Below are 144,179 nucleotides of genomic sequence, written 5' to 3'. Positions count from 1 at the left end.
TACAATTAGCCAACAACACCGCAGTCATTATGCAAATCACGACAATACGTCAGGGAAAACAGGAAAGGGAAGTTGACCAGCAACCTGCAATCCTGCTATAGACACAAAAAGCCAGGAGAAATTTGTCAGTGGGAGAAAGCGAGTCAACTTTCAATCTACAAGCCACCTTTACCAGCTGGCTTTCTACAAAGATGCCAGATCCTTCCTTCACTCCAATGTGAGGCCCCCATAGAGCGCTGCCCCTGACCACCTGAAGGGTGGCCCCAGGCTGGGGGTGGGCAGCGAGCTATCCCCCAGCTACCCGCCTTTGCCCCGTCATTTCCAACCTGCCGATTCAGCACATCTCTCAGATGGGCCTTCCTGGACTTCCTCTGTTCGTGAACACTCCCTCCCGGACTAAGACCTGGGGCAGGGAGGTGGGGTAGTGACCGCGGGACAAAGTCAGGTTCTCCAGGCAAGAAAGGCCCAAGCTGGCCCGTGGCGATGGGTACAAATTTTACAAGGAAAAGTCAATACCTTTACGCCAGTGTTGGCACTCATGAGAAACTCATTTGTAAGGCCAGATCTGCCCTGTCAGGATGAATCATCTCTGCTCAACTTAAAGACGACACAAGTAAAGCGGAGGTGGGAGCGAGCACGCCCGCACCTCGGGGCGACCCTCTTTGCGGGAATCCTGGAGCCAGATCCTGCCTCCCACCCCCACCCCTCATGCTGGACACAGGTCCCCAGACGCGGCCCAGTCTTGCGATTTTAATTCTCCATCCGCTCTCTCTGTGGACCTCAGAATACCCAACCACAGGCGAACAATGAACGCTGTAATCCGAGATCAGGCTTCCGGGAGAGGAGCCCGGCTTCCCAGGATCGTCTCCAGAAACCCCAGCTGCGCTCCCCTTCGCGGCGAGTGTGCAGGGCAGGGGTCCGGGGACTTCATTCGTGGCGGCTCCCCGACCCCGAGTTGGGTAACATCCTCGAGATTTCTCGGCCGTGGAAGGCGGAGAACACCGGCAGGGCCCCGGGCACCCTCGCTGGGGCGCAGGCCTGGGTGCGCCCGCAGGGTCTCCCCACCACCGCCAGCCCCGGCCCTCGGAGCATAGTTAAGAGATCGAGTCACACAGGGAACTCAAGGAGACGTTTGTTAAGTCTGCCTGCGAGGTTTGGGGGAGAAACAAGCAGGCACTCGGCCAAGGCACTCTCCCACCACGAACCCACATTCCCAGGAGGGAAGCGGCCCCGGCACCCGCGCGCCCGCAGAGCCTCGGAGGTAACGGCCCTCAGAGCCTGAACTCTCTCTTCAACTATGTTGCATTAATTAATTAATTAAATCCGAGCTTTGACCACCACGGCACTCTAGGACCCGTCCAGGCAGAAACCACAGTAACAGTAACGGCACCAAACCTTTCATGTCATCCCCCAACCCCGCCCGAGACTCCAGGAACCCCAGCCTCACAGCGCTCCGGCCGCGGACCCCCGGCGCCGCGCCCCGCCCCTCGGCGCTGGGGGCGGCCGGACGCCGAGGAGCCGCCCCCTCCGGACTTTCTCAACAGCTCGCCGGAGGAGGCGGGGTGCGGGGCGCGGTTAAAAGGCGCCGCTGGTCCAACAGGTGTCGAAGGCCCGAGCGCCCCGCGCGCAGCGCTCTCCGGACTCAGGCCGTAGCGGCGCCCCCGCCGCCCCCGCGACCCCCGCGATCCCCGCCACTTCCTCGCAGCCGCCGCGCGTTCAGCCCGTGCGCCCCGCTCCCAGCGGTAAGGCCGGCGCCCACTCTCGGCTGCCCCGAAAGGCAGGGAGCTGTGGGACTCCTCGGGAAGAGACCCCCGGGACCGCCAGGGGCTGTGGGACCCCTCGGAGAGGGATCATGGGACCACCAGGGACTGTGGAGCGCCTCGGAGAGGGACCCCGGGACCGCCAGGGGGCTCTGGAACCCCTCTGGGAGGGACCCGGGTCCCCAGGCTGCACCCGGCGCGCACCGAGGCCCTGCGCCCCGGGCAGTGGCCACAGCGGCGCTGGGCGCCGGGCGGGAGGCGATTGCGAACCCATGGCCGGAGCTCCTCGGGCTGGGTCTGGTGCGCAGCGCGCGGTCGAGCGGGAGCGGGGCCGGGGGCGGACAGGTGCGCGCACTCGCCCGGGGTGTTCGCGGCTCCTCCGGAAAGGCTGGCGCGGCCGCCCGGCTCTTCATCCGGAGCCTCCGGTCGCCCGAGATTTCGCTCAGAAAGAAAATGCGGTCTCGGGCGTGAAGCGGAAGCTCAACCTGCAGGAAGCTGACCTTCCGCGGCCGAGCGGGAGCCCAGCGGCCGGCGTGACCTCTTTCCCTCCCCGAGCTCGAGTTCTGAGCGGGGCTTCCAGGCGCAGTCGTGGGGGCGGCTTTCGGGGCTCCCCTGCCGGCCGGGTCCCAGGCCTCACCGTCCTCCCGTGTCCTGAGAGCTGACCCCGCGCCCCCCATCTCTAGATGCGGTGACAGCCGCGTCCCCACCCGCCCTTTGCGTCGGGGGCGGGGTATGTGGAGACATGGGCCACCACCCAAAAAGTGAGGGTTGGGGAATTAACAGGTGAAGGACTCCTGGTGACCTTTCTACAACCTGCGCCTCACCCAGCAGCTACCCCCGCCCGAAGGTCGCCCCTCTGCCCACCGGGCAGGTGGTGTGGACAGGTCAGGAAAGGCAGGGGTACGCGCCGGGATGAATGTTGAGAATGCTTTCCTCAGGCCTTGTCACCTGGCCAGCTCTCCTCTCCTGTCACCCTGTCCCATGGGGTCAAACTTTAATTAGCTCCTCTTCCTCAAGGATCTTTGGACAGGTAGCTGCCGCCCAACCAAGAGCTTTTACAAAAGGACAAGGATGGAGGGTTTACTTCCCACTGTGTTTTCTGAACATCAGCTGCTGGTTGACTGGTTAAAGGAGTGTGGGTCCTGGGCTGGCACCCACCCCGCCCCGAATCTTTAGCCAGATGCTTTGATACAAGTCAGTCAGGCTGTTTCAGAGAGTGTCCTGTTGGCACTTAGTAAGTGAGGCCGAGAAGTGGAGGGTCTGATTTCACAGGTACCGGTGGTCACGCTGCTGGCCAGGACGGGCCAGCTCAGAGGAACCCAAGGCCTACAGGCCATCTGTGTTCAGGGTCAGGGTTGAGTCTTTTCCAGGTGACATTTGCCTCTTTCACGCCAAGCTGCCCAAGTGTCTCAGTGCTCGTAGCTCTCATATCCTGACTTTCTTGTGTCTGGGCTGCCTCCTCTGAAGGAGTGGCCATGGATGATTACAGCCAGGCCTGGGTGCCCCAAGCAGTGCCCCATAGGCGGCGGGGTGATCAGACTGCCCCCCCATCCTGGCTGCTCAGGAAGTCCAGTGGGAAACAAGACCCGACTTGCTCAGAATAAGGAGAACACTAAGCTTTTAAGCAAGAAGAAGCACTGAGAACCAGTTCGGAAGGTGGAGACACAGATTACTCATCAGATTGTGGAGGGTGGAGCCTTGTTATAAGAGGCTTGATTGAGACAGACGGGTGTGACTGCACGTAAATGAAGACAGTTCATACCCTGCGATGAGAAGGCCACCGGCTCCTGGAGGCGAATGCCCGGGTTCCCCAGGTCCTCTCCAGCCGGCAGCACATCACCCGGCAGCGTCCACATTGACCCTCAATACCGTGAGGGTGCCTGCGACGGCCAGTCCCTGGGGACTCACTGAGTTAAGCTTTCATTTATTTTCTTACGATGCACCTCTTTAGAAGCACTTCTAAATTAAAATCATAGCCACAATAAAAATGCACCATCTGAACAGTTTTCAAACCCGAGTACTGATTGATTGGTCAGTCCCAGCAGGACAACGAGGACCCCAGCCCGCACACAGAGCGCACACAGAAACCCAGGCACACACTGGCTCTTCTCTGAGAAAGGACCATTTCTAACTGGCTCCCTTTTGTACAGGAAAAGGAAGTGAAGCCCATTGGGAAACATTAAACATTGATTTTACCCTTGGGGACAGTCATTTCGCCCCTGCATCCCATGTCCGGAAAACTGAATAATTTAAGAAAGGAGGTGCTGTGGGGAGACATGGCCTCTTGGCCTTGAAGGCAAGGTCGGCCCTGGCAGGCACGAGCCCAGAGTGTCATCCAGAGCTGCTGCTGCTGCTAAGTCACTTTAGTCGTGTCCAACTTTGTGTGACCCCACTGACGGCAGCCCACCAGGCTCCCCCGTCCCTGGGATTCTCCAGGCAAGAACACTGGAGTGGCTAGAGGCCAGCAAACACTTGGAAGTGCTGAATGCTGCTGGAGGGTCGGGGAAACAGAGGGTGTCTGCAGAGGGTTTGGTCAGCACACCCAGGGCCCTGGGTCAGTGGGCATGTTTGCTAGGGTGCCTCCTCCCCACCCCACGAGTTGATTGTGCTGAAGGCTGGGTGCATTACTGGGGTGAGTACACCCCTCTTTACTAGAGAACAGAGAACGCGTCCACAGTGGACTGTCTGCTGCACAGCAAACCCCATGGCAAGCCTGGTTGCTCTTGTTTCCCCTTGTTGAGGGAGACTGTGTAAGAACTGGCTTTTTGAGATGGCTGGTGCTCACGGGCCAGCCCCACTGAGCCTCCCCAAGCCAGTCCCACACGCTCACCCCATGTTGCGCTGTGTCACTCTGTCTTTTCCAGCACAAGCTGCCCAAACGAGAAGATGGACTGGAGCGCACTGCAGACTATCCTGGGGGGTGTGAACAAGCACTCCACCAGCATCGGCAAGATCTGGCTGACTGTCCTCTTCATCTTCCGAATCATGATCCTGGTGGTGGCTGCCAAGGAGGTGTGGGGGGACGAGCAGGCTGACTTCGTGTGCAACACCCTGCAGCCCGGGTGCAAGAACGTGTGCTACGACCACTACTTCCCCATCTCACACATCCGGCTCTGGGCGCTGCAGCTCATCTTTGTGTCCACACCCGCCCTGCTGGTGGCCATGCACGTGGCCTACTACAGGCATGAGAAAAAGCGTAAGTTCATCAGGGGAGAGATAAAGACCGAGTTCAAGGACATCGAAGAGATCAAGAACCAGAAGGTCCGGATCGAGGGGTCTCTGTGGTGGACCTACACGGGCAGCATCTTCTTCCGCGTCATCTTCGAGGCTGCCTTCATGTACGTCTTCTACGTGATGTATGATGGCTTCGCCATGCAGCGCCTGGTGAAGTGCAATGCCTGGCCCTGCCCCAACACGGTGGACTGCTTCGTGTCCAGGCCCACAGAGAAGACCGTCTTCACTGTCTTCATGATCGCAGTGTCTGGAATTTGCATCCTGCTCAATGTCACTGAGCTGTGTTACTTGCTGATTCGATTTTGTTCCGGAAAGTCCAAAAAACCAGTGTAACCATAGTGGTCGCCGGGTTTAGATAAAAGAGGAGTGCGATCTGTGCTCAGCCGTGGGGCACAGTCAGCCGGCCCCCCCACCCTGGGTACAGCTCATCTTCAGGGCCACCTTTGATCCCCTCCCCGGTAGATCGCACGTGCAATCCCAGATGCCTCTAGAGGCTGTTCCCCCCACCCCACCCCTGCAAGTGTCCTATTGAAGGCAGACTCATAACCTCTGCCACTTTTCTCTGAAACCGGTCCTGGTGGGGCCGAGTTGGCCCAGGTGGCCATGCCTATTTAGACAAAGGACATGGCGTTTGTCTCCGTTTCTTTGAGGAAAGGAGAGAAACGCCGGGGCCTGAAGAGCACAGGGTCTGGTTGATCCACTTAGGGCTCTCTTTGCCATTTCCCCTGCATTAAAAGTGAGCACAGAGAATATTGGTTCTTTTATTTGCTTTGACGTTTCAGTCTTCAACAGTGGACGCGCTCCCTAATGCTTCAAACTCTGTTACACGTTTTTAAGTGAAAATTTAAAATATGACGTGTTCTTTTGATCTGCAAGGAACCATTCATTATAGGTTCCTCTTATTTCAAAGGCTCAGATTACCATATGTAAACGGGGTTTAATTAGATGCTCTTGTTGAATTTAACTATGGCCTTTCAGGTGTGAGTGGTTTGCACTGCCCCCAAGAGGCTGTCCATTGTATGACGTGTGGTGTGTGTTACAGGGACGCATTTCAGCTTCCCTCAGTGAAACAAACTAGCAGCCCTTGGCGATGGCTTCTAATAGCAAACAGCCTCATTTCAAAAGTTTAGATGTGATTTTGCATGAGGAATGCAGACTTTATATACCATGAGTTACTACCAACGGTAGGGTGGTTCAAGACACCCTGAGCTTCCTTACGATGGTGCCTTTTCCACTCCCACAGGAAGACCGCTGACTTACAGAGATTGCTTGGGACTATTTTATTGCCACAGTATGATTTAATGGTGCAGAAGAAAATGGCAAATTGAGGGGGAAGGGGCAGTAACTGTTTCTAAAAAAGAGGTGTAAAAACTAGACTCTAAATTTTGACAATTAAAAATGAGTTTCATCTGCTTCAAAGGTTTGTTCACTTCCCTTTTCAGCATCTAGGCTTTTAAAGTGAAAATAGACTGAATAGACATTTTTTTTAAAAAGTAGAAACTAGGGTTTAGATAACTATTTAGCAGTTCTTTAAGACAGACAGAATCCTAATATTTTCATGATGCTTGACATGGTTTCAAAGAAATGGTACTCAGTATACTTCAATGAGAGTAAATACTTTTCTGTTGCCAAGAATAGCTTTATAAAAACATTTTGTAATAATACATGATAGTTTTAATTACATACTTGTAATTAAAATAATTTTGTGACATCTCATATATCATTTAAATATTAAAATATAATTGATTCATATAATGGTTATTTAAAATCTATTACAGAATGTGTGCTAAGTAGCTTCAGTCACATCCAACTCTTTGTGACCCCATGGACTGTAGCCCTTCAAGATCCTCTGTCCTTGGGATTATCTGGGCAAGAACACTGGAGTGGGTTGCCATGCCCTCCTCCAGGGATCTTCCCGACCCAGAGATGTGCAACCTGAGTCTCATATCTTCTGTATTGGCAGGCAGGTTCTTTACCACTAGCACCACCTGGGAAGCCCTTTTAATAGAATAGAATAGTAGCTTTTAATTTCATCTATAGCTGGTTTTGTGAAAGTATGTGAAAATTTCGTAACACTAAATGGGTAAATTACCACTGTGTCTGTCTGAGACTCTGGGATCCTTCTGCCCCAGTTATGGAAAAGCCTGTGTCACCAGAAAGGCAGTTGGGGAAGGAGAAAACAGGGTTATTCCTGCCTTGTGCTCACCACTAGCAGGTTCCTGAGAAACGCACAGTGTGGACAGGCTTTGCCGCTTGGAGGACACTGAGCTGAGGTCACGTGACTAGGTTGGCTCCTAGAAGAATCATTTAAAGATGTCAAAATGTTATTCACCATCAAGGTTGGCTGAGGCATGAGAAAAATTCCATCAGGTATCTTTTATATGGGGTTTTCTATGGAGTTTCATGTCCATTTGTGTGCAAGCAAACTGGTCTTATTACCTGCCTTCTGTTCAGGGAGCACCTTCCAGGCTGTGCGTGTGGCCTGCTGCCCAGCACCCTCCTGGGATGCCAGAAACACCCAAGGTGGTCGGAGACCTCATCCAGGGACCTGAAAGCACTTTACACATTGGTAATTACAAGTGTGTTCATGGGGAACCATACGGTCCTTTGTTGTTGTTTAATCTCTAAGTCATGTCCAACTCTTTGTGACCCCCTGGAATGTAGCCTGCCAGGCTCCTTTGTCCGTGAGATTCTCCAGGCAAGAATACTGGAGAGGGTGGCCATTTCCTTCTCCTAGGTATCTTCTTGACCCAGGGATTGAACCCACATCTCCTGCCCATTAGCAGGCAGATTCTTTACCACTGAGCCACCTGGGAAGCCCATACAGTTGTAGATGGGCTTAGAAGGACAGAAAGCAGTCACTTTTCCTCCAGCTGATAGAGAAGGGATAAGAAATGGTCCCTGGCCACCTTCCAGGCTGCCCTCCACACAGCCTGTTACAGGAACACGTGACTTTTTAAATAGATGCACTCACAAGCTATGAAGATTATGACTCTTGGGTATTAAAAGACTGGGTCAAAATAATTACAGACGACTACTGACCGCTTTTAAGAATTTGTAGACAGGTTTGGCCACATGCCTGAAAATTAGAACTTGAACTCTAAAAACGATCATCCTGATATATATCTCAAGCCACTCATTTATAATTTGTAGTAGGTGAAAAAAAACTCTGCTTTTGTGTCATTTGTGAAGAGTCCATCCAAGTTCCCTGGGTCAGGTTGGCCCCACCAAGCCTGTAAGAGGCAGTGGGAACAGCCCAGCTGCTAAGGCTTTCTTGTTCAGGGTTTATTAGGACACCTCAACTCTTCCATGTGTGGGCAGATGTAGGCAGGTAAGTCTGGGTTGAATCAGGAAGACGAAGGTGGGAATCTGGAGGTGGCCAGGGCCTGATCGGTCCCTCATGCTGTCCCTGACCTCGGGGAAGGGCCTGGGGAGAGGCATGGCGCTGAGGGGTCCGTCGTGGGTACAGGGAGCTCACTCACTTGTCAGACCTGGTTCCTCATCTTAAAGCGCCGGCTGAACAGTACCCGAGGGTCACAGAAACCCAGTAAGATAATTTACGTCTAAGTGTACACGCAGCAAAGCACTCAGCGCTTTGTCTCTGTTTTCCACCAGGTGGATCCCAGGCTGGGGAGTGGATGGATGGGGTTCTAGAAGGAATGACCCTCCCAAAGCTTGGGGAAAGCGTCCGTTTACTCAAAGCCTGAAATAAGTACAATCTGGGGGGGGGGGTGCAGGGGGTGGAGTGGCTGAGACCACCAAGAAGGGGAGAGGCTCTGTTACCCTGCACCTGGCAGAAGATCTCGAAAGAAAAAAGCTTTGATTAACATTATTAGGGTCACTTCACACCTCCTTTTGAGTTACCAAGTGCTCCTGAGCTGCCCAGCAATGCCCCAGGGGTGGCCGCGCCTCCTCCGCTTGGGGGGCGCAGCTCAGGGCAGGAGCATGGTGGGGGTGCCACGGGGCAGTTCTGGAGCTGGGGGGGTTACTTCCAGGAGCTGGCAGCCCTTTCACCCGGCACTGGCAGGGCTGAGGGGCCCCCTCTGGCGACATCGCCTTCCATTCCTGCCTGTTGCTAATTATTTATTTACTCAGCCAAGATTTACAGAGTGCCCGCTGAGCACCAGGAACTGTTGGGCAACAGGACTGGGAGCAAACAAAATACCAACAAATACCTGAAGATGAGTGCAGTGGAGAGAAATAAACAGGAAAGAGGCGGTGCCAGGGGTCAGACGGTATGGCGTGGCCAAGGGGAGGCCTCTGGGCTGGGGTGACGCCTCCCCCAGGACACCTGCTTCCAGCATCTGTCCTGCCCTCTGCTGGACCCAGAGGAGTCTGTCTGCTTCTCAGGAACCTCCCATCACCAAGAACATGTCCAAGTTCAACCCTAATTTCTTTCTCCAGCCACACAGGTCCACGTTCCCGTTAGCAGACTGACTCGTTTATTCATCATGATGAAGCAGCTCCTGTGTCTGGATCCACCAGGTCCTGGCAGAGAAAGAACAAGACAGGCCTTGCCCTGACCTCTGCCGTGGACCCCCCGGTTAGTCCCCGCCCGGGTCCAGCAGCAGGGGCTCCTCCCAGTCCTCTGAGCACAGACAGCCCGGCCACAGACAGACACAGCCCGTGGCTAAAGCGATGGGATCTCAAGTTTGCTTTTAACAGTCGCCCCATCTTTCCTCATGATCAATCAAAAAGGCCAGTGATATGATATATGAGATTGTAGAATTAATATAGAAGTACATTGGCTTTGAGATTAAATACAGAAGCAAAGTCCAGGTGCAGGTCTCCTCTGCAGCCCTGCTGGATGTCCGTATTAACCCCTGGATGCAAACCTGCCCCAGAGGTCCTGCACCGCAGATATTCACACGCAAACCCGCGCAGACGCACACGGCCACGTCGGTCTGCTTTTCCTACGTCATTTTCTCTGTGATGGCATCTCACTCAGTAATACGCCCCGGAACTCTCTCCAGCTCTCTGTGTAGCTCTAACTTGATCTATTTTACAGAGGAGCAATGTTCAAAGCGGTAATTGCGCCTTGTTAGTGCCTAGCTGTCACACTGTTTCCAGTGTTTCACAAAGAGTAACTCCTCTTCCTTGCTGCCTGCCACCTCCATCTCCTTTCAAACTACACTTCCCTTTGTAGCAAGCGCTGCGTGGATTTTCAAGCCTCTTCCTTTGCGCTCCACCACAGTTCATTTACCAGCAGGATTTGAGTTTGGAGTTTTCCAGGTAAATGTACTTAGCTGCCTCTGGTTCGCACATTTTCTTATGAGTAAGGATATTATGACCGACGGGGCGAATGGCCTTCCACACACACCTGAGTGCGTTTACAAATCTGGTATCCTCTCAAAGGACACAGTCACTGAGGCCCCCGCAGGTGGGGGGTACTGATAAACACAGAGATGATTCCAGAAGCAATCATGGTGTGGAGGGCAGGTGTGTCCAAACAGAATAGCAATGTGCTGGGGGTGACGGGCACGCCAAGCACCACAGGAGAGACCTGGGCCAGAAATGGTTTCTTTGGGGCCTAAAGGAGCACAAAGTAAACCATGGAAGATGCAGCCTTTGGCCAGGAAGGGAGACAGTGTGCAGCCTTTTCTTTGAGATGCTGCGTGACTTATCGAGGCCTCTTTCTACCACTTGGTGTTATGACTGGCCGGCCGGTCTCTAGGGAGCCCAGTATTTTGAAGTCTTACCATCCAGGGCCGTAAATGTTCTGCTGAGATTAATTCTTATTCAGGACTCATCTATGGGGCAGGGAAGTCTCGTATTTAAAATGTTTTTTAAACCATCATCTAATATTAACACAGCAACACTAAATATTCAGTGTTATTTGGTCTTAATTCTGTTATATTGTCTAGGTGGGAAAATCACCTAATAACATTCTACTCAAAATTTTCAGGCACTTTATTAATTGTGATACTTACACAATTAATATTTACAAGACGTAAAAAGTGGTTTTGGGCAATTATGACTCACAAAAATTCAATAAAACATTAATTTTTCTCATTTGCCCTGACTTTTCCAAAAGAAACAGATCTCAGTGTTAACAGATGTGTGTTTGCCTGTGTTCATAGCAGCTTTATTCACACTTGCCAAAAACTAGAAGCACTACAGGTGTCCATCGATAGATGAACAGATTTTTTAAAATGTGGCTCGCATACACAACGAAATATTATTCAGCCTGAAAAATAAAAAAGGAAATTCCAACACAGGCTACCACGTGGGTGAAACCTGACATTATGCTCAGTGAAATAAATCAAACACAAAAGGACAAATACTGTAGGATTCCACTTCCATGGGGTCCCCAGATTAGTCACATTCAAGGAGACAGAAGGGTGGCTTCCACGGTCTGGGGGGTGGGGAAGGGGCATAACTAATGGGCAGAGGGTCTCAGCTTGGGAGGACGAAAAGCTTCTGGAGCTGGTGCTGGGGACAGACTCACAGTGATGTGAGTGTGCTTCAAAGTGCACACACAAAATGGCTAATATGGTGAAATTTATGTCATGTATATTTTACTGTAATTTTTAAAGATGTCTTTTCTCAACACAAGAGACAATGGATTGTCTTCACACAAGACACTGCTGGTGACCATAAGCACTAAGAAGAGTTCTGAGCTCAGACATACCTCAAACACTGCGAACGTCTCCAAACCAGTTTAGTGCTATAACGTCCCCAAATAACTGCCTGAGCCTGTAGATTAGCCGTAAACACGACACAAACACAGGTCTGAGCATGGAGCCTTCCTGCCACGCAGAGAACACTCCTTTTCAAGTGTGGTCAGGTCATCCAGAGAAGAAGCCACATGTTCAGACACAGGAGGGACTTCTCACCTTGGAAGTGCGCACCATGGTCGCCGCCTCCTGTGTCAGGAGAACATTGCAAACAGAGCTACTCTCGGTTTGGAGATGAAAGGCAGAGGAAATGCCTGTGGCCAGGTTGTGAGAATTCACGAACATCCCGGGCCCTGGGAGGTGGAGCTCGTTTGCGTCCCTGCAGTGACTGCCTGGGCTTCACTTCTGCCCCAGACATATGCAGGAGCGTCTGTGACACTCACACAAGTCCAGAAACATGTGGGGGAAGAGTTTGCTCCTGACAGCCATCACAGCTTTTACTCACAAAAAGAATTTTGATGGACTTTTTGTTCTCAAGCATCATGACTACCTTTGCATTTCTGAAAATGTACACAAAGCTCCCAGAACAGCAAACAGAGCCATCATCTTTACAAGAAGCAGAAAATGGACATCTCTGTGGTTGTCATCCTTTTTTGAAAAATGATTTATCTCTGTTTTGTCAGGACAGGAAAATCCTTCTGTTTATTGCCTGTGAGGTGGTGAGGCAGAGCTGAGCTGCTGTGTGGGTTGCTGCCTCGGCACCATCCTGAGCGGCCAGGAGACCAGGGTGGTGGGGGTGGGGGTGTAGGGGGACCCCAGCCCCTCATGCACTCAGACCCTGGACAGCAGGGGCAGAGCCCCTGTGATCTTTCTGTCCTGACTCGCCCGAGCCTCCCCTGTGTGCTCTGAGATGAGACCCTAAGGAACTGAACAAAATCCCAGTCTTTTGTTTGAATTGACCAGCTCCGCCTTACCCCCAGACCCTACAAAGGGCACCCAGGACCTGCCTCCCCTCCCCACTCTTCTATCTGTACCTGAGTCAACCTGTCCTCCCAATTTGTCCTCCAGGACCCTCAAGTCCTCAGCTTCTCTATTCCAACTCCCAGGTCACTGTCCAGACTACGTGCACTGCTCCACCAGGGCTCAGAGCAGAGGGCGGAGACGTGGTCCTGTCAGAAGGAGAGGAAGAGACCAGAACTGGCGGATGTTCAGCACTTGGACTTCCATGCACAGGAAAGCCCAGAGGCCGACGAGGAAACCCAGCCGACCCCAGGGGTGAAGAGGGAACAGTTCTAGACTCATCCAGGCTGGCCCCACACAGTTCTCCTTGCAGAAGGAGAGAGGACTGCTCACCTCCTCATAGCCGGGGACAGTCCCAGAGGGAGCAGGCGAGCAGTGCCCCCAGGACAGAGGCGGCAGTGGGCTGGCCAGGCCTCAGAGCCCTTCAGTCAGAGAGGACGGCACTGGGGAGGGAATGGCGCTCACTCGCAGATTCTAAGACAAACAGTTCCTTGGCTCTTTCGCATTTGACCATCCCTGAAGCAGAGAGCTGTGTCCTACCACTGACGACATCTCAGCATCATGACCGAGCCTTTATTCTAGTGGAACAAAGCCCGGGGATCCCTGCCTCTCAACACTTTACTTTATGTGGCTTTGCTTTTACCAAAGACCTGCCTTCATGCCCATTTACCATCGACTGTGCTTTGGGGTCGACGGAGCTCAGCGTGTGTGCTGGTGATGTGCCTGTTCGGTGGCCGTCGCGTTGGACCGCGAGTTTCCAGGACACAGTGACCGGCTCAGCCCGTGGCCGCACCCCCAGCCTGATGGATGCCTTGCTGGGCGCCTGGCAGACGGGTGGCGGGTCCTTCACGGGGAGCAGACAGTCCTCACCGCTTCCACCAGAGCTCAGGGTCCCTGCGATGGCGCTGCCTGCACTAGGGACTTGCCAAGTGAACGGCGTTCAAGCTGGATGGAGCATGTCTACCCCCGAAGGGCCTGTGCTCATTGAGAGAAAGGAAAGGATTAAACACGCCTCATTCCTCTCGAGGGACAAGTGCTGGCAAGAGTGCACATGGCCTGTGTGTTCTCTTCCTTGGCCAACGGCCAGCTCAGCCTCTGGAAAGAGAGTGCTGCTTCCTGAAATGTGCATACATGATCTTTCCTGTTGCCCTTGTGGCAACCCTCTCTGCCTCGGGGACGTTACACGGGAGTCACTTGAGAGCAGTGTCAGTTTTTTTTTCTTCTCCAGAGGGTCGGTGATACGAAGATAATGACACACCTGTATACTCCCGGCAGCTGCAAGCCACTTACAAACACGTTCCCACGCATCAAGTGAAATGAATCTTGAACATGCAGAAAAGTAAGTCTGTCCCCGTGTGTGGGGACACAGGGCTTCTGGTCTGGGTGCCTCGGTGTGCATGCACAGTGCAGGGGCTCCGGCCAGGTGCCCAGTACCCTTTCAGCCTCTGCCCTTCTGTCCCCCAAGGGGCCGTGGAAGAACAGAAAGGAGAAAGAGGATGTAATAGGGTGTCCTGTGTCTGCCTGTTCACTGAGAACTAACCTGTGACACTTAGTCCCCAGTTGCTTCTTTCAGCAACTTTCTGAGGACTTTACTAATTATAGATGCACCTTTGGTCACTCTAAGGAGCTTTCTCCAAGAACAGGAATCATGACGTGCAGACCAGTGTTTCTCAGACTGTCTGCAGTGAAAGACTGTTTTTTCCCCCTCATCTCTTGGGGACCGATACTTTTGTAAATGACAATATAAATGTCACAGCAATGATGATAAATTGCTGGAAAAGTTTCCAAGTACTAGTAATAAGAGCCGTTTGGGGACAGCAGCTGTGTACTGTATTAGACTATTTCATACACGGGTCACCTGGATTCATCTTCAAAACCATCCCATGGGGATTTCCCTGATGGCACAGAGAATCCGCCTGCCAGTGGATTCAGTCCTTCATCTGGGAAGACTCCACATGCCATGGGACAACAAGCCTGTACATAACAACTACTGAGCCCATGCTGCAACTAAGATGCAAGGCAGCCAAATAAATTAATTAATTTAATTAAGGGGGAAAAATCTGATCTCTTAAAGAAAACTACAGACTACGTAGATGCTCTCTATTTTGTGCCATTTTGGGCAAGTGAAACTTAACGAATGGGGAGCCGATGAGGGTCAGGTCTATGATTTGAGCTTAGATATCTCAGTTAGAGAAGGCAATGGCAAGCCACTCCAGTACTCTTGCCTAGAAAATCCCATGGATGGAGGAGCCTGGTGGGCTGCAGTCCGTGGGGTCGCTGGGGGTCGGATGCGACTGAGCGACTTCACTTTCACTTTTCACTTTCACACATTGGAGAAGGAAATGGCAACCCACTCCAGTGTTCTTGTCTGGAGAATCCCAGGGACGGGGGAGCCTGGTGGGCTGCCTCTATGGGGTCGCACAGAGTCGGACACGACTGAAGTGACTTAGCAGCAGCAGCATCCTCTCAGTTATCTGAAGAACATACTTAGCTCTTGTCTGATCATCGCTGCTGAGGGCAGGGACTCTGTCAGCAGGAGTTATTGGGGGGAGTGGGACTTGCCCGCCCACCTCTGCTCATTCCCATCACAGGTGTGGGGTGTGGAGGGGGAGCCGTCCATCCTGAGGAGTCAGGGGAGGGAAACAAGAATGACACGTTAGGCAAAAGTAAAATTAAAATGAGAGGGTGACAAAGAAGAAAATGTATCCGTAGAAGTCAAGAAGGAAACAAATAGAAAGCAGTTGAAACAGGTGATCGGTGAAAAAATTCCGGTTAATCAAGAGCCTGGCTGCGGTGGGGCAGAGCCTCAGACGCGGCTGTCCCCGCCCCCCGCACCCCAGGGCAGAGGCTGCATCAGGAGCCATCTCAGGGGGCCCAGGGCGGCCAGTGCTCTTCTGGCCCCTCTTGCTCTGTGCCCTGGACACTCGGTCTCAGAGGACCCCAGGCTCCCAGCGGATGAGGAAGACCCCCTCCTCCTGCCCTTACACAAAATGGCTTAGATGTCCTTCTGCCAAATGTCCAGAGTCAGCTAGGTCATCTAGTAGGTTTTATTTAACGCGCTGACACACTGAGCTGGTATCCAGCCTTGATGGGATCTGAACTCATTCCTCCCTTGTGGAAGGCTGTCCTCCTCACCTCTTCACAGGTGCAGTCCCGGCACCTTTCACTGCATCCTTCCTTTCACTGTGTCCTTCCTGCCCCCCAACCTAACCCTGCAGGGCTTCCAGCAACGGGAACCACCCCCTTCTAGAGGACTCCCGGGACTTGTGATGGATTGAAGCAAAAGTCATTCTCTTTCCTTGGTGGCTCAGATGGTAAAGAATCTGCCTGCAAGGCAGAAGACAGAGGAGACACAGGTTCAATCCCTGGGTTAGGAAGATCCCCTGGAGGATGGCATGGCAACCCACTCCAGTAGTCTTTTTTTTTTTATTTTTTTTTTTATTGAAGGATAATTGCTTTACAGAATTTTGTTGTTTTCTGTCAAACCTGAACATGAATCAGCCATAGGTATACATACATCCGCTCCCTTTTGAATCTCCCTCCCATCTTCCTCCCCATCCCACCCCTCAAGGTTGATACAGAGCCCCTGTTTGAGTTTCCTGAGTCATAACAGCAAATTCCCATTGGCTGTCTATTTTACAGCTCCAAGTAGGAAAAGGAGTACGTCAAGGCTGTATATTGTCACCCTGCTTATTTAACTTATATGCAGAGTACATCATGAGGAATGCTGGGCTGGAGGAAGCACAAGCTGGAACCAAGATTGCTGGGAGAAATATCAATAACCTCAGATATGCAGATGACACTACCCTTATGGCAGAAAGTAAAGAACTAAAGAGCCTCTTGATGAAAGTGAAAGAGGAGAGTGAAAAAGTCGGCTTAAAGCTCAACATTCAGAAAACTAAGATCATGGCATCTGGTCCCATCACTTCATGGCAAATAGATGGGGAAACAGTGGAAACAGTGGCCGACTTTATTTTTCTGGGCTTCAAAATCACTGCAGATGGTGACTGCAGTCATGAAATTAAAAGACACTTACTTACTCCTTGGAAAGAAAGTTATGACCAACCTAGACAGCATATTATAAAGCAGAGACATTACTTTGTCAACAAAGGTCCGTCTAGTCAAGGCTATGGTTTTTGCAGTGGTCATATAGGGATGTGAGAGTTGGACTCTAAAGAAAGCTGAGCACCGAAGAATTGATGCTTTTGAACTGTGGTGTTGCAGAAGACTCTTGAGAGTCCCTCAGACTGCAAGGAGATCCAACCAGTCCATCCTAAAGGAGATCAGTCCTGGGTGTTCATTGGAAGGACTGATGTTGAAGCTGAAACTCCAATATTTTGGCCACCTGATGCGAAGAGCTGACTCATTGGAAAAGACCCTGATGCTGGGAAAGATTGAGGGCAGGACGAGAAGGGGATGACAGAGAATGAGATGGTTGGATGGTACCACTGACTCAATGGACATGGGCTTGGGTGAACTCTGGTAGCTGGTGATGGACAGGGAGGCCTGGCGTGCTACGGGTCATGGGGTTGCAAAGAGTTGGACATGACTGAGCGACTGAACTGAACTGAACTGATTGTAAGTTTCCATGTTACTTTTTCTATATCTCACCCTCTCCTCCTTCTCCCCATGTCCATAAGTCTATTCTCTATGTCTGTTTCTCCATAGCTGCCCTGTAAATAAATTCTTCAGAACCATTTTTCTAGATTCCATATACGTGCATTAGAATACCATATTTATCTTTCTCATTCTGACTCACTTCACTCTGTATATTAGGTTCTAGGTTCATCCACCTCATCAGAACTGACTCAAATGCATTTCTTTTTATGGCTGAGTAATATTCCATTGTGAATATGTACCACAACTTCTTTATCTATTCATCTGTCGATGGGTATCCAGGTTGATTCCATGTTCTAGCTATTGTGAATAATGCTGCAGTGAACAGTGAGATACATGTGTCTTTTTCAACCCTGGTTTCCTCAGGGTATATGCCTAGAAGTGGGATTGCTGGGTCACATGGTGGTTTTATTCCTAGTTTTTAAAGGAATCTCCATACCATCTTCTGTAGTGGCTGTATCAACTTACATTCCCCATCAACAGTGCAAGAGCATTTCCTTTTCTCCACACCTTCTCCAGCATTTATTGTTTTTAGGCTTTTTGATGATGGCAATTCTGACTGATGTGAGGTGATATCTCACTGTAATTTTGATTTGCATTTCTCTAATAATGAGTGATGTTGAGCATCTTTTCACATGTTTGTTAGCCATCTGTATGTCTTCTTTGGAGAAATGTCTGTTTAGTTCTTTGGCCCATTTTTTGATTGGGTCGTTTATTTTTCTGGAATTGAGCTGCAGGAGTTGCTTGTATATTTTTGAGATTAATCCTTTGTCAGTTGCTTCATTTGCTATTATTTTCTCCCATTCCGAGGGTTGTCTTTTCACCTTGCATATAGTTTCCTTTGCTGTGCAAAAGCTTTTAAGTTTAATCAGGTCTCACTTTACTTTTGTTTTTATTTCTATTACTCTAGGAGGTGGGTCATAGAGGATCTCGCTTTGATTTATGTCATCAAGTGTTCTGCCTATGTTTTCCTCTAAGAGTTTTATAGTTGCTGGTCTTACATTTAGGTCTTTAATCCATTTTTAGTTTATCTTTGTGTATGGTGTTAGGAAGTATTCTAATTTCATTCTTTTACATGTAGCTGTCCAGTTTCCCAGAACCATTTATTGAAGAGGCTGTCTTTGCCCCATTGTATATTTTTGCCTCCTTTGTCAAAAATATGGTACCCATAGGTGCATGGGTTTATCTCTGGACTCTCTATCTTGTTCCATTGGTCTGTATTTCTGTTTTTGTGCCAGTACCATACCGTCTTGGTGACTGTAGCTTTGTAGTATAATCTGAAGTCAGGAAGCTTGATTCCTCCAGCTCCACTCTTCTTTCTCAAGACTGCTTTGGCTTTTCAGGGTCTTTTGTGTTTCCATATGAATTGTGGAATTTTTTGTTCTAGTTCTGTGAAAAATGCCATTGGTAATTTGATAGGGATTACATTGAATTTGTAGATTGCATTTGGTAATATAGTCATTTTCACAATATTGATTATTCCTACCCAGAAACATGGAATATCTCTCCATCTGTTTATGTCATCTTTGATTTCTTTCATCAGTATCTTATAATTTTCTATGTACAGTTCTTTTGTCTCTTTAGGTAAGTTTATTCCTAGATATTTAATTCTTTTTGTTGCAGTGGTGAATGGGATTGATTCCTTAATTTCTCTTTCTGATTTTTCATTGTTAGTGTATAGAAATGCAAGTGATTTTTGTGTATTGACTTTGTATCCTGCAACTTTGCTAAATTCACTGGTTAAATCTAGTAATCTTCTGATTCTATCTTTAGGGTTTTCTATGTACAATATGTCATCTGCAAACAGTGAAAGCTTTACTTCTTTTCTGATCTGGATTCCTTTTATTTTTCTTCTCTGATTGCTGTAGCTAGGACTTCCAGAACTATGTTGAATAGTAGTGGTAAGAGTGGACACCCTTGTCTTGTTCCTGATCTTAGGGGGAATGCTTTTAGTTTCTCACCATTGAGAATAATGTTTGCTATAGATTTATCATATATGGCCTTTACTATGTTGAGGTAGGTTCCTTCTATGCCCATTTTAAGAAGAGTTTTAATCATAAATCGGTGCAAAATTTTGTCAAAGGCTTTTTCTGCATCTATTGAGATTATCATATGGCTTTTATCTTTCAATTTAATATGGTATATCACATTGATTGATTTGCATATATTGAAGAATCCTTGCATTCCTGGAATAAACCCAACTTGATCATGGTATATGAGCTTTTCGATGTGTTGCTGAATTCTGTTTGTTAAAATTTTGTTGAGGATTTTTGCATCTATGTTCATCAGTAATATTGACCTGTAGTTTTATTTTTTTGTGTTGTCTTTGTCTGGTTTTGATATCAGGGTGATGGTGGCCTCGTAGAATGAGTTTGGAAGTGTTCCTTCCTCTGAAATTTTCTGAAAGAGTTTTAGAAAGATGGGCATTAGCTCTTCTATAAATGTTTGGTAGTTCTCCTGTGAAGCTATATGGTCCTGGGCTTTTGTTTTTTGGGAGATTTTTTATCATAGCTTTGATTTCAGTGCTTGTAATTGGGTTGTTCATAATTTCTATTTCTTCCTGGTTCAGTCTTTTCTAAGAATCTGTCCATTTCTTCCAGGATATACATTTTATTGCCATTTAGTTGTCCATAATAGTCTCTTATAATCCTTTGTATTTCTACACTGTCTGTTATAACCTCTTATTTTTCATTTCTAGTTTGTTGATTAGAAAAAAAAATTAGTAGAAGGAAAGAAATCATAAAGATCCAAGCAGAAAGAAATGAAAGAAACAATAGTAAAGATTAATAAAACTAAAAGCTTGTTCTTTGAGAAGATAAAATTGAAAAGCCTTTAGCCAGACTCATCAAGATAAAAATAGAGAAGAATCAAATCACTCCAATATTCTTGCCTGGAGAACCCCATGGACAGAGGAGCCTGGCAGGCTACAGTCCTTAGGGTGTCAAAGAGTTGGACACAACTGAAGTGACTTAGTACACATGTGCTATCTTTGTTGTTCAGTTACTAAGTCGTGTCCAACTCTTTGCTACCCCATGTACTGTAGCACACCAGGTTTCCCTGTCCTTCACTATCTCCCAGAGTTTGCACAAACTCATGTCCACTGAGTCGATGATGCCATCCAACCATCTCATCCTCTGTCATCCCCCTCTTCTCCTGCCCTCAATCCTTCCCAGCATCAGGGTCTTTTCAAATGAGTCGGCTCTTCCCATCATGTAGCCAAAGTATTAGAGTTTCAGCTTCAGCATCAGTTCTTCCAATGAATATTCAAGACTGATTTCCTTTAGGATAGACTGGTGTGATCTCCATGCAGTCCAAGTAACTCTCAAGAGTCTCCAACACCACAGTTCAAAAGCATAAATTCTTCAGTGCTCAGCTTTCTTTATAGTCCAACTCTCATATCCATACATGACTACTGGAAAAACCTTAGCTTTGACTAGATGGACTTTTGTTGGCAAAGTGATGTCTCTGCTTTTTAATATGGTGTCTAGGTTTGTCATAGCTTTCCTTCCAAGGAGCAAGCATCTTTTAATTTCATGGCACTGTCTTAGTTTCCCCAGTTCTCAAATAGACAAAATAACATCACATCTCCCCAGGCAATGACAGGGGATAAAGCTTCTGCAGACAGTGAGAGATGGAAGTGCATGAGGACCCCAGAAACACCAGCCCAGCATCACAACCCACAGCCTGACCCTTCCCTGGTGTTACAGGACTTTCCTCATTCATAAACGACAAAGTTTTTCTCCTCATCGGCCTCACAAGTCTTGTGGTTTTATACAAAAAGTACTATTAATAGATTCATAGTCCAAAGCATTAGCTGCTGAGCTGTTTACCAGCAGTGGTAAAAATCCCCTCCCTGCAACTCAGCTTCTTTCTCCATAACACGGGGAAGTGCCCCTGTCCTCACACTTGTGCTGTGAGACTCAAGTCTGATCAAGCAGCTTGAAAACTGAAAGTTAAAAACCACTGAGCAGCTGTGGGCAGCTGCATTGTTATTGTCAGAGGGAAGACCATTTTCAACCAAAAAGGTCTTTATTTCTGAAGAGCATGAAACGCCAGGAAGAGGCCTGTGCTCTGGGGTGATAACCCAGCAGGCAGGGCCTCCCACACGCTGTGTTCTACTTGCTTTAGAAATCACACTCCTTCAACTAGAGGAGATGGAATTCAGCCACCCGAATCACCTCCCTGTTAACCCCTCTGTTTACGTTTCTTTTAGGGTCATACAGTAAGTGTGAGGGCTCTTTTTACTTTTTTAATGTGGTAAAACACACATAACATAAAATATACCATTGTAAACATTTTTAAGTGTGCAATTAAATGGTTTTAATACATTCAAAATGTTGTGCAATTACCACCACCATCTGTCCCCAGAATTCTGTCCATCTTGCAAAACTGAAGCTCTGCCCCCCATTTAAGCACCAGCTCCCCACCTCCCTCCCTGTCCCCACCCGTCCTACTTTCTGTCTCCTTGAATCTGACTAATCTAGGGGCCTCCTTTCTGAGGAATTACTCAGTATTTGTCTTTTTGTGACTGGCTTATTTCACTTAGCACAATGTTCTCAAAATTCATCCACGGGCAGCCTGCATCAGAACTTCCTATTTTTGAATTCTGAGTTATGCTCCACTGTATGCATGGACCACATTTTGAATTCTGAATTATGTTCCACTGTATGCATGGACCGCATTTTACTAATCCATTCATCTGTCCATGGACACTGGGTTCCCTCTGCCTTAAAGCCACTGTGACTGACACTGCTGTGGACACCAGTGTACAAACATCTCTTTGAGACCCTGCTTTCAATTTTTTTGGTAATTCCCAAAAGTGGGATTGGTGAATCATATGGTAAGTCTATTTTTTTTAATTTTTAAGAACTTTTCCATGGCTTCCCTGGTTCTTTCAGTGGTAAAGAATCCACCTGCCAATGTAGGAGATACGGCTTTGATCCCTGCGTCGGGAAGCTCTCCTGGAGGAGGACATGGCTACCCATTCCAGTATTCTTACCTGGAGAATCCCATGGACAGAGGAGCCTGGCGGGCTACGGTCCATGAGGTCACAGAGTCAGACACGACTTAGCGACAAAACAACAAGTCAGAATAGGCTGCAAATTCCTCCAGTGGGCCGGGTAGGGCCCAGAGCTCAGCACAAGAAATTCTTTGAGTGGAGAAAGTGGGGATCTTCACACCTCTTAAGCACTCACCTACGGCCTTGAATGAACAGATGTTTTATAAAAATAGTAGTTTAATTAATTTTCAAAAGTACCATAGAAGATATGTACACCTCACAAGTAACTAAAATACCATGCGTCACCTATTAGTATAAGTATGTAATGAATTTTAAACTAAAAGGTAAAAACGAAGTAACAACTTTTTATGAACCTTAAATCTGGCTATTTAAAGAAAAGCACCATTAAATTCTGCTGTCCACGATTACGGCACGGTTACTGTGTTTACTCTGGGCCATCGTATTCAGGAAGGGCATCTATATTGAACGAATATTTATTTGTTGAACAAGCACAGATGCACCCAGCTTCAACACAGGCCCCGAAGGTTAGTTCCGGCTTTGACCGCCAGAGGGCAGCAGAGGCGAGCGCATCTTTGCGGTCTCCCGGAAGGACCTGAGTGGCCGATGCCTTCGCGGGACCACGAGCGGGGGTCTCCGGGCTGTCTTCATTGCACGCTTTTTTTCAGATACACATATTACTAGCATGTGGAAATGGGGTCTATCGGTTGAGGATTCAGCTCTAAGCAGGTTGGCATACGCGTGTGTATTTGTATATATATGTATTTACCCCTGAAATTATCCTAAACACAATCTCTCTTGAAACCAAATGGGCAATCTTTACATCTAAAACTGAAACCATACGATTAGCATCTTAGTTGTCTACCTAGAGAATATACGTGCAAAGAAACCACTGTTTCCTAATTGTGATAGTCTTTACACAATGTCACTGAAATTTTTTATTGTAGTAAAACCTACATAATATAAAATTTACCATTTTAGCCACTTTAATCGTTCAGTTCTCTGTGTTAGTACATTCGAACTGCTCTGCAACCACCATCGTAACTTCATCTTCTCAAACTGAAACTGTTCCCACTAAACACTAATTCCCATCCAGCCCTGCCCCTGCACCCACCACCCTACTTTCTGACAACTTTAGATACTTCGTAAGTGGAATTATACGGTATTTTGTGACTGTCGACTTCACTTAACATCATGTCCTCAAGAGTCATCTGTGTGGCAGCCTGTGTCAGAATTTCCTCCCCTTTTTAGGGTGGATAATATTTCATTCTACATCCGTTCTGTTCCGTCGCTCAGTCGTGTCCGACTCTATGCGACCCCGTGGACTGTAGCCTACCAGGCTTCTCCGTCCATGGGATTCTCCAGGCAAGAATACTGGAGTGGGTTACCGTTTCCTTCTCCAGGGGATCTTCCCGACCCAGGGATCGAACCCGGGTCTCCCGCATTGGCGGCAGAAGCTTTAACCTCTGAGCCACCAGGGAAGCCCTTCATTCTACGTAGAAGCACATTTTTTAAGCCATTCATGGAGTTGTCCCCACCTTTTGGCGATTGTGAATCAGGTTACTATGATATGGTGCACAAGTATTTGAGTGACACAATATCATTTAAATCTGCATTTTTAATGAAAAGTTTTAAATCATTGCAATGTTGTATTTAAACGTTTTAGCCTTGAAATACCAATAAGTGTCCTGCAAAGAGACTATAAATATTAAGAAATTTTAGTTCTTCTATGATCAAGAAAAAATAAAACTATTCTTGCACTTATCAGAGAGAATTAAAAAGTGAGAAAATATCTAAAGACCTATTGTGTGTTGGTCACTCAATCGTGTCCGACTGTTTTTGACCCCATGGATTGTTGCCTGTCTGTCCTTGGGATTCTCCAGGCAAGAATACTGGAGTGGGTTGCCATGCCCTCCTGCAGGGGATCTTTCTGGTCCAGGGATGGAACTCCGGTCTCATGCATTGCAGGCAGATTCTTTACTATATGAGCCACCAGGGAAGCCTTCTATAGTAATATTTCTCAATTTAAAAACAAAACCTAAAAACCAAAAAAAAAAAAACCCTCTAACAACCAAAAATCCTAGGTCCAGGTAACCACCACCTACTAAACACACACACACACACACGTCCGAGTTCTACAAGGGAAAGTGTTTTAGACGAGGCTTTAGCAGCTTAGCTTTCTTTCCCCGTGGCTTGCCCTCAAGTTCAGATCCCACCTGAACAGGTAAACTGTGGGGCGCGCAGCTTGCTTGTCAGATCTGAGCGCTAATCAAGCAACCTTGGAAGCAACCAGAAAAAAACAACAGGAATCCCAGTGCCCTGGACTGAATTAAGTGTGTCTGACGCGAGCCAGGCTCGCTGCTCTATTTATAGCCCCCGGCCGGGGCACCACTACCGCCCCCGCGACAGCGTGGGCCGCTGCGACCAGGCAACACACACCCCGCGTGGAACCTGCACCCCGCATTCACGTCCCACACCCGCACACCTACTGCCCTAAGGGAGCGGGCGGGAGGTGTGGGGTGGGGGATGCGGGACGTGGAGCCACAGCTTGGCCGGGGAGAAGCGGACGGATGCGTGTGTGGAATGCGGGAGTTCGGCGTGTGCACTAGTGGCTGGAAGCGGGATGCGGGTGAGGATGCGGGGTGCCAACGTGGGATGTGTGATGTGGGAGGGGCTGGGGGGCGGGGCGCGGGACGCTGGCGCGGGTTGCAGGATGGGGGGTGCGAGTGTGGGATGTGGGGTGTGGGCGGGGGATGGGGCGGGGCGCGGGGCGGGGCGCGGGGCCCAGGCGCGGGGCGCAGCGCGGGGCGCGGGGATGGCGCCGGGGCGGGGAGCCCGGGTGGCCGGGCGCACGCGTCGAGCCGAGCTCACGGAGACGGGGTGTCCGGCAGAGCTGCCCGAGCCCTGCCCGCGGGAGGAGCGACCGGGTCGGCGTGGCGGGTAAGCGCGGGCTACGGGCGACCCCTCCGGGGTCCGGGCAAGTTTGGGAGTAGCTGGCTGGTCGGAGCTGCTTGGGCACTCCCTGGGGACCGCTGGAGCTTGGCGCGACGATGGCTTTTTCGGGGTGTGGGGGTGGCCGGCGATGGCTTCAGACCCTTCCCTGAGCTGCGCCCCTGAGGGGCGCCGGACCTGCCCTGAGACCCTGTGGGCGCCTGCGCTCCCGCGGGGCGCGCGCCGCTCTTCCCCAAAGTCTTGGCTCGCTTGCGCTCCTTTAAGAAAGTCCCTCAAAGTTTTTTTAAAGACAGACTGGCTCTGAGCGCCTCAGCCTCGTTTCCTGCCGCGTGTGCGCGTGGCGGCGGGTTTCAGCAGAATTTGCGGAGTGGGCTGGTCCCGCGTCTGCGCTCTTCGGGCCGCGCTCTGGGGCTGCGGGCGCGGGCACGTGGTCGCTGTCCGGCTGGGTGAGACCCTTCTATCCCGGTGGGCAGACCCCTCGTCCAGAGCAGCTGCGACACGGACTTCAGCGACCAGGGCAGTCCTCCAGGATTTGCTTAATCAAGGTTTCGCCCAAATGTGCCATTTAAAAATGTTCATATGCAAACAGCAGGGGAGTGGATGGTGCTTTGGTTTTTAATCACCCAAGAATTCAAAATGGTTTATGACATGTGCTTCACTTCGCTGGCAGGCCCTCCGTGTGCTGGGAAATGTATTGCAAATCAGACATTAAAAGATTAGAGTGGAAAACGGACTTATTTCCCGAAGGTCAGTGTATTCAAAGTAAACCTCAGCTAATCTGGCGCCGATTCCACTGGTTCAGCAGTTTGGTTCTTGCCGAGATAAGCATCTGTTGAGGGCAATGCACGTGTTTTGTAGTGAAAAGTAATTCACAGAAACTTTACAACTGTAACAGATTAGACAATGCTGTTCGTGTCAACCAGCAAATGCTAACTGGCTTAAAGCTGCCTTATAATAATGGCGTGTCACAGAATTTCATTGTTGGCCAATGAGAAAGAGAATTTTGACATAATTTATTTGAATGTTCTTACATTTTGTGTTCATTTTATTAACTAAGATAACTTTTACCCTGCACATTTGAAACTTTAAAATAATTATAGTCACAGCCATTTTACACAGTCTCACACGAGTCAAGAATTTAAATCTAATTTACCTCTCACTTGTTACCATGACTTGAACACACACCTAACACAGAATAAATAGGACATACGTGTCTTTAGGATTTTACCTCAGTACAGCACATAAATATATCAATAAGCACATAGTCTTTGTAATGTCCTAAATTATTCCCAGAACATTCTAGATAGTGTGAAGGCCTTTGAGGTTGCCCAGGGTCTGTATGGGAAAAAATTCAGCCAAACTCAGTTGCCATCTTAATGTACCCGCTCTTTCTCCCTGTACTGTGTCAGGTCTCCCCACGTGCCAAGGCCATGCCCAGCGCTGTATAACGCGTGTGGTGCTACCTTTTGAGCAGTTTGATAAGCCTGCCTCTCCCGTTGGATGAGAGGGTGGACTGGGTCTGGATTATTTTGGTCACTCCATGTGTAGCACAGTCCCACACATGTAATACACATTTGATAAATATTCACTAACTTGAAAAGGGCAAAAAATCCAATACATGTGGCCCTAAATAGCATACACATGTCTCTAAAAACACTGTGTTTTTGCAATTTCAATGTAATTCTTAAAAGCAATAAAATAGCAATAGATTTTCATATTACTTTTCATTCCTACACTGGTGGAAAATTTATCTCGAGAGCTAGATTAGTACTGTGCTGCTTGCTTTTTGGGATCTCTGTGTCTTCAAAGGTGTGACACTAATGGTTCAGGTAAGGTTTCTGCAGTCTGTGTTTTCTTTAATTTGAAGTTTGTGGCTTGCTTTAAGTTTCCTGTTAACAGACTATTGATAAATGATGCTTAATGTAAAAATCACTTAATATTTTTCATTCAGATCACATGAGTAGCTCCTGAATGCTCATCTGTTCATGAAACTCCATTTCCTCTTAGCTTTAACATGAATCTTTTATTCTAGAACAGAGAAGAGAGTTCTGCTTTGTACTAATAGAAATAGATTCAAATAAGAAAATTCAGATTCTATTTATACTATAGAAATTATTTGTGCAGAACATAGAAAACATTTTGACAGATGTAATTTGTGTCTGTAATATAAATGGAATAATAAAATGCCATAATTATAAGGCTGTGAGGTTTTGTTCACTAAGCAAGAGTAAAGATAATACCTGAATTTGCTTTAAAATGACAATTCCAATTTATATGATGAGGTAGCTGGCTGTTGTTAGCAATCAAAAATATTTGACAATTTTAGGCATTGTGGACTGGAAGAAAAGAGCAAAGCCTAAAACATACTCTAACCCGTGTTTCTACGCATTTCTTTTAAAGTGAGGTAGGAACAGCTCAAAAGGCACCTGTTGTCATCTGGACCATGTGCCTGATGCTTAATCCCATGAGGTCACATGGACGGGGACCCAGAGCAGAAAGTCAGTTCTTGTGCCAACTTCAGCCCTGCATGCTGTGCAACCTCAGGGAAATCAAAGAACCTCTCTGGGCATCCATTTTCTGATCTGTAAAGTGAGGATGACAGTAGGGCCACTTCTAAGGTCCTTCCAGCTCTAAGATGCTGCGATTCCATGTTCCTTTCATGGATTATGAATAAGATTCCTGAAAGGTGTCACTGGGATTTACATAGGGAAATTAATTATCTTTTAACTGCATTTATGAGGTCAGTGTCTGGTGTACTATTCAGACATCCTGACCTTGTGTTTCAGGCATGATGAGCTGCTCAGAACACAGGAAGCTGTCACACCCTCCAGTTTTCTTGACTGTTATTGACTCTTGGCCCAAACCAGCCTTCAGAAAGTTGTGCACTGCCACGAGGGTGACAACTTTTTTTTTCACCATTCAGTTATTAAAACCTTGAGGGCTAATGTTGAAGTACATTAAAAGTAACACATCACTAAAATGTCTAAATAAAATGTTTGAGTGAGTTAAAATTAATGGTGTTCTTAGGTCTTTTGCAGAGATCGTTCTAGAAATGTGCAACGTGGTTTAATAAAGGGCGGGAGGAGCTGACAAGGCAGTGGGCAGGGGACTGTTTGAAGGGCTTGGAGAGAGTGCCCAGCATGGCATGAATAGCCTTGGAAGACAGTCATGTTTCTAATTTCACTGCAGACTATCTACGTTTTCTGTCAACTGAACTGAAGCACGACCAGCTGGTAACTTTCTAGCTTAATATTAGAACCCTAATCGTGGAACAGTGATGTGATACTCCTATCTGTAGGGAATATTTATTTTATTCAAGTATTTTAAGAAAAAATACTGTGGCTAAGATCTTAAGTGTACTTTTAATTTTGCCATTCCTGAATATACAAGCTTGGAGACATTTGTTCTTTAACATAGTTGTTTAAATTGCTTTTGACTTAAAATTAGCTCTCACTAAGTTTGTATGTTACAGAAGGTCAAAAACAAAGACTGGTGAGTCCTTCCCTTTGACTAAAAATCAAAGTGTCACCCATATTTACTCTCACCAAATAAAGATTTAGGAGCATATGATTTTTTGCATATTCATAAGTAATTAAATTCCATGAAAGAGAAGATATAATAATAATAATAATACATGGATGGCAGGAACTATTATAAATGTTTTCATACATTTTTAATGAATAAATAAGATAATGAAATTAAAATATGAATTTAAAACAGTTTCATGTTTCTGGAGATTTATTCTCTGACAGTAAAATATACAATCCTAGAAATGCTTTAGAATTACTAATTAAAAAACTGGAAAGTTAGTGTTTTATAATTCCACTAAATCAGTCAGTTCTGGGTGAGAGTTATATTTCCTGCCAGAGTTTCAGATTATTAAAAAGTTAAATTTCCATTTAAAATTGGGAAGGGAAACCCCTGGATATAATAAGAAATAATTTACTAAGGTCAAGGATACTCTTAAATTGCATGTGTCATTTACAAAGCCATCAGTAAACACTAAAATCTTCATTATCTATTTAAAAGATCCTTAGGAGTTTGGGGTAGATATATTCTATGTATTGTGCATATAGTATACATGATAACACATTGGAAAAAATAACAAACTCTCATTCTTTTTTAAGCATATCAAAATTGATTATTAAAAGAGAAACTTCTAGCAAGACTAATACTTTAACAGTCTCAAACAATATTTGGAACCAAACAAAGGAATCTAACTACAGATATCATGGAGTCTTAGCATCATAAGAAAATACCATGAATAATTTTATGCCAATAAATTTGAAACTTGGTTGAAATGGAAAATTCTCTAAAAGATATAAATGATCAAAACTGACTTTATCAAACCTACTTCTGTTAATAACAGTTAATGAGATTGAATTTGTGATCTAGTCCTCCCAACCACTCAAAATAAAAAGACTTTAGTCCCAAGAGCTTTCATGGGATATTCTTTTCTTTTTTTTTTTTTACGTTAGAAGTAGATTTATTCATATTCAGAGAGAAGCATGTTCCAGAGACAGAGTGTGGGCCATCACAGAGGGTGAGTGCAGCCTATTGGACATTTTTATACAAGCTTTTTACACAGAGAATTTTAAAATAATTTTCTTTTCAAAATCCAATGACAGTACAAAATACAATAAGATCAATCTCAAGTATGAACAAACACATAATGTAAAATAAAGTTGTAGCCAGTTTAATTTGATCATATATTAAAAATAAAGTCATGACCCAAAAGATGCTTCACCATCTAAAAGTCACCAGAGATGCAGAGAAAAAAGTATTCCGCCAAATCCAATATTCATTCATGATTTAGAAAACAAAGCAAAGACTGAAGGAAAATTTCTCCACTTGATGCAAGTTGAAACATCACACTCAAAGATAAAACTTCAGAAGCATCATTTTCAGACTGAAACCAGAGAAAATGTTACCATTCCACATTGTACCAGAAGTCCAAGCCAATGCAAGAAGACAAGAAAAAACAGGGATTCAAATTAGAAGAGGAAGAGACACATTTCTCCTTAAGAGGATAGGATTGTGCGTCTTTCACAGAAAGTCCAAAGGAATCTCCTGACTGGTCCATCTAAGAGGGGCTTTCTGCCAGGTTGCTGAATACAAGATCGATACAGAAATAAGGTTCCTGATGCTGCTGCTGCTAAGTCGCTTCAGTCGTGTCCGACTCTGTGCAACCCCATAGATGGCAGCCCACCAGGCTCCTCCATCCCTGGGATTTTCCAGGCAAGAGTACTGGAGTGGGTTGCCATTGCCTTCTCCGAGTAAGGTTCCTAGGTACCGATAACAACTACTCAGAAATTATAATGAAAACAACTATTTAGAATGAAGAATTAGAACAACTACAAAGTTATCTCGGAATAAGTCTAACAAAAAGTGTGTAAGACCTGTTGGGACAGCATCCTAACAGCATAAAGATGCCCTTCATCTATGGAGCAGTAGTGCTCAGCAGTGGGAGCACTAGATTGTAAAGAGGTAAATTTGATTCATCTGTGAATTCCATGCAATTCCAATCAAAACTGTGTCTCAGATTTTTGTGGAACTTGACAAGTTCTGCCTAAACTTCATATGCAAGAAATAAAAATAAATCATTGTGACAAATATGAAGAATGAAACTGGAGGACTTATCCTTTGAGGCGTGAAGTCTGTCTGCAGCCACTGCTTCTGGGTATCCTGCCTCTTGCTGTGGTCAGTCCCTTTCTTTTGGAGAACAAGTGTTCCGTTAGTCAGTGTGAAACTTTGGAGGTTCGGCTTTTTCCTTTTTCATACTTGTCTCTGTGGTTGATCTTTTCTGTGCAGGCTCTTACAGGCCTGGCTTCCATCTTGCTCGTGGGATTCCAAAGCTACATGTTGGGGTCACCTCCAAAGAGCAGAAGAAGAATGAATCTTTTGTTATTTTAAGAAACTTATTTTCAGTTCTATTTCCTCTTTAAAGAGACCAGAATTGTAAAAAGGTATGATAAGTATGATAAAGGTGGTGCTAGAGGTAAAGAACCCGCCTGCCAATGCACGAAGCATAAGAGACGTAAGCTCAGTCCTGGGTTGGGAAGATCCCCTGGAGGAGGGCATGGCAACCCACTCCAGTATTCTTGCCTGGAGAATCCCATGGACAAAGGAGCCCAGCAGGCTATGGTCCATAGGGTCACAAACAGCTGGACACGACTGAAGCAACTTAGCATGCGTTCTTGTTCAGTTGCTCAGTCATGTCCGACTCTTTGTGACCCCATGGACTGCAGCGCCCCAGGCTTCCCTGTCCTTCACCGTCTCCCGGAGTTTGCTTAAACTCAAGTCCATTGAGTCGGTGATGCCCATTGAGTCAGCATGCATGCAGGTACGTAATACCATAGGCTAGGTCTCTTGGCATCTAGAAATTACTGTCTTAAGTGTGAGAGCTGGAAATAGGCATGTAAAATATGAAGAAAAAAAAGCAAAAGAAACAGTCTTTCCAATGGCTAAAAAGATAATCAGATAAGCCCACTTTTCACTGTACCAAACCCACTTTTCACAGCCTACCAAGTCCTTTTAGCTTTGTGCCAAGTCAGGGTTTGCAAAAAAATAGCATTCGGGCCACCACTGCCCATGCCAAACCCTGGCAAATGTTGCTAGTTAAACATAGAACTCTTTCTGGTTTAGCCTGCAGGTCAGTATCCAGATCCTACTTGTGATGTTCCAGGAAATCACAAGAAAACATGGAATGAATATGCCTGGTCATTCTATTGCCTCCAGTTTATAAACCAAGTAGGAGTGTTTCTAGTGTCAGTCTGTTACAAAAGGGAATCTAGTGCAATGCAAATTGTACATTTTGCTCTTGTTCATTCTAGAGTCTCAACTAAAACTGGCATTTCCAGATGGGCAGCTCATGGTCCTCTGGATGCTGGAGTACCTGGCTTGATCTCTAATCCCTTTGCGCTGCCCTCCCCACCCCCGCCCCCGTCCCAGTCCTTAGAGGACCTCAGTGCTGTCTCAGGGTTCCCCGATGACTTGACCTCTAATGCGTGTCTAATAGACATTTCAGGCTGAACATTCCTAAATAAAACTGTTCGTCCTCTGCCCACCCCCCACCCTCTGACCCTCCGCTTTCACCCTTGCCCCAGAGATAGTTCTCAGCACCAGTACCTCTGGTCCCATCAAGACGTGGGATTGTATCACAGCTGTTCAACCCCCACCCCCGACCCAGTACCTTCCCAACTCACCCGGAGTCAGAGCCCAGGTTCTGGTCACTGACCCCTGTGGCCCACCTGCCTCCCGTTCACCGGATCTCTGACCTGCTCCACCCAGTCCCACCCCCACCCCCCTCCCCACCCCCCCCACCCCCACTCACCTCTCCACTTCTATCCCCACCCCTACCCCCACCCCTCCCCCTCCCCCCTGGGGTCTCCTCTGCTTGTCCTCACTTGCCCAGCCCAGCAGGCTTGCTCCCCTCTGAGAGCCTTGTTATGCCCGGGCTCTCCTCAGGCCGCCCTCCCTCCACCCCCAGCTCCCGGCTTCTCCAGGCCACCCCGGCTTGACCGCTTCGTTCCCACGTTCCAAACTTCTCCAGCTCAGGGCCTGTCCTTGTCTGCAAGACGCCCTCTTGACTCGGGAGAGGAGCCTCATCTCCCTGCAGCTGCCCCGCCCCTCCCCCATCGCCCCCGCCCCTCCCTCCTCCAGGCAACCGGAGCCCACACCGCAGATCCTCCTCCGGGGCCCAGGTTGACAGGTCCCCCTCACCCTCGGGTCTCCAACCCGCCCCACGTGATCCCCGGGCCTGGCCCACGGCCGGGTAACTGGAAGAGCGTCCGTGGCCTCCTCGTCGTGAGATCAAGGGGCCTCTTCTCTGCTTCTTCTTCCAGAGTGGACGCCTTAGTCACCGGCTCCCCCGAAGCCCGCCGGCGTCCAGGCTCCGCGGGTCCAGCCCCTCGGGCCGTTCTCTGGCCTCCGGCCTTTGGGGGAGCCCTCACAGGTGCGCCCCCCCACGCACCTGCTGCCCCACAGGGTCTGGTCTGGGGAAGCTGGGGGTGCTGCTTGACCCTCTACCCCTAAGGTTAGAATTTCCTAGAAGTCACTTTACCCAGAAGACTCAGGGGAAAACACTAATACAGATAACAGATAAAACAAGATTTCAGCGCATACGCTCCCTGGAGAACCCGCGGCCCCCACCCAGGGCCCTGCCTCTGTCCAGGATCAGCCCTGGCCCCTCCCCCAGTAATTGGACCCCCCCCACACCTCTCCGGCCTGTCTCCCTCCAGCCGGTCCTTCCGCAGGACACGGGCCATGCGGCCGCCCCGCCCCAGCACTGCAGTCCGCAGTCCGGCCCCACGGGCGCAGGACACAGGCCCCTTCCTTCAGGAAGGACAGGCTAGTGCCCCGCGCCCCCGGCCCGTCCTCCCTGGGTCTGCGCGCACACCAGTCCTGCTCTGTTTCGTTTTCACGATGTGTCCCTTTCTGTCCTCCCCCACATCCGTCAACACTCCTATCACCCACCGGCCTTCGGCAGTCACCCGAGACCTCACGAGGCCCTTCTTTCTGAACTACACCAGCGGTCAGGTTAGGAAAGGGCCCAGCTGTGTGAAGAGAGCCAGGGCCAGAGAGCCGTAGGGCGAGGCCGTGAGCGGGTGGGGGCTTCCCTCAGGCAGCCCTCCACGTGGCTTGCGGTTGCCTCCCTCCTGCTGGCACTTGTGCAGCATGACTTCTGCTCAGGGCCACAGGTGCTGGGGACAGTTACCAAACCCTGCTCAGGGGGACACACGGGCATGCTCACATCTGGGCCTGCATCTGTGCACACACACACCCACACACCTGTACTTGCACCCATACATATACATACACACACCTAGACATGTACATACAAACACACCTGTGCCTGCGCACATACACATACACACACCTATACATGTCCACACACACACCTGTGCCTGCACATGTGCATACACACACCTGTACACGTAACACAGACCTGTACATGTGCACACACCTGTACATGCACATACACACACCTGTGCCTTTGCATGTACATACACCTGTACATGTATACACACACCTGTACACACATATGCACACCTGTACATGTACACACACCTTGCATGAACACACACCTGTGCATGTGCACACACCTGGATATGCACAAACACACCTGTGCTGCACACATACATACACCTGTACCTACACATGTGCATATACACACATGTACATGCACACACACCTGTACATGTGCATACACATCTGTACGTGCACATACACACACCTGTGCCTTCGTGTGTACATACACACACCTGTGCATGTACATACACACCTGCTCCTGCACGTGTGTGTACTCACCGGTACGTGTACATATACATAGCTGTACATGCACATACACACACCTGTGTTTCACATATACATACACACTTGTGTGCATACAAACATGTGCGTGTACATACACACCTGCTCCTGCATACGTGCATGGACACTCACAACCTTCCCTGGAGGGTTCCTGCTGGGGAGGAGGAGCACAGCTCCCCATGACAGCATATCCCACGCACATCGGGGCCCAGGGCTGCCCGGGGGCCGTGCCCTTGTCTCGCCTGGCCAGCCGGCCTAGTAACGAGCCTGTTCCCCTGCAGGTTAGAAGTCTGAAGCGATGGGCGACTGGAGCTTCCTGGGGAGACTCCTAGAGAACGCCCAGGAGCACTCCACTGTCATCGGCAAGGTCTGGCTGACGGTGCTGTTCATCTTCAGGATCCTGGTGCTGGGGGCTGCGGCCGAGGAGGTGTGGGGGGACGAGCAGTCGGACTTCACCTGCAACACGCAGCAGCCCGGCTGCGAGAACGTGTGCTACGACCGCGCCTTCCCCATCTCGCATGTGCGATTCTGGGTGCTGCAGATCATTTTCGTGTCCACGCCCACGCTCATCTACCTGGGCCACGTGCTGCACCTGGTGCGCATGGAGGAGAAGCGGAAGGAGCGTGAGGAGGAGCCGCCGAAGGCCGCCGGCCTGGCCGAGGGGCACCAGGACCCGGCCCCGGTGCGCGACGACCGCGGCAAGGTGCGCATCGCCGGCGCCCTGCTCCGCACCTATGTCTTCAACATCATCTTCAAGACGCTATTCGAGGTGGGCTTCATCGCTGGGCAGTACTTCCTGTACGGCTTCCAGCTGAAGCCGCTATACCGCTGCGACCGCTGGCCCTGCCCCAACACGGTGGACTGCTTCATCTCACGGCCCACGGAGAAGACCATCTTCATCCTCTTCATGCTGGCCGTGGCCTGCCTGTCCCTGCTCCTCAACGTGCTGGAGATCTACCACCTGGGCTGGAAGAAGCTGAAACAGGGGATGACCAGCCCCTTCCGCCCGGACACCCCTGGTTCCAGGGCGGGGTCCGTAAAGCCAGTGGGGGGGAGCCCCCTCCTTCTGCCCCCCAACTCCGCCCCGCCCGCCGTCACCATCGGGTTCCCGCCCTACTATGCGCCCTCCGCCTCCTCCCTGGGGCAGGCGTCTGCCCCGGGCTACCCCGAGCCGCCCCCTCCCGCGGCCCTGCCCGGGACCCCCGGAACCCCCGGCACCCCCGGCGGCGGCGGCGGCAACCAGGGCCTGCGCGCGCCGGCACAGAACTGGGCCAACCGTGAGGCCGAGCCGCAGACTTCGGCCAGGAAGGCCTCCCCGCCCGCGTCCACGCCGCCTGCAGCCATGACCCCCGCGGGTGGCCCCCAGCAGTCCCTTCCGGAGAGCGCGGCGGGGAGCTCGGGCGACAGCGACGGGGAGGGGGCGGTGACGGCCGTGGAGCTGCACGCGCCCCCCGAGCCCCCTGCAGACCCCGGTCGGTCCAGCAAGGCCAGTAAGTCCAGCGGCGGCCGGGCCAGGGCCGGCGACTTGGCCATCTAGCGGCGGCCCAGCGTCCAGGCCCAGGGCGCTCACCGGCGGGTGGCGGCCTGGAGGCGGGAGGGGCTGGAGCGGGCGGAGGGGGCGAGCGAGGGTCGGGTCCGTGTGTCAGTGCTTGTTGTTCCTAGCGCTGTGAGGTAGTGCGGGGCGCATCCGAGACGGGAGGGGGCACAGGGGCCGGGGGCCTCCAAAGATTCTCCCAGCAGCCTGCGCGCCCGGAGCCCGGCGGCCTTCCCGGAGATGCTGCGGCCGGGTGGGGGCTGTGGTGTCTGCTGTGGGAAGGCAGAGGGTCTGCGTCACTTCAGGTTGGGGCTCAACGATTTTCCAGCCCTACGCCCCCCGGAGGCTTTGGACCGCCCAGCAAGTCTAGAAGCTCTTAGCCTTATCTCTGTTTGAGGCTTTAACTTAGAGTTGAATTTCATTTGGGATATTTGCCAAACCGTACTAAAAAAAGATTCCATACAGTCACTGAGTTTCTGACAGGTCTCTGAAGCCCAGGACATCAAACCACACCCTTCATGACAACAGACGAGAAGCCACCTTCCAGGGGCAGAGATGTGGCGAGCAGGCAGGAGAGCCTGCGACAGGCAGACCCTAGAGATAAGTTTGAATGGCCGAGCAAACTGAGTAAAAGTGTGACAAGTATGCCTTAGGTATTTATTTTTTAAATGGCATTTTGTGCTTTGATATGAATTGTACAGATATGCCTATTTTTCCCATTTACTATCTTTCAGGAAAAATGAAGCAAATAGCCCTTAAAATGGATGCTGATCAAAAGAGTGCAAATTTTTCCTTTACCTACTAGTAAAGATTTGAACTTTAAAAGAAATTCTTCGACTTTATGAGTCAGTTAATTACTGTGAGAATGTACCATATACAACTGAAGCCAGCGTTGGGAAATCTCTAAGTGCAGTTCAAATGCTTGAAGTTGTGAAGTTTCTGAATGGGAGGTTAAAAGTTAACTACTGTTGCCAGAAAATTTATTTATACAGATGAATCCATGACCTACATTTTTTTAACAGTACAAAATAAAACTCTTCAAGTCTCCTAACCATTCTTTGTGGGTAGCCTGTTTGCTTTTGGAGGTGTGAGTGACAGTGTCGTGGTTGCCCACATGGGTGCTGGTTGGGACGGGGCCATAAGGTGTCCACACTGTTCCTGCACTGACTGCAGAGGTGGGTTCTGTGCACCCGTGGCTGAACGACGGCACAAGGTCCCAGCAGCTCCTTGCTTACAAGCCATGAACGGTGGTGATGCTGAGCCCGCTGCTTGTCACACCTCACCTCACACCTCCTCTGCATCTCATCAGTCCTTGTCCCAAAAACTGTACCTTGTCCCACCTGGTTCATCTTTCATGAATAACTTTACCTTCCTGATGATATATGTCGGGCCACACTCCACAGCAGACTGTGTTTTATATCATAAACAGCGACCCACTGATAATATGATGAAAGGATGACTGTGCGGAGCTGGCTGGTAGTGCCTGCTTGGAAGGCGCATCCCTTCTCGACCTCGCTGAAGGCATGGTTAAGAAACTAGCTCTTTTACCATTAACACAACAGGAGAATCTCCATCTGGCATGTCTGCACAGCCAGGTCTCCAAGACCGCCTCCATTACTCAGATGATTTAGTCTGGATGAGACACAAAACAGCCACCAGGAACCCTCACATTTTGGAGTTGACCCATTTGGCAAACCCAGCTGAAGCTGGAACGGTCCTTCCCTGTGTTCCAGGTCTCCAGATTTTCTCCACTCACTGTCTACGCTTTGCCTTGGGACACTACCCGTGGTGAGAAGTGATCCGTGGCCTCCGGATGGAGGGGGGTGGGACCGCAGGAGGCCCGAGGGCCAGGAACAGACACCCTGAGACTGTCCCGCCCAGCCTCTGTCTTGCCGGGTCTCTCATGGATTGAGGGAGGGGCAGGATTGTCAGGGCTGCCTGGAAGGGGCACCCCCTCATTCCTGCCCCTGCACTTCAGATGGGCTGGGTCCAGCTTGGGTTCTGCTCGACCGTCTAAACTTCCTCTGACGCAGGTTGGTGCAGTGAAGGGTATGGTTTCAGAGATGCTGTCTCCTGGCCAGGCTGGTGGATTCCTTCTGTAAAACCAGCTCTACTGAGACAGACCTCGAGTTTGCCCTGAGTGGGCCAAAGTGCCACCAACTCTGGGGCTGAGCCCCTCATTCATAGGCTCCTGTGCCCCTCCAGTCACCTTTCCTTCAGCTCCTCACCCCAGGGCTCCACACTTCCACAGCAGGGGACGCAGGTTCAACCCCTGGTCAGGGAACTAAGATCCCACAAGCTGCATGGCAAATAATAAAAGTTTAAAAAGAAATGAAATGAAATGAGGCTCCATGAGTGAGATTAAACAGAAACAACACAAAGCAGAAATAGACCTACAAGGAATTCAGATTCTAGACTTACCAGAGTATAATTAAATTATGCCTACTATGTCTAAAGAATTAAAAGAAAAGGTTAATAATAAGTGCAGAGAACAAGAAATTATAACTAATGACCAAACAGGAGTTCTAGAAATTTAAAAAAATAACAATAGTTGAAATTTAAGACAATGGATAGATTTAACACACAGCTAAAGAAATACTAAAGGTACAGTTGAAGGGATGACCAGAATGCTGCTCAGAGAGTCATAGAAATGGGAAGCATGAAAAAGAGGCTCCATGTCATGAGGACAGAGGGAGGGTCCCAGGTGTGCCTAATCAGTAACCAGGAGGACAGGGAACAGAGAGGAGCAGAGACAATATTTGAAAAGACACAGCTGAGGATTTACCAGGATTAATCAAAGATCCCACCCATAGCTTCAAAAGCCCAGTAAAGCTCAAGTCAAAGGAAAAAAAAAATCTATACCAAGACATGTGATACTGAAAGTACAAAGATCAAAGCAAGAAGAAAAATGTATAGTACATTTAAAATCCCACCACCCAGAGATAAATCTTTGCTAACATTTTGATTTTTTTATAGATATTTTCTAAGTGATCATATTTATTCTGATATTTTTCCTACTATATTACTAACATTTCTTCAGGTTAATACATTTTCTTCAAATTCATAATTTTAAAGGCTTCCTGACTTTCCACCATATAAATATATGATAGTTTGTTTAGCAGAATCTACATGTTGGACATGTAAATTATTTCCAATTTTTGACTATTTTAAATAGTGTATGTTGTACATAAATCTCTTCTACATCCCTGTTTGATTAGGACACATTCGTAGAAGTGGAATTACTGATCAAAAGACACAAACTGCACTGAGACTTGTGATGTATCTGCCCCTCTGCTTTCCAAAGAGACCAGCACTCCCACGGGAGGACACCTCCCCACCCAAGGTCACTCCAGCAAATTCCGGACCGCTTGGTGGACACACTTTCCAAACTAACCAACTCTCACTTACACACGGATCCAAAGCCAAACAACCCGATGCTTCTAAACTAGTTAAAGGGCATCAGTTCCTATACTGCGTGTGGACTAAAGTGACCGAAGTCCCTCAGGAATGTTAAAAATAACAAGCATTTGAAAACCTTTCCAGCTCTTTCAAAATTTTGCCTCCGTTTTCCAAAATGACTGTGCTTCATTCACTTGAACAAAACAGTTTAAAATGCAGTCGTCATCTATTCTATGCCTCCAAGAGCCAGGCGGCCGTTTATAATAAAGGTGGTCTTAGTTCACGCTGCGTGACCAAGGGCATTCAGCCTCTAATCACAGCTGTAATCTCACTTTCACATTCTCTCTGGTCCATCCTACTTGACCCTGCTTATTGAAGCACTTTCATTGTGCTGGTTCAAAGGACAAGAGATGAGCAGGGACAAAAGTGAGGTCTGAGGGTTGTGTTTATGCTTGTCCCCCATCCAACTCCTCCGTCGATGAATAAATTCCATGGAATCTGGCCAAGTCATGTGATGGAAAACTCTGACTCCCAAAAAGCATTCCTGGTGCTTTTTTAAAGCATCGCAATCTGCCCAGGTCGAAAGAGAAAGCTCTGACTGTTCACAATAGGAGCACAGCTAGCTAGGTAGCCAGCTGTATCTGCCAAGGTTCTTCCAATCTCCTGTGAAGGGATGGATAGTTAATATTTTAGATGTTTCAAGCCACACAGTCTCTGGTGGCACTGCTCAGTTCTTTCAACACTGCTTGAAGGCAGGCAGACTCTGAGCCCCTGTGGCCTGAGCGCCAGGAACCACCCCAGTTCCCCAGAGACCGAGGGAATGACCTGGCTGGCAGGCAGCAGCTTCCTCTGGTCCTCACCTGACTGTCACCTCCAGGGTCCCCTCCAGCCCTGAGATTCTTTGAATCTGTCACTAGGCTTGGCATTCAGCATTTGGAGTTAGGCGGTCCCATGTCAGCTGGTGTAGGGATTTGAGGGTGGAGGCAAAGGAAATCCCGCTGTTATGCAGAGATGGACCCCTGCAGCCCCGCGGTCTAGTTCCTAGACATGCCCTGTTGGTCCTTCTCTCTCTCCTCCGTACATGTGGCCATTCCCAGAGTCCCTGTCCTTTTCTCTCCTCCCTTTAGAGTTCTCCTGAGAGCCTGTCCACACCTAGTCTGATCTGTGATCAAGGAGGTGCCCCTGGTCTTCAGGGCCCCACCTGGATCCCAGACAGAGCACAGCCAAAGCTGACAGAGGGTTAGCCAGGGCTGGATGCTGCTCCTGATGGGCCTCCTTCAAAACCTCGGAACGACCACCAACTCCCTTCCCCTCGATGCCAAATTGGGTCCCCTCTTCAGCCTGTTTCTCTGCTGGCAACTCTCATATTTGTTTCTGCCACCTGTCCCCTGGCCATTCGACTGTGTTCTCTGCCTGCAGGCTGGGCCCTGTTCAGCCCATCTGGAACAAAACCACTCAGATTTATATTTTAAAGCTCCATTTTGAAGTCACACACCTACTTACAAACCATCTGTGAGTCCCATTTAAATAAAGCTTCGAGGCCGCATGATCCAGCTCCAGCTGTTACTGGCTTCTTAGGGCACCGTTTCCCTGCGTGGACTCTGCACCTGCACTGAGGGAGACCACACACAGTACCCACTGTTCTCCCAATGTAGGTCCTTCCTCAGGAACTGCTCCTCTTAGTCTCTGAGAGTTGAATGTCTTCTGTCTCTCCCAAACCATTCTCGACCCCAATTTCAAGTCCAACCCCTCCAGACAGTTCCCCACACCACCGAGGTGGACAGCAGCTCCTTCAGCCTCCTTGCACCGCAGCCCTGAGTTTGCAGCCCTCTCGTCCCCTGGGTCACGTGTCACCCAAAGGTGGAGGTGTGCCTGCTGATCTCCAGGCTCGCTGACTGCTCTGTGACCATGTGTCCCCTGAACTGTCTTGTCCACTGCTAATGCCAATCAATACTGACCACGTGAAGAAGCATGGGTGAGGGTATGGTGCTGTTTCTACCATTCCTGGGGAGAAGATCCTTTGTGTTTGGGGGCTGGGGTTTTGTTTTGTTCTCTTTTAAGTCATTTCACAGACTGGCACAGACACATATTTTACAGGCAAGTCTTAATCTTAACAAAATCAGCAGCAATGAGTAAAGTACAAGGGAGGCCTTTTCCCAATGACGTTATGCTTAAAAAAATTTAAGAAGTCATAGTAAACTACAGAAATAGTTTATGTAATCAACAATCATCAGAGGAACTACATAAAAAATACTTATGTTCTATCAGTGCAAAAGTGGAATATGAATGTAATTGTATTTATATAGTTATGTGCACATACGGGTAAGGACCAGGTGGGCAGAATGTGAATACTCCAAGAGGATGAACTTTCAGATATATTTGTTGTATTAAGATGTTTCCCCCTTATGGGAAAAATTTAGTATTCTTTATTCCTTTCACAAAATAATCTGGCCCAAAATATTTTTTCAAGTCGAAAGCAGAATATTTACCAAAAAGAATGAGATTGTCCAGAAAGCCATTACTTATACATCCTAACTCCAAAATGTAGTCACTTTCTACCACCTCTAAAAAATTCTCTAGAATCTTCTTTGCCTCCTCCCGTTTCCTGCGTGTTACCGTGTGCATCCATCAGCCTCTCCCCACAGGGCCACTGAGTGGCTGTGGCCTTCTGTTCCATGCTGACTGAAAGCTTGACCACATGATTATTTCAGAGATTCAGTTCAACAAGGTGGAGTTCTGGGCCACATCACCAGACTAGGGGAGAAGGAGAAAGACAAACGGGGATTTAAATAAACACCTCTTATTTCAGAAGGCTTGCTTTTTCACAGACATCTAGATTTGACAGCTTCTATAATCTGTCCTGGTGATGCTAGTAGTAAAGAATACAGCTGCCAGTGCAGGAGACTGAGGTTCCATCCCTGGGTCAGGAAGACCCCTGCAGAAGGGAATGGCAACACACTCCAGTATTCTTGCCTGGGAAATCTCATGGACAGAGTCTAGTGGGCTACAGTCCGTGGGGTCGCAAAGAGTTGGACACGACTTAGCAGGGACCCACATAATCTACCACAAAGCTGATTTCAGTTACAAAGGAGACCTGCTTCTTTCCTGACTCATACTCCTCCGTGTCACTGGAAATATCCCCCATGTTGCCAGCAGATAAACCTGGTCCCTTCTGGCACACCAGGTCGTGTGTGTGTGTGTGCGCGTGTGTTAATGTGCCCAACCAACAAACACAAGACTTCCAAACCGTGGGGCCTGGAGCTGCTTCACCAGCTACCAGCTTGTCAGAACACAGTTTTTTCACCCAAAGGAGTAAGCTCAAGTGTACCCAGACAGGTCCCCAGACAACAGATACTACCTTAACACAGATTTTTTTTTCTTTCAAGTTCTGGGGAAAGGGTATTATTTTCCTTCTGCAGCTTGTCAACTGAAATTTTGTAAGAATTCTGTCAGTCGACTTCCTGTAATAATAGTAACAAGGGCCGCCCCTCAGCACCCACTGTGCCCAAGTGTGGCTGAAAGGCCAGCCCCTCCTCTGTACTGGGGTGGGAGGTGGGGGCCGGCCCGCCGGTGATGGGGGTGGGGGAGCGCAGTCTCAGGCACAAAACACGACCAGAACGGAACCAGGCGGAGAAAGATGGACTTTGCAGAAGGGGCAGCAGGTGCGGCTGACCTGAGCCGTCTGCTGGGAAGCCCCCAGGAGAAGAGACATGGCACGGATGCCCTGTCGCCTTTAGAGGATCCTCTGTCTGCCGACTGGGTACAAACCAAGGCCTCCCCGGCGGACTTCAGAGAGGTTGGTCCTCCATCCAGGCCTCTCGAGTCGCTGCCACTTTTGGGTCAGCAACCCCGTTAAAAAACGAGCGATCAGATGTTTAAAAAGATTGTGTGGAAACAGTGCCAGCGCGCGTTCAGCCCGGCCCCCGCGGCATGCTCTGAAGAGCCAGTCAGCTCTGTGGCCAGTCCGGGCCTCACCAGAGCCAGGTGCTCCGCGTACCTGGGACCCCGCGCATCCGGGACCCCCAGCGTTCGAGATCCCCAGCATTCGTTGTATCCAGGACCCTCGCGCATCCGGGACCCCAGCATCCAGGGACAGCCGCGGATCCGGACATCCGCGCATCCGAGGACCTCAAGCCGGCTCTTTGGCGCAGAAGCAGCCCCACCCACGACGCAAACCATCCCCTCGCCGGCCGCCTGCTGCTGCTGCTGCTGCTGCTGCTGCTGCTAAGTCACTTCAGTCCTGTCCGACTCTGTGTGACCGCATGGATGGAAGCCCACCAGGCTTCCCCGTCCCTGGGATTCTCCAAGCAAGAACACTGGAGTGGGTTGCCATTTCTTTCTCCAATGTGTGAAAGTGAAAAGTGAAAGTGAAGTCGCTCAGTCGTGTCCGACCCTTAGCGACCCCACGGACTGCAGCCTACCAGGCTGCTCCATCCATGGGATTTTCTAGGCAAGAGTACTGGAGTGGCTTGCCATTGCCTTCTCCGCGCCGGCCGCCTAGCGCCTCCCAAATGGTGACTCTACCCGGGGTCACGCCGGTTGGAGCCTCGGCCCCAGGGACCCCGAACATAGCGCTTTGTCCACCGCTCAGCCAGAGTCGTGCTCGGGTGTCTGCGGAACCGCGGGAGAAAGGCGTATCCCCTATCCCCGCCCACTGAGCACGAGACAGGAGTCCCTGACTGCAGGCTCGCCCCGCGCCCCCGTCCCTCTCCTTCCCCATCCGCCTGTCTCTCTGCAGTCCGTCCTGTGTGACCGCGTGGACTCCCCGGGGACTGCTGTCCACCCCCGCCCCCTGCAGCCCCAAGTGCGCCCTGGTTGGGGGACGGGCGGCTGGGACCCACGAGCAACTGCGGACACACCTGGTTCCTCTCTGGGGCGAAATCACAACCCAGGTGAGGAAGGGGCGCACCTTGACTTGGCACAAAAAATAGCGAATTAACATTCACGCTCCAGCTGAGGCTCAAGTGCATGTGTGCTGAATCGCTCACTTCTGTCCTACTCTTTTGAGACCCTACAGACTAGCCCGCCGGGCTACTCTGTCCCTGGGCCTCTCCAGGCAGGAATACTGGAGTGGGATGCCATAAAGATGACTCTTACGTACGCAACCATGGTGGGCAGTCGGGGTGGTGGGGACCAGCTGCTGTCGCCAGGATGGAGGGAGACTACCCATCCCACCCGAGTGGACCTGGTGCGCCCGTGGCCTGCTGGTGGCAGAGGTGGGTGAGGGGCCAACACTGAGGTGTCCAAGAACCCTGGCGGCCTGGGGCCTGAAATTCAAGAGGCGCTAGCCCCTTCCCTTCTCTCCCTCCGCCGAGGCCCCACACCGATATCGCAAAAGGAAGGGACGCAAAGGGATGGGTGCGTGTCCCGAGCTAGCCCGGCAGAGACTATCTGGTCCTGACCCTCCACCTCCAGTCAGTGCTCCCTCCCGTCCTGTCCCTGGACCCATGTCTCCCTTTCTTTCAGTCACCTTACTTCGGGGAGAAGAGAGTCACTCCTTGACAAATGCACCTAAGAGGTAAACTTTCTGAGAATTTTTATATCTTAACACATCCTGGTAGTTTGAGATAACGAATTCCAAACTGTAATAATCATTTTTTTTGTCAGAATCTTAAAGGCACCGGGGCATCGTTTTCTAACTGGCAGCACTGCTGTTAAAAAGCCTGATGACACTTTCACTCCCTGGCTTCTGTTTGTGGGGTTTCTTTGGATTGTTTTAAAAATTCTGCCTCTGGGGAACCCTTTAGAATCTTTTCTTCACATGCAGATTTTTTTTCCCAGCAGTGTGTCTAGGTCTGAGTCCCTAAAGTAATCACTCTGTGGGCTAGGGGCCCTTTCACCCTGGGTGATCTGCTCCTCCTTCCTCCCCTGCACTTTCTGGAAGTCTGTTTCACGTTGCACCTCCTGAACCTTGAGTTTTCTTCTGTTTGCCTTTCTTCATCTTCTTGCAGGACTTTACGAAGATCTTCTCAAACTTATTTACTTGGTATTTCCGATATTTTTCATTTTGTCTGACATTCCTTTTCCTTAGCCTGTTTATCTTTCCTTGAATATCACTTCCAGTTTTCTTCATCTTCCACTGCAGTTTTTCCTTCCACCTTCCTTTTATTCTGATGTCCATCTTCCCTGTTGAAAGCTTCCATCCTTGCTCTAGAATAAGAAGACACCTGACAGCAGGCTGCAGACACAAGTGGAGGCTCCTGCCAGGTTCAGGGACAGCTCACGGTGCACACTGTGGGATCTCTGCCTCCCATCCTGGGCTAGCCTGCTTTCAGAGAGGCCGCTGGTAGCCTGCCTTCCAGCCTTCTGGGCGCCAGACCAGGTCTCCCTCCAGCCTCCACCTGTCACACATGGTGCCTGAGGCCCTGGGTCTCACCCTCCCCTAAACCTCCAGACCCCTTGGGTGTGGGCAAAGTACATTGCAGGGGAATGGCTTCTTTTACAGACTCTTAAACCACATACCGGGGCATCCCTGGTGGCTCAGATGGTAAAGGATCTGTCCACAATGCTGGCGACCTGGGTTCGATCCCCAGGTCAGAAGGATCCCTTGAAGAAGGGAATGGCAACCCACTGCAGTATCCCTGCCTGGGATATTCCATGGACAGAGGAGCCTGGAGGGCTCTAAGTCTGTGGGGTCACTTCTACACCCTATCTTCAGGCTATCTTGCTCCTCCAACTCTGAGATGCTAGGGTGTAAATCACTATCTGTTAGATATGTTCAGTGTCTGGACACCACAGTGCAGCGACTGAACACGTGGTGTCTGGAGCTGCCCATGGGAACCCTGGTTCCGTTACCTCCTGGGTGCTGAGCTCACTAAGTTATTTGGCCTTTGTACATCAGTTTCTCCATCTGAAAAGTGAAGTAATAATACAGCTACCCTACAGTGGCTCATAGAGAGGGCCATTAAGCAACCCACAGCCCGGATCTGGCCCACAGCCTGTGTCTATATACCCTGTGGGCTAAGAATGGCTTTACATTTTTAAAAGGTTGAAAAAAAAAAAAAAAGAACATGCACCAAAACTATTAAGAGGCTCACAAAGCCTAGGGCACTTCTCTGGAAGTCCAGTGGCTGTGACTCCACATTCCCAATGTCGGGGGCCCAGGTTCAACTCCTGGTGGTGGAACTGAATCCCACATGCTGCAACTATGACCCAGCGCAGCCAAATAACTTTTTTATAAAGAGCACCTTCCCCCAAAATAAAACTCATGAAATTTAACAGATGAATTTTGTAATCAACTTTGATGATAGCGAACCACTGACTTTGAAACCCAACTAAGCAAGGTGGGCACTCCCCCAAAACCTTCCATCCCCCTCATTGTAGCTGTTAGGAAATCTTGTTCTCAATTATATTTTGAATTTTGTCAGTAAAAAATGTGTGGAAATTTGGTAAGTACCTACACACTATGCTCCACATTGCCTAAGATATTGACCCTCTGGTCCTATTTACATGGGTTTGCTGACCTATGCGCTTAAGAATGGGGGAAAATATTAGAGATTTGAGAGGAAAAGGTCTGGAAATACAGAGGGAAACAGTGAGTGGATAGAGCAGTGGGTGGGGGGCAGGCACCTGCCCCGGGGGTGTGTGGGGCTGTTCGTGGCCCCGTCTGTCTCCATACCTTCCAGAATGTCCCACAGCTCAAGTCTTTACTCCTGCCTGGGTGTCTGTTCACAAAATACTTGTTCTATCAACAGCAGCAGCTCCCAGATGACTAGGGTAGACCAGAAGTGGCCAGCAGGGGTGAAGGGGCACATTGCCTGCAAGAAGACCTAAACGGGGCCCAGCTGCACCCCTTACTGAGCTGGTGTCAACACCACCCTGTGGGCTTTCCCACAGAAAGGCGGCCAGTGACTATTCAGCTCATCCCCACGGCCACTCTTGAGAAACAATATCCTCAAAGTTATGGAAATGGGCAGAGAAAACGTCCTTCTCAAATGAGCCACATGCCCCTTGGTTACGGCAATACGTAAAAGCTGTGTCTCCAGCAGTTCACAGTTCTCTGGAGCTCGATATAAGTGAACGGGAGACTCTGGTTAATGAGTCCTTCCACAAACATAGGCTTCCTCTTGGTTACCCAAAGGCAGGCTTTCAAACTTTGAAAAGCATGTTCCAATACACAAGTACAAAACAATTTTCATACAAAAAATGCCTATATAGGCATCTATTCAACTCTTCCATCTCTTCTAAAGGAAATGTTAGTGAGGTTTTGTGACTGTAGGTCTTGGGTTTTGAATCCAGGTGTTAAAAATGCAGCTCTCTGGGACCCACTCCGTATCTACTAAATCAACCTCCCAGAGACAGGTCAGAAATCTGCATTTTAAGCTTCACTAGTGACTTCTTTCTATTTTGAACATGACTATGAACCTGCAAGACCTACATCCCAACTCTCTCAGCCCTCATAGTCGGAAAGTCATGGGCAACCAGCAGCTCCAGAGAATGAAAACACGGCCGATCAGACTGACTCCTGGAGATGCAGACCAGTGTTCAGAGGTGAACCCAAAGCAGGTGCTATTTCATGGATGGTGGGTCATGCTTCCCACAGGTTACATTCTAGGTGCTTGACTTTAAAAGTGCTTACAATCTTTAATTCACTCAACAAATGTTTATGAACACGTTCCCCGTGCAGGGTTTTTCCAGGTGCTGGGGATGGAGCCGGATGCACACTCACCCCTACCTGTGACCTTATCTCTGGTGAGACACCTGCTCCTGCCCCATGGCCCCCTCAGGAACCTGGGGGGCCATAACCATGGCATGCAGCTGGGAAGCCAATAGCACAGTAGAGACCTGGCCTGGCCTACAGTCAGGGTCAGAAAGCTGGGCTAAGAGCAGTCTGTATAAATTACTTGACCTGTGTATTAAATTTTATTAATACAAGTGATCGTGTTCAGTAAGGCCCATGGCTCCATCTTATTCTGGCATTCCATCACACTTTCCCTTCTCCCCACCGTAGACCACATCTTTTGAGAGGTACCAGTCCATTCTAAAGATCAGTTCTGGGTGTTCACTGGAAGGACTGATGCTGAAGCTCCAATACTTTGGCCACTTCATGTGAAGAGTGGAAAAGACTGGAAAAGACTCCGATGCTGGGAGGGATTGAGGGCAGGAGGAGAAGGGGATGACAGAAAATTAGATGGCTGGATGGCATCACCAACTCGATGGACATGAGTTTGAGTGAACTCTGGGAGTTGGTGATGGACAGGGAGGCCTGGCATGCTGCGATTCATGGGGTCGCAAAGAGTTGGACACGACTGAGCGACTGAACTGAACTGAACTGTGTTCCCAGCGCCTTGCTTAGGGCACCTGAGAGAATAATAGCCACTTGAGAGTGTGTATTGGATGAATAAACAGCTCTGGGACATAACATGAGCCACTCAAAAAAGGCTTTTGAGCAGAACAGTCACGCTACAATTTCTGAGGAAAAAGGAAAATATAAGCAGTTGTTCTTAAGCTTCAGAATTCAATGATGTTTCTACAACTGCCACTGTATTTATGCCTGTTCCCTGCCATTTTCAATAAGCAAATTTTACAGAAAGCTTTCAGTTACCTCTACCCAATGGAGCAACACAAGAGAAAAAAAATACTAGATGTTTCATTGAATGAGACAGTAGATCTGCCATTACTTTTATTACAGACCTGCAATCCCGCAGCAGCAACTCTGAGACCCCAAGTCTTTTATTCTTTTGGCCCTGCTGCATGGCATGCAGGATCTTTGTTCCCTGAGCAGTGATCAAACCTGTGCTCTCTGCATTGAAGTGTGGAGTCCTAACCACTGGACTTCCTGGGAAGTCCCATGGCACATTTTTTTATTTTTTAAATAAATTCTGGATCCTAAATCCCCAAGAATTTCTGATAAAGAGGTGCAGTATATTTACAGTTGTATAAACAAAAAAGAGCAACGAAGCCTGGGGCTGCACACTACTGCCACCTGCTGACAGCAGCTTAGAAGCACAGACACAATCAAAATGGAAAACTTGAGTCTCCCACACAGGGCTATGAACAGCACACTGGTGACTTAAAAAAAAAAAAAACACCTGAGATTCCCCCTCCCAAAACCAATTGCTATGAAATAAATCCTCAGTGGTTGAAGCAATATATTGGATCTTATGTGTTCCATGCACATCACACAACCTAGAAGCTGTTACCTTAGTTGCATATGGTTCCACGGTTTGGTATCACCTGACTCACCAGCGCTAGCTGCCGCTCTGGGCACTGTTACAAGTTGGTCTGGAAACCACAGGTGAGCAGGGATGCCACCAAATGGAACCATTAAACTAACCAGTAATAGCTCCTGATCACTTGCTAGAGAGCCATGAGAAATGTCAAGATTACAGGAATATAAATAAACCACAGGTGGTAGTGGAAGTCTATGAAGACTACACTAGATCTTAACAGACTATCAGACGATTTCCAAGTATCCACAATACTCTCTGCATTAAACTATCTTGGATACGTTCCCTAGTGCTCCTCAGGAGTTCAATATCCTTACAAGTATATCTTGTTAACCCTCATAATTTAACCTTTGGAACACTATCTTCATCTTTTACTTTCTCTTCCTAACTACCATAGTTCCCAGTAGCTCTCTGGCACAAAAATATGAAATGAAGATCTGTGGTTTAGGTTTTGTGATAACGAATTTCCATGTGCAAAGTGTACCTCTGACGGGTTATCTAACAGGATTCACAGACTAGGTCTAATGCCCTTTGTGTTCAGGCTATTTTAGGAGAGATTGTTCCACTCTCCAAAAAAACATGTTGCTAAATAAATCATATGGATGCAAACATAAATCTGCAAAAATTTAATACAAAGTCTCTTAAGTATAATATTAACCACACTTAATTTGAAATTCCACAATCAGAAATCCAAGGCAAAGCCTTCATTTTACAAATAAACTGAGACTCACACAGAATAAAGGACCCGGTCCTTTGTTTATTCCCAGAGCCAACTGCTCTTCCCCTGGACCCCGGCAGGATCTACACTTGCTTCATTCAACAAAAACAGGGACCTCCAATGGTATATCCACAGGGTCTGTGGGCCCCTTTGGTTCTATTCCTAATATACACTTTATTCACAGATTAAATCTTGGTTTCTCTTTCGTTCTTTTTTCTCAAAAGGCCTAAATTCATGGACTGTTTAACTCAGTAATCAATTAGGACATTATGTGTCCAGATATTAAGAACTTTCTCTTGTCCAGTATCATTTTCAGGCAGTTCAGTTCAGTTCAGTTCAGTTGCTCAGTCGTGTCCGACTCTCCGTGACCCCATGAATCACAGCACGCCAGGCCTCCCTGTCCATCACCAACTTTTCAGGCAGTAACAGCAGTTTACTTGCAGTACCCCTCTAAGATCTAGCTTCTAAGTAATGGTGGGGAGAGTACAAACTGAGACACCATTTTAAGTGTTTCTACTCAGACTGACACAATTAACCTGTTCTGGACATCAAATTCTAATTTGTAAGATTTTGTTAGTGGTGTCATTTTCAAGCATGCTATATTCAGGAATGGCAAAAAAAAAAAAAAAAGAGAAGTACTTAATTTGGGGGAAAAAACCATTAACTGTCTATTTCTAAGAATATAGCAGAATGGAATAACTGAAATCCAAATAAGTGCTCTAAAAATGAGTATGGGGCTTATTGAGGGGGAAAATCCAACTGTATTATAATTTAATTAAATAAATTTACTCCCTAAAAAACATTTTCACGCACACCTTCGTGACCACATTGTTTGAGGGAAACAAGATGACCGTGTAGGCAGTGTTCACTTGGGAACATAAGTGATACGTGTGTGATAGTACATTCTGGAAATAACTAGAAAAATAAAAGTGTAAATTTTTATAGTGATTTAAGATTGCAAGACATTTAAGATCTCAGGTTAAATGGACCGGTATTAAGAGCAGTATAAACCAAAACTGTACAATGTTATCACTTCTCCATCACTGTGACCCTTAACATGGTGCACATACAACCACCTTAACCGCAAGCCACAGTCGCCCAGGACAGAATGAGACCCCATCAGGAGGCAGTAACAGACGTGTGACGCACAACACAATACACAGCTGCCTCTCCCTGTCTCAGTGTGTAATCCGCTGGTAACAACTCCACATAGCAGAGAAACATTAGATCCTATTTAAAATAATGTACTGTATGGCCAAAAGAAGAGTTGAGTTTCTTGCCTAGAAAAGTCCTTTAATATCTTACATTACCCAATACAGTTAGAAGTCTAAAATAAAAAGTGTTAATGAAGACTCAATTTTGCATGGGAAATTCACTTTTTTCAATATGATTAAAAATTTTTTCATTAATTCATTTTAAATGGCAAAATCTTCTTCAGAACAAAAAAACAGAGCATCTCTAACAGCAATCTGAAGGCAACAACGTTATAGTTATAGGGCACTGGCATCAGAACCATTGAGGAGCAAAATGAACTATCATTTCATTGCCCCTTTCTCACGGTCATGTAGGACCACAAACTAAGGAGGTCCAGGAAGCAACAAAATGTGCTCCAGATGAAGTGGTTTCACAGAACAAACAGTCCTCACAAAATAGGATTATTTTCTTCTTTTGCCCCTGAGAGTCAAGCTAACCAGTCCTTGGACTGCAGTTAAGACAAAGACAGAAGTTGTAAATCCTCAATTATATCAGCATCAGAACTATGCGGACATTTCTGTTGAGAAAAGGGGGAAGCCTTTTTCACAATAAAGAGAAAGAAAATAGCAAGACAAGGTGCTATGAAGAGTGGGGCCACAGCAGGATGTATGGCGTTTGGTAAAACACACATGAGGTACACATTATTGCTCTGGGTGGAATACAGCACCAGCTCAAAGAATAAAAGATGGTTAGAATTAATCACCTTTAATCAACATGTGTTTATAGGAAAAGTGCTTAAAGCCGTAGTTCTTAAAAAGGTGAGGATGAGAAAATTTTTGTATTATTGTAAATGTTACCTACTTCATTAAACAATGAGCAATCTGTATCTATTTAAGTAATATCAGATTTGTTGTCAATCTGCCTATCAAATCCACAAATATAAAACCAGTTAAAGGACAGAAAAGTTATTCAAACTTATAAAACAAGTTAGAACCTTATAAAGTAATTTCTATGCCAAAAATATTTGTTAATTATTGCTTAAATATACAGCTGAATACACTCATGAAATTTCCCAAATCATGACTGAGGAGACTTTTTTCTGAATGCTAACATTTATCCCAAGTAAGAGAGAAATGTTTAAGGGATGTGTAGACATTGCTTAACCACTGTGGAAAGTAGCCCAATTTCCCCCAAACAGTTTTAATAATGAACATCACTGAAGTGACTCAGAAATTGGAAATAAGACCATGTTATCACACTCAAGCTCTATGAAGTCAGCCAAAGGATTTCTTCAAGATAATCACAGTTGGCACTTCCTCAGTCTAGACAGTAGGATTCTATGTAAACTTCCTTGTTCTAAAAGAAAAGGTCTGAATAGATAAATCAACATGCGGCAGTATAAAGTTTTTTTTAATGCAATCTTCTATAAGAAGTAATTAAAATGTAAAAGCCAAACAATCTAACATGGAAAGTGATTTCCTTCGAGATACACTTGATCCATCAGTCTCCTTCTCTGCCCTCCAATCACCTGAACTGGCAGAGTCATTGTACTCTAATCCTCACTGGCTCCTATCTTATTTCAACTCACTCTTTTCCATAATGACAGTCTCAGGAGTGGCATTTCTGAACATAATTTTACCTAGCATGAGGGCAGGTACAAGAATTCTCATAAAGTTTTAAAGCTATGGAGCCCTATCCAGGGACCCAAATGTGATCTGTGTCCTCAAGGGCAGAGGAAAACCAATGCCTATATAGTGAAGGGGTACTTAGGGTTGACATAAAAAACAGAATTTTATATTTTCATCAGATGTTTTCACAAAGAAAATGTCTCTATGACGTATTAACATCATCTTTTATATGTGTGTGTGTACACAAATGTACACCCATACACCCACACACATATATATACAAGTGTGTATATGTATATATGTGTGTATATATATAAAACTGTTATTGTTTGGGATGCTACGGAAAGCCACCAGTGAGGAAAGGACACCAAGGTTTTAATACGGGGAACAGAGAGGTTGGCCTGCAGTATGGACTCACGTAACAGTTCACCAGCATCCACACCAGGATCAACAGCATTCCCTCATCTGTTGTTGGTACAAAAGATGGTATCTCTCTACATAAGCTTGTAAGGCTTTAAGAACTAAAGCATAAATCAAACAAAACCCCCAGAAAAACAAAACAAAAACCCCAGCCCATTAGTTTACAGTTTATTTTAAAAATTCTGAAAGACACTGCAAGTTCTAAACTTTTAGTAGGTGCTCCCCACACACAACCATTCAGTCAGAAACCCAGCAGAAGAGCCCCCTTTCCAGGAAGCTTTGCAACAGCAGAGTGGTGCAATATGGATGTTTCTTACTACAAGAAAAAATTATACATGGCACATTCTCATTCATATTTTGTAATGTAAAAAGTTACAAACATACCTAATCAAATAAATAATAATAAAAAAAAAGAATTTGAATGTATTGTAAGTATCCTAAAACCACTACATAGAATAATGGCAACTTCACTCACAGATTATTTACATGGTAGTACCCGGTGTGGGTGCACTGCTACAAAACCCAGAACAGGAGGAGTAAACCTGAAATGTTTCCATAATGAAGATCTAGCAGCATGACTGCCTAACGCTGTTATCCCGACTGCTTCTGAATCCTTCCTTTTTTTAGTCTGTGTCTTCATCCAGTTCGTAATTGTCTTTATCATAAATATCTTTTACTAAAAGAACCCGTACGAGCATGTTTTCCAAGGTGTTTCGGTCCAGTGAGGCGGACGTGTACCAGACAGGGCTGTCTGCAGAGCTAGAGCATTCTGGTTGCAAATAAAAAACATCCATTCTCTGATTAAGATTCTGTGGACTTTGGAAGAAAGAAGAAAGTCAATTTCACAGTATGTATACAAAATTCCTCACAACTTACTTTTTTCTTTCAAGAATAATTCTTTTTTTTTTTTTTTAAGAATAATTCTGCTACCATTACCACATTACATGGGCAGACCACATGCATGATTAACTACATTAAATATTCTATCACTTGAGACATTCTGAAAGTTAATTTCTATAGTAAGATTATTTTCCCACCATAATTTAAATTCTTTATTTCACTGAATCTAAGACACCATTGACAGAAACATTATTTTTAATCATTATTTTAATACTGCCATTAAACAAGTAAAGCACTGCCAATTATAATTCTTCAAGATTCATCCCAGTTCCAGAGACAGAATAAAATATGACTGGAAGATTCAAATACTGGTGTAGCCAGACATGGCTACCCAAAACCACCTGAAATACGAATTATTAAAAATAACCATCCTAGAGATGACATTACTATTTTCATGGTTGTTGACAGCTAACCTGGGGACAGTTTATAAAACTGATTACCTAAGAAAATACATTCTGAGTTCATGTTTACCTTTTAAAACTTAGAGTGCATATATAAAATAATGAACAAGCATAAAATAATTTGTGATCTCTAAAAATTTCACTGACTGCAAGAGAGACTCACAGCCCCCAAACCTTACAGTGTTTACTGTCTGACCCTCTATGACAGCAATAATTTCCTTAGTAGAGAGTAATTTCTTAACATATGTTTAGGAGATACAAGCTGGGTGCTTTATAATAACAGGACTAAAAACATTATAATTGAAATAAGAAAAGAGAAAAATTTTTAAAAGGATCAATGAAAAAAAGTCACCTCTTGGTAATGATAAAATCACAGCACCTGTTAACGCCATTTAAAAAAATCAAGTATCATAAATACTCACCTCTTAGACAAGTAGCATTCAAACATTTTCACAGGACATCTAGAAGGATTGGCTGTATTTTCAATTTGTTCAAATACTGGCTCATCATCTTCATGTTTTCTTTTTCCAGTAGTAATTTTATCTTAAGAAATAAAAATCACATAAACTCTCTACATCCAGCCTTCAAGTAAGGTGACCCGACTCACTGTGTTCATTCCCACTGCTCTTACACCAAAGGACGGGACCAGGTGTGCTCACAGCCAGAAGCTGTGGCTTCTGGTAATTCCTAATTTTAACACGACATGGGCTGTCTTATCTTATGGAAGCGACGGTCCTTGAGTTCTTAACAAGGGACCTATATGGCCTCTTAGTCAGGCAAGAAGCAGTTATCCCTGCCACAGTCAATCCCAAATGAGACCGGTTACACTACCTTCACTATCTGTTCCGCACAAGGAAGACACTTGGTACCGAAGACAGGCTTTATTTTCCATGGTTAAAGGGTTTTTTTTCCAGTGCCTAAACACAGTGCCAAAGGAAAGCCGTAAGTGCTGTTCCACTGTTTTCAGGCCAAAATACTTAGTGTTAAAGTAGAACAGGGTGTTCAGAAGAGCTACTGGAGAGTGTGATCCTAGCTGTTTTATCCTCCAGAGATAATCTTCTTCAACTCGAGAAAATATTGACCCTTAAATAGAGAGAAATATTTTTAAAGAATTACAATAAACAGTTTTCCTGTAACTGTCTAGGAACAGATAGTTAATTCAAGAACAAACCTAATCCAATCCTCCATTCACTCCAGGGCAACTAGAATGAATTTCAGCATCCCTTACGCAGCTCTGAAACAATACAGAGCCAGAACCACAACACTCTACACAACTAGACCCTGGGGCCAGGCCTGGGGTCTACTCCTGGTCTTCCAGGTGAGGAGCAGACTGTGGTCTGAAGGGGATTTAAATCTGTAGAAATCCTGAAAAAAAATAGGTCATTTCCATTCAAACAAGTTTTCTTTATACATCTAAAACAGGTTTCTAAGAGAAATTTATATCAGAATCTCTACTAAAGGGCTTAAGAAACAAACATTCAGCTTCTTTCTTACTCCAGAGAAATTAAGTCACATTTATTACAAAGTTCTTCATAAACACTAGTTATCAATCACATTCAGTTCTAATTCAACAAAGGACGATCTGATATATTCATGAATAAGTACTCTCTAATTTAAATTATTTCTTATTTTTAGCCACACTTTCTATAAAAAACAAGGAGATCCCAGCAGAAAGTCACTGCCACTGTATTTAAAGGAGCATTACCGTCTGGAAGTATGCTTGGTTGCCAACTTCGGAGTATCTTATTCAATTCTTGCTCAAATGTCTGGTATCCTGGATCAATAAATATGTTGTCTTTTCGATTACTACCACACAAGTACTAAAAAACAAAAAACAAAAAGAAACTTGAAGGAAAATCAACTAATTTTATATCACTTATACTCTTCATTTCCTAAGAAAAAAATAAACACCTTATGTCTATTAGCACACTTATAAAATAGGAAATTATCTTTATCTATACACTTAGAAAACAAAAGAAACCGTTAAGTTACCAATTAATCTGTTCCTGAAAACACTCCAAGCTGAGGCACCTAAGAGCTCAGGATGTAAGAGGATGAGAGCCCTCAGCCTGTCAAGTAAGAACAGAGCAGGTGGCTCCACTACATACAGGGTCCAGGGGATGCAGGGTGAGGCTCGGGGCGGGGATTGGATTCCCACACCTATGACGGCCTCGCCGAGCAGCCCGAGAGGTTCTCTAAGCTCCACTCTCTTCAAGTCAGTGCAAACTTACGAATCTTATCGCTTCCTATGACAATCCTTAATAGTGAGGGTTGTTAAAGAATGATGTAAACACCAAAGTCCATCTCCAATGAGTAAAAAGAAAGTATAAGGGAAACATGGGACAAGAGCACAAAGCCCGGAAGTTTGGAACCAGGACCATACACAGCATGAGAGTGTCACGTGTGTAACGGGGCATGAAGATATGAAGGGCAATAATGAGTCACTGAAGATGCATGTTGTAAATCCATTAGAAATCATCTAAGAAGGATAAAATAAACCAATGGTGGAGGTAAATGTAACCAAAACTGTATACAAAGCAGCTAAGAAAATCCTTTACAATTCCCTGCTGCTGCTGCTAAGTCGCTTCAGTCGTGTTACAATTCCCTAGTATTTTCAAAAAGGTCAGTTTTCATTCCGATCCCAAAGAAGGGCAATGCCAAAGAATGTTCAAACTACCATCCAATTGCTCTCATTTCACATGCTAGTAAGGTTATGCTCAAAATCCTTCAAGTTAAGCTTCAACAGAATGTGAACCAAGAACTTCCAAATGTACAAGGTGGGTTTCGAAGAGGCAGAGTAACCAGAGAGCAAACTGACAACATTCATTAGATTACAGAAAAAGCAAGGGAATTCCAGAAAAACATCTACTTCTGCTTCATTGACTACACCAAAGCCTTTGATCATGTGGATCACAACAAACTGTGGAAAATTCTGAAAGAGATGGGAATACCAGACCACCTTTACTTGTCTCCTAAGAAACCTGTATGGGGGGTCAAGAAGGAACAATTAGAACTGGACATGGAACAAGTGACTGGTTCAAAATTGGAGAAGGAGTATGTCAAGGCTATATATATTGTCACCCTGCTTATTTAAATCATATGCAGAGTACACCATGCGAAATGCCAGGCTGGATAAATCACAAGCTGGAATTAAGATTACCAGGAAAAATATCAACAACCTCAGACAAGCAGATGATACCACTATAATGGCAGAAAGTGAAGAGGAACTAAAGAGCCTCTTAATGAGGGTGAAAGAGGAGAGTGAAAAAGCTGTCTTGAAACTCACATACAAAAAACTAAGATCACGGCATCTGGTTCCATCACCTCATGGCAAAAATAGAAGGGGAAAAAGTGACAAGCAGTGACAAGATTTTATTTTCCTGGGCTCCAAAATTACTACGGACAGTGACAAGCAGTGACAAGATTTTATTTTCCTGGGCTCCAAAATTACTACGGACAGTGAATGCAGTCATGAAATTAAAAGACACTTGCTTCTTAGAAGGAAAGCTACAACAAACCTAGACAGACTATTAAAACGCAGAGACATCACTTTGCCAACAAAGCTATGGGTTTTCTAGTTGTCATGTACGAATATGAGAGTTGGACCATAAAGAAGGCTGAATGCCGAAGAACTGATGCTTTGGAATTGTACTGGAGAAGACTCTTGAGAGTCCCTTGGACTGCAGGGAGAACAAACCAGTCAATCCTAAAGGAAATCAACCCTGAATATTCACTGGAAGGGCTGATGCTGAAGCTCCAATACTTTGGCCACCTGATGCAAAGAGCCGACTCACTGGAAAAGACCTTGATGTTGGCAAACACTGACAGCAAAAGGAGAAGAAGATGGCAGAGGATGAGATGGTTAGACAGCGATACTGATTCAATGGACATGAATTTGAGAAAACTCCTAGAGATACTGAAGGACAAGGGACCCTGGCGTGCTGCAGTCCACAGGGTTGAAAAAAGTGGGACACGACTTAGCAACTGAACAACAACAACCCTATTTCAAGTAAATTATTTTTGCCTTGCTTGGTAAGCCAATAAATCCTTATGTTACATAATATCTTAGAAGAAAACTTTTTTCTCTAGAAGAACTACCATAACAACCTTCCTTTACAACATTATAATTCAGAGCTGTGAAATTACTGACCTCCTGAATTCCAAGGCAGAGATAGTAGATGCTATCGGGTGCGTAGTTCTCCCCATTGGGCCTTCGGATCTCATTGACAAAGTGGGCCAGGCCATAGTCCAGCTCAGCCATGGTGTGAGAGAGCAGATCCTCTTTCAACTTCACTGACTTAGCTAAGAAAAGAAATTTAAAGTACTTGCTATTTACTGTCTGAAGATTAAGAAACCTTCTGAAATCACTTTATTCTATAAGAATTCAAGTGTATTTTAAGTTCCAGTCAACCTTTTCAAAATCAAAGGTGGTGGATAACAAAAAGCCTGGAACAAAACAGGAACCAGTGAAAACAGAATCAGAGCACTTACGAGGTGTCAGCCCGTCTAAAACCAGAAGGTCTTCCTCGAGCCTCCTTGTCCGGACCCAGTGTCTCCAGGCATTGACCCCATAAGCGTACTTGAAAGGGAAGCTGCACTCAGAATTGTCAGAGCTGTCGTCGTGAGACTGGTACCCTGACACCGCTTTCCTCTTGGTGCCCTGGTCATGAAACACCATAGTCATATCTCTTCCTTAAGCCTATTTATCTCATGACTTTAAGTAAGCCATCTCTCAACAAATGCATATTACAGAAAGCTGACTGGAACTTCTGATTTGAGAACAGTTACCTACAACATGAAATCTCTCTGCAGGAATGCAGTATTTCTGCATAAACTACTTTGTTTAACAAAATCATATTAACTTTTGCTGTGAGAATGACTGATGATGAGATAATAAAGACACAAATAATAAACTAAAGATCTGAAGTAAGAGGATTCCAAATATTCATGTAAAAGAGAACTAAAGAACTTCTCCCAGACTCCATCTTAGGGAATAACTCAGTTCCTCCTGCTTTCCTGTTTGCCACAAAAAAACTTGAAATTTGGCTATAATCCAATTCTCCTATTTTCCGTCTTGTTCCTGAGCTTTTGGTGTCAGATCCAAGAAACTATGCCTGACACAAGTTAAACAAGATTTAGGCCTCTGTTTTCTTCCCAGAGTTCTAGTTCTTACATCCAGGTCTCTGATTCACTCTGAGTTCATTTTTGTGCGTGGTGTCAAGTAAAAGTCCCATTTCATTCTACCACAGGTCTCACTCCTCTTTCAGTTTTACCTTTCTTTATGGAGAAATTTGTGAAGTCATCTTTTTCTTTTATTTAGATCTTGCTTATGTTGGAAACCAGAAATACAGGAAGTTGTTAATAAAACGTTCAGAACAATGATACCTGTTCATTTGTTTAGGTCTGAGAGCCCTGAATGACTGAATTCTCCAGCACACCTTCCTATGTGCTGGAAGGCTTCACAGAGACCAGACACAACCAACTGTGAACCTCAACCTCACCAAGTCACAGGGGGAAAAACAGCATCAACTGCTGTAAAAGTAGTGAATTTACTTTTGTAGAAAGTATGTCAGCCTTTAATCAAGATAAAAATTAAAAATAAAAGCTAAGTTGCAATGATATTCACTCTTCTATGAAGTTTCAACTATAACAGGAGAGAAATGAAGTAATAAAAGCTTTACCTTTAAGCCATTTTAAATGCTGGAAAAAGAAGTATCTTCCCATATTCTGGTGTACAACTGAAGCTCACTACTCGCACAGATGTGATGTGAGTACAAGAACACCATCACGATTCATACCTTTTTTTTAGATCGAGGTCTAGGCTGTTCCTCATATTCTTCTCCAAAAACAGGTGGTAATAAAAACTCATTTTCCATATCAAGCTCCTCAGCAGCTGACAATCAAATCAGAAGAACTTTCACTCCAAACATAATAGCATAGGCTTGCGTCACATAAACTCAACCAACAAAAGGACCAGATAATCCCTGACTCTGCACAATACCACACACAGGGCAGCCTGTGCTGGCTGGAGAACCAAACATTTCTCTACCTAACCTGATCTATGAGATCTGATAACATCTGTTCAGACTCTTAAAACACACGTATAATGCACATCAACATAGAATTTCATGGAATGTGTGATAGGAAAATTACTAAAACCTGAAATTCAATTACAAGATCTATGTGATCTCAGCACAAATCTGTTTCAACCTATTACATCTAAACACTTGTGTTCAGTACGCTTACTGGCCGTAAGTAGATTAAGAAAATAATGAAAAACAGAACACGCTTCTTTCACAACAAAAGACCTAAAAACATCTTTATTCCCTGTGAAGGTTAACTTAATTTTCAAAAAGGTTTTAAGAAAAATACTATCAATATTTTATTTAAATTTTTAAAAAGACGCCAACACTTCTTTACTCTTCCATCTCCAAAAGTTCCTATAATGAAAGTTTTAAGGTTTTAAGGCTCTGGGAAATCCTGTTAATTAAGTTCCTACAATTCAACATGCGCTTCCTTTTGGAAGAAAACTGCTCAGTTTTATTTGCATGAAAAAGAAAAATAACAGTACAGGCAATGACACGAACATGAAATTGTTTCATAACCACAATGATGACCCCATAGCTAAAGTCTAGAAACACACTTCATACTCCAAGAGCAAAACTGCACGCTCAGTACCTCTGGGAAAGTCTATTTCAATATCCAAGTCTGGCTCATATGGCACATCGGGCATGCTGGACTGGGTCTCCGGCTCAGCACTCTTCAAGAGGTCAGAACCAATTATGTCTGTTTCAATAATGACACCTGTAATCAAGCCATAGTATCATCAGACAACAAAACCGAAAACTGTAACAATAACCGAAATATAATCTGGGAAAAGCTACTTAATTATAAATGCAAAACAAGAAGCTTTAATTTATCACAAAAGGAAAGAGCATGCAGCACCTTCAAATGTAAGCTACTATAAGCTTTGAATTAAACAATCATGAATACACAAAAACTTTCAATCCTGTAAGTTTTCACTGTGCCTCTGAAAAGAGAAAAAGCATGTTTTAAGAGTAAACAACTCTATAGAGTATTTCTAAGAGCAATCTCTGGTCAAAAATAAACTTATGAGCACAGACAACTGGAATTTATAACATTCTTTTTGAATTGTGACCTAGGTTTTCCACATCATTCAATACATGCTTATTTACAACTGCCTTCTAATGTTTTGAATAATTGTTTTAAACACTTTTGTACTGAAACCCACCGAGAAAGGCATCTTACTGAGTTCAGGGTGTGGTGGGAAACAGACATGCGCACAATGGAAACAAAAGTTGCACAAGATAACAGCCTTTCTAGGAGGGATTCATGCTGACAAAGCACTGCGCTCTGGGTGAGGGAACAGGAGGACGAATATGGAGAAATGTGCTCAGACACAGAAGCATCCAGCACACACGCGTCCAGCTACTCTGGCCAGCACTGCCCTAACAAGCCCTGGTTTAAATAATCCAACTTACTTTCTTAGTATAAATGAATAAAACAAAACTGGGGACAACCATCATAAAATAATAGTTTGGATCTTTATAAAACCTACTACAAGTCAGTTTTGTGTCTGAGCTCACCCACTGAAACAAGCATTAATTTAGATTTGATTTTAAAAACCAAATTCTGTCAACCATTAAAACAGACACCCTTTGAAATAGGTTATAAATTGCTGGGCTTGAACGTGGGCTTGGCATCACAGAGCAACCGCAGATCTGACATGGGTCTCAACCTGCAATCACCTCTGCAGCATTGCGTCCCCCACACCCCCTAGGCCGAAGTTCAGTGACGGGCCAGCCCAGACCCCCACCCACTCTGCCCACCCCGGGCAGTGGGGAGCTCACTGTGGAGGTCGGCGCCTTCCGCCTTCCCCTCGTCCTCAGTCATGTCCGTCATGGTCAGCAGCTCTGTGCCCAGGGCATCTGAAGAACCTGTGCTTTTCAGCTCTTCGGCCACAGCAGTCTTCTCACCACTGTCCAGGGGGGCAGGGAGAAACACAGGGACTGGCACCTAAGGGAACAGAGGACCTACTATCAGGTTCACTCGCCTACAAGGTACTTTTCCAAATTAAAAATTACTCTGACATGTGATCTACTTCATAATACTGGATTTGTTAGAAGCTTTGGAAAGAATTTGTATGTTAACTGTCGCAGGAAAGCCCAAATACAAGCAGCTACTTTTTGAAGTAAAAATTAATTTCTGAGGTATTTCCATTGCCAGGGGTCTCCAGCAGCCATGCCCTAACACAGGGGCCTAGCAGTGCATGTGATGACATCTGTATGAGGCTCCATACCATGTGTGAACCTTCTGGTTCACAAATCTTACTTTCTTCTAAAACAAATATGAATACAAAACATAGTATATGTAAAGCAGACACAGACATCAGTTGGAACCATTTACCTAATACCTAATTAAACACAGAGTAACCCTTGGCAGAGCCTCCACCACACCCAAGTGAAGGTCAGAAGCAGCCAAGCCTCATCCTTGCCCCCTGAACCCACACGTTTGGTGGGGGGGGAGCCCCTGCAGTGTGACTTACGGGCACAGGCACGGTGGTGGGCACAGGGATGCTCTGGCTGTACATATGCATGGGCACTGGGACGTACACGGGCACAGGGATGGGCACAGGCACGTACTCCGTCCTCCAGTCGCCATCTGGGGACACAGAAGGCAGTCAGGGAGCAATCAGCCTCAACTGCCACCCACCCAGCTGCTCAGGGTGCCCTGAGTACCCATTTTAAAAAATGCCCAGTTTTCACAAAATTAGTTAAGTTAAAAACAACAAAACTGAATGCAGTAGCTATTCTAACTTATAGAAAGCACTGCGTTTGGGAATCTTAGCTTCTGCAGTGGAAGTGGGGAGTCCTAACCCCTGGACCACAGAGAAGTCCTTAGACTTTTTAAAAAGAAAGAAAACATTTTTTGAAATATAATATGGTTCCAGACACCCCAGCACACTCCCCTCAAAAAGGTTTACTTAAACAACAGAATACAGCTAATATTTAAATTCGGTGAAAATACAGGGTTGAATGATTTCAACTCACTATGACAAGGAAACAGAATAGTTATGGTTACAGATCACACTCAAAGAGATGGTTTCCTCAGAGGAGCTCACTTAACTTCAGTGGGCCCTGGCCCCCAAGGAAACCAGATCACTGGCGACACAACTCACACGCCTTCATAGAGACTGATCTTTATTAATGACTGTAAATGATATGCTGTATTCTGAAGGCATGTCTAGAACCAGAGAAGCAAAATCAACAGAAAGTGACAAAACAACCCAACAATCTACTCTGCAGCCACTGCTGGAAAGATTATGGATGGCACTCAAGGGCAGGGCCTGGGTCACCTGTCTGACAGGACTTGCTCTGCATGTGGGGTTTGCAGTAGGTCGCCTTGGTCATAGTCAAAGGTTTGCACAGAACCGCCTTGTTCTTCATCTCCTTGTTGGGGGTTGGAGAAGGGGGTGGTGCTGAGCCCTACAGAGAAGCAAAGAGAGATATTTTATTTCTGCCTCTAATTCTTACTGCTTTTGCTATTAAAAAATATCCAGTGTTTTCCAGTGGAGGGAACACAGATGGTCACCCCAACTATCGGCAAAGTGCAGTATTACCCCTCTACAGATCTGCTTATCAAGCTACCACTGTATCTTGATAGTGTCTGGTTCCGCAGTGTGCGGGATCTTAGCTCTCCACCAGGGTGTGAACCTGCGCCCACCCCATGGGAAGTGTGGGGTCTTAACCACTGGACTGCCAGGTAAGTCCCCATAGCAAAATTTTAAAAAATGTAAGAGACAAGTCTCACTCCTAAGTGAAAAAGCAAGGTTGTTAACCCAGTATTTTAAAATAATTAGGCTCTTTTTATTTGAGAAAGAAAAAAATTCTTGAAATTATTATGGCTTTCTGATACTCTGGCTTTTTCTACTGCATAAACTGTTAATGTGGTACTAACTCTGAAAAGAAAAATGATAAAAGAATTACCATAAATGCTATCAAACCTTAAGCTGTGTGTTTCAGGGTAATTTTAGAAATGTATCTTAATAGTCTGTCAGATGCTTCAGCCTGTTCACATCACACACACATGCACACACACGTGCACACACGCACACACTCTGTGAAGGAAGCTGAAGCCCTGTCCCTAAGGGCAGCCACAAAGGTGCTATGGGGAAAGCAACAGAAAAAATGTGGGCACCAAACCCAGGCAAGTTGGATCTGAACAGAGAAATGCTCTCAAAGCCCCTTATGAACCAGGGGTCAAAGTCAAGACATCCTGGTCGCCCGTGCTCCACTCCTGTCACTCTACAAACAGGGCTCCATGTCAACTAAACTTGGTCATCTGGTAAAAGTTTCTTCCTTTCCTGCTAGTCAAGAGGCAAGGTCTATACCTATTGAAAACGAATGCTGAAGGACTCCCAATAATGAAGACTACAATGATGACAGCCACCACACCTCCTGAGTATCTGCTGCAGGGCTGGGTGTCTGTGTCCCCTAAACTTCACACTGAGATGGAACCCCAACTGGATGGCACCTAAAGGCAATGAGGTCATGAATGGGCTTGGGGCCCTCACAGAAGGGCTCCCGCATCCCCACCCCTCCCATGAGGACACATGGCAAGATGGGAAGAGGAAGCAGGAAGAGGCCCTCGCTAGGCCCTGGGTCTGCTGGAAGCCCCAGAACTCTGAGAAACACGTGCTGTTGTTGGCAGGCACAGCTTCTGGCTGCAGCTCCTATTATATACAACAGCTCCCATGGGCGGGACTCCATGCACAGCACCCGTACAGCACCTTATAACATGAGCCCTCTAACCCTCTCAGCACCACATGGGCAGCAGGTGTTTTCTCCTCCTGTTTTACAGATGAGGGAACTGAGACTCAAGCGACGCATGGCCAGGAGAGGTGACAGAGCGAAGAGCTCTGAAGTCAGGGCCCCAACAGTTCCTTGATGCAGGCCTCTGTCTCAGCGCTCTTTGCAATGACCCTGAGGAGGTTCCACCACAAGGAGCAAAGCCCCACTTACAAACGAGGGCAAAGTCTCACAGAGAACCATGAAGTGACTCGCCCCCAACTACACAGCTGAGCAGTCATCCTCCAACACTCCTCAGTGGGGAACTAAGGCTCCCAGAGCTCATAGGACTAGGTGGGGAGGACTCTGGATGGCGGAGCATGACGCTGCAGAGGCTTGGCTCCCCTCAAGTCACACCCTCTCCGTCCTCCCATCTTCCCTTGAGGAGGTCTCAGGGCTGCTGGAAGAGACAAGTATTCATTCGCCTCGGTGCAGGTGAAGGGGTGTCTTGAAACCTTGGTCAAAAGCTTGCAAACAAGCTTGGGAGTTGCCTTATGGCTGCACAAAAAGGACCAACAGGAAGCAACCATCTTTACACTCCTCAGCGTGGACCAAGTGCCTGGTGAGCATGGGACGATTCCACTGACTGTTGTCCTGGCCCCCAGCACAGACCCCATCCTGTCTGAGGGGTGCCGGCCGGCCCACCCTGCCCCGGCTCCCCAGAACTCCACCTCAGGCCCCTCCAAGCTTGGCCTCAGGGAGCAGTCTGGACAAACGTGCACACCTCTGCACACCACATTCCTCCGGCTCATCGTCGTCCACTGGCAACCTTCTGCTTGGCTGTTCAGAAGCTCTGTCACAGCCGCCGGACCACACACGCTCGCCCACTGCAAACGCTCCACTACTCTTGCCCAGGGACACGAGTATTCATGTGTCATCTCGCCCGACGTGGGTGAGGGCCACAACTAATCCACCTTTGTGTCCCTCAGCAGGCAGAAAAAGACCTGTTTTTATTTTGGGTAATTCAACAGAATATGAATACTTCAACCATCTCAACAGGTAAGTAAAAAAATCTTTTATTATTATAATCAGATTAAAATGGACTAATTAATTTTTATGCCCACATTATAAAAGTCAGTATTTAGCACTTTACTTAAGCAATACTTACTGTCATTTTGGTTCGGGACGTCTGACAACCCTGATCTAAAAACAAACAAATTTAAAATAAGACAAATATCACTTTCTTCAGGATTTTCTAAATCCATATTTATTAATTTTTATGGATTTTTTTGAAATAGTCACTGATGGAAATATTTCATATTCTTCTGAGAGCTGAAATACAGAGCTAAGTAGTGGAATTAACTCTTTCCCTCTTTCATTCCGTTAGAAAGTATATACTGCTTTGGGAGCAATACTATTTTCTTAGATTTAACTCTTAAATAAGTCACATCTTCTAAAGGGTTTTTGCTGTTTGTCCTATTGACCGTGGAGCACATACAATTTGCTGAAAAACGTTTTCATTTAAATTGCAAGTGAATAGGCAGACAAATTCTTTTTTAAACTGGAGGATAACTGCTTTACAATGTTGTGTTGATTTCTACCATACAACAGCCATAAGTGATACATACATGCCCTCTCTCCTGAACCTCCTGCTCACCAACCCCCCATGACTCTAGGTTGTTACAGAGAAGCTGGGTCAACTCCTTGTGCTATACAGCAACTTCCTACTAGCTGTCTATCTAACACATGGTCATGTTTTCAATGCTATTCTTGCAATTTGTTGCACCCTCTCCCTCCTACACTGTGTGCAGAGTCTGTTCTGTGTCCACATCTCTATTCCTGCCCTGTAAAAAAGTTCACCAGTACCTTATTTACTGATCCCATATATATATATATTATTATATGATATTTGTTTTTCTCTTTTTGACTTACTTGACTCTGTATAACAGGCTCTAGCTTCATCCACTTCTCTAGAACTGACTCAAATGCATTCCTTTTTATGGATGAGTAATATTCTATTGCATATATGTACCAAAACTTCTTTATCTATTCAAGGCAGATGAAATTTTTTTAAACAATTTTCGTTATAATTCTGTTTAGATTCTCTCTACCCCAACTAGACTTTATTTTTATCAACTTCCATTAAATTTTTAAGAGAGTAAAAAAACAACATTCAAAACATCACTGCAGGTACTTCCACCTGGAGAAACCACAGAAACTGATGTTAAACTAACCCTGAAATCAACTGTTCATTACCACCACCCTGAATCCAGGTCTGCTCAGCGGGCTTTTCAGGTCACTACCTGAAGGGACTCTTACCGTAGTGTAAGTTCTCCGGTCCCCTCTGGGTCGTCATGTTGGGCTCACTCTGCTGGCAGTAGAAGCGTAACAGGCAGTGCTGGTCACAGAAGTGCTTCATCTCACCACGCCACTGCACCCTCTCCCGGAGGGCTCCTTGAGACTTACAGCAGTCACACCGGGCAGCCTTAATGAAGCAAGGAAGGTGTCAGCATCTCCCAGGAGAAGGTTTACAAAGCCAGACATGTTTTACAAGACATGAGTTTTATAAGAGTTCTAGCGTTTCAGTGATTATTGCCAAATGTGATAAAACAATGTCTGATAAAGAAAAAATAAAACTGTACTATAAATCATAAGAGTAAAACACAAAAATTTTAAAAGTAGTAGTTTAGCTAATTGTCAAAATCCCTTTCTATACTTACCAGAAGTCAAAGACCAGCATTACAAAGAGAGGATAACCAAAACAAGTGCACAATGGTAGACCAGGCTGGTCCAGTGAGATTTAACATTACAAAATAACTGAGAGCCACACTTATACACAGGTCCAAGTCTCCCACAGTCACAATACAATGGAAAGTGAATAGACTTCCCAGGATCAACTGACTTATAACAGACCAATTTATACAACTGTATAGGCCAGAATAATTTTGAAGCCAGCACTTATGCTAAGAAAAATAACGGATGTTATTTTGAAGTGTTTTGTTTCAATAGTTTAATAAATTTCAAGGGCTTTTATAAATATACTGTTTTAACAGCTAGAACTTCAACTTTTTGTTCTAAAACACTCAATGTTTAATTAATTAAAAACCAATTAAATTTTAAGACCACAAATTTGAACTACATCTAGGAAAACAATCAGTCCTAACTAGTCTACAACTTAATACACAAAATAAAACCAACTAGAATTCACACATAAACAAGTTGTACTTTTTGATGGTCAATCAATTAACCTAGAGACAGAATTTTTGGAGATTGCATTCTGCCTAGATTTTGCCCATTTTCACTGTTTCTTAATATCCTGATCAATGAGTAGACCAAAAGGTATAATTAATTTTAAAGATAATAGTTTTCATAATTTAGTTCTTATCTAATTACAGTAGAAATAAATTACTGTAATTTAAGAAATTACCCTTTAGTTTAGCCACCAACTTAGAAGTTTTGACAAAGCAATAAATGCCAAGTACTTGGTGGTGGGTAACAGGCCCAAGGGAGCTCCCCTCACTACTCTGAGTCAGCCTTTCCCTGCCTCCATGGGAGTCCCATGCCTAAACACGACAAATTCTAGCTGGCACATAAAGCACTGTGTGGGTAAACAGGTCTTATATAACAAACATATCCCAAGTTAGAACATGGGTTCTTTATTTCTCCAGGTCTGGTATTTCTCCTGCTGAATAAATGTTAAATGAATGAAGATGTACAGTATAAGTTATGACTATTAAGTAATGCCAATATCACATCTCTCGTCCAAAAACTTGTGAGCTTAAACGTTATACTACTGGTAATATTACATGGTAACCGCAGTAACATGAGCACTATCAACCAGGTCTTGGTTCACTTGATAATAAAAAAGTCCCTACAAAAAACTCTCACCAGCAGAGACTGTTCTTTAACCACTGACGTGCTCCAGGTTTCCGGGGTTTATGCTTTATACTCAAAGAAAAGCCAAAGCACCAGCTATATGTCAAGAACACAGCAAAAGTAAAAATAAGGACCTGAAATAAGGGCCTGACCGCCCCCTCCACTCACAGCGCAGTGAGTGACTTTCTAGGGCCCAATGTTGAAGTAAATGCAGGGTCAAAGCAGACACAAGTCCGAATGAAGGCTCTCTGTAGGGCACCCCATTACAAAGACAATGAAAAATCCAAGTGAGTTACTATGGCCAACCAGAAACAGAAATCCTAACAAATGTGAAATGCAGTAAGATGGTTCTCAATAACACCTAAAACTCACATTAATTTGTACTTGCACACAAAGTACTGACTTCTTGTACACGGTAATAGTTCCAGTTACAGTACAGTAATTCCATAGGCCTAGTGCCAACAACCAAACACATTCCACCCAAAGAATCTGAACAACAAACTCACTTCATTATTTTATAATTACAGACATTTGGAATTTTGTCCTAACAACACCCTTTATTCCAGAAAATTCAAAACAAATTTAGAATGTTCCTACCCCCCTGCCCCCCAAAAGGAGCAAGATTAATGCTAATTTTCAAAAGGAAACAAAATATTTATGTATGTTTTTCAGGATAAAGGATAAAAACAGAACTCAATACTAATTTGAAGTTAATACCAAAATCACAATTTTAGAGGTTATGAGCCTCTTGCTTTGGGCTGTTTCTCCCTTACTCAGCCACTCAAACAAACTCCTGGTAAACTGTGTGGAACCCACGTCAACAGAAAACCATGTGAAAGACCATCATTCCTTACCAACACCAATATCACTGCCTCCCACTCATGAGACGAAACTCTTAGGAAAGCTTAACATGTCTACAGCGTAAGAACTGAAGTATGACATGTTTCTGCTTTAACAAATATTGCATCATCATTCACTTCGTGGCTTTCCTATCACTGTAGAAAATCAACGATTATATATTACTTTTAGGGGGAAAAAAGGTTACTGTTTCAAGCAATCTAAATAATAGGCAGAAACTAAATTCTTAATTCAAAAATGTTAATCCCCCCTCGCAACTAATCCAGGAGCCCCTCTTCAGTAACCTTTAATCCCACCTCTCAGCTAATCTAGGAGCCCCTCTTCAGTAAGCCAGGGAAGGCCACTGGACAGATACTACACTGACAAAGCCCGTGACCTGTCGTGAACAGTTTGGGTTGATGTACACACATCCTTGAAACCTTCCACACTCTTGATCCCTACTTCACCAACCACACCTGATTTTCTAAGGGGGAACCATGAACAGAATGGAAATAGAGGATTTTATAGTCATTTATTTAAAAAAAAAAAAAGCAGAAATAAAAGACTGGGTACTGGGTACTATGCAAAGCAATAAAGTGTTAAGAATTCATCAGTTATACCCAAAAGCACATTAAAACAAGAATATTAGGCACTTCTTTCTAAATTTAATGTCAAAAAAGGAATAATTTTTTAAATCAATATTTCTAGCAGTTTATAGACAAAAAAGAAAAACATAGAAGCCCGAAATATTCTTCATTCAGTCATCCTTTCATAACTAAGGCTTATTAAAATCTAAGTATTAATCTGACTACAGCTCAAAGTCCCACTACTCAACCATTAGGATATTTGCTAAAGAATTTAACACTGTCACTCTTCCCTACTGGTTTTTAAAACAAATCAAAACCTGTACTAAAAACCCGTAATTTGAAGAAAGCTTCAGAAAAGCTCCTTAGTTCTATTAAACAGAGTACTAGGAAAGCATTCTTGGGAAACCATGGGACTTTTGAGGTATCTTCACTGTATATCAAACACCGAGCTATCATTTTATTACAATACTAAATCCTTTTTCTCCAAAAAATGTAAAACTTACAGGAATGAAAAGAACTATCCTCCCACCTGGTTTCACATTATGCCTGGAAACATTAACTTTGAGGAAAAGTAAAACCTACTTCCTTCTAAAGAGTTATCTGGGAGAAGAAGAAACATTAATTTTATTCTCAGCATTTCCTGGTTGCATGATTTCAATGGTTTTTGTATTCTAAATTAGATTAGACAGTACTTAATTAACCTCTATCTTAAATCCAAAAGCAAACCACTACACAGACCTGCACAGATTACTCAAAATGTCTTGTCTAGCTAAACAAACACAGGTAGAAAAAATTTAAACATAGTATCAAAAGACTTAAATAAACAAAAATGTAAAGCCATTTATACTCTAGGTGGTCTCCCAAACTGAAGAAGGAAGATGAAAAAAAGGTGGAAACTCGGTATGTGTGTTCTGTTGGGCTACCTGCCCTTGTTAGTAAACATTCCCTAATGAGGCACTTTTTATGCATTATTGGTCACATTGTTTAATTAACTAAAATCTAAAATTTCAAGTTCTTAAATTTAAAAAGTGGAAAGGGAGAGAGGTTCACGAAAATGTAATTTGGTTGGGACTCAATTTAACACATTTTCAAGATGACCACATGACAGTAACAGTGAATAAAGTGGACTCATGGTAAGTGCAGAAAACATAGATGGCTGAGGGAAAACTCACAGGCAGTGACTCTGAATCAGTACCGGCTGCCTCCACAGGGGCACAATGATCCATCAGGAGGGGCAACAGTCTTCCCATTTAGTAGGCTGTAAGACTCCCAGATGTTCAAGCAGGTTTTAGAAAAGGCAGAGGCACCAGAGATCAAATTGCCAACATCTGCTGGATCATGGAGAAAGCAAGAGAGTTCCAGAAAAACATCTATTTCTGCTTCATTGACTATGCCAAAGCCTTTGACTGTGTCGATCACAATAAACTGTGGAACATTCTGAAAGAGATGGGAATACCAGACCACCTGACCTGGCTCTTGAGAAACCTGTATGCAGGTCAGGAAGCAACAGTCAGAACTGGACATGGAACAACAGACTGGTTCCAAATAGGAAAAGGTGTACGTCAAGGCTGTATATTGTCACCTTGCTTATTTAACTTATATGCAGAGTACATCATGAGGAACGCTGGGCTGGAAGAAGCACAAGCTGGAATCAAGATTGCCGGGAGAAATATCAATAACCTCAGATATGCAGATGACACTACCCTTATGGCAGAAAGTGAAGAGGAACTCTAAAGCCTCTTGATGAAAGAGGAGAGTGAAAAGGTTGGCTTGAAGCTCAACATTCAGAAAACAAAGATCATGGCATCTGGTCCCATCACTTCATGGGAAATAGATGGAAAAACAGTGGAAACAGTGTCAGACTTTATTTTTTGGGGCTCCAAAATCACTGCAGATGCTGATTGCAGCCATGAAATTAAAAGACGCTTACTCCTTGGAAGGAAAGTTATGACCAACCTTGATAATATATTAAAAAGCAGAGACATTACTTTGCCAACCAAGGTCCGTCTAGTCAAGGCAATGGTTTTTCCCGTGGTCATGTATCGATGTGAGAGTTGGACTGTGAAGAAAGCTGATCGCTGAAGAATTGATGCTTTTGAACTGTGGTGTTGGAGAAGATTCTTGAGAGTCCCTTGTATTGCAAGGAGATCCAACCAGTCCATTCTAAAGGAGATCAATCCTGGGTGCTCATTGTAAAGACTGAATGCTAAAACTGAAACTGCAATACTTTGGCCACCTCATGCGATGAGTTGACTCACTGGAAAAGACTCTGATGCTGGGAAAGGTTGGGGGCGGGAGGAGAAGGGGACGACAGAGAATGAGATGGCTGGATGGCATCACCAACTCGATGGACATGAGTTTGAGTGTACTCTGGGAGTTGGTGATGGAGAGGGAGGCCTGGCGTGCTGTGATTCATGGGGTCGCGGAGAGTCAGACACGACTGAGCGACTGAACTGAACTGAAGAATCCCATGGATGGAGAAGCCTGGCAGGCTACAGTCCACGGGGTCGCAAAGAGTCAGACACGACTGAGTGACGGAACGGAACGAAATCCTACTGATTACATTAAAATCATCACTGCTGCATGCCTCACAAACTTCTATCAAGTACCTTTACTCCTCCAATTAGCACAGTTTATAGTAATGCTATGTCATACATTATACAAAGATATGCTGGGTTTAAAATGAAAGCAAGAAGTAAAATGTTTAATGTATAGAATACCGATATTAAACATAATTGTCACTAATTAATTATTCAACTTTCTGAAATGTACTGCCTCAGTGAAATTGCATTATTGTACACATAAAAACACGAGCTACAATTATCCTTTAAATAGATGACATCTAGAATAATTTGGTCTTCTGCCAAAGAACACTTCTTTGCTTCCCAAAAAAGAAAAAAGGAAACCAAAGGATTTCTATATTTTAATTATAAATAATATAAAAGAGAACAGAAAGAATCAAATCAAAGAAAGAAGCCACAGAGAAATATAGTTCATGTGCTGTGAAGAGAAAGCAATATCCTCTAAGATATTTTTTAAAATCAAAGTTTTGAATTCACAATTACACAATTCAGCAGAAATCTGTATAATAAAATAAAGACAGGGAAATCCTTAGTACTACAGGGTAACAACTTCTGTCTCAAACAATAAAACAGATGATGAAAAAGGTGACAGTAATAAAATGGAGTTTCCACATTTGTGCCATTAAACACCTTCACTGTTTTCAAATGATCCAAAACCGATTTTTAAAACCTCTGCATGATGTAAGAAAAGGTATTTACTTGTGTGTGCTAAACTGAAACTGAGCATTTAAAGTCACTGAAGTTAACATCTGGGTGACGTCTCACCTGTAACAAGGTGCTGCTTCAGATGGAAAGGCATCTGTGTTCAAGTGAGTTAGTACTTATCCTGAGTGTTTCTAAAATCTGAACCTTAATTCTAAAGCTTAAAATAGAAACAACAGTAAAATAGTGAACTTTAAAACTGCAACAAAATCTTCTCCTATGACAACTTGTAAAGTATCACTTTTCTCTATTTAACAGATGCTTGTTACTATGTCAAGCTGTATATTCAAGACCTACATTGAGAATTCCTATAATTCTTTTAAGTAGTGTCACTTTACCACTAGTAACTTTCATTAAGAAACTAAACTACCGTACATGTTTCAACCATTTTATTGTTGGTTTCTTTTGCAGCATTTCACAAATCTGAGGTTACAATGACATCTGGCCTTAAGTGCTTTAAAACTGTATTCATAGCAAAGCTTTAGCACTACATGGTTTTCATCAGGTAATAAAAGTTCTTTTGACTAAATAAAGCCCAAATTTATACTCATTTTCTTACTGAAAAAGAAATCAAAGCAATGGACCAAAAGGGACTTCTCTTCTACTTTTTTAAAAGTGGATATTTCTAAGACACTTACATATGCATTCACAATTTCAAGGTAAATGTTTCTAGTCTCTATTCATCCATAGCATCCTTTCCATTTGAAATTCTTCAAAGATCCACAATTAAAGGGAGAGAATAATATTTTAAAACACATCCTGAGTATCTAAAACAATAACCTACCAATATTCATAATTGATAAAGAAGCCATCAAAAATATTTCTATTTAGTGAACTAATGACACACAAACTTTAGATAAATACTCCATGTTGCTAAACGACCCTACTGCAAACAAAGACACACCCTGTTGAGGGAGTGATGCCTCAAGGCTTGGAGTGAGGCTGGTGGGGGTACTTGCCTTGTAGTACCAGTCCTGGAAGCGGCGGCAGCACTCCTCACTGCAGAAGTCCCGCACCACACCATCCAGCTCCCTTGTTGCCCCCTTCTTACACAGCTGAGAGCAGTAATTGCAAGTCACACACCTCAGTCCTAAACGCCGTGCAAAGTCCTGTTTGTACAATAGTTTGCAGCCTGAAAAATATAAGGTTTTAGTATTAAAACAAAAACTGATTTTTAAGGTAAGAAAGAGCTGACATGTCAAATAGATCATTGGCTTTAGAAAGTGTTTATAAATTTACACATAAAGTCCTCTTTCTTTCCTGATCAAAACTGTGAAATCTACTGTGATCAACACCAGCCTGTGAACAGTGGAACAGAGCGTGGAATATTAGATTTAGAATATCATGCAGGTTCAAATAATTAATGCAGTAAGGCTTTCAAATCTGGTAATGACTCAGAACTGTTATACCTGCTCTGTACAAATATAATCCTGCTTGAGTGTTATCAACACAGCACAAATGGGCATTTAGAGAACTGAAACATGGAGATTGTTGAGAGGCACTGAGCAGACATTCAGCTAAATAGGCATTTTAGCTCAAGTCTCTAACCTTACAAGTGTCTGTCACCTTAAGGACCTTCAGGGAAGTAAAACTGGTTTAATGACTTGCCCAAAAGAGCAGTGTTACTCTATTCTTTTATTAAAACACTTCCTTTACCTACTATATAAATGCATTATTTTAACTTACATTTAAATCTTATTTACTCCCTGTATCTTTATAAGGATTAAATAATCTTCACACTTCTACTCATGATGTGCACGTAAGAATGAACTTCTGCTGTTGTAGCTACGAAATCCTACCCACTCTTTAATAAGAAGGGCAGCTGTTTCCTATGTAATTTACTAGGCCATTACTTATGAACCATCCTTATGATTTCTGTTCTATTACTGTGAACAATATTTTAAAACATGTTTAATATTTTACCTTTATTAACTTTATCTTTCTAACTAGCTTTTGATGGTAGTACCAGGTATTACATGTTTTGTTATTTCTGACAGGTTCCAGCAGAGAACTAGGTGTAGTTAAGAGAAAGCACAAAATATATTATTAAACAGAAAAAAAATACACATCCCTTTTAACCTTTTATAGCCCTAAGTTATAAGTTCCTTTTGAAAATTATGTTCTTCAATGTCAATTATCTATTTGTTGCTACTTGTCCCTCATTTCCATAAAATCCACATAATCCAAACAGTACAAGACCATTAATGTGTGTGCAAGCCCTTGACAAGGACATGTTCCGACTTGTGAATCACTGAGACTGCCACTGCACAAAAATTCAGGCAGAAGAGCTAAATTAATTTAGTCATTCTTTTCAATGAAGCATATGTCACTTTTCATTAAGCTACAATCTTCACAGTAATTGTGACTGTTCTTCTCCAGGGGGCTAGACCCACATGTGCAGGAATGCTTGCTGTAGGCAGTGCCGCCTGGAGTCATGGCCTCGTGTGTTGAAGACGCCTGATGATGGACTAAGAGTCTTCTGATACTGCTGTCACTCTCTACTGCATTTAGGATCTCCCAACCTTGCTCTCGCCTCGAACCAGAAGAAGATATCGATAGAAAAAGAGGATCCAGGAAGAAGGGGAAAAAAAACTGGGAAATAACAGATAAGGACAGCAGGTAGGAAAGCAGAGTCCAGTGCCTGGGGCCAAAGAATTGAAAGGGAGAGCCACAAATAATAAATAAAGAATCCAAAGCCCATAGCTACAATCCTGATTCCTATCTCTGGAGAATCAGAATGAGAAACAGAGTTCATCTCTATAACCTGCCGCCTGGCACCAGAGCAGCAAAAACTATACATGAAAGAGGATTCCCGGATGTACTGTAACCAGGGCCAGCATCTCCCTGGCCTCCCAGACTGAAAACCTGGAGGTCTTTTCTGGCTGTGGTGATGCCCGCACTGATACAGGGAGTACCTCTGCAAACCAGTCAACTGGGCAGGAAATGGAGCCAGTGGACAGTAACTAATCCACCTGGAAAATCAACTTTCAGATCACTATTTGCCTGTTTAGAAATGACCTGGTGTGGCAATGCTTTTCTTTTCTTTCACCCTCAAAACTTCCTTGTAATGGAAAAACATGTTATCAAGTTCTTAGAGATCAAATACTGTGAGGCCCAGAGATCTATCTATGTGTATATATATATATAGTATTAGTAACAGTAGAAAAACAAACAATTTTTTTGTTCAGCTATACTAAAATTGTACTGCTACTCTGAACATATTTAGTGAGAGTTCAAAAATATTTTGGCAAAAAATTAACATTAAATATTAATTAAAGTTATGAACAACACTGTATATACACTTGCCTTCACTACAGAAAGGTCTCTTAACGCCAGAGAAATTTACTGTTTCATGAAGAGTCTTCTCCTCTTGACAGTATTCGCAATATGTAACTATGCAATGCAGCTTCTTATAGTCATCTGAACAAGTTTTGCTGCAGAACTGATGAACTTTGTTCTAAATGCACAATGGGAACCTTGGTAAGTATATGACAACCACCTCAAGAACAAGTTTAAGAAATAAACAAGCCACTTTTACAGAAACAAAGTTAAATCATTACCTACTTAATCTTATAATCCTTAGTGATATATTTCCTATAATAGGCCACAGACACCTAATTTAACTAATTCACTGCTGTATTTAGACATAGCTCCACAAAATTCAATACCATTAACTACCCTAAAATTAGCCAAAGAATAAAAGTGCAAGTATCACTAAGAAAAGGTGGCAGTCCAGTGTTGCTAACAGAACTGGAGAAATGGGAAAACAAAGGAAGGTACAACATGGGTAAGCTACAAAAAGATAAGAACTAGGACAATAATATGATTTTCACTCAAAAAGAAGTACTCTTTGTGGAGTACAGTCAAGTAGGCTCAGTCACATTCCTGCCACAGCATTAACAATAACAGCCCTATTAGGGACCATTGAACGGTGTATGCCCAGTCTAAGCTGGTTCCCTTGAGTGGAGCAGGTTAATAATCACAGAGTTGTGTCTCCTGTCCCCAAACCCACCAGAGCCAGAGTGACTTCACAAGTAGCCAGCTGAGCAGGGGTAAGGTAACATTCCAGGGCAGCAGCCTTCCCTCTCCTACTACAGAGCACAGAGACGAGGTCCAAACCATCTGCCTGACACTCACAGCACTATCTGAAGACCAAGGGGACAAAGGCCAAGGTTTGGAAACAACCCCAGGAGTGAGACAAGCTGCCCCACAGGGGACAAGCCCTCCCAGAAGCCTCACCGTCAATCGTGGGACGAGAAGCAAGAGGCCTGCGGGTCAGGCTCACTCAGCCTCGTGTAAAGACCCACAGCTGGGAACACAGAGTGGGCAGCACCAGCCTGGGGCTGCTGTGGGGACCCTGCTCACACGGGTCGCCAGGCCCAGTGTGTGCAGGGCCCTTGGCTCCTGTGTGTGCTATGCTATGCACCTTCCCCTCCTTCTTCAGCACTCCTTCACTCCCTCCTACGGGCCTAATATCCTTCTTCTGCTGTGATTTAAAGAGGGGAACAGTCACTGAAAACCATCACTGGTGCCGATAACAGTCTCAAAGAATGACCAATTTAAATGCTCTTAAGACAGCACCAAACAAAATAGCAAAACAAAAAATTTAGGGACTAAATAATGCAACCTCTGATTTCCAAAGTACTTCAGAAATCATGTGGTCCCGTTCTGGGAACCACCTTCTGCCTGAGACTAAGACACCGGGGATGAGCCAAGAGCCACTAGTAGGTTTGGCTCAAGGGCAGCTGCTGTTAGCATTACATCTTGTGACCATCTTATCACATACTCCATGCCCTCAAAAACATGACAGAATGACTGCAGGTGAACACAGCTCAAGAAGCTGCGTCTAGCCAGGGCCACCCTGCCCCTCCCTCCTTCCATCCACTCCTTACTACCCCTTTCCAAAACAAACATTAATACTCAGAGTTTCTGCTTTGGTGAAAAGATATGGCAAAGTAAATTAATACACTGGTGAAGACAAGGGTGGAAAAAAAATTCATATTAGGATTCTTTGATAAAACACAACTATAAAATGTTACATGACAATATAAACCTAAGGCAGTATAAGATCGTACAGTTCACAGACAATGCTTATAAACACAGGGTGGGGAGAGAGGTGGGAACAGGAACACTCCACACAGAAGACGCTGTAGGTATATGGCCAAGCAAAGACTCCTTACACTACCATGAACACAATGTGGAGTATGACTTCAGTGTGCTCTTTGACTTAAAAAGAAACAGGTCCTTTCCTGGTGCTACTCCCACATTTAAAAAAAAAAAAAAAGCAAATAATCCAATCTTCACTAAATCTGAAAAACGAATCCTTATTCACTATGAAATAGTTGCTCAAATGAAAATGCCATTATTACTATACTAGACTTTCACTGTAGCAGAAGATAGCATGCATAATAAAACATGACTTGCCTCCCATTCCAAGATTTCTGGCTTTGAACAGAATGAATTTTTGCAATAGTTGCACTTCAATTGAATATCACTTGGTGCTACAAACTGGCCGTTGGGAGATGACTGCATGCTGAGAGCCTAAAACAGAGCACAAGACATACCAAATCTGACGCGGTTTTACAAATTTTATTTGTGACAACCATCAAGTATCAACTACATCCAGAAAATAATACACATCTTTAAGTTCTTATCTCCTCAACATATAAAATGACATTTTTCAATTTTGTCTTTAAAAATACTAGCATAATAAGTTTAGTTTGATGAAACTGGATTTCATTTTTTACCACACAATTTCTGTTAAAGAAAAAAGAAAAAAAATATAAAGTTCAACTGTGATTTTTTCTTTAAGAAAATACAAACAAATAATAAATAGTGAGGTCGCTACACCAAGTCCTGAACCAGTAACAAAACACAGAAGAACACAATTCCCAACTCTGCCTGTAACAGTTGATACTGCAATCATTTTCATTCCAAGTGCATCCATGAAAATAGTCTTTTCATAATTTTTCTCAATTGATGTTTTTTACATGCAATGTTGGGGAGGAAAAGATTTGAAGAACGGGACAACAGAGGACAGGATGGTTCGCTGGCATCACTGACTCAATGGACGTGAGTTTTAGCAAACTCTGTGAGATGGTGAAGGACAGGGAAGCCTAGCGTGCTGCAGTCCATGGGGTCACAAAGAGTCGGACATGACTGACTGACTGAACAACAACGAATGGATAACCAGGAATTTCAGTTTCATTACACTTTAAAAAGTTAAAAGGATTTACAGGTTGGGGTGAGATAAGCAAACATGAGTGTCCCATGTCTTTAAGAATTTTCTACAGTTTGTTGTGATCCACACAGTCAAAGGCTTTGGCATAGTCAATGAAGCAGAAGTAAAATTTTTTTTTAACTCCTTTCTTTTTCTATGATCTAGTTGGTGGATGTTGGCAATTTGATCTCTGGTTCCTCTGCCTTTTCTAAATCCAGCTTGAATATCTGGAATTTCATGGTTCACGTACCGTTGAAGCCTGGCTTAGAGAATTTTGAGCATTACTTTGGTAGCATGTGAGATGAGCGCAACTGTGCGGTAGTTTGAACATCCTTTGGCATTGCCTTTCTTTGAGAATGACATGACATTTACCCCTTCCAGTCCTGTGGTCACCGCTGAGTTTTCCAGATTTGCTGGCATACTGAGTGCAACACTTGAACAGCATCATATTTTAGGATTTGAAATAGCTCACCTGGAATTCCATCACCTCCACTAACTTTGTTCACAGTGACGCTTCCTAAGGCCCACTTGACTTCAAACTCCAGGATGTCTGACTCAAGGTGAGTTACACATCATGGTTATCCGGGCCATTAAGACCTTTTTTGTATAGTTCTTCTGTGTATCCTTGCCAACTCTTCTTAATCTCTTTTGCTTCTGTTAGGTCTTTACTGTTCCTGTCATTTATCATGCCCATCTTTGCATGGAATAGTCCCTTGATGTCACCAATTTTCTTGGAGAGATTCTAGTCTTTCCCATTCTATTGTTTTCCTCTATTTCTTTGCATGTTCACTTAAGAAGGCCTTCTAATTTCTCCTCGCTATTCTTTGGAACTCTTGAGTTCAGAAGCGAATACCTTTCTCTTCTCTTCTTTCATCAGCTATGTGTAAGGCCTCCTCAGACAACTTTACCTTCTTGCATTTATTTTTCTTTTGAATGTACACTTCCTGCCTGTACAATGTTACAAACCTCCATCCATAGTTCTTCAGGCACTCCATCAGATCTAATCCCTTCAGTCTATTTGTCACCTAAACTGTATAATCATAAGGGATTTAATTCAGGTCATACCTGAATGGTCTAGTGGTTTTCCCTACTTTCTTCAATTTGAGCCTGAATTTTGCAAAAAGGAAATCATGATCTGAGCCACAGTCAGCTCCAGATCTTGATTTTGCTGACTGTATAGAGCTTCTCTATCTTAAGCAGCAATGAATACAATCAATCTAATTTTGGTATTGACCACCTGGTGATGTCCATGTGTACAGGCATCTCTTGGGTTTTTGGAAAAGGGGTGTTTGCTATGATCAGCATGTTCTCTTGACAAAACTCTATTAGCCTTTGTTTTGTACTCCAAGGCCAAACTTGAGTGTTATTCCAGGTACCCCTTCACATCCTACTTTTCCATCCACTTAGCACAAAATAGAACCTTCCCCTTAAAAGTCAGATGTTACTCAAATCAAGAACACACTGCACAGCAGGCACTGAGCACAATGACACTGTGAAAATGAATCAAGAAAACTCTCACTGAAAAACAGAGCCACCTGGTAGGCTCACCCCACAGACCCCAGCAGGAGGGAGACTGTCTCCATGCCCAGCAACAACTCAAGATTCTCACCAGCCTTCTGGTAACTTGGGCTCAAAACCACCCCCAAGGCAACCCTAACCCCTCCTTTGTTCTCCAGACTTGTCTGTGGCGCCTCCTGGTTGGCTATTCCCAAATGAACTCGATTTTGCTGGCTAGACCACTTACCTTTTTGTTTTAAAGGCTGATAACTAAAATATATTTTCCTTCAAGATCAGTATCACAAATAACAGTTAAGAAGCCAATTTGAGTACCCACACTAAGTAGATCACTGGTAAAGTCACACCTGCTCTAGCTCCAGAATCTCCACCCTCCAATCTGACTGTCAACAAAACCATGTACAACTTAGCATGTTAAATACAGATGAAGTATGTCACAGTGTTCATTTTCTACCTATATTGTATCTGAAGCATTAAGCAAAATAAAGAACAAACCTGGAATTTAGCCACACAACTGGAATTGCAAAAGTTATACAACTTTCCATCAGGCATTGTGGCTTGATACTGAGGTAAGGAGTTTCGCTTACAAAAATGGCAAATAATTCCCAAACCTAAGAGAGAAAAATTATGTATCAGATTTTTTTATGAAATAGCCAAGGTTTTTCCTAAAAATCTTAATTGACCTCTCAGACTAGTCTACTAATGAAACTTTCTATACACTATTATTTTATTAATTTCTGAGATTAGTTGCACCTTAAAAAAATACTGTCATAAAAGAGTCTGATACCATGTCTCCAAAACATACACACATACATGAAACAATCTCAGTTTTAGATAATGTTTAAATGGAAAAACAATTTTAGCTAAGAACACAGGCATGGACAAACTCCACCAAAAATTTAAAAACTAAATGATCAAAACCATTAAAAATTTTTTACATTAACAAAGTTTAGTGTGATGACAAAAATAAACCATATGTGGTTTAAAATGAGCATAAAAAGAGGAGAAATAGTGAAGAAATTATTAATGTTATTAAAGTTCTTAAACTTTCCAAATACCTGAAACTTACTTTGTGATTTTGCATATTTTGTCTTGTGACTGTTCATGCAAGCAGTTGAACAATATGGCTCCATATACCCATTAGGACCTATACACTGAGTCATATCAAAAAACCTGCACTGTGTTCGGCAACCAGTACAAGTGGTCAGTTTTCCATATTTCTAAAATTTGAAACAAAAAGAAAATTAAGAATTTAACTAGAAAAGTATTTTTCATTATACTTTTTTTCTCTGTAAAACAATTCTGTTCATCTCTAATCAGGCTTAGTGGGTCAAAAGTCTTCATCTGAGGCTGAGTTTATTTGCAATGCAGCTATATTAGGGTCAAACAAAAGTATGATCTAAGCTAAGTCTCCTTCAAAAACAGTGGTTTTCCATATTGAGTTAAAACAAATCGTTATACATAAGTAAACAGAAACTGAAAATATAAGGCAAACTGTTTATCCATTCACCATGATGACACACTTCCTCATCTTATGGTAGAAGAAATTAATGAATCCTAATAGTCAAACAACTACAGTCCTTCAAAGGAATAATTTGAAGATGTTAAATACTTTTTCCATTGAGCTGCTGCCATTTCAAAGCACTCTGACACTTCCCTTAAAACTGATTTACCACGCTTCTACATTTAAAACCTCATTCAACCAACATAAAACATAGAAACATTTACATTTTAATTAAAAAAAACTCCATTCAAAATTATTTTTGGTTATTAAAGTTAATAATTAAGTTGATAGGTAATAATAAAGTCAATTGTGCCAAATGTGAATACTGCCAACCCTGTGTAGTTGAGAGAACAAGGAGAAAGTGAAGGTGGGAAGGCACAGGAGGCCCACTCTGGAATCTACTGGACAAAAGCAGCATCACTGCACAGTCTCCAACAACACACCCAGAGGCTGGTGTGTCTGTATACAAGAATCACCTCGTAAAAACTAAAGGCAAACCTTTAAGTGCAACTTTTATTTGATGTTTTATCCTGAGTGGTAAAAGAATTATCATAATCAGTTACATAAAATGTCACATTTCACGACGCAAAGTAATCATCTTTTCAGTCCTCTGCATTTGCAGACACAAGCTCATCACATGGAAGGGACTTGAGCATCCGTCCTTCCACGTGATGTTTAGATTGTTTCCCTTATCTTTGCACCCAACACCACGCAGTACAATACGATGATATAAGAAGGCGTCAGGACATTCCACGGACAAATAAATAAGAGATGTCAGGGGGAAATGACAATCAGGCCAAAAATAACAAAATATGAGCAAACTGCATGGATAAATTTCAGAAATGCCACAGGATTTGAGAAAACAAAACAATAAACTGAAGGTAAAAACATTAGGCAAAAACAACAACACTGATAAAAGAGAAAAACTTCCTCAGCATACAATAAATGGAAAAGTTATGAGAAAAGTTATTTATATTCCAGGAATGATGTCATATTCATACTGGTTCCTTATTTATTAAAACAACACCTAAAGGAAGTCATAAACTTTACTTCTCAAAGTGGAAAGCAACTCATCTCCTTATTCAATCTTTGAAAGGCTCAAAAAAAGTGAAAAAACCTATCAACAGCAAAAGAATGCTAACATGGAAAAAAATAAGAATAACTGCAAACCTGTTAAGTTTAATTATGATTCTCCCAAGGTTACAGGACAATAGAGGAGAGGCTGGTTTTTTTGTCTGGAACGAAATATGTTTTCCTGGAACCTAATAATTTAAATTTTATATTGGAAGGAAAAAACGTCAGTAAGACAAGGAAAAAAGAAAAGAATGTTTAAAATCTGGCACCACAACACAAGTAAGGAATACTAAAAATATCAGATACCTGCCATTGTGTCACAGATCTACACAGAGAAAAGCAAAGTGGCTCTCAGCAGTGGACGTGAGACCTCCACAAGGCAGCTCCTAGGAAGAACTGTCTTACCAACATAACCGAGGCCCAATCATCCACTCTAACCTACACTACATGTTTTAACTGAAATATCCTTCAAGTTGACAATAAGTTCACTGTCAGAATGGCTAAATATCAATAATTAGTAACTTTTAAGACATACCAATAAAAAGTAGACCAATTAACTTGGGTCAAGTAAACAAGAAGCTAAGCAGCTGGTCCCCACTAAGAAATAGTTTGGTGTGAAGACACTGAGAAAGACAGAATCATCAATACTGAGAACACTTTAACAGCCACCTTTACATTTGCCACTACTTCAACCCTGAAAGGGCCCACCTAATGGGAAAGTATTAGCAAAAAAGACATACACTGCCATGCCGTGTTTTCTCTGCTTCCTATGTAAACAATCAACATAATCATATTTAAACTTCATGCTTCTATAAATATGCACTGAGTGGTTTAAGGAACAAAATTAAGTGAAACAAATTCACAATTATTACATTCCCCATTCAGGCATAGAAGAAACCTACTTATAAATTCAGTAAAAAGAAAGAGAAAAGTATGAAGTAGATCTGATTGAAACAGCGCTGGTGTAAAAGGTAAAAATAATGGGGTGTTTGTGGCAAATGGACTCATTTCCAGTCTATTCACTGAAAAAAAGTGCCTTATTAACCAACTCCACATGAATATAAAAATCCATCACATGATTCCAAAACTTTCCCCTATTTTTGCCTTTACTATGTAAGCAAAATATCTCATTTTTTACATTTTTAACCAAGCGAGTGGACAGCACTGGTAGGTGCTCAAGCAATAAAGGTTGGATGGACTTGTAACTGCGAATCTAACCCAGGAAATGGGTATGTGTGTGGCTGCACAAAACCAACTCCGGGCCACGTCCAGAAACAACTGAAAGCTAACTTGTGTCCACAATACCACATGGAAAAACATACCCCTTCAAATTCATTAACATCCAACCGACTGACATGAAGCTTTGTTTTTCATCTAATTAGAAGCAATAAACCACACTAGTTAGCAGAACATGTGACTTTGTCAAAAATAAAAATTCCCAACTTTTTATCTATACTGGCAGGTGTATCAATGTATCACAGATGTCAACCTCAAAAAACATTATATTAAACACTATACCTTACTATTTAATGCATTAATACCATGTGCATAAATCACATTTCATTTAATACTTTTAAAACTATATTTTGAATAACTGGTCCTATTTGTAATCATAGATACTTTACTTATGCATCTAACAGCATTCTGAGAATCAATCTAACCATGTTACCAAAGGAATCCAAAGCAGAAGAACAGTGAAGAACTAAATCTGTAGAGGAGAGGCAGTGGTAAATTGTCAACAATGACGTGATATTATACTATTTTCTACACAAAGTGAAGATTAAGAGAGAAATTCAAGCAAACCTTGTACTTCATTCATTCAAAAAAACCCTGAAATTCTTCCTTCACATTGCAAGATGTTTGTGCAGTAAAATAAAGATCTAAAAAATTTACACACCATCATGCTTTTCTTCACTATTGTATAGTTTACAATTTTTCTTTCAATACATATATACTAGTTTTGCAATTTTAAGAATTTTTCTAATTGACAACAGATGCTAAAAATATTGAGAAGTTTGCTGAGCAACACGGTATTTACGTAGTATAAAATACACCCCCTCAAAATAACATATATGGAGGGAAAAACAGCAACTGCCTGGAGAAATGGGACAGCGCCCCCTTGACCGAGTGAGCCAAGACAATGCAACAAGAGCGGACAGCAGACATCACGTGCCTGTTGGTCTGACGCTGCACAAGGACATGTACTGCTACCTACTATTCTTGCCTACCATGCACCACCTCAGTGTGATCCTGAGAAAACAGCAAACAAACCTAACTCAAGGGAGCTTCACCACCTGTCCTGCAGTGCTCAGAAATATCAAGGTCACAAAAGACCCTGGGACCAGACAGACCAGGGATCAGTTCAGAAGTCCCTTATATAAAATGGTATAGTATGCACATCTCCCTCAATTACTTATAATAACTAAAACAATGTAAATGCTATATAAACAGCTGGCAGTATGCAGCAAATTTAACTTGTGATTTTCGGAAGTTCCTGGAATTTTATGCCATACCCCCACACCCCCAACACATTTTCAGTCAATTGAATCCATTAGATGCAAAACCTGTGGATATAAAGGGCCAACTGTATAACTCTCTAAAACACAGAAATTTTATATAAAAAGGACATATGAAATGAGCAGGCAAAGCTGTTAAAACAGCTACTATGATAAATATGCTGATATACTCAAGAAACCCATGGAAGAACAACATGAACATAATGAGGCCAGAAATAAGAGGACATAAAAAAGACACAGACAGAACCTCTAGAGATGACACAAAGGCCAAGCCAAAAACTACACCACACGGAACTAACAGTTGGTTAGAAAAAATGAGTAAAACCAGTAAAACCAAAGATACAATAGAAAGTCTTTACAAGGAAGCAAGAAGAAAAACAAGACTTAAAAAACCTCAATAAATAATGAGCCACTGTGACCAGGGGCAGGAGCAGGAAGTCTAGCACACCTGGAACTAGGGTCTCAGAAGGAGAGAAGGAGAAACTGAAAAAAAGGTTTCTTTAAATAATGGCTTATGATCCTGGATTAGATGTTATATAAATTTTTTTCCAATTTGTAATAACAGACATTAACGAACAAATTTTGAATAAAGTCTATAGATGAATCAAACAGCAGTATTAATTTTAAATGTCTTATTTTGATTGCTGTACTACAATTTTAATTACTGTTAATTGTATACAGTTATTATTCAAATACTAATTTACTCATGCAGCTTAACAAATATAGATTTGGAAACAGTTTTTGAAAGAAAGAGGTTTCTTCCCCTCTTTCAGGTAGGTAAAAGAGAAGGACTTTTATATTCTACATTTAAATGCTCACTGTGGTCAAGGACTATGAGTTAAAAATCTGTATCTAAAACTAATTTTTAATAACATAAATACCTAAAAGCAATAGAATACATCACAAGAAAACACGTAATATTTAGTGAAATGAAAGTTTGTTTGTCTGAAGAGATAAAGAAAACGATCATCATCATGACAGATTTTAAGTTCAGAAATGTTAATATGCTTCCAAATGGACATGATTCTCAGACACACAATAAGGCAGTAGCAGCATGCGTCATGTGTAAGCCATGGCCAGGCCACACTCCCACTTACCTCGGGCTGCGTGAGGAAAGAGTCTGGTGTGTGATCTCGAACCTCCTTCAGGAAGCCTGGATGGCTACCTACCTAAAAGAAGATTTTAAAAGGCTTTATTTTTATTTTTTTTTATTGAAAGACACTGCTTTACAGAATTTTGTTGTTTTCTGTCAAACCTCAACATGAATCAGCCATAGGCATACACACATCCCCTCCCTTTTGAATCTCCCTCCCATCTCCCTCCCCCATCCCACTCTTCTAGGTTGATACAGAGCCCCTGTTTGAGTTTCCTGAGCCATACAGCAAATTCCCATTGGCCATCTATTTTACATATGATAATGTAAGATTCCATGTTACTCTTTCCACACATCTCACCATCTCCTTCCTTCTCCCCAAGTCCATAAGTCTATTCTCTATATCTGTTTCTCCAAGGCTGCCCTGCAAATAAATTCTTCAGAACCATTTTTCTAGATTCCATATATGTGCATTAGAATATGATATTTATCTTTCTTTCTGACTCACTTTATTCTGTCTAATAGGTTCTAGGTCCATATAAAAAGATATAAAGAAAGACTCCCAGACTGAAAGGTCAACAAGCAACCTGTAAAAGCTGATTCTTAATTACCTATTTCGTGACTTAAAACAACCTCATCCAACTTTACAAATGCCTGTCTGCTCTATCCCAGTGCCAATGCCCAGCTTACAGAATAATTATAACTTTAATGATCCTATAGAAAAATAAGGCTCAGATGACAGTCAGTAATTTTAACTAAGGTATGTACATTATTTTAGACATGATAGCTACTTGCACACTTAGTAGACTAAGTCTCGCTTTAATATTCGTTCTGTTGCCTGCCATATGGGAGACCTGGGTTTGATCCCTGGGTTGGGAAGATCCCCTGGAGAAGAGAGAGGATACCCACTCCAGTATTCTGGCCTGAAGAATTCCATGAACTATACAGTCCCTAGGGTCGCAAAGAATCGGACACTACTGAGCGACTTTCAGTCAGTCAGTCAATCAATCTACTGCAGTGGTCTGGAACTGAACCCAAAACATCTCTGAGCTGTGCCTGTGCCAGGTCATTCACCATCGGTTATCTGTAGCAGCAAAACAATGGAGATAACACAATATCCACAGCAAAGTAACCAAATAAACAACAGTCAGCCCAGTGTTGTCTTGTATACTGGTGACCACTGGCTCTTGGGAGGTGAGAGGAAACACCATAATCCACATGACACCAGCATAAAATGAACATGAATTGGGGGAGGGAGACACGGATGTACTCTATTACATACAATATTGCCACCACACAAATACAGTCATGGAAATAACTTCAAGAGCACAGATAACATTAAAATATAATAAAATAATTGGGAATTTCTAAGTTTTAAGTATTTATTTTCTTTGTTTTCAATACTCTCTGTCTCCCTCCACCCCAAATACATTATCTTTAAGCCCTTAGTCCCAATGAGACTGTATCTGGAGTAGGGGCTTTAGGGAGGCAGTCAAGACTAAATGAAGTCCTACAGGACACTCTTTCTCCTGAGCACAGAGGAAAGACCACATGAGGACACAGAGAGAAGGCTCCCTACAAGTCTGGCAGAGTGGCCTCACCAGAAATCACCCTGGAAGGGCACCTTGATCTTTAAGCCTCCAGAACTGTGAGAAAGAAAATTCTTGGCTGTCTGAACCCCTCAGTATTTTGTTATGGCAGTCCTAGCAGACTAATACAAATAGAATTTATAAGTTTCTCAAACTTAATTTTTAACAATGGGTTAACAACCAGCTCACAAAATACTTAAAAACTAAGCCATGAAAAGAAGAATAAGGAATATATTGACAGGGGATGCGTCCAAGATACAAATGTACAGTAAAGTACATACAGTATGCTCCCTTTTGTACAGGAAAAAAAGAGAAACTAAGAACAAATTATTTCCTTAATTCTTCAGAAAGAACAGAAAAGAAAATACTATTAAAAATTGATGTGTATAAAGAATAAGTAGGAACCAACAGAAGAAAGAAATGGGGGCCAACTTCTGACTTTTGAAATCATTAAAAAATAAATTAAATCAAAAACATCTTTCAAATTAATTTCAAATTAATATTACAAATGAAATAAGATAATCATTCCTAAGCATTAACAATCTGAAAAATCATATTTGTGACCCCTCTCCACCACCCCAAAAAAATTCAAAACAAGAATCACTTTGGTAAGCATTTACCTATGGTAAAATCACAACCTTATTTCCAACCATCTACATATATTTCCACATTTCTGAGATAAGGTTATCTCTAAGATGTTAAGACAATAATGGAACTAAATGAGATCCCAAGATAAATCTGGTTACTAAATGCTGTTAAGAGTAAAACTATTACAGCAATTTAAAAACACACTCAAACCAGTGTTGAATTACCTGCTTGTATTCACTGACACAACTCTGGCAGCAAAACCTCTTCTGCTGACCATCAACGACCAGGACATTGTTCCCAGCTCCTTTGCTGGGCAAGTACTCGCCACACTGCTCACAGCAGTTCATTATAAGGCCATTAGCCATCCTGTATCTGTTAAAGCAATGGTCACTGCACAGCTTGTGAGTCATGTTTTTAAAGCTAACTTCATGGCGAATCTAAAAGAAAAACAACAAGCAAAATTTTAAAACACAAATTAATACACAACATGTAGCTTAAGTCACAAGGTGCTCCATCCAACAGAAAGAAAATGCCTCTATTTTTCTATGTAAGGTTTGTTTAGGAAAAGGGCAAAACAAAGTACATTTCATTATTATTTTAAACTTTTTTAAAATAAACACACAGAATACACATATGGCAGAAAACAGGGAGGACCACCAGGATTATAATACAGGCTTCCCTAGAGGTCTCTATAAGTGACAGGAAGCAATCCAGGCTGGGTAGTATAAAACTTCTAAAACAGATCCAAACAGAAAATAAAGTACATTGCTATACAGAATAGGGAGAACTATTATAAATAATTCAAATAAGGATGGATACACAGATTTCTTTTTATTTCATCAAATGCCAAAACCATATTTTTAATGAAATCCTCCAAAATATCCCCACCACTTATTTCACTGCTTAGACAAGATTGTTGCCTCTTGTTTGAAGTTTAGCACCATTTAAACACTATGGTTTTGTCTGTGAGTGCTCCCAACTTCAAGGAAAAAGTGAACTCATGCTATATTTCAATTTTTTCATAACTGCATAAAGGGATAGTTATAAGACAGATTTCATATACCCTCACTTTTAAGGAAACACATACTGATAATATATGGTTAACAGTCAAAAACAATCAGAACTAAGTGATAAAGCACAGAAATACAAACCTCTGTTAGTTTACCACAAATTGTACATCTTGATTTATTCAGAGCTCCTTTAGTAGGATTCTGTTTGTCTTCATAGAGAGACAGACAAGATGTGCTACAGAACTCCTGGAATGATTCACTCGAGTCTACTTGAGCAACAATAGTTCCTTTCATTGTAGTTATATCTCTGAAAAGCAGCAAAGTCAAGCTCCACTTAAAAATAAATACAAAAAAAGTGACATTTTTAACTTCCATAAATTGGAACCATTTTTAGACTCATTAAATCACCTTTACTATGTAAAAACTCTTGGTTCATAAAAATATGATGAACACAGGAGCTTGAGAAGCAGTACTATTAAACCCCAGCCACCACTCACTTCATCTTCAAGCTCCTTAACAAGGCTTTCAGACACTGGAAACACTTTAAAAAAAAAAGTTTTTGTTATAAATGTGGAGTTTAATGTCAAGGCCTAATTTACTGAGGTATAAATTACGATACTTATGCAATTTTCCTCTCCAGGTAAGCAGAAACCATGAGGTATCTAGGTCACAGGAATACAACATCCTTTTAGAGAGCTAAAGTGAATTTAAATACATCCCATAACCCAGAATAACCCCACTGACCATTCTGTACAGCTCTCAACTACAATTAAAAATGTTAAGAAACAACCACATTGATGACATTCGAAACTTTCCTTTAACTCTGAATTTCCAGGTCTTAACACTACAGCAGCAGCAGCAGCAGCAGCAACACTACTGTATGCAAGTCTATTACTGTAAAGCAATCAAAAAATGTAAAACAATTGCACCAATATTTGAATTTACTAAACTTACAGAGCACTCAGCCCTTTTCAAATTTCTAAGATCTAAAATATCTTCACAAACATGGGCTGCTCAAGAGATGGTACAGAAAATCCACCTGCTTGACCTTGTACAGAACATGCCGTAGTCATCTCATTTTTAACTAGTGAGGCCAGACATAGAAACAGCAGGACTACAAGGCTGTCAAAAAATTGGTACTTGAGTCGTCAAAAGGTGAATATTAAAAAATGACCTAACGTTTAAGACAAACATAAATAAATGCATACAATAACCAAAGTTCTGCCAATTTTAAACAATCTTAACATGAAAGTACTCTAAATTTTGACGTATTTTAATACAAAACTAGTCACACATAAATTGCTTAAGAATTTTATCGGGCTAGAACTAAATTCTTATAATTAGTAATGTAAATAAGCATGTATGTATTTTTACAAACTCAAGTCCAATGGAGATCACAGATAAAAATAATTACGGGGATCGAGGATCTATATCAACCCAAAAGCCCATCCAAGTAGGAGGCTCTTATTCCTAAACCACCTCAGCTCAACAGAGAACACTCTGCTGCTGCTAAGTTGCTTCAGTCATGGCCGACTCTGTGCGACCCCAGAGACGGCAGCCCACCAGGCTCCCCCGTCCCCGGGATTCTCCAGACAAGAACACTGGAGTGGGCTGCCATTTCCTTCTCCAATGCATGAAAGGGAAAAGGGAAAGTGAAGTCACTCAGTCGTGTCCGACTCTTAGCGACCCCATGGACTGCAGCCCACCAGGCTCCATCGTCCACGTGATTCTCCAGGCAAGAGTACTGGAGTGGGGTGCCATTGCCTTCTCCAAGAGAACACTCTAATGCTCTACAAATTATGCATTTTCAAAACACAGTGATTCACCTCTAAAACAAGTTTTCTCAAATTTTATATCACCAATATTCAACCACATGGAAATATGCTGAAAGGCAAACCTTACTTTTTACACATAACACAAAGTTTCTTTGGAGCAGGCTTGTGAGAGAAGGAAGAAAGGCAGGTAGTAGAACAGAAGAGGTGAGCTGATCCTTTTCGCTGATAAGCTGTCTGTCCCTTCTGCAGAGGTTTTTTGCAGTTTGCACAAGTGACTTTAACTGGTTTAGTGGGTTGCTGTTGGGCAGAAGGCTGGAAAATCTGTTTAGGAAGCGAGGCCACTGGTGATAAAGAATCCACCCCTGGCTGTTTCTGATTACGGGGAAAGGATGCTGACTGGGAGATCCAAGAATCTAAAAAAAAACACACACACACATACGTTGAAATTTATATCACAGAAATATTCTCTACACATTTCAGACATCAGGAAGGTGCAGTACAGCGGATGGTCAAAGGCACAGACCTTGGAGTCAGCACGGCTGACATGCAGGCTTCATTACCTACTAGCCAGGGAAGTTACTCACCTGGCGCCAAACTCATCTCTCAACTGCAAATGGAAACTTTAAATGAAATAATATATGGTTTAAAAACCAGTGACTGGCATACAGGAAGCACTAAAAAGTATTAGCCATTAGTTGTTAAACAGGAAGAACTTACAGAATATGACTTTAAGCAAGGAACACATATATCAACATAAAAGTATAATAAAATCTTGACCAACCAGAACCTTTGACAAATATAACATAGGTTGGATAAAGTTTATAAATGATTATACTCAAAACATCTTTTTAGGAACTTCCCTTGCAGTCCAGTGGTAAGATTCCATGCTTCCACTGCAAGGAGGCATGGGTTTGATCCTTGGTCAGAGAACTAAGATCCCACATGCTGCATGGCACAGCCAAAAAAATTAAAAAATAATAAAAAAATTTAAATAAATCTTTCTGAGAACAGCTTTTCCATATACATGTTTCATTCCATGGCCTCTACGTACATCACATAATATCAAAGAAATCAGAGTGTTACACAGACATGGGGACCAACGCACCACCACCCAGGGGTGCTGCCCCTGCCAGCAGCACAGCCTACCGGGCATGGCACTGAGAGCTGGGAGTCCAGCGCTAGGGAGCAGAAGTCCACCCCTCTCCCCTTCACAGTCCTCTTCAGTGGGATGAGCAGTGAGTTTCCAGCCCACCGCTGGGCACCGCTCCACAGCTTCCCGATGCAACAGGAATGTGTGTGTGCATGCTCCGTTGCTCAGTTGTGTCCAGCTCTTTTGCAACCCCATAGACTGCAGCAATACCAATACATTTTGAAAGTTTTCATGATATTGCTTCTAACTTCTACTACTTTCTCCTCTTGTAGTATTTTTCCTTTTGAGCTCCTTGTGAAATTTGAACTTCCATACAAAAAAGATGTCCTTTCATATGAAAAACAAAGTACGAATACATCCAGAGTATGAGGACATTTTTTTACTATCAAAACCTTAAAGAGGGCAAGTTCCTGGTTCTGACCAGTCCACTGACCTAGTGGTTTCCAGGGGCTACATACACTGCTATTCAAATTTTACCTAATCCACAAACCCCTCCAAATAAATCATACTTTATACAGAGAGTAAACAGAGTGCAATCCAGAATCCTGTCACCCTGCTACCATGAGGGCCGGTTTTAATGAAGAGGTAAAAATACTAATGAACACAAAGAATGCAAATCACTGAAATGGCAGTTCCATTTCATGAAGGGCTGTCAAACAAAAATTTTATTTGAATATATGTTAGAAGGAATAGCTTTTACAACATAAATAGTGGCTCCTTAGAATTTTCAACTCTGTAGGCTTCTCATTTGAATATATACTTAAAGGAACCTATTTAAACCTAAAATCATCTATTAACTTGACTTTGAAAAACGGCAAATTTTTTTCAATTTAGTTTTAGGTCCTGTAAACTAAACACAGTAGCTCCTTTTATCTATACTTTAGCTCTTACATTTCCCCTACTTTCAAATTTTCACCTCCTCCAACATCAACACACTTCTAGGAATGGAAGGGACTTAAGCATTCTATCTGAAGCCTCTGTTTTACACAAGGGACATCAAGGAATAGAGGTTAATTTGCCAGTCATCATTAGTCTAAGAGCCAGCATAAACACCTAGGATGTTGCAATTCTCCATTACAAACAAAGACTGCAGATACACACAAAAGCTAATCTGTAAACTCAGCTAATCTGTAAACTCAGGAGCAAGAGGTGTATATGGCTTTCTGATGCCCACTTGATATTCCCTAACTCAGCAACAGTCCTCAAATACTAGGGGTCCCAAGACACCTGGATAAGAATATTCTTAAGAGTTATTTAAATACTAAAAACTGGAATTGAACTAAATAGAGAATTAACAAAATCAAACATATACTCTTGATATGGTCAAAAGTTACAAATCTACTGTTAGGTATTTAAAGGGGCGAGAGGAAGGGAAAGTGTGCAAAGCTAGACCTATCCTGCAATCTCAGGTTACAATTAAATGTACCATCCTCAACAGTAAAGACTGCACACTACGTTCTTTTTCATGTTTTTAATATATTTAAAATTATGAGACAAAATAGCTATTTTGAAACTAATTTGACTATTATCATGTCTTAAACTTTTATGTGAGCCAGAAGGAAAGATATACAGCTGATAGCAGTTTAAATTGGTAAAACCTTTCCAGAAGGCAGCATGACAAACTCTTTCCACAACTTAAAAATACTCGCACAAATTCACATACACATGCACACATCAATGACCTACCAACAAATATATGTAAAAACATACATTAGAATTTTTCAAAACTAAGTATTAAGAAATATACTTTTTTCAAAATCACTATAAACCAGAACCTTTTTATAACCAATGATGTTTGGACGGATAGAAGCAGTGACACTCTCTGACACAGTAACTTGACTTCTAGGAGTAAATGTTAAGAAATCATCAGAAATTTGAGCGGAAAAAAGTTCATCATATACCAAAAACAGCCAAAAAAGGAAAATAATGTAAAAGCCAAATATGGCGACTGGTATAACGAAACCCACTGTGCAGTCATTACAACTTCCATGTGTAAACAATTTTAGTGGCATGAAAAAATACAGAGCCACATTAAGTGGAGGGAAAACAAGAAGGAACATTATGAAGAACTGCACTCAAGCAAGTTAAGAAATACAAAGGAGAAAAAATGACAACCAGTCACTCAAACCATTATCAACAGTGGTAGGAAACCTTCAGTTAATCACCTATAAAGGTTTCTCCCCACCGGTTTTCAATTATGGATTTTCCAAACATTCTTCAGTAATTAGACATTACTCTCATATCCAAAAAGAATAAGTAAGAAAAAACTAGTATGTCACAAAACATTCTACACAGCCTCTGTTTCAGCCATTTCTTATTATTCCCCACAATCCTAGGCTGATAAAGCTTAAAATGATGAAGCCTAAGAAGAGAAGGTACACGAGAGACAGGGAGGCCTCACATGGTCAGGAAAAGCCACAGAACTCTTCTCACAGCTTCCACAGAGTAAAGCTGCCTGCAGAAAGTATTTTCAAATAGTCAAGAAATTTACCAATCTTTACAGGTTAAAAAAAAATTAGTGCTAGTAAGTAAAAATTAAAATCAGACAGGCAGTCAAAATTAAACACAAACCTAAATGCAATTACACAACATTATATTGCTCCTCACATGTACTAACTATCTTTTCATTCTCTATTTGCACATTAAAACCATACCATTAAAAACACACGAGCATAAAATGAGTATATGACAAATAGAATGCCAAATTATTATTAGACTTGAGTATGGTGAATAGAGTATTTTGTTCTGATTAATTTTCTAATACTCTACAGAGAAATATTACATACATAGTTTTATATCTCTTATTAGTTAAAATGTGAAACTTGAAAGTCAACAGAATTAACACACCTTACATGAGTAAACTAACGAAAATAGCACCAATTAGGACACGGAAAGAAGAACCTGCCTGTAAACAATCCCTAGAGGGGGAACGGGAGAGGACCCTCACTGCTTACCAGGATTGTGATGAGCTGCAGACTCTCCGTTCTGAAATGCATCTCCTGCCACATTCATTCTACCAGGATTGAAAGGTCCTACTGCAGTCTTGGTCTGTGAAGTTAAAGACGGGGTGTATGTTTGCATATTAACACCAAAATTACTTGACTGCAGTCCATTAGAGACATCTCCCAAGCTGGCATTCTGCAGGGATGTTACGTGTGTGATCATCAGGTTCATGTCTCTCCCGTCAGTGTGTTCTAACTGGCCATCACTCACAGAGCCGACGCCTGTTTCTAAGGTCGTGACGTTAGCGATCTGAATCTCAGAGTCTGGTTCTGTGGTGATACCACTATTACCCATTCCTGCATTTACCTTACTTCTTGAAAAACTGGAAGGGGAGAAATCCACATCATTGGTTCTGTTTTTAGACTCAGATGGTCTCCGTTCAATGAAATTGGAGGAATTTTTCTCTTGCCCTTGATTTGTTTCCATATCCTCCTCATCATCAATGACGATCGTCTCACTTACACTCCCCTTCTGAGAAGCCAATTCTTTTGAGGAAGGAAGAATTTTGGAATCATTTCCTGGCAGCTCTTCATTTTTCGATGATGTAAATGTTATGGTTCTTTGATCAGCCACCACTGGTGCACAAGGAGGAGGCGGCTGTACTGGTTCAATAAACACAACATCATCGTCGTCTTCCACTGATGAGCTCTGAAATTTATTAGATCTATTCACTAAAGGATTAGGTGGCCCACTAAACGAATTTCCTACATCCGTGAGACTAGCTGCCATGGCCGTCCTCCCCAACAGGACAGGAGTCTGATCAGTCACTTCCAATACTCCTGCTGAACCTGTGTCCATGCCAAAGACCCTGTTAAGGAGACGGAAAGAAGACACACATTACAAATGTCAGTATATAGCTTTTGATATGACTCAAATTAAAAGAATTTTTTGAAGGTACTTTTACTTTCTTTCTTACTCTAAGTAACAACAATTCTTATCGATGATCCAGGAAAAATTTGATATCCATTCTGTGATCTTCCCTCATTCACTAATCATTTCATACAGTTTAACACGTGAACTTCTTGCAATATAAAAATACAGGTAATTATACAATTTTCAATAAGAAAATGCAGTATATTTGCAACCTTATCTTCTCTACCACTGCCTACCATATAAATTTTAACACTGAAAACATAGATAAATCGTTTCACACACATGTGAACAAAAAAATTACTAAAATCTGATCATGACAATCTCCTGATATTTATCCCACTTATTCAGTGTATTGAATAAAATGACATGATTTAATCTCCAACTTTCCTTACCTTATCTTTTTTTTTTTAATCCACTGTTCTCACATTCCCTGCTCCCATATAGCTATGTGATTAAATCCTCCTGAGAATCTGAAATCTTTGTCAACTGCATCCACAAAGCGTAAATGCCCACTGCCCTGCCCTTCGTGTCCATCTATCAGGCTGCATAACGGTCCTGACAACATCAGATACTAAGCCCTGGAACCTATAACTGTTACCTCACATGGAAAGGGGGTCTGTGCAAAGATGATGATGAGAAAGGACTTCAAAATGGGCTTAGCTGGGTGGGGCCTGAACACACCTCTTGTACCCCATCAAGAGGTGGAGGAGACAACAGGCACCAAGACCAGAGGCAGCTGCGGAGAGGGAAAGACACAGCCCAGCATGTCACAGCACCAAAACCTACAGGAGGTGAGGAGCGAGCCCTCCCCAGAGCCTCCTGGGCAAGCTCAGCTCTGGTGACACCTTGGCTTGAGCTCCAGGCCACCAATTTCTGACTTGTGACTTCTAAGTTTGTGGTAATTTGTTACAATAGTCCTAGGAAAATATTATCCACCCCTTGGTTACATCTTCAAAATAACCCTGATAGAGCTGTAATATTTGTCCCGTGTTCATGACTTAGAAATTGTGGCTCAGAGACACTAACTAACCAAGTCACACAGCTAGAATGCATCACCAGGTCTTCACCGCAACAGTCCAAACTCCTCATGACTCTGCCAGTCGACTCGTATTTCTGAGCACCTACTACACAGGCAGGGCTGTGCCGAAGCCAAAGAGACAGCAGAGAGTTAACAATGAAACAGTCAGAAAGGAAAAAATAAGTTACTGAGCAGACAGATGATGAGGTGATGGGCACGGATGGTAGCAGACCCAGTCCTGAACATGGATCACCTTCATCTCAGAGGCTAAACTGGAAAAAACAACAAGGAGGGAAAATGCGGGTTAAGTACAGACTGCAGGTCAATTTGCAGACAGACAGACAGGACAGTGAAGTGGTTTGTACCCTACACCCTCAGAGGAGACAAGACTGCAGCTGTGCAGGAGTGGAAACCTGGTCTAAGGGCCCAGTGCCAACTCTGAACTGCCTGGTAACCCTTCTCCTCTCATAAGGTCACTCAGCCCAGTCTGAAAACACAGAAGCTTACAAACACTGCTTCATCTATACAGCCATTTGCTTACACTGCAACAAAAGCCTCTGGACGGAAGACGACCACCCTAATATAAATAATTTTCACACTGACAGACAGCTGACAGGCATGGAGAAACTATTCACTGTGTGTTTTGGTGCATTTTCTGAATTTGTGAGCACGACTTATCACTTATTAAGTTAAAATTTAAATTTTAGAAAAAACAGTGGGTAACAGGATGAAGAAAAAAGACCAAAGACCTCTGTGAGCAGGTGACACTTCACTGAGACCTTGAATGACAAGCAAGAGCTAACTGGGAAACTGGAGTGAGGGCAGCTCCCACAGAAGCCCAACAGGAACAAGGCTGACATTTCCCACACTAGGGCGAAGGTCAAACATAACTGGAACAGGTCCATGGAGGGGAACAGGACAAGGCAAGAGGAGACACAAAAACAAGCAAAGAACTCACCAAAGTCAGCAAGTCAGGTTAATAACTGCATTCAACAAAGATTTATGGAGCACCCAGTATACACAAGACATAGTCTGAGGCGTTGAGGAAAATCAATAAACCAAACAGGTCAATACCCCTGCCATCAGAAATCGTGAACCTGGGAGTCACCTGATGGTCTAGTGGTTAGGACCCCAGGCTTTCACTTCCGAGGCCCAGATTCAAGCAACCACCAGGAACTATTCTAAAATTCCACAAGCAAGGAAAAAAACAACCAAAACCTGTGAATCACTATGTTGTACACTTGAAACTTTTAGAATATCGTAACTCAATACTTCAATTAAGAAAAAGCAGTAGCTCAGATATATAAATCAAAAGTGCCCAAGGTTCCAAGACAATGTCAGGACTCCACTCACTCTGCACAAAGCTTGGCTCCAAGGCTTCCCTGGTGCTCTAGTGGCTAGGATAGACTGGCTAATGCAGGGGACACAGGTTCGGTCCCTGGTCTGGGAAGATCCCACGTTTGGTGGAGATCCCAGGCCCGTGCTTCACAACTACTGAGCCAGCACCATAGAGCCCACGAGCCACAACAACTGAAACCCACACTGTAGAGAATGTGCTCCACTACAAGAGAAGCCACCGCCACGAGAAGCCCACACATCACATGCAGAGAAAGTCCACACAGTAATGAAGACCCAGCACTGCCAAAAATAAATATTTTATTTAAGAAAAAAAGCTTGATCCTACTACTCTTTTCATTCTTCTTGTTTAAGCTGTTTGTTTCAGGATGGAAGACATGCTAATACTGGAAAATGAGAAAAGACATATGACCTCATTCAAATCCCTTATGATTATACAGTGGAAATAGATTTAAGGGACTAGATCTGATTGATAAGAGTGCCTGATGAACTCTGGACGGAGGTTCGTGACATTGTACAGGAGACAGGGACCAAGACCATCCCCATGGAAAAGAAATGCAAAAGAGCAAAATGGCTGTCTGAGGAGGTCTTACAAATAACTGTGAAAAGAAGAGAAGCGAAAAGCAAAGGAGAAAAGGAAAGATATAAGCATCTGAATGCAGAGTTCCAAAGAATAGCAAGGAGAGATAAGAAAGACTTCCTCAGTGATCAATGCAAAGAAATAGAGGAAAACAACAGAATAGGAAAAACAAGAGAGTTCTTCAAGAAAATTAGAGATTCCAAGGGAACATTTCATGCAAAGATGGGCTCGTAAAGGACAGAAATGGTATGGACCTAACAGAAGCAGAAGATATTAAGAAGAGGTGGCAGGAATACACAGAAGAACTGTACAAAAAAGATCTTCATGACCAAGATTGTCACGATAACGTGATCACTGACCTAGAGCCAGACATCTTGGAATGTGAAGTCAAGTGGGCCTTAGAAAGCATCACTACAAACAAAGTTAGTGGAGGTGATGGAATTCCAGTTGAGCTATTTCAAGTCTTGAAAGATGATGCTGTGAAAGTGCTGCACTCAATATGCCAGCAGATTTGGAAAACTCAGCAGTGGCCACAGGACTGGAAGAGGTCAGTCTTCATTCCAATCCCAAAGAAAGGCAATGCCAAAGAATGCTCAAACTACTGCACAATTGCACTCATCTCACACGCTAGCAAAGTCATGCTCAAAATTCTCCAAGCCAGGCTTCAGCAGTATGTAAAACGTGAACTCCCAGATGTTCAAGCAGGTTTTAGAAAAGGCAGAGGCACCAGAGATCAAATTGCCAACATCCGCTGGATCATGGAGAAAGCAAGAGAGTTCCAGAAAAACATCTATTTCTGCTTCATTGACTATGCTAAAGCCTTTGACTGTGTCGATCACAATAAACTGTGGAACATTCTGAAAGAGATGGGAATACCAGACCACCTGACCTGCCTCTTGAGAAACCTGTATGCAGGTCAGGAAGCAACAGTTAGAACTGGACATGGAACAACAGACTGGTTCCAAATAGGAAAAGGAGTGCATCAAGGTTGTATATTGTCACCCTGCTTATTTAACTTCTATGCAGAGTACATCATGAGGAACGCTGGGCTGGAAGAAGCACAAGCTGGAATCAAGATTGCCGGGAGAAATATCAATAACCTCAGATATGCAGATGACACTACCCTTATGGCAGAAAGTGAAGAGGAACTCTAAAGCCTCTTGATGAAAGTGAAAGAGGAGAGTGAAAAGGTTGGCTTGAAGCTCAACATTCAGAAAACAAAGATCATGGCATCTGGTCCCATCACTTCATGGGAAATAGATGGAAAAACAGTGGAAACAGTGTCAGACTTTATTTTTTGGGGCTCCAAAATCACTGCAGATGCCGATTTCAGCCATGAAATTAAAAGACGCTTGCTCCTTGGAAGGAAAGTTATGACCAACCTTGATAGTATATTAAAAAGCAGAGACATTACTTTGCCAACCAAGGTCCGTCTAGTCAAGGCAATGGTTTTTCCCGTGGTCATGTATGGATGTGAGAGTTGGACTGTGAAGAAAGCTGATCACCGAAGAATCGATGCTTTTGAACTGTGGTGCTGGAGAAGACTCTTGAGAGTCCCTTATACTGCAAGGAGATCCAACCAGTCCATTCTAAAGGAGATCAATCCTGGGTGTTCATTGGAGGGACTGATTCTAAAGCTGAAACTGCAATACTTTGGCCACCTCATGCGACGAGTTGACTCATTGGAAAAGACTCTGATGCTGGGAAAGGTTGGGGGCGGGAGGAGAAGGGGACGACGGAGAATGAGATGGCTGGATGGCATCACCGACTCTGTGGACATGAGTTTGAGTGTAGTCAGGGAGTTGGTGATAGACAGGGAGGCCTGGCGTGCTGTGATTCATGGGGTCGCGGAGAGTCGGACACGACTGAGCGACTGATCTGATCTGATCTGATAAGGAAAATGGATACTTTCATTTATAAATTTAAGGGGTGACTATTTTGCCTTACTCAAAGACTTAAAAATTATCATTCTATGCTCTAAGACACTTTAAGTGTTATTATTTTTTTTTAGCTGCACCATGCAGCATTCAGAATCTTAGTTTCCCAACCAGTGACTGAACCCAGGCCCTTGGCAGTGAGAGTACAGAATCCTAACCACTGGACCACCAGGGAATTTCCCTAAGACACTTTAAATACACTTTCAAATATTAAAATATATGCTATATTAACCTAATAAGGAAGACTTGTTTATGGTAAAACAACAGCATGTGCTGGGAGAAACCTTCATACAAGGCCTTCACTTAACTTTAAGTAAACATTAAAAATTTTTAACCTCACTACAGAAAGTTTTAGATGCTGAAATAAGTTGAATAACATTTGATTCAAAATTTTAATTACTGATTCAATTAGGTTCTCTTAAAATACAAGTACATTCATCCAGTAATAGCTAACATGTATTTAATACTTATTATGAGCCAAATATTCATGATGATTAAACATTTAAAAAACTCAATGAAAAGTAAAATCATCATCTCCCTTATACAGATTTTTGAAAAAATGCAATCCTCCAAAGTAAACTGCCCAGGACTTCCCTGGTGGTCAAGTGGTTAAGAGACACCATTGAAGGAGGCATGGGTTTGACCCCTGGTCAGGGAACTAAGATTCCACATACCACAGACACACACACACACAAAAACTAAAAGTAAGCTGCCAAGACCACGGTGAGAAAATGGGAGAGGTCAGGATCTGAATATTCGTAACTACTATATGTTATTGATTATTAAACAACAAAATAATAAAGCACAATTCTTATTAATTAAAAAATAAAAGACCACACCATTCAATAAAAAAAGTAACCAAATCAGTATGTGAAATATACAAGTATCAAAAGGAAGAAATATCAAGCCCAAAGTGCCAGGGTAAGATGACATGTAACACAAATGGAACTGACTTGCAGTTAACATCCATCTGTCGGAAGGAAAGAAGTATCTTCATCAACACAACAATTTTCAGAAGAATGTGGTGTAAATCCACTGAGCTTAGGGAATGCAAAGGCTTTTAAAGCATGAGTTTTGGGTATCTTTTCTATATTTCAGCATACCTAAAACAAGAGGACAATTTCTGGAGCTTAAGACAGAACTGAATCCCCAGTGCCCTCTGGTGGCTGTGAGGTATCCCTTCATGTCTCCTCCCAGTGTAACTGTGAGGAGAGAAGACTTCTCTTACTGCACAGTTCTCATCGCCTCATTTCTCCTCCCAGTGTAACTGTGGGGAGACAGAAGACCTCTTACTGCACAGTTCTCTGCAGTAATCCACGTTTCAAAACAAAGTAATTACTCAGCCATAACAGTTCTTTCCAAATCCCAGACTATAAATAAATGTGGTCACTTCTATACGCCACAGAGAATATGCTTCAACTACCACCCACTGAGCCCTATAAAGAAAAGATAATCTAATTCAAGTTGGTCACTTCTACCTTATCCAAATAAAATCTATTCCCTTCAGCCACTTTTCTATACTAAATCAATTCTAATTAGCTATTTAACACCAAGTAAATAACTTCACTTTTCTGGGCTTCAATTTTCCCTAAAATAAATGGCATTTATTTTACGGTTTTTCTTAGAATTTAAAAAGATAACTGAATGTGAAAATCAATTAACATATTGTTGCTGCTGCTAAATCGCTTCAGTCATGTCCGACTCTGTGTGACCCCATAGACAGCAGCCCACCAGGCTCCCCCGTCCCTGGGATTCTCCAGACAAGAACACTGGAGTGGGTTGCCATTTCCTTCTCCAATGCATGAAAGTGAAAAGTGAAAGTGAAGTCCCTCAGTTGTGTCCGACCCTCAGCGACCGCATGGACTGCAGCCTACCAGGCTCCTCTGTCCATGGGATTTTCCAGGCAAGAGTACTGGAGTAGGGTGCCACTGCCTTCTCCTCCTAAAAATTACCAGGCAGTTTTGTCTGTACCTCAAGATTTTGGTAAGTTTCTAATTCATTTTTAGGCTTCCTTGTGATACTGCTTCACTGTTATGGACCACATGCTTGTGTCCCCCTTCAAATTCATTAGATGGTATAAGGAGGTGAGGCCTCTGCGAGGCGACTAAGTCAGGAAGGTGGGGCCCTCATGAGTGACTGTTTTATAAAAGACACCAGAAAGCTCCCTCTCCCACCACATGAGGACACAGCAGGAAGAGGGAAGCCTGTCTGTGAACAGGAAGCAAGCCCTCACCAGCACCTGGTCTGCAGAAGCCAAAACCATGGACTTTCTGGCCTCCAGAACTCTGAGATATGAAGGTCTATTGTCTTTGGTACTTCTGTTATACCAGCCCAAGTGGACTGAGACAATCGTCATAAATTATAAATGCTTTCACAGCTTTACTTGGTCTTTGATTCCATGAGAATCAATTAACCCCAATACTTGATGTTCTCATGAAAAAAAGAAAAGGTAGTTAAAAAATAAAATGTTTGGGACTTCCCTGATGGTCCAGTTGGTTAAGATTCTGTGCTTCCAATTCAGGGGGCATCAGTTCTATCCCTGGTCAGGGAACTAAGATCCCACATGCCACGTGGCATGGCCAATAAATAAATAAAATGTTGACATTCATTACAATAAAGTATTAGTAGTCACTAAGAAAAGCTGGTGAACTTTCAATGAAAATCACAAAGAAAACATTTCAAAATGACTCAAGAAAAATACTCATTCCTTATTTTCTCACTGATGAGACTGAGCTTTCTAGGTACCAAAGGAGGTACAAAGAAAGCTAAGGCTAATTCTTCTCTACAGTAAAGGCTATTATTCAACATGTGTTTATAGTACCTATAATACTTCTGAGGCAGTATGACAAATTAAACTTTTTAAAAATAAAAATCCCTGGGAATTCCCGGGTGGTCCAGTGGTTAGAGCTTTACACCTAACCACTGCCACTATCTAACCCTGTGCTTCCAGTGCAGGGAGTATGAGTTTAACCTCTGGTTAGGGAACTGAGATCCTGCAGGCCCTGTGGTGCAACCCCAAAAAAAGTAAACAAACAACTGGAGAGGGTGTGGACAAAAGGGAACCCTCCTACACTGTTGGTGGGAACATAGATTGGTGCTGCCACTATAGAGAACAGTATCAGCTCAGTTCAGTTCAGTCGCTCAGTCGTGTTCGACTCTCTGCGACCCCATGAATCACAGCACGCCAGGCCTCCCTGTCTATCACTAACTCCCGGAGTTCACTCAAACTCATGTCCATCGAGTCGGTGATGCCATCCAGCCATCTCATTCTCTGTTATCCCCTTCTCCTCCCGCCCCCAACCTTTCCTAGCATCAGAGTCTTTTCCAGTGAGTCAACTCGTCACATGAGGTGGCCAAAGTACTGGAGTTTCAGCTTCAGCATCAGTCCTTCTAATGAACACCCAGGACTGATCTCCTTTAGAATGGACTGGTTGGATCTCCTTGCAGTCCAAGGCACTCTCAAGAGTCTTCTCCAACACCACAGTTCAAAAGCATCAATTCTTTGGTGATCAGCTTTCTTCACAGTCCAACTCTCACATCCATACATGACCACGGGAAAAACCATTGCCTTGACTAGACGGACCTTTGTTGGCAAAGTAATGTCTCTGCTTTTTAATATACTATCTATAGAGGTTTCTTTAAAAAAAACTAAAAATAGAGCTATCACATGATCCAGCAATCCTACTTCTGAGCACATATCTGGAAAAGATGAAAACTCAATCTAGAAAAAGATATATATACACCTCAATGCTCACAGTAGCAATATTCACAAGAGCCAAGACATGGAAGCAATCTAAGTGTCCACTGACAGGAAAATGGATACAGATGTGGTGGATATATACACAGTAAAATATTACTTGGTCAGAAGAAAGAATTCACATCAACACAGACGGACCTAGAGATTATCATACTAAATGAGGGAAGTCAGATAAAGACAAGTGTCATATGACATCACTAGCACAATCTAAAAAATGATACAAATTTAGACTCATAGACACAAGAAAAACTTACCGTTACCAAAAGGGAAAGGGGGGTGGGGGTGGATAAATTAGGAATTTGGGGTTAACAAATACACAGTATTGGTATTTCTCTGGCAGTCCAGTGGTTTAAGACTTCACCTTCCAATGCAATGGGTTCAATCCCTGGTTAGGAATCTAAGCAGCTAAGATCCCACACTGTCTCCTGCCCAAAAAACCAAAATATTAAAACAGAAGCAATACTGTAACAAATCTAGCAAAGAATTTAAAAATGGTCCACAGGAAAAAAAAAAAAGTCTTTAAAAAAAAAACACACAGATAAACACTGCTGCTGCTGCTGCTAAGTCGCATCAGTCGTGTCCGACTCTGTGCGACCCAAAAGATGGCAGCCCACCAGGCTCCCCCGTCTCTGGGATTCTCCAGGCAAGAACACTGGAGTGGGTTGCCATTTCTTTCTCCAATGTGTGAAAGTGAAAAGTGAAAGTGAAGTCGCTCAGTCGTGTCTGACTCTTAGCGACCCCATGGACTGCAGCCTACCAGGCTCCTCTGCCCAAGGGATTTTCCAGACAAGAGTACTGGAGTGGGTTGCCATTGCCTTCTCCGAGATACACACTACTATATATAAAATAAACAAGAACCCACTGTAAAGCACAGGGAACTACAGTCAATATCTTACAATAACTTATAATAGAAAATAATATGAATAAGAACATATATATATATAAAACTAAAATCACTTCACCGTATACCTGAAACTAACACAACACTGTAAATCAATTATACTTCAATTAAAAAAAATTAACCAAACAAAAGTCCTGGAGATGAAAAATTTAATAGCAGAAATGAAAAAAGTCACTAGAGGGGATTAACAGCAGATCTAAGCAAGCAGAAGAAAGAATCAGTAAAATGAAAGGCAGAATAATTCAAATTATCCAGTCTGGAGAGCAACAAAACAAGAATGAAGAAAAATGAATAGAACCTAAGAATCTGTGAAACACCACTATGTGCACCAATATATGTAACAAAATGAGAAAAGAACAAAAAACGTATTTGAAGAAACAACGGATATAAACTACCCAAATATGATGAATATAATGAGGATAAACACATACACCCAAGAAGCTCAATTCCAAGATGGCCATACCAAGACAGTAATGATCAAATTGTGGACCCAACAGTAAAACAGAATTTTGAAAGTAAGAGAGAAGTGACTCATCATATGCAATGGATCCTCATCACCAGATTTCTCATCCAAAAGCATGGATGTGAAAAGCTATGCCATGACATTTAAAATGGTGGGAAAAAATATCTGTCAACCGAAAATGCTATATCCAACAAAACATTCCTCCAACAAACATGAGAAGTTAAGACATTCCCCAGAAAAACAAAGGCGAATTTATTACCTGTAGACCTACCCAATATGAAATGTTAAAGGGAATCCTTCAAGCAAAAATACAAACTACAGAGTAAGTTGAAGTTCTTAGAAATACAGAACACAAATGAATACATTATATATAAAAACAAAAAAGCAACAGGAAGCCAGTATTAATGTACCTTTGGCTTATAACTACTTATTGCCCTATGATTTAAAAGGCAAAAGCATAAAACAATAATTATCAATATGTTAATGAACACACACATATAAAGATGTTATTGGCAACAAACCTAATGTAAAGGGAAGGACAGAGTTGTGTAACAGGCAGAGCATTCACAGATTGTTCAAACGAAGACTATCATTTCTATTAAGTTGTTGTAATACTAAGATTCTTATTTTAATCCTCAAAGTAACCATTATAAAAATAATTACAAACTATATAGGAAAGAAAGGAATCAAAATGGTACACTAGAAAAAATTAAACACAAGAGAAGGTGATAATAAAAGAAATGGGGGGGATGCGGATTTCAGACAGACAGAAAACAAGTCACAAAATGGTGGAGGGAAACTTCTTACTCCTTACTAACAATTACTTTAAATGTAAATAGACTAAATTACTGAAAGAGCTTAGGCTGGAAAAAGACACACATGACCCATCTATATTCTATCTAGAAGAGACTCATCTTAGGTAAAAAAAATACAAGGAGGTTAAAAGTAGGATAGAAAAAAGATAACCCATGCATATAATACCCAAAACAGAAATGCAGTGGATGTGTGGATATTAGACAAAATAAACTTTAACTCAAAAAAGCTTAGAAGAGGGCTTCCCCAGTGGCCCAATGGTAAAGAATGCATCTGTAAATACAGGGACACAAGTTCAATCCCTGATCCAAGAAGATCCCACATGACACAAAGCAACTAAGCACTTGTGCTACAACTACTGAGCCTAGCTCTAGAGCCTGGGAATGGCAACTGCTGAGGCCTGCACACCTAAAGCCTGTGTTTCACAAGAGAAGGCCCGAGCACCACATCTAGAGAGTAGCCCATGGAGCAACAAAGAGCCAGCACAGCCAAAAATAAATAAATAATTTTTAAAGCCCTGATTAAAAAGAGAAACATAGGAAATGAGAAAATACTCAAGAGACAAAAGAAAACAAAAACACAACATATTGAAACTTAAGGGATGCAGTGAAAGTTTTACTCAGCAGAAAACTTACTGCTATTAACACCTACATTAAAAATCTCAAACCAATAAACTTCACACCTTAAGAAATCCGAAAAAGAGCTAAATAAACTAAAACTAGCAGAAAGAATGCAGTTAATAAAGATCAGTGCACAGACACACAAAACAAAGAACAGAAAAATAAAGGAAGGGCTTCCCAGGTGGTGCTAGTGGTAAAAGAATCTGCCAGTGCAGGAGACATAAGAGACGTGGGTTCAATCGCTGGCTCCGCTAGGTGCCCTGAAGACGGGCATGGCAACTCACACCAATATTCTTGCCTGGAGAATCCCATGGACAGAGCCTGTACAGTCCATAGGGTCACAAAGAGTTGGACACAACTGAGACAACTTCACATACACACACAAAATCCAGTACAAAATAAAAAGGGGGGAAAAAAGAATGAAAAAAAAATGTTATAAATGAAAGAAAAAATAGAGGAAACAAAAAATTACAAATATGTGGCTCCTTGAAAAAATTCACAAACCTTTAGCTAGATTTACAAGGAAAAAACTCTCTAAAGTTTTTAAAATCAGAAACAAAGGGAATTTCTCTGGTGGTCTGGTGGTTAGGACTTGGCCCTTTCACTACCAGGGCCCATGTTCGATCCCTGGTCCAAGAACTAAGATCGCACAAACCAAGCAGTGCAACCAAAAGAGAAAGAAACTGACATGTGACTAGCAGAACAAATATAAATTTTTTTTAAAAAAATCAGAAATGATAATAAGGTATCACTACTGACTTTATAGAAGTGAATGAATATAACTTAACAATTATATGCCAAAAAACTGGACAACCCAAAATAAGAAAAATTTTAAAAAGGGTAAATTTTTAACACAAACTACAAAAACTGACTCAAGAAGAAACACAAAATCTGAATTATAACATGCAAAGAGACTGAATAAGTAATCAAAAATCTCCCAAAAAAGAAATCAGGACTAACCAGATTCACAGGTGAAGTCTACCAGACATCTAAAGAAGAATTAACACTGTTCTTTCTCAAATTCCTTGTAATGATGTTCAACATAATCAGTCATTGCTGTTGCTGCTAAGTCGCTTCAGTCACGTCACTCTGTGTGACCCCATAGACGGCAGTCCACCAGGCTCCCTGGTCCCTGGGATTCTCCAGGCAAGAACACTGGAGTGGGCTGCCATTTCCTTCTCCAATGTGTGAAAGTGAAAAGTGAAAGGGAAGTCACTCAGTCGTGTCAGACCCTTAGCGACCCCACGGACTGCAGCCTACCAGGCTCCTCCATCCATGGGATTTTCTAGGCAAGAGTACTGGAGTGGCTTGCCATTTAGGGATATGCAAATCAAACCAGGAAAGACATCACATCCATCAGGATGGCTACTATCAAAATAAACAAAAAGTAACAATATTAGTGAAGGGAAACTGGTTAGCTGATTGAAGAAAGGGTGATTCCTTGTGTACTGCTATTGGGAATGTAAAAAGGTGCCACCACTAAAGACAACAGAATGGAGGTTATTCAAAAACTTGAAAAATGGAATTACCATAAAATTTAGCAGTCCCACTCTGGGTATACTATATCCAAAGATTTTTCTCATTGTTAATCATTGTTGTATGGTACCATATGTATCTATTAATATTAAGGGAGTTAGTCAGCATTTCATTGAATTCAGACATATTTGAAGACAAAAAAAATTAATCTTTTACATTATTCAAGTCTTCCCATTCAGATATATGTAAATCTGTCCATTCTGGTTTTCTTGCATGTCTTACTGTATTATTTTACAATTTCCTTCATAAAATTCTGACATATTTGTTATAGTTGTTCCCATTACTTGCAATAGTGAAATGGATTTTTCCCATTACATCATAAAATGTTTACATAGCAAAGAAATGCTATAAATAAGGTGCAAAAATATGAAAAAGATACATGCTATATAATGTCTATACTTGTAATGGAAATAACAAGAAATTATATCCATACTTTAGAAAGAAGACAAACTATTTATTTGATAATATTCAGTGTTGGCAAGAACATGGAAAAACTAGCAGAAAGGGCAGAGTTTTGTGGTCCAGTGGAAAGCAATCTGGCAGTGTCTATAAAAACATGTAATACGCACATGTGCGTGCTCAGTCGCTAAGTTATATCCAACTCTTTGGGACCAGATGGACTATCGCCAATCAGGCTCAACTGTCCTGGGATTTTCCAGGCAAGAATACTGATGTGGGTTGCTATTTCCTCCTCCGGGAGATCCCGACCCAGGGATAGAACCCCTGTCTCCTCTGTCTTCTGCATTAGCAGGCGGGTTCTTTACCACAGAGCCACATGCTGACTGGTTCTCCAGAATCTCCCCCAGAGAAAACACACATGAACCCAAAGAAACTACTTCACATATATTTCATGCAGCATTGTAAATAACAAAAAAAACCCAAATAGACTAAATGTCCACCAACAGAAAATCTAAACTGCTAAGTGGATGTCATGAAGTGCCACACTATTTTAAAAAGAAATCCTTACATACTAACTCAGAAAAATGTCTAAGACATACTACTAAGCGAAAAAACCAAGATGCAGGAAGATGTATATAGTTGTTTTTTGTTGTTCACTTACGAAGTCATGTCTGTGTCTGACTCTTGAGGCACCATGGACAGTACCTGTGGCACACCAGGCTCCTCTGTCCTCCAGTATATCTGGACTTTGCTCAGATTCATGTCCACTGAGTTGGTGATGCTATCTAACCACCTCATCCTCTGCTGCTCCCTTCTTTTGCCCTCAATCTTTCGCAGCATCAGGGTCTTTCCCCATGAGTCGGCTCTTTGCATCAGGTGGCCAAAGTATGGCATATAGCATACATGTTTTCAACATGCACATATAAGTTTAATTTATTATTACAGGTACATGTTAACATATGCCCAGGAAGGATTTAGAGCAATACACACTAAACTGGTACTACTACTTATCTCTGGGCAAGTGAGGAAAGGAGCCAGGAGATCAATGATAGATGAATACAGATTATGACTTCATGTTGCTTTCCATCTAGCCACAAAATTTCTTTTAAGAAAATCTCTTTTAATATCTTTATCAGATATTGGACAATGCTACTATGGTTTTAGAAGCTGATAGAAATTATTTAATTAACACACTAAAAATCCATTCAAGGGCTATGCCAGCATCTAAAAAATAATCTCTTTTGATCTAGTAAATAAATAAATAAATAAATTAATTGATTCAAGTTACCTCTAGAGTGTAGAATTTCCAAGTTAAGGGATAATCTCTTCTTTTCCACAGGGTCAAACTTTAACTGCAAGATAACTTCGAATAATTTTAACTTTCTCTGGGGATCTCATCCACTCCCCTGATTTTAAATAAAACCTCAGTGCCCAGACTGATTAACTCGTCTCAGACGAGGTGTCTCAAAGCCCCAAACCGCCTACTCCCACATCCAAGTCATCTGAACTCCCTTTCACCGTTTATCTACCCCTCCTCCAATCTTTGCCATTTGGCTTCCCAGGTGGCTCAGCGGAAAAGAACCCGCCTGTCAAGCAGGAGACTTGGGTTCAGTCCCTGGGCTGGGAAGATCTCCTGGAGAAGGGCGTGGCAACCCACTCTAGTATCTTGCCTGGAGAATCCCTATCCATGAACAGAGGAGCCTGGCGGGTACAGTCCACATGGGTGGCAGAGAGTCAGACAGGACTGCAGACGGAGCACACATGATTGTCTGCGTACTTGCCCTGGACCTGACACTCTAAGGCTCCTCCTGACCTCACCCAACTGACAACAGGCTCCTCACTCTTCTGCTGAACTAGCGCTACTACCACCACACAGAACTGAGACTTGTGGTCTGGCCTAACATACTGGTCAGTACAATTCAAACATTAATCTGCTGAAGACCTTGGCAACATAAGGAAAGAGATTATCAAAAATGTCAATTGCTTATTTATGTATTTATTTGGCTGCACTGGGTCTTAGTTGCAGCATGTGGGATCTAGTTCCCTGACCAGGGATTAAACTGAGCCCCTGCACTGGGAGCTTGGAGCCTTAGTCACTGGACCACAAAAGGAGTTCCCAAAATGTCAATTGCTGATAATAGTATATATGCAAAATGACTAGTATGCTGAGAACGAAAAAAATCATGATGTTATTTTAAAAATACAAACTTTGAGGGACTTTATATTTATAAACTTTTTCTGTCTGAAAGCTCTAGCTGTGCATCACAATCTTAAAATACTTAACTTAAAAACTTCAACACCTGCTTCATTGACTACGCCAAAGCTTTGACTGTGGATCACAAGTGTGAAAAGTTCTTAAAGAGATGAGAATACCAGACCACCCTACCTGTCTCCTAAGAAACCTGTATGCAGATCAAGAAGCAACAATTAGGACCGGACATGAAACGATTGGTTCAAAACTGGGAAAGAAGTATGACAAGGCTGTATTCTGTCACCTTGTTTATTTAACTTACATGCAGAGTACATCATGTGAAATGCTCGGCTGGATGAATCACATGCTGGAATCAAGGCTGCTGGTTGAAATATTAACCTCAGATATTCAGATGATACCATTCTAACAGCAGAAAGTGAAGAGGAACTAGAGAGCCTCTTGATGAAAGTGAAAGAGGAGTGTGAAAAAGCTGCCTAAAAATTCAACATTCAAAAAACTAAGGTCATGGCATCTGCTCCCATCACTTCATAGCAAAATAGAAGGGGAAAAAGTGGAAGCAGAAACAGATTTTACTTTCTTAGGCTCCAAAATCACTGTGGACTGCAGCCATGAAATTAAGATGCTTGCTCCTTGGAAGAAAAGCTATGACAAACCTAGACAGCATATTTAAAAGCAGAGGCATCACTTTGCCAACAAAGGTCCATATAGTCAAAGCTATGGTTTTTCCAATAGTCATGTACGGATGTGAGAGCTGAACCACAAAGAAGGCTGAATGCCAAAGAACTAATGCTTTTGAACTATGGTGCTGGAGAAGACTCCTGAGAGTCAAACCAGTCAACCCTAAAGGAAAACAACCCTGAGTATTCATTGGAAGGACTGATGCTGAACCTCCAATACTTTGGATACCTGATGTGAAGAGCTGACTTACTGGAAAAGACATTGATGCTGTGAAAGACTGAAGCCAAAAGGAGAAGGGGGTGGCAGAGGATGAGATGGTTAGATAGCGTTACCCACACAATGCATATGAATTTGAGCAAAATCGGGGTGATGGTGGAGGACAGAGGAGCCTAGCGTGCTGCCATACATGGGGTCGCAAAGAGTCAGACATGACTTAAGAGACTGAACAACAACTGCTACACATTACAACTCTAGACTTCAATAAAGAAAGTGAAGTCGCTCAGTCTTGTCTGACTCTTTGTGACCCCAAGGACTGTAGCCTACCAGCTTCTCCGTCCATGGGATTTTCCAGGCAAGGGTACTGGAGTGGGGAGAAGGCAATGGCAACCCACTCCAGTATTCTTGCCTGGAAAATCCCATGGACGGAGAAGCCTGGTAGGCTGCAGTCCATGGGGTTGCGAAGAGTCGGACATGACTGACCGACTTCACTTTCACTTTTCACTTTCATGCCTTGGAAAAGGAAATGGCAACCCACTCCAGTGTTCATGCCTGGAGAATCCCAGGGAAGGGGAAGCCTGGTGGGCTGCTATCTATGGGGTCGCACAGAGTCTGACACAACTGAAGTGACTTAGTAGCAGCAGCAGCAGTACTGGAGTGGGTTGCCATTTCCTTCTCCAGGGGATCGTCCCAAGCCAGGAATTGAACGCAGGGCTCCTACACTGCAGGCAGAAGCTTTACCCTCTGAGCCACTAGGGAAGCCCCTAGACTTCAATAGTACACAAAAATTTATTCTGCAGTTACAAAGTCCTTCAAGTGTTGTATAAAACTTGATCCAAAAAATACATCTTAAAATATGCAATAAAACAACAGATATGCTCAAATGTGTTGTAATCCAACTTTTAACACACTTTAAGATCACCAACTTATCTTGTTGCCCCAAGTTAAGTGATCACCAACTTATCTTGTTAACCCAAGTTAAGTTTTTGGTGCTGGCCTTCAAAATTCTCTTCTCAATACTATTTTAATAACAGAAACCTAAAAGACTCTGATGCTGGGAGGGATTGGAGGCAGGAGAAGGGGACAACAGAGAATGAGATGGCTGGATGGCATCACCAACTCGATGGACATGAGTTTGAGTGAACTCCGGGAGTTGGTGATGGACAGGGAGGCCTGGCGTGCTGTGATTCATGGGGTCGCAAAGAGTCGGACACGACTGAGCAACTGAACTGAAGATTACAAATAGACTTGTTTAAAAAATAAGCTGCACATATAAAAATTTGCAATTCTGATTATGTAAAACAATTTTTTTTGCAGGTAAACAATCAAGATAAAAAATTAAAAACTACAATTGTTACCCAGAGCATCATAGTTGAAAATTATTGATTTACCCAACAGTAACTTTCTCAATGACAATTTATAGGTCTTACATATTGGAGCTGTTCATAAGAATTTTGAGATTTGAATATCTTAAAGTCAAAGTCAAATTGGCTTGGTCCCGTCTGACTCTTTGTGACCCCATAGACTGTAGCCTGCCAGGCTCCTCTGTCCATGGAATTCTCTGGGATAGACTACTGGAGTGGATAGCCATTCTCTTCTCCAGGGCAACTTCCCAAGCCAGGGATCAAACCCAGGTCCGCAGCATTGCAGGCAGATTATTTACCATCTCAGCCACCAGGGAGTATCTTAAAAGTTCTGTTCAATTCTAAAATCCCAATTTGTGCTCTGACAGGAATAGAAAAAAAGTTAACCAATTGAAATAAAAATTGGAAAATACATGGAATCAACACACTGTCTCATGGAATCAACACACTGTCTCATGGAATCAACACACTGTCTCAGCATACTTGCTTCCTAACTTAAAATGCCTTATATAAAATACCGTTAGAGAATCCAATGGGAGAAAGAAAGCACTTGGAAAAACAGTGGATTTTTTTGGGCTCCAAAATCACTGCAGATGCTGATTGCAGCCATGAAATTAAAAGACGCTTGCTCCTTGGAAGGAAAGTTATGACCAACCTTGATAGTATATTAAAAAGCAGAGACATTACTTTGCCAACCAAGGTCCGTCTAGTCAAGGCAATGGTTTTTCCCGTGGTCATGTATGGATGTGAGAGTTGGACTGTGAAGAAAGCTGATCGCCGAAGAATCAATGCTTTTGAACTGTGGTGTTGGAGAAGACTCTTGAGAGTCCCTTATACTGCAAGGAGATCCAACCAGTCCATTCTAGAGGAGATCAATCCTGGATGTTCATTGGAGGGACTGATGCTAAAGCTGAAGCTGCAATACTTTGGCCACCTCATGCGACGAGTTGACTCACTGGAAAAGACTCTGATGCTGGGAAAGGTTGGGGGCGGGAGGAGAAGGGGACAACGGAGAATGAGATGGCTGGATGGCATCACCGACTCGATGGACATGAGTTTGAGTGAACTCCGGGAGTTGGTGATGGACAGGGAGGCCTGGCGTGCTGTGGTGATTCATGGTGTCGCGGAGAGTTGGACACGACTGAGCGACTGAACTGAACTGAACTGCATTGCTTAAAAAAAACATTCAAGATGAATAGGTCAACCTTCTCTTATAATAACTGTTATTCAACATAATATGTGTGACTAATATTACCAGTAGACAGATATGAATGCCTGGAAAAATATACAAAATTTCTAATTACACCACACATTTAGACAACAACAGAGCTCCAGCATGCATACATATTGTTTTCATCACAGTTACAACACAGCATCTGACTAAAGGTAAGGATTCACTTTGCCTCAAATGCATTAGTAAGACACTCTGTACCTCAAACAAGGGCAACATACAATAAAACTTCTAAAAATAGGAACATTGTTGTACAAAGATGGTATGTCAAACTCCATACCCACACAAAGGTCTGAAATGTTCACTGTCAGCATTGGTGTGACATCTGAGTATTCAGAGTTGTCCCACCACATGGGGTACAAGAGTCCAGCGCAAAAGAACCTAGAGAAGAACTTGGAAGAGCAGGGCCACTTTCCCTTTCCCTCAACTGTTTGACAAAGGACAGTAGGAGGAACACATACTATTAAGGATGTCACTAAAGAAGGTACCATAAACATGTGAAGTATTTTTAAATATCAAAATACTTCACAAGTACAACTAAAGGTACCTAACTCACATTAAGTGCACGATAAATTTAAGTATAATAAAGAACGTTGATTTAATCAAAGTGAATTTAAAATTGTTAGGTTATCTTTTTGCCTGGTGCATTAAAGCACCATTAGCTGATGCTTTTAAGTAAAAGAATTTTTAATTCTGAGCTAAATAGTTAAGGAAAACAAGAACCACATCCCTTCAAAAACTGAGACTTTCCTGATGTGAGTGGTTAGGACTCTGAACTTCCACCACAAGGGTCACAAGTTCAATACCTGGTTTGGGAATTAAGATCACACATGCTGCACAGCGCAGTCAGAAAAAAGTATATCCATGTATAAATTATAGTTGGGCCTCCCTTTTACTGGATTCCTTCATTTCAGCAGATCCAACTGCCTGCAGCACTATTAAAAATAATCCAGGCATAAGTGGACCCACAATTCAAATCCATGTAGTTCAAGGGTCAACTGTATTTGAAAGAATCATAGCTTTCATTAGTATACATATTTTGACATTACAGGAAAGTCCTCATTATACATTTTGTATGTCCTCATCTCCAAATGTGTACTTAACATAACCAATTAACCTTCCTCCACCACCATCACAAATAAGTACAAAGAAAAATTTTAGAATGGGAAATCTTTTGGCAAAGTATGTGGTGATAATATAAGCTTTACCCATCTATTGATAATTGAAAGATCTAATCCCTGATCCACTATATCTGAATGATTTAATGCCTTGAAAAGACCTTTAAACTCATTCAGTTCAGTTCAGTTCAGTCGCTCAGTCGTGTCCAACTCTTTGCGACCCCATGAATCACAGCACGCCAGGCCTCCCTCCCATCACCAACTCCCGGAGTTCACTCAAACTCATGTCCATCGAGTTGGTGTTGCCATCCAGCCATCTCATACTCTGTCGTCCCCGTCTCCTCTCGCCCCCAATCCCTCCCAGCATCAGAGTCTTTTCCAGTGAGTCAACTCGTCACATGAGGTGGCCAAAGTATTGGAGTTTCAGTTTTAGCATCAGTCCTTCCAATGAACACCCTGGATTGATCTCCTCTAAAATGGACTGGTTGGATCTCCTTGCAGTCCAAGGGACTCTCAAGAGTCTTCTCCAGCACCACAGTTCAAAAGCATCAATTCTTCGGCGATCAGCTTTCTTCACAGTCCAACTCTCACATCCATACACGACCACGGGAAAAACCATAGCCTTGACTAGACGGACCTTTGTTGGCAAAGTAACGTCTCTGCTTTTTAATATGCTATCTGCTGCTGCCGCCAAGTCGCTTCAGTCGTGTGTCCGACTCTGTGCAACCCCATAGACGGCAGCCCACCAGGCTCCCCCGTCCTGGGATTCTCCAGGCAAGAACACTGGAGTGGGTTGCCATTTCCTTCTCCAATGTGTGAAAGTGAAAAGTGAAAGTGAAGTTCCTCAGTCGTGTCCAACTAGTAGTGACCCCATGGACTGCAGCCCACCAGGCTCCTCTGTCCATGCGATTTTCTAGGCAAGAGTACTGGAGTGGCTTGCCATTATCTAGGTTGGTCATAACTTTCCTTCCAAGGAGTAAGCGTCTTATAATTTCATGGCTGCAATCAGCATCCGCAGTGATTTTGGAGCCCAAAAAAATAAAGTCTGACACTGCTTCCACTGTTTCCCCATCTATTTCCCATGAAGTGGTGGGACCAGATGCTTCATTTTAAGTTACAGTATTTAAGAGATAGATACTAAATTGTACACGTACACACTGAAAAAAGAGAATATATTATTTCTGATTCAAATAGATCCTATTAGTTTAAAAGCAGTCAAATAATTATCTAATAGTTATCCAATTAATAACTGTGGTACTACTTTTTTTTTTTAAGGTACTTAGTTAAGACTTAACATTCCATATTTGTTTACCCACTGGTCTCCAGGAAAAGAATACAGGCTGAAAAGACTGTAACTTCCAGTTTCCTTCAATTTCAATTTCTAAATTTGTGAAACAAGTATATTATATACTTTAAAACAGGACAACACAAAGGACTTCCCTAGAAATCTGGAGGCTAGAACTCCACACTGCCAATGCAAGGGGCACCGGTTTGATCCCTGATCAGGGAACTAAGATCCTACAGGCCTCAGTGTGGCCCAAAGATTAAAAAATAAAATAAACAAAAATTTACAAATAAAGCAGGACACCACAGCTGCTGAACTCAGGCCTGTAACCAAAACTGGTTAAGTTCAAATCCTTGTTTAAACGACTACTATCTGGGTTATCTGCTTATGCCAGCTTCCTCCTCTACGAATTAGGAATAAAAGCACTAAGTTTTTATAAAGATTAAACTATTTAATATGTTAAAAATTAGACTGGACATGTGTTGATAATTATAGAATGTAAATGATAGGTACACAGAGGTTCAATATACTATTCTCCCTCATAAAGTTGATAGTTGCCATAGTAACTTTTTTAAAAAGTCCTATGTTGGCATACAATACAGGCTCAATACATGTTATTTTTATGACCCTGCAGGCCATTTGCCAAGATTTCCTTAAAGGAAATAATACATGAAAGCACCGGGGACCTGCCTAAAGTGGTATTTGCTTAAATCAAGTTGCCATCCTCACATCATCCTTCACAATCAGTACTCAGTTTGTGTTCATTGTCTATTATTTTTTGACCCATTTAAGACTTAATATTTAAGCATAAGCGACCATACTCATGACTCACCTCTGACAGAGATCTGCAAGTTAACGATAGGTGGGCTCCAGAGCTACAATGTGTCCAGAACAGTAACTTCAATGATATTTTGTAACTCATTTCAACTGACGGAAAATGACCCGTTATGTTTATCTTACCGTCTAGCACATTACAAGGCTACTTTAAAACAGACAAATTGCAAGCATTAAACGATAACTCTCAGGTAACACATCAGGAACAACTCAAGTGAACACTAAGCATCGCAAAAGATTTGGGGCTAAGAGTAACCTGAGCAGGGAACTAGGTGATAAAGCAAGACAACAGGAAGAGGGGGCCTCACGCCTTTCCTAAGCAAATACGTCAAAGACATCCACCAACTCACGAACCCTAAGAGTCAAAATTTGTGTTTTACATCACACATTCAGAGTTAAATCCGTCTTTTTGCTTCTCCAACCCCTTCAATCAATTCTCCATTGAAAAGGAAGAGAAAGTGTTAAAAGATGGTTGCAGACTAGGCGTCAAACGAAACGACTTCAATTCCCACCCTGGAACTCTAGAGGGCGCCAGCAATATGCCCTCCTTCCTCCACCCCTCCTCCCGGGTAACGTGAGCAGCTGCAGGAGCCCGTCGTCTGGTTACTGAGGTTGGTATTGCAGCAGGAGCGCTGTCTGCAGCGGTGCAAACAGCAGCGCCCACTCCCAGCTGCCTCACCAGCCATTATCCAGGCTGCGCCCCGGGGGCAGTGCCACCCAGGGGGAAGCTCCTCCCCCTCAAAACAACGGGGGCGCACCGGTCCCAAGGCCGAGGCCCTACATTAACCTGCCAACGTCCTCTAGGAGCATCAAGTTAGGGGCAAAAGACTCACAATCTGGGTGTTGTCCTCCTCACGCTCAGCCAAAGATGCACCAGGTAGGGATGAATTCGACTCCTGGTCCTGGGATAAGAGAAAAAATGAAAAATGGATCAACAACATCTAACCAGGTGGGAGAACCAAGCCTTTTCCACCAGAAGGAGGCAGAGAACGGAATAAGAGGTCAAGGAGGTTCGGACCTTCGATTATTGCCCTCCAGCCCGGCACCAACAATCCCCCCCAACGTAAAGTAGAGCAAAACGGCATAAAATTTTTATTTGGGACCAAAACCCACGTGAAAGGCAAACCCTGGAGGGAGGAGGCGGAGGGCAGCAGGACTGCTCGGGGAGGGGGAGGGGTAAGGGAAGGGCGAGCGCAGCCTCGACGCCAGCGGAGACTCCGATTCCCCGGATCGGCCCGCCCAGCGCAGTCTCCGCCGCGCCCGCACCCACGCCGGGCTGGGGGGAGCCCACGTCGCCGCGGGGCGAAAACCCCCCGCTTGTGACCCCAGTTCTTGCCCGGGGCTGGAGACTTGCCCCCCCCTCAGTCGGCGACCGGCAGCGCTGCCTCCCCGTCCGCCATTAGAGACCCAGCCAAACAATACGTGCGGAGCCGAGTCGCGCGCGCGCCGGGGCCGGGGCGGCCGAGGAGGGGACCGGCGCGGGGGGCCTGGGCCCTCGCCCACAAACTCGGGGACCTCGCGCCGTCGCTAGGAGGGCGCTAACGCGACCCCGAGCCCCCACAGAGGCGCCCCTCCCCCACCTTCCCCACCCCCACACCGCGCGACCCCCACAGCCGGCCCCCGCCCCGGGCGGCCCCGGGCGACCCCCGCCGCCGGCGGCCACCTCACTCCGCCCTCGCGGCCGCGCCCGCACTCCCGCAGCCCGCGGGCCGCCCGCCAACGCGCCTGGGACATCAGCGGAGCCGCCGGCAGCCGGAGGCCCCGAAGCGGCATTGGCGACGGCGGCCGCGCCGCGGGGCACTCGTCCCGGGTCGGTGGGAGGCTTCGGAGGCCGCCCTCACCCATCTCCGCCTCCCGGCGCCTCCGCCTCCGCCTCCGGAGGCTGCGCCGCTCCCGGCCACCCCCACTGTCGGCGGCCCTGGGCTGGAGACACGGCGGGGACAAGCCTCACCCGGTTCTGGCTGCGGCTCCGCGGAACGAACCTCCCCGCCCCCGGCCCACCCCCCTTCGGCAACACGCGCAACTCCGCTCGGTCCAGTCCCGGCTTTAGCGCTGGTGAGGAGGCGGAGGCGGCGGCAGCGGCGGCGCGGCCCGACCCAACAGGCCCCGCCCCCTACGCCCTCACTGGCTGCCGGGGAGGGCGGGCAGGGCGCCTCGGGCACGCCCATTGGCTGTGTCCGCCTTCCTTCAGGGCCCCCCTTGAGGGGGTGGTCCGACGCTCTGTCCGTCAGCCGCAGGCCACACCCCCGCGCCTCCATTCCATTCCCCCCCCTTCCCCGCCCCCACCGTGGCCCGGCCCGTCAGGGTCGGGCCGCTGACTCCCGTTCCCGCAGCACAGGCCACGGCTCGGCCCCTGAGGCTGGGCGCTGTCGGGCCCCGGCGGCCCGAAGACCTGAGCCGGGTCACCTGCCCTCGCAACGGCTGCGAGCGCCGCCGCCTCAGGAGCGCCACGGCCTCGATGTCCCCTAAGCCCTCCCTGTCCAGTGTCTGGGAGCCCCGTGAGGGCTGGGCGGGCCGGGGCTTCGGCGAAGGGAGCTGGAGCCGGGGTCTGGAAGGCCGGCGGCGGGGCCTCGCGCGCTCCAAGGGCTGGAGGCGCTTCCCCTTTCCTCAGCCCCGTGGGGAGGCTTCCCCCGCTCCCGTCATGGCTGAGGGAGGAGACGACGTCCTCCATCTTGTCGGGGCCGCGGGGGAAACTGGGGGCAACTCCGACTGGTCCCAGGAAGCCAGGGCTGGGCCCCGCGGTGGAGACGGCGCCCGCTGCCGGCTGCGAACCTGGGCCCGGCCGACGCGACGGGATCCGGCCCGGACGCCGCTCCCGCCTCCGCCGGTCAAGATGGAGGCGACTGCGGGTCCCCGATCCCAGCGCCCGCCTGTCGGAAGGGCTGGGCCTGGCCCGCCGGGCCCCGGCTTCCGTGCTCGTCGGCCTCGCTGCGAACAAGGCCGCGGGGCAGGAGGATGCGCAGGTGCGAGGCCTGCCAAGCGGGGCCGGGCGAGCTCCTACCGAGGAGCCACCTGGGCCGCGGGGCTCGGCTTTTGTTCGCCGTCTACACCTACGTCCCGGGCGAGCGTCACGGGCTGTGCGGGTCCGGAGGTTCCACGTAGGAGGCGGGCGGGGAGGCCGCCCTGGCGGCCGTCGGTGGGACTGCAGCCGGCGCCGTTGGGGTGTAAATGGATGGATACAGTGGACCTAATTTCACACACCGCCTGCTAGTGTAAATAGACGCGTGATGGTCAACTTTAAAGTTCAACACGGTCGTGGACAATATGAACTTTCTAATGAAATTATAATCATCCATGAAGTTCTCAGAAAAGACTGTCCTTTAAGAGACGGTATTTACAGAGCACAGCCTAGCAGAGTCTCATTGTGTATAAATCAAGTAATAAATATACTGCTCTTTATTTAAATTGAAAGATATACAATATGCATTTCAACCCCTTTTCTCAAAATGGTACCATTTATTTTTCTGCATTTTATTTCTTAATTATAAAGTTTTTCAGTTTTCAATAAACACAAAATATCCTTGTAAGACTATGTATTACACAATACCGTTTTACACTGACATTCTCCACATCACCATCTTCACAACAGAAACGTCCGCTATCACAAAATGAGGGGTAACATTGTAATCAGCCCATGAAAACTTACATCATCCTCTTTCTGTTACCACATACAACTGCAATAACTTCTCTTCATTGAGTTTATAATTAGATGGCTTAAGTAGCTGCTGCTGCTGCTGCTAAGTGGCTTCAGTCGTGTCCGACTCTGTGCGACCCCACAGACGGCAGCCCACCGGGCTCCCGCGTCCCTGGGATTCTTAAGTAGAGATACTTCCAAATAAGCTCTGTCACAGACTTTAGTGACAGATTGGATTGCTGCATGCCGTTCAATTTAAGGAAGCTCTATATTGACACTGATTATCTAACTGTATTGCTGTTTTATAATGAACAAGAGTAATGATTGCTTATTAGTATATATTAGTCACATTTTCATTCAAATCCATTTGTCCGTGAAAATGTTCACTAGATTACCTACATGATATCAGGGAGAATTTTAGTTGAGACTTGAAAACTGGAGTTTCATCTTTAGCATCAGTCCCTCCAATGAACATCCAGGATTGATCTCCTTTAGAATGGACTGGTTGGATCTCCTTGCAGTATAAGGGACTAGTTGGGGGCGGGAGGAGAAGGGGACGACCGAGAATGAGATGGCTGGATGGCATCACCGACTCTGTGGACATGGGTTTGAGTGTACTACGGGAGTTGGTGATGGACAGGGAGGCCTGGCGTGCTGTGATTCATGGGGTCGCGGAGAGTCGGACACGACTGAGCAACTGAACTGAACTGAACTGAACTGAAAACTGGGGGAAAAAAATTTTGTGTCGTAATTTAAATAAAAGCTACATTTAATTTTATAGAAAAGCACTTATAAAAACAAATATTTGAATGTTCACAACAGAATTATTTGTAATTTCCAAAACGTAGAAACAACTGAAATGTCCATTAACTAATGAATGCATAAACAAATGTGGTAGATCCATACAATGGAATATTTTTAACAATAACAAGGAATGTAGCTCTGACACTGGCTACAATATGGATGAACTTTAAAGACACTATGATAAGAAAAATAAGCCAGTCTATACATTGTATGATTCTATTTATGTGACACTTCCAGGCGAGGCAATCTATAGAGATAGAAAGTAGGTTAGTTCCCTAGGCCTGGGGAGGTAGGGAGTGATAGCTAAAGTGTAGGGAGCTTCTTTTTGGAGCAAATTGATTGTAGTGATAATTGGACAACAGCTCTGAATATGCAAAAAAAATCACTGAATTGTTCATTTTAAATGGATGAATTGAAAAAAATGGATAAATTACATGGTATGGAATTCTACAGTTCATGGGGTCGCAAAGAGTCGAACGTGACTGAAGCGACTTAGCACGCATACACGAAATTGTAACTTGAGAAAGCTGTTACAAAAATGTGTGTGTGTGGAGTTATTCTGCACTAATCACAAAAGCAGACTAAGCTTTGCAAGAAAGCAACATGAAGATTTGAGCAGAGGACTTGTATTTTAAATACTTGTTTGGCCACTCAAACCCTTGAGCAAGTTTCCTTCTCTCCTGATCTGGACAAGAATGTAGAACTGACATGGAAGTGACACCACCGTTCCTCAGCTCTGTGACTCTAGACCTTCCAGAGCCTCAGTTTCTCCATCAATAAAATGAAGGATTTGTACATAATGTGCCCTTGAATAAAAGTCCACTTGTCTCTTCAGTCTTTTCATCCCTCAGGATCCCAATGTCTCCTCCATCTCTTCTCACTTTCCCAACTTATTATGAACGTTGCTTTCCTCTCAGTTCCTGTGGCTTCTTAAAAATTATTAAATACTGATGACATGATCCTCTACACAGAAAACCCTAAAGATTCTACCAGAAAACTACTAGAGCTAATCAATGATTACAGTAAAGTTGCAGGATATAAAATCAACACACAGAAATCCCTTGCATTCCTATACACTAATAATGAGAAAATAGAAAGAGAAATTAAGGAAACTATTCCATTCACTGTTGCAACGAAAACAATTAAATACTTAGGAATGTATCTACCTAAGGAAACAAAAGACTTGTACATAGAAAACTATAAAACACTAGTGAAAGTAATCAAAGAGGACACTAATAGATGGAGAAATATACCGTGTTCGTGGATTGGAAGAATAAATATTGTAAAAATGAGTATACTACCCAAAGTAATTTATACATTCAATGCAATCCCTATCAAGCTACCAACAATATTTTTCACAGAACTAGAACAAATAATCTCACAATTTGTATGGAAATACAAAAAACCTCGAATAGCTAAAGCAATTTTGAGGAAGAAGAATGGAACTGGGGGAATTAACCTGCCAGACTTCAGGCTCTATTACAAAGCCACAGTCATCAAGACAGTATGGTACTGGCATAAAGACAGAAATATAGATCAATGGAACAAAATAGAAAGCCCAGAGATAAACCCACGCTCCTATGGACACCTTATCTTCGACAAAGGAGGCAAGAATATAAAATGGAGAAAAGACAGTCTCTTTAACAAGTGGTGCTGGGAAAACTGGTCAGCCACTTGTAAAAGAATGAAACTAGAACACTTCCTAACACCATGCACCAAAATAAACTCAAAATGGATTAAAGATCTAAATGTAAGACCAGAAACTATAAAACTCCTAGAGGAGAACGTAGGCAAAACACTCTCCGACATAAATCACAGCAGGATCCTCCAAGACCCACCTCCCAGAATATTGGAAATAAAAGCAAAAATAAACAAATGGGACCTAATTAAAATCAAAAGCTTCTGCACAGCAAAGGAAACTCTAAGCAAGGTGAAAAGACAGCCTTCAGAATGGGAGAAAATAATAGCAAATGAAGCAACTGATAAAGGATTAATCTCCAAATTATACAAGCAGCTCCTGCAGCTTAATTCCAGAAAACTAAGTGACCCAATCAAAAAATGGGCCAAAGAACTAAACAGACATTTCTCCAAAGAAGACATAAAGATGGCTAACAAACACATGAAAAAATGCTCAACATCCCTCATCATCAGAGAAATGCAAATCAAAACCACAATGAGATACCATTTCACACCAGTCAGAATGGCTGCTATCCAAAAGTCTACATGCAATAAATGCTGGAGAGGGTGTGGAGAGAAGGGAACCCTCTTACACTGTTGGTGGGAATGCAAACTAGTGCAGCCACTATGGAGAACAGTGTGGAGATTCCTCAGAAAACTGGAAATAGAACTGCCATATGATCCAGCGATCGCACTCCTGGGCATACACACCGAGGAAACCAGAATTGAAAGAGACACATGTACTCCAATGTTCATTGCAGCACTGTTTATAATAGCCAGGACATGGAAGCAACCTAGATGTCCATCTGCAGACGAATGGATAAGAAAGCTTTGGTACATATACACAATGGAGTATTTCTCAGCCATCAAAAAGAATGCATTTGAATCAGTTTTAATGAGGTGGATGAAATTGGAGCCAATTATACAGAGTGAAGTAAGCCAGAAAGAAGAACATCAATACTGTATATTAACGCATATATATGGAATTTAGAAAAATGGTAACCTGAACCCTGTATAAGAGACTGCAAAAGAGACATAGGCATTTAGAACAGTCTTTGGGACTCTGTGGGAGAGGGTGAAGGTGGAATGATTGGGGAGAATGGAATTGTAGCATGTATATTATCATAAGTGACCAGTCCAGGTTCGACGCATAAATTTTCCTCTGTTCATTTCTTTGCATTTGTGCTTTTTTAATAAAAATACTTTTAACTGTAAAGAAAAAAAAATTATAAAAATAAATAAATAAATAAATTTTGAGAAAGTCACAAAAAAAATAAAATAAAATAATTTTTAAAAAATAAAAAAAAATTATTAAATAACCCAATATATTTACTACACATATATATATGTATATATGTATAAATTTTCCCCCATGCTGGAATGCAAGGACCCACCATGTTTCTCATTTTACTTCCCAGGCAGCATTGCCCACCCAACTGCCTTCTAAACTTTACAGGTCCTGACGACAAAATAGAAGCAAATTTTTAAAAAGAAAATTGTATTCTGATTATGGAGGTCCTTTCCAGTATTCAGATTCTATGATTTTCATAAAATCATTAGCTGAAAATAATGATTTAAAGCTTAATTTTTGCCCATTTAAGAGTTCCTTATATTATCAACTTTTTTGAGTTTTTTGAGTTTCTGTACTAGGTTACAATTCTCTAAGAGACTGAGACCTAAAATTAAGCAAATCAAACAACTTTGAATTTAGCATACTTTTTTAAAAAATATTTTTCATACTTCCATAGGTAACAAACACACAGTGACAAAAACAAAAAGCAAACAATAACATCAACAAAATTGGAAAACCGGCGCAAAAAGAGCAAAAGAAAACAAATTACCTGTAATTCTTCACTCAAGGTTGGCTCTTGGTAACACGTCATATTCTTTTCCCCAGCAGGTTTAGGTTCACAACAAAACTGAGCAGTAAATACACAGTTGTCATGGACCCACAGCCCTACACATGCACAGCCCACTTGACTATCAACAACCTCTCTAAAGCGGTGCATTTGCTACAGGGAATGAACCTGCATTGACAAAACACTCTCACCTCAAGTCCACAGGTTACTCTAGGGTTCACTTCTGTTACACAGGTTATGCTAATATATACATTCTATGGGTTTTAACAAATGCATGTTGGCATAGTTTCACTCCCCTAAAAATCCTCTGTGTTCCACCTATTTAACTCTCAATCTCTATAACTCTTGCCAATCACTGACCTTTACACTGTCATAGTCTTATATTACTCAGGATGTCATTTAGTTGGAATCATACAGTAAACAGCCTTTTTAGATTGACTTCCTCCATAAGCAGTAAGCATTTAACAGTCCTCCATGTCTTTTTGTGGATTCATAGCTCATTTCTTCTCAGTGCTGAGTAATATTCCATTGTCTGGACATACCACATTTATTTATTCTTTCACCCACGGAAAGAAGCCCTGGTTGCTTCCAAATTTGGGGCAATTATGAATAAAACTCCAATAAATATCCATGCTCAGGCTCTTTTATAAATATGTTTGCAACTCATTTGGATAAATACCACAGAGTATGACTGTTGTATCTTATGTTAAGAGTATGTGTCGTTTTGTAAGAATCTGTCTTCACAGTGAACTTCTGCATCTCCTCTGGTAATGAGAAAAGTTCCTGACGTCCACGTCTTCATCAGCATTTGGTGCCTTCAGTGTTCTGGTTTCTCACCATTTAATAGATGTGTAACAGCAAGGTGGTTTCTACTTGCTGTTAACATTTTGATGTATCAGTATTTTTCCACAGAATGTTTTCAAAAATTTATATCATCCTTAAGAAGGATGATATCCTTAAGCAAGATATCCTTATCTTGCTAATTTTTTATTATGTAATATAAAAGTGAAAAAGAGATTCTGTAAAAAAATATCTGGTGATACCTAGAAGAATAAAATTGCCTTTGAGAATACAGTCATCATCTTTATTGTTGCCAGATAAGTAAAAAGATTTTAAGATGAGATGCATACAGTGGAGACAAATATATAGCTATGGAAGACTTGCACTTTGACTTCCCTCTTCCTGTAAGACAGAAGTCAAGTCGAAGAACCCACCTATGGAAAAGCAGGACCCAGAATGGCTGCACACTCATGACAGGTAGGGAGATTTAAAAAAAAAAAAGGCTTATTTTTTTATGCGATGTGGCATAAAACAATTAGTGGGAAATGCATTTGAGACACCATAGCTGTACTGATAAGAAACTAATTTTGAATTCAATCATTTTTTAAATGTAATAAAAAAATAAGAAATGTAACCAGTGTTAGAGTCATCAAGCTTGATAAAACAGAAAAGTTTTATCAACTAATGCTTAGTGATACTATAGAGCACAGGAGCTGTATTCAATATCCTGTGAGAAAACATAATGGAAAAGAAGAGGGAAAAGAATATGTATATATATAACTGAGTTACTTTGCTGTACAGCAGAAATGAACACAAAATTGTAAGTCAACTCTACTTAAATAAAATTGAAAAAGAAAAACCTAATGCTTAGTGGTAGTAACAAAAATTAGTCATTGTTGTTATCATAGTGTGCAATTTTTAAGACCTGTATATTCATTCATTCCACAGATATTAACTGAGTGTCTAAGTTATGGCAGATACTATTGTAAGTGTGAGGGCTAGAACACAGAATAAGACGGATAACAATCCTTGGCCTCATGGAGTGTATCAGTTCAGTTAGTTCAGTTCAATCGCTCAGTCGTGTCCGACTCTTTGCGACCCCATGAATCACAGCACACCAGGTCTCCCTGTCCATCACCAACTCCTGGAGTTCACTCAAACTCATGTCCATCGAGTCAGTGATGCCATCCAGCCATCTCATTCTCTATCGTCCCCGTCTCCTCCCTCCCCCAATCCCTCCCAGCATGGTGGCCAAAGTATTGGAGTTTCAGCTTTAGCATCAGTCCTTCCAATGAACACCCACGATTGATTTCCTCTAGAATGGACTGGTTGGATCTCCTTGCAGTCCAAGGGACTCTCAAGAGTCTTCTCCAACACCATAGTTCAAAAGCATCAATTCTTCGGCGATCAGCTTTCTTCACAGTCCAACTATCACATCCATACATGACCATGGGAAAAACCATAGCCTTGACTAGATGGACCTTTGTTGGCAAAGTAATGTCTCTGCTTTTTAATATGCTATCTATGTTGGTCATAACTTTCCTTCCAAGGAGCAAGCGTCTTTTAATTCCATGGCTGCAATCAGCATCCGCAGTGATTTTGGAGCCCAAAAAAATAAAGTCTGACACTGTTTCCACTGTTTCCCTATCTATTTCCCATGAAGTGATGGGACCAGATGCCATGATCTTTGTTTTCTGAATGTTGAGCTTCAAGCCAACCTTTTCACTCTCCTCTTTCACTTTCATCAAGAGGCTTTAGAGTTCCTCTTCACTTTCTGCCATAAGGGTGGTATCATCTGCATATCTGAGGTTATTGATATTTCTCCCGGCAATCTTGATTCCAGCTTGTGCTTCTTCCAGCCCAGCGTTCCTCGTGATGTACTCTGCATATAAGTTAAATAAGCAGGGTGACAATATACAACCTTGATGCACTCCTTTTCCTATTTGGAACCAGTCTGTTGTTCCATGTCCAGTTCTAACTGTTGCTTCCTGACCTGCATACAGGTTTCTCAAGAGGCAGGTCAGGTGGTCTGGTATTCCCATCTCTTTCAGAATTTTCGACAGTTTATTGTGATCCACACAGTCAAAAGCTTTGGCATAGTCAATGAAGCAGAAATAGATGTTTTTCTGGAACTCTCTTGCTTTCTCCATGATCCAGCAGATGTTAGCAATTTGATCTCTGGTTCCTCTGCCTTTTCTAAAATCTGTTTGAACATCTGGAAGTATAGTCTACCCTAGATTAGATAGACATGACAAATAAAGAATCTACGAAATGAATAAAGTAATTACAGTGGAGAGCTAGTGAGGGAACAGAGCTGGTTAATAGGGAGTACCATTGGAGACCTGTTGAGGTCTGTACTAATGACCATGGTACACCTTTCTGAGCAAGTGATCTTTCCATTGAGATCTGCCCTGAAAGTGAAGTGAAAGTCGCTCATTTATGTCCTACTCTTTGCAACCCCAGGGACCATATAGTCTATGGAATTCTCCAGGCCAGAATACTGGAGTGGGTAGCCTTTCCCTTCTCCAAGGGATCTTCTCAACTCAGGGATCAAAACTAGGTCACTCACATTGCAGGCAGATTCTTTACCAGCTGACCCACCAGGGAAGCCCAAAGAGATTTGCCCTAGGAGCAGCCATTAGAATAACAAGGGGGAGTCAGAGAGAGAAGGAGAAATATCATAGGATATTTCTTATGCTGTTGTTCAGTCACAGTCATAACCAACACTTTGCAACCCCATGGGCTGCAGCACACCAGGCCTCCCTGTCCCTCACTATCTCCCAGAGTCTGCCCAAGTTCATGTCCATTGAATCGGTGATGCTATCCAGGTATCTCATCCTCTGCCACTCTCTTCTCCTTTTGCCTTAAATCTTTCCCAGCATCAGGGTCTTTTCCAATGAGTCAGCTCTTCAAGTTAAGTGGCCAAAGTATTTGAGCTTCAACTTCAGTCCTTCCAATGAGTATTCAGGGTTGATTTCCCTTAGGATTGACTAGTTTGATCTCCTTGCTGTCCAAGGGACTCTTGAGAGTCTTCTCCAGCATCACAATTATATGTGGACTCTAAAATTATACCAATGAACTTACTTACAAAACTGAGCCTCACAGACTTAGGGGATGAACTTATGGTTGTGGAGCAGGGGCAGGGGGATGGGGGGGAAAAGATAGGGAGTTAGGGATGGACATGTACCCACTGCTATATTTAAAATGGATAACCAACAAGGACCTACTGTACAGCACATGGAACTCTACTCAATGTTATGTGGCAGCCTGGATGAAGGGGAGTTTGGGAGAGAATGGATATGTGGATATGTGTGGCTGAGTCCCCTTACTGCCCACCTGAAACTACCACAGTTAATCAGCTTACCCCAATACAAAATAAAAAGTTTAAAGTCTGAAAGGTGGAAAAAAAAAAGAATAACAAGGGGAATATTATTCTAGACAGCAGGAAAAATAAGCATTAGGCCCATCCTCCTAAGATCTGGAGATGACTAGGGTAGACAGTAGAGGGTCAAGTGAAGGGGTGACTCCACAGGTGCCAGGAAAGCCAGCAAGAGTATAGTTCAAGGAGGTTTAGAAGGTCTGCTGAGGAGTCTGGATTTTATTTTAGTGCATGAAAGTGAAAGTGAAGTCACTTAGTCCACGGTTGGACTCTTTGCTACCCCATGGACTGTAACCTACTAGGCTCCTCCATCCATGGGATTTTCTGGGCAAGAGTACTGGAGTGGGTTGCCATTTCCTTCTTCAGAGGATCTTCCCGACCCAGGGATCGAACCCAGGTCTCCTGCAGATGCTTTACTGTCTGAGCCACCAGGGAAGTCATGGAGAAGCCACAAAGAGGGTTTTTAAGTGAAAAGGTGATAAGAAACTGAAGTTGTACATGTTAAGCAGATAACCCTGAGCACTTTGGGAGGCTAGCTTGAGGGTGGCCAGAGTGGTCTGGGCCAGACCAGCCTCTGCTGTGAGGTCAGTAGAGGGGACTGATGGTGTGAGGTGCCAAGACTTGGAAGGGACTGCCCTGTGATCTAGTGGTTAGGACTCCGTGCTATTACCAATGAAAGTGAGGGTTCGATCCCTGGTGGGGGAAGTAAGATCCCTAACTTCAGGGCACTGCTGCTGCTGCTGCTGCTGCTAAGTCACTTCAGTCGTGTCCGACTCTGTGCGACCCCATAGACGGCAGCCCACCAGGCTCCCCTGTCCCTGGGATTCTCCAGGCAAGAACACTGGAGTGGGTTGCCATTTCCTTCTCCGATGCATGAAAGTGAAAAGTGAAAGCAAAGTTGCTCAGTCGCGACCCCATGGACTGCAGCCCACCAGGCTCCTCCATCCATGGGATTTTCCAGGCGAGATTACTGGAGTGGGTTGCCATTGCCTTCTCCTACTTCAGGGCACAGGGGAGGCAAAAATCTTTGACTGAGAAGCTAGTTTGAAATTTATATGCAAAGACTTTCTGATATCAAAGTGTTAGCAAATCTGATCAATTTTCAAGAACAGATGAGAAGATTCACAAAAAAAAATAGAAGCTAGAGACTTCCCTGGAGGTCCTGTAGCTAAGACTTCTTGCTCCCAGTGCAGGGGACCCGGTTCAGTCCCTGGTCAGGAAACTAAATTCCACATGCCACAACTGAAGATCCTGCATGCTGCAACTAAGACCTGGTAAAGACAAATAAGTACATAATTTTAAAAAATAGAAGCTCTCTATCAACAAGGACAGCTGATTGGAGGCATCCTAAATAGAACAAGAAATTAATCCTAATTTGAATTGATTGGATTTTTGAGAGAGTCCAAAATTTGTAAGTAAAATGTTATTGAGCATTTTACTTATGAATGCTTTTTACTTTCTTTTTTCACAAACTTGGAAAAATAGCAGTTAGGTGGAAAAACAGCAGTTAGGAATACATAAATGCTTCTGAATACAAATAAATGACTGCTATTTATAACTAATTTCAAAGCTGTCCAATTTCTGTTTTTCTAATTTAATTATTTTCATATAACACCACAACAGTTCTTTTTAATATTAGAAATAACCGAGTATGAAAAAAAAATGAAGCGGATTTTCTTTCCTTCTGTTCTTGTTTCACCTGTTTTCCAGTTAACCAAGCTGCCCCAGAGTCTATACGTAACGGCCCAGCTGCCCAGGAGCATAGACAGTACCACCCAGTTGCCCAGGTGTTTATAGATAATCGTCCAGTTGCCCAGGGTTGGAAAGATCCCCTGGAAAAGAACGTGGCCACCCACTGCAGTGTTCTTGCCTGGAGAATCCCATGTACAGAGGAGCCTGGTGGGTACAGTCCTTGGAGTCGCCAAGAATCAGACACGACTGAGCGACAGAGCACAGCACAGGCTGCCCAGGTGTCTATGGATCACCATCCAGTTGCCCTGGTGTCCCAGAAATAAGACCTGGGGAGAGGTACCCGACCGTGTGGACAACGGAGCAGGGCTCCATGTAACCTCCCAGGACAAGACGCAGCCCCCACTGCAGGACCCCCCAATGGAGGCGGGTGGAGGGAGACCGAATGCTGGAAGAGGGATGGAGGCTCCCAGGTCAAGTTGGAAGCCCGGACTAGGCGGCCGAGTGCGGGGGGCGGGGGCGGGGAGTGTGGTCTCCTGGTATCTCTTGGACGTACCTCGGAGGCCGAGGCCGCGCGGCGGTGGGGGTGGCGGGCTCCGGGGCGCGGGGGCGGGGACAGCTGGGGGTCCGAGCGGAGGGGGAGACAGCCGGGCGGGGAGCTTGTGAGGGGGGCGGGGTACAGCTAGGGGGGAGCGGACGAGGAGGACAGCTGTGGGGGCGAGCCGGGTGGGACATCCGGGGGGTGAACGCGGCGGGGGCAGCCCGCGGGGAGAGCGGGGGGCGGGTTACAACTGGGGGCCCGAGGTGGGGACACCTGGGGAGGTCCGACCATGGGGCGGTGGCGGCGGAGCCTCGTGAGTCCCGGGTGGGGTTGAACAGCGTCTGGACGCGTGGTGAGCGGCTGGATCCCAGGTGAGGGATGGCGGCTCCGCTCCCAAACCTCCGGCTTCAGGTTGCACACTAGATCTGTCCCGCACGCCTTCTCCCCCGGTCTAGGTCACAGACTCCCAGTCCTACCTCCGAGCTGCACCCCCTAGACGGCTTCCTCCGGGTCTGCCCTCCCCAGGTGGAGGGTGGACTGCAGAGGGCCTTTCTGCTCACTCCACGACGGTCCTTCCTGGTAGTCGGAGCTCAGCCCTCCTTGGGGCGGGTGTGGGTGTGGGAGAGTCTGCTGGAGACCAGGTCCAGGATAGGAAGATACCAAATGGTGGACCGAACCATCTATCGCCACCCTTTTCACCGGGATCCTGCGAGGACTGGGCCCTCCTGGTTCTTTGCAGACCTCCTCGACCATCCATCGTGAACCAGAGGACCCTCAGTCCTCTCCTGAGCCGCTGGCCCTTCTCCCCCGCTTGCTCAGGTGGCCACACTGCCCTCTGCCCTGTGCTCTGCTCAGCGTGCTGTTAGTTGAATGCTGCCTGGGGTGAGTGGACGTGAGGGGCAGAAGCAGGCTCCGGGGTCAGCTTTCTTCCTCTGTATCACCCTGGTCTTAGAACAGCAACCCACCTGTGAGAGTCACGGCCCTCACCTGCTACCTGTGGAGTCCTGCCCTGCATGGTCCTCGGAGCTCCTTCCCTGAAGCCAAGAATCTTCTCTCACCATAACAGCATGAAACTATGACCAGAAATCAACCACAAAAAAAGAATCAAGAAAAAAAGTTTACACGGAAAGTAAACAACTTGCTCCTAAAAAAACAATGGGTCAAGGAAGAAATCAAAACGGGAATTTAAAAAATAACCTTAAGTAAGTGTTAATATAAAATTCAATGTTTTATAAATTTTTAAAAGTATTTATTGATCGTAATGGGTCTTGGTGGCTGTGTAGGCTTTTTCTCTGGTTGTAGTGCAGGGGCTTCTCATGGTTGTGGCTTTTCTTGTTGCAGAGCACAGGTTCTATGGCTCCGGGGCTCAGCAGTTGCAGCTCCCAGGCTCTAGAGCACAGGCTCAACAGTTGTGACACAAGGGCTTAGTTGTTGCGCGAGGAATGTTAGGGAGCAAATTCATGTCTCTTACATTGGCAGGCAGATTCTTTACCACTTAGCCACCAAGCAAGTCCTACTTTTTTTTTTTTTTTCTGAGTTTTACATCTTTAATCTCTCTGGAAGTCCTACTTTTTATAAAATATTAAGTGTGTAATACATTGTTTGGTTTAATCAAAGGGTTAACAATTTAATCCATATTTCATTCATTAAAAAATGTTTAACACTTAGTTTTATGGGTCTAGAAATTTTTCAGTTGAAACTTATTTACATATTTCTGTTGCCGAGCAATATCATAGGATGATTTCCAGAATAAAACTTTTAAGAATAAATATGACAGAAGATGTGGTTCATACATTTGTTGTTTTTCAGTTGTTCAGATGTGTCTGACTCTTTTGCAGCCCTATGGACCGCAGCATGACAGTCTTCCCTGTTCTTCACCCTCTCCTGGAGCTTGCTCAAACTCATGTTCACTGAGTCAGGGATGCCATCCAACCATCTCATCCTCTGTTACCCACTTCGCTTCCTGCCTTGAATCTTTTCTAGCATCAGGGTCTTTTCCAGTGAATCAGTTCTTCACATAAGTATTGGCACTTCAGCTTCAGCATCAGTCCTTCCAATGAATATTCAGGACTGACTGGATGCAGTCTCAAAAACAACAGAATGATCTCTGTTTGTTTCCAAGGCAAACCATTCAATATCACGGCAATCCAAGTCTATGTCCCCACCAGTAGTGCTGAAGAAGCTGAAACTGAATGGTTCTACAAAGATCTACAAGACCTTCTAGAACTAACACCCAAAAAAGATGTCCTTTTCTTTATAGGGGACTGGAATGCAAAAGTAGGAAGTCGAGAAACACCTGGTGTAACAGGCAAATTTGGCCTTGAAGTACAGAATGAAGCAGGGCTAAGGCTAATAGAGTTTTGCCAAGAGAACACACTGGTCACAGCAAACACCCTCTAACAACAACATAAGAGAAGACTCTACACATCAACATCACCAAATGGTCAATACCAAAATCAGACTGATTATGTTCTTTGCAGCCAAAGATGGAAAACCCTATACAGTCAGCAAAAACAAGACCAGAGCTGACTGTGACTTAGATCATGAACTCCTTATTGCCAAATTCAGACTTAAATTGAAGAAAGTAGGGAAAACCGCTAGACCATTCAGGTATGATCTAAATCAAATCCCTTATGATTATACAGTGGAAGTGAGAAATAGATTCAAGGGATTAACTCTGATAGAGTGCCTGATGAACCATGGACTGAGGTTCATGACATTGTACAGGGGACAAGGACCAAGACCATCCCCAAGAAAAAGAAATGCAAAAAGGCAAAATGGCTGTCTGAGGAGGCCTGACAAATAGCTGTGAAAAGAAGAGAAGCAAGAAGCAAAGGAGAAAAGGAAAGATATATCCATTTGAATGCAGAGTCCCGAAGAATAGCAAGGAGAGATAGCAAGGATAGCAAGGAAGAAGCAAGCCTTCCTCAGTGATCAGTGCAAAGAAATAGAGGAAAACAATAGAATGGGAAAGACTAGAGATCTCTTCAAGAAAATGAGAGATACCAAAGGAACATTTCATGCAAAGATGGGCACAATAAAGGACAGAAATGGTATGGACCTAACAGAAGCAGACATTAAGAAGAGATGGCAAGAAAAACTATATAAAAAAGATCTTCATGACACAGTTAATCATGATGGTGTGATCACCAACCTAGAGCCAGACATCCTGAAATACGAAGTCAAGTGGGCCTTAGAAACCATCACTACGAACAAACTTAGTGGAGGTGATGGAATTCCAGGTGAGCTATTTCAAATTCTAAAAGATGATGCTGTGAAAGTGCTGCACTCAATATGCAAGTAAATTTGAAAAACTCAGCAGTGCCCACAGGACTGGAAAAGGTCAGTTTTCATTACAATCCCAAAGAAAGGCAATGCCAAAGAATGTTCAAACTACTGCACAATTGCATTCATCTCAGTTCAGTTCAGTTCAGTTGCTCAGTCGTGTCCGACTCTTTGCGACCCCATGAATCACAGCATGCCAGACCTCCCTGTCCATCACCAACTCCCGGAGTTCACTCAAACTCATGTCCATCGAGTCGGTGATGCCATCCAGCCATCTTATTCTCTGTCGTCCCCTTCTCCTCCTGCCCCCAATCCTTCCCAGCATCAGAGTCTTTGCAGTGAGTCAACTCGTCGCATGAGGTGGCCAAAGTATTGGAGTTTCAGCTTTAGCATCAGTCCTCCCAATGAACACCCACGATTGATCTCCCTTAGAATGGACTGGTTGGATCTCCTTGCAGTCCAAGGGACTCTCAAGAGTCTTCTCCAGCACCACACTTCAAAAGCACCAATTCTTCGGTGATCAGCTTTCTTCACATCCATACATGACCACGGGAAAAACCATAGCCTTGACTAGATGGACCTTTGTTGGCAAAGTAATGTCTCTGCTTTTTAATATACTATCTAGGTTGGTCATAACTTTCCTTCCAAGGAGTAAGCGTCTTTTAATTTCATGACTGCAATCAGCATCTGCAGTGATTTTGGAGCCCAAAAAAATAAAGTCTGACACTGTTTCCACTGTTTTCCCATCTATTTCCCATGAAGTGATGGGACCAGATGCCATGATCTTTGTTTTCTGAATGTTGAGCTTCAAGCCAACCTTTTCACTCTCCTCTTTCACTTTCATCAAGAGGCTTTTGAGTTCCTCTTCACTTTCTGCCATAGGGTGGTATCATCTGCATATCTGAGGTTATCAATATTTCTCCTGGTAATCTTGATTCCAGCTTGTGCTTCTTCCAGCCCAGTGTTCCTCATGATGTACTCTGCATAGAAGTTAAATAAGCAGGGTGACAATATACAACCTTGACGTACTCCTTTTCCTATTTGGAACCAGTCTGTTGTTCCATGTACAGTTCTGGTACAGGGAATACCAGACCACCTGACCTGCATACAGGTTTCTCAAGAGGCAGGTCAGGTGGTCTGGTATTCCCAACTCTTTCAGAATTTTCCACAGTTTATTGTGATCCACACAGTCAAAAGCTTTGGCATAGTCAATGAAGCAGAAATAGATGTTTTTCTGGAACTCTCTTGCTTTCTCTATGATCCAGCGGATGTTGGCATTCATCTCACACGCTAGTAAAATAATGCTCAAAATTCTCCAGGTCAGGCTTCAACAGTACATGAACCATGAACTTCCAGATGTTCAAGCTGGTTTTAGAAAAGGCAGAGGAACCAGAGATCAAATTTCGAACATCTGTTGGATTATCAAAACAGCAAGAGAGTTCCAAGAAAGCATCTATTTCTGCTTTATTGACTATGTCAAAGTCTTTGACTGTGCGGATAATCACAAACTGTGGAAAATTCTGAAAAAGATGGGAATACCAAACTACTTGACCTGCCTCTTGAGAAATCTGTACGCAGGTCAGGAATCAACAGTTAGAACTAGACACGGAACAGCAGACTGTTTCCAAATAGGGAAAGGAGTACATCAGGGTGTATATTGTCACCCTGCTTATTTAACTTATATGCAGAGTACATCAGGAGAAACGTTGGGCTGGATGAAGCACAAGTTGGAATCAAGATTGCCGAGAGAAATATCAATAACCTCAAATATGAAGATGACACCACCCTCATGGCAGAAAGTGAAAAGGAACTCAAAAGCCTCTTGATGAAAGTGAAAGAGGAGAGTGAAAATGTTGGCTTAAAACTCAACATTCAGAGAACTAAGATCATGGCATCTGGTCCCATCACTTCATGGCAGATTGATAGGGAGATAGATAGGGAACCAATGGAAACGGTGACAGACTTTATTTTGGGGGGTTTCAAAATCACTGCAGATGGTGACTGCAGCCATGAAATGAAAAGATGCTTACTCCTTGGAAGAAAAGTTATAACCAACCTAGACAGCATATTTATTAAAAAGCAGAGATATTACTTTTCAACAAATGTCCATCTAGTCAAGGCTATGGTTTTATGAGTAGTCATGTACGGATGTGAGTGTTGGACTGTAAAGAAAGCTGAGCACTGAAGAATTGATGTTTTCGAACTGTGGTGTTGGAGAAGACTCTTGAGAGTCCCTTGGACTGCAAGGAGATCCAACCAGTCCATCCTAAAAGAAATCAGTCCTGAATATTCATTGAAAGGACTGATGTTGAAACTGAAACTCCAATACTTTGGCTCCCTGATGTGAACAGCTGACTCATTAGAAAAGACAGTTATGCTAGGAAAGAAAAGTTTGAAGGCAGGAGGAGATGGGGACGACAGAGGATGAGATAGTGGGATGGCATCACCGACTGCATCACTTACTCGATGGACATGAGTTTGAGCAAGCTCTGGGAGTTGGTGATGGACAGGGAGGCTTAGCATGCTGCGGTTCATGGGGTCTCAAAGAGTTGGACACGACTGAGTGACTGAACTGAACTGAACTGGTTTCCTTTAGGATGGACTGGTATGATCTCTTTTCAGTCCAAGGGACTCTCAAGAGTCTTCTCCAACACCACAGCTAAGAAGCATCAATTCTTTGGCGCTCAGCTTTCTTTATAGTCCAACTCTCACATGCATACATGACTACTTGAAAAACCGTACCTTAGACTAGACAGACCTTTGTTGGTAAAGTAATGTCTCTGCTTCTTAACATGCTATCTAGGTTGTTCATAGCTTTTCTTCCAAGGAGCAAGCATCTTTTAATTTCAAGGCTGCAGTCACCATCTTCAATGATTTTGGAGCCCAGGAAAATAAAGTCTGTCTCTGTTTCCATTGTTTCCCCATCTATTTGCCATGAAGTGATGGGACACCAAATGCCATGATCTTTGTTTTTTGAATGATGAGTTTAAGCCAGTTTTTTCACTCTCTTCTTTCACCTTCATCAAGAGGCTCTTCAATTTCTGATATCTTCATATCTGAGGTTATTGATATTTCTCCCAGTGATCTTGATTCCAGCTTGTGTTTCATCCATTCCGGCATTTTGCATGATGTACTCTGCATAGAAGTTAAATTTTCTTTGTGACAACAGAAGGGTGACAACTTGCAACCTTGATGTACTTGTATCCCAATTTGGAACCAGTCTGTTGTTCCATGTCCAGTTCTAATTGTTGCTTCTTGACCTGCATACAGATTTCTCAGGAAGCAGGTAAGGTGGTCTGGTATTCCCATCTGTGGACTATTACTCAGTCATAAAGAAGAATGAAATTGACTCAGCTGAAGTGATGTGGATGAATTTAGAGCCTGTCATACAGAGTGGATTAAGTCAGAAAGAGAAAAACAAATATCATATATTAATGCATATATATGGCATCTAGAAAAATTGTACTGATGAGCCTATTTGCAGGGCAGGAATAGAAGTGCAGACTTAGAGAGCAGACTTATGGACACAGTGGAGGAAGGAGGGTGTATGTATTCAGAGAGTAGTATTGACATATATACACTGCTGTTGCTGCTGCTTGGTTGCTCAGTTGTTTCTGACTCTTTGTGACCCCATGGACTGTTGCTTGCCAGGCTTCTCTGTCCATGAGATTTCCCAGGCCAGAATACTGGAGTGGGTTACTATTTCCTTCTCCAAGGGATCTTCTGATTCCAGGATCAAATCTGTGCCTCCTTCATTGTCAGGTAGATTCTTTACCACTGAGCCACCTGGGACTTCCTAATTTATTTCTATTATATAGTTCATAAAATTTTTCCTAATACAGAGCATGTCCTACAGTTTACAGTGGGAGTAGGCTATAACATCCCTCTGGGAAAATATGCATTTTAATCCCCAAATGCACTGAAAAAATGTCCATTCCTACCTGGAGAAATCTTATTGGAACTGAGTAAATGGCCCCAAGCCATTTGCAGTATAGTCTAGTGGGCTTCTCTTACAGAAACATCAGGGAAGCTAAATGAAGATGTTATAGAGAAACTAATGGGTTTAAGAAACAAAATCGTTTGTTGTTTTCAGAAAAAATTCTGGTGACCAGTTAGTACAGCAAGTAAAGGATGGACAGGAAGCTGGTGTCGTAGTGACCAGTGTGTAATGTAGCATGACTGGAGAAAAATTAATGGCTTTTTTTATATAAAGTAAGGGAAAGTGTTGACTTTGAATTGCTTCCAAAATCTGACTAGATTAATATCATTTTCTTCTCTGTATAACTCTATGGAAGAAAACAACTGCTTAAAACATGGCCTAACCCCCAGTTTTGGCCATTAAGGATGAACTTTATTTTTTGGCCTTGTAGCCTGTGAGATCTTAGTTCCCCAACCAGGGATCCGATTCACGCCCCTGTGCATTGGAAGCATGGAGTCTTAACCAGTGTGCCACCAGGGAAGTCCCAAGGGTGAACTCTATTTCATATATTTATTTTACTTCTTTTCCTTCCTCTTTTTTTTTCCTTTCTTTCCTTTTAAATTAGGTAAATTATATACTTGAAGAGGGAAATAATAGCCCACTCCAGTATTCTTGCCTGGAAAATCCCATGGACGGAGGTGCCTGATGGGCTACAGTCCATAGGGTTGCACAGAGTTGGACACAACTGAGAGACTAACACACACACATACACAAATTAAATAATAAGACATCAGTTGGAACCCTCTTCACAAATCTTTCAAGTCCATATTATGAATTAAATAATATTCTGTATTTGATTCTGTGTTGACACAGGTATGTTTACATAAACATTCATATTCTTAAAATATCAAGTGGAATCCTATCATTTCTCACTCTCACATTGACTTTTTCAGCTAGCCATGTAGTACAGATGTGTTCCAGATCAGTACAAATATTAATAGGTTCACCTAATCCTTTTTAATTGCTGCTTTGTAGTCCACACTACTGCTATGCCATACTGCCTTGCTTCCCTCATTGGTAGTTGTCAAAGGGAAAAATTACAGGCCCAAAATGGCGTCACTTGTACTGAAGCTAATGGTACATCCTAGATTACTTAATCTAATTTCAGTTTCAACCTTCCGTAGAAATGGAATCTTAATCAGTCAGTTTGAAGTTTTCTGGTTGGCACCAATGAAATAACTTTCATGTGGGTCCTCTCTAATCCTCACACTCTCCCCACCACCACCCAGAGGAAGGAGAGGCAGTCTGAAGGATAAAAACCAGTCCTTTTGCCCAAAAAACGATGTCCTGGCCCCAAATGACCCTTTCTTTCCTTTTGCTATGACTTCCTTGCCCCGCCCTACAGCTTATAAAAAGCTTCCATTCTGCACAGCTCCCTCGGAGGGCCCTGCTGTCTACTTAAATGGATGCTACGCAGTTCTTGATTCACTGAAAAAAACCAATTAACTCCAAATTTACACAGCTAAATTTTGTTCTTAACACAAGTTAGGTATGATGATAGTCCATTTTTATCACATGGGGTTGTAAATCAGAGTTGAAAGCCTTGATGTACTATCATAATACTGTCCTGGCACAAGGGCCTATGCACTACCAGAGGTTGAGGGAAAAAACCTGTAGTTCCACCTCTTTCTTTTTCATGGCTAGTAGTAGGTATTCCCGGAGAAGGCAATGGCAAGTACTCTTGCCTAGAAAATCCCATGGACAGAGGAGCCTGGTGGCTACAGTCCATGGGGTCGCTACTAGTCAGACACAACTGAGCGACTTCACTTTCACTTTTCACTTTCACACATTGGAGAAGGAAATGGCAACCCACTCCAGTGTTCTATGCTGGAGAATCCCAGGGATGGCAGAGCCTGGTGGGCTGCCGTCTATGGGGTCGCACAGAGTCAGACACGACTGAAGCAACCTAGCAGCAGCAGCAGCAGCAGTAGGTATTCCATAATAAATGGGCTTCCATGGTGGTTCAGATGGTAAAGCACCTGCCTGCAATGCAGGAGACCCAGGTTCCATCCCTGGGTGGGGACAATCCCCTGAAGAAAG

At 43.6% G+C, this 144,179-nt stretch overlaps 3 protein-coding genes and 1 long non-coding RNA gene across 10 annotated transcripts in view; 2 read left to right on the top strand and 2 right to left on the bottom strand.

The window, feature by feature from the left end:
- Window positions 1-2,471, bottom strand: part of LOC148775835 (uncharacterized) — a 9,624-nt gene extending 7,153 nt beyond the window's left edge. Inside the window, exon 1 of one of the 2 annotated variants that reach the window (XR_016038864.1) lies at window positions 2,261-2,471. This is a non-coding gene — a long non-coding RNA (uncharacterized LOC148775835). Of the gene's footprint in view, window positions 1,375-2,260 lie in introns of those variants that run through there. The other variant, XR_016038865.1, reaches the window with a different exon arrangement.
- Window positions 1,581-6,406, top strand: GJB2 (gap junction protein beta 2). The gene is made up of 2 exons (XM_055426416.2): window positions 1,581-1,742; window positions 4,625-6,406. The coding sequence occupies exon 2, from the start codon at window positions 4,647-4,649 to the stop codon at window positions 5,325-5,327; it is 681 nt and encodes a 226-aa protein (XP_055282391.1). The 5' UTR covers window positions 1,581-1,742; window positions 4,625-4,646; the 3' UTR covers window positions 5,328-6,406.
- A 28,421-nt stretch (window positions 6,407-34,827) lies between these two features.
- Window positions 34,828-36,066, top strand: GJA3 (gap junction protein alpha 3). Its single transcript, XM_055426844.2, has one exon. It carries the CDS (start codon window positions 34,828-34,830, stop codon window positions 36,064-36,066), a length of 1,239 nt encoding a protein of 412 aa, XP_055282819.2.
- A 17,680-nt stretch (window positions 36,067-53,746) lies between these two features.
- On the bottom strand, window positions 53,747-123,536 carry LOC129556404 (zinc finger MYM-type protein 2). 6 transcript variants are annotated; one of them, XM_055426422.1, is made up of 26 exons: window positions 122,354-122,461; window positions 121,346-121,414; window positions 97,628-98,129; window positions 97,273-97,366; window positions 93,296-93,581; window positions 91,535-91,700; window positions 90,608-90,820; window positions 88,211-88,282; window positions 83,089-83,239; window positions 82,515-82,630; window positions 79,709-79,825; window positions 77,591-77,741; window positions 75,244-75,416; window positions 68,020-68,185; window positions 66,869-66,903; window positions 64,269-64,398; window positions 63,459-63,574; window positions 62,764-62,929; window positions 61,571-61,696; window positions 60,691-60,785; window positions 59,384-59,552; window positions 59,043-59,194; window positions 56,598-56,712; window positions 55,724-55,975; window positions 55,315-55,435; window positions 53,747-54,407 (listed from the first exon to the last, which is right to left on the bottom strand). In XM_055426422.1, exons 3-26 carry the CDS (start codon window positions 98,117-98,119, stop codon window positions 54,215-54,217), a joined length of 3,867 nt encoding a protein of 1,288 aa, XP_055282397.1. In that variant the 5' UTR covers window positions 98,120-98,129; window positions 121,346-121,414; window positions 122,354-122,461; the 3' UTR covers window positions 53,747-54,214. The 6 variants fall into 6 exon arrangements, with proteins under 6 accessions (XP_055282397.1, XP_055282395.1, XP_055282394.1 ...); XM_055426420.2 differs by having other exon boundaries at window positions 122,238-122,457; XM_055426419.2 differs by lacking the exon at window positions 122,354-122,461 and adding an exon at window positions 123,514-123,536 and having other exon boundaries at window positions 97,273-98,129.
- Between the last annotated feature and the right edge of the window lie 20,643 nt (window positions 123,537-144,179).

Source organism: Moschus berezovskii, chromosome 13 (assembly GCF_049115385.1).
Source record: "Moschus berezovskii isolate FMDL1 chromosome 13, NW_MosBer_1.0, whole genome shotgun sequence".
Lineage (NCBI taxonomy): Eukaryota > Metazoa > Chordata > Mammalia > Artiodactyla > Moschidae > Moschus > Moschus berezovskii.
The sequence above is the reverse complement of the archived record's forward strand: the minus strand, read 5'-3'. Positions and strand labels throughout refer to the sequence as shown.

What these genes read in the sequence shown, in the direction of transcription:
- GJB2 (XM_055426416.2), top strand. Translation starts at nt 4,647, where the DNA reads ATGGACTGGAGCGCACTGCAGACTATCCTGGGGGGTGTGAACAAGCAC.
- GJA3 (XM_055426844.2), top strand. Translation starts at nt 34,828, where the DNA reads ATGGGCGACTGGAGCTTCCTGGGGAGACTCCTAGAGAACGCCCAGGAG.
- LOC129556404 (XM_055426419.2), bottom strand. Translation starts at nt 98,119, where the DNA reads ATGGACACAGGTTCAGCAGGAGTATTGGAAGTGACTGATCAGACTCCT. An exon ending in CAGAAATCTTGGAATGGGAG is followed by an intron (nt 77,742 to 79,708) that starts GCAAGTCATGTT and finishes TTGTGCATTTAG; the next exon opens with AACAAAGTTCATCAGTTCTG. An exon ending in ACCGGAGAACTTACACTACG is followed by an intron (nt 66,904 to 68,019) that starts GTAAGAGTCCCT and finishes GTTTGTTTTTAG; the next exon opens with ATCAGGGTTGTCAGACGTCC.